The following is a 144,179-nucleotide window of genomic DNA, read 5'->3' as shown; positions in this document are numbered from 1 at the left end:
TTATTATTATTATTATTACGGAGTTTCCGTTGTTCTGAGAGACGTGAAAGTAGGCGTGGTCTTGAATGGGCCTATCCACAATGTCAAAAATTAATTTAAAACTTTAAATAAAGGTTATATTACTTTTCAAAATTCAAACTTAACAATCTTCTTCTCTAGGTGAAGAAAAGAATGTCAGGTACAATAACAATTTTGATACAAGAATTAGACAAGCCCAGAATAGGAAATTTAACAGATTTAGGCTTCAAACTCCAAATTTACCAGTTTACAATGACGTCGATGTAGCGTTTAATTAAACACAAATTTCCAGAGAACTTTGCTCCAACCGCTACAAATTTACGGTCTTCCAAAGGCACCACTAGCATCACACAAAAACCGGAAAGAGTTGACAAGCTCTCCGAATTCAACAAAGGAGACTGGCTCCCGATTTCTTACATCCTACTCAAGGCAACAGTACACAAAACCTTATAATCTCTGGCGTCTCTAGGCACAACCTACAATTTACAATTTTTGTACACAGGGTATATATTACCCAAACTACTGGGCCTTCGTGGAAAGGAGAACAGGTTAAATAACTGGCCCAAGGACAAAATGTATGGAGGCGTACCGCAAAGTGGGGTAACTTCGGCCATACAGGGTAACTTCGGCCACTGACGAATAGCAGTACTTATTTTCTCCTGCCTCCTAAACGGAAAAAGATAAACCACTTGCAACAACTGAAATGCACGTACAATAGAACGCTCTATCAAAACTCGGTAGTCCAAAGAACATTGGCGGTCTCATTTTTGAGTCAATCCATTTTTTTCGCAGCCCCGACTATTGTCTTCTCTGGTAACAGCAGAAAACAAACTGTTCTCTAGCCCCAGCATTCGATTCTCCATCCCAGTGGTTTATGGGGTCAAAATGTAAGTACGTCTATTAACTGATCAACCTAATTTGATGCATTTTATTCAAATAGGTTCTTCAGGGAATAGTTTTGTGATGAAAGTTGTCCACTTCCGGGGTAACTTCGGCCATGCCAAGAACGTACAGGAAAATATTACGCGGCCGCGGGTTTTGTAATTGCGAGCCTGTTTACTTCAAGAATGCTTTAGAAGAGATTAGTAAAGCCACAATAACAATAAACGGGGAAGTTTATCCGGACAGGGAGGAGAAGAACGGTTCCAATTTTCAATGATAAATAGACGGAAATCAGTTGACATGGACGAGGCGCAATGAAGAACTTGATTGACGGCCCAGATATTTTCCAATTTAGAAGCCAGTGTATTATGAGAACAGTCTACAAGATTGCTTCTTTTCCGATCTCCTTTTCCCTCCATATAATTGGGCTTGATGATTTTCGTACTTTTCATTTATTATCTTTTGTACCATTACGAATAATTACGCAATGCAACACGTAATTTGTAATATTATACAATGCTTGTATGCTTGGGCTAAATGCAATAGTTTCTTCTTTGTGAAAAATGTGAATTTGATCACTATACTTCTGTTTCACCACAAATCGTTTTAATTTGTTTGTGATTGTTGATAGTGGCCTTTTTGCAGGCTTTTAAAAAACATTCACAGTGACCGAAGTAACAATACATCGAAGAAAACTTCGTTTTAAGAGATATTTTTATGGCGGCCGAAGTTACCCCAAAACATGGGGTACCTCCGCCCACCCTTTCGATAATCATAATTCATTACTGAATAACAATTTGAATTATGTTCATATTTAGAAATGAAGAACAAACATGGCAGAAAATTTGAGGGAATATTTCACATTTTAATTAAAAAAATATACGAGAAATTGGCCGAAATTACCCCGTTTTACGGTACACTTGCGCTCCTAGAAAACCAAGTATAAAACCCTAATTGGGCTCACGGCCCGATGATACAGACGCTAATCCCAAGTTACTGAGGTGACTAGAATGAAGGTTATTTTAATTCATTCCAGGAAAAGAAAGAGTTACAAAATCGTAGTCACCTCAAGATAAACTAAGGGGATCTCGAAAGGGTAACGCACTCTCTATCCCCGATTTACCGTTGAAGACTTTATGAAATTTTACATGAAAAGGAAGAAGTTTACATTTTAGAAAGCAAACGGTTACATAGTTACAGTTTCGAAACTTCCCCTCGGATAAGTTGGCGGAGATAGCTACAGAGGTAGAAAACTGGTGGCCATTACTTGGGCTGATGTACTGCCTGCCGAAGAATGAGGCGCCTCGCCTCCTGTCTTAACCCACACTCCAATCACGGTCACTCAATGTCAGCTTTGTGCTGGACAAAGCGGAGGCGGGACAGGTTCTTCTGCGGGTCCTCCGGTTTTCTCCGTCATATTTCATTCCAGCAACACACACCATTATCACTTCACTTCTTCGGTAATTCATTAATCATTGCCCCAGAGGAGTGCGACAGGCTTCGGCAGCCGGCACAATTCCCATCCTCGCCGCATTCATTCCATTCCTGACCGACCGGAAGCAGGTTGTGGATTTTCATACCAGGTGGTTCTCGAACGCCGTACTTTCTACTTATAAATGCCCCGCATGCACAAATGATGAATGGGATATCTACCAACTGATTTTCACAGGGGAACTACTGCCAGCGGGCAGGTTACGTCAGAATATAAACAGACTAGCGAATGTACCCGTGCTTCGCTACGGTATTCTACATTGTATTCGAATATCGAAGTAAATAGTGTGCATGCAGTAAATAAGATTGTTTTAAAATTGCATGTCTCTTAGCGTTATCCGAGAAAGAGCATGGGGAGGTCCCCGTACGTTGTTTCCAATGTAAAGAGTTTGTTATGGATTTGTGATATAACGCCAGGCTCACTTGCCTACTGCCATTCACAATCGAGTTGGGAAGTTTACATTATAATTGCAGGCCCCATTGCCTACTATGCGGACAGAATCGATTTGGGGAATTTTCGTTAAAATGGCAGCCCCCTTTCCTACTTCCACACAGATTACAGTTTTTATTATAATGGCAGGCAATTACCCTACTATCACTCGAAATTGAGTTGTACAGTTATCATTATAATGCCAGGCCCATTTTCCTACTTCCAGCCAGCTTACTGCCAGTCACACCAAGTTGGTGAGTTTCCATCAAAATAGCAGGCCACTATGCCTAATGCCAGTCACATTTTAGATGAGGACATTTCTTTATAATGGCGGGCACCCTTGCCTACTGCCAAACACAATCGGGTAGGGGAGTTTTAAACAAAACTGCATGCTCACTTGCCTTCTGCAAGTCAAATCGAGAAGTGAACTAGTCATTACAATTGTAGACCTTCCTTACTAATGACAGTTACACAGGAGTTGGAGAAGGAACCCTTTCATACTGCCAGTCAAAGTCGGTGTGGGGAGTACTGATTACAATAGCAGACCCACCCTTTCTCGATCGCTAAAAATCGACATCAGTGAATATATATAGATCGACATACGAAAGTATATGTGTGTTTACAATATTGAAGACCTTCATTTACAGATTAACTGCTACTAAACGTACGTCATATCGACAAAGGATTATACCATAAGACACGCCGGATTTAGTGGCCTAAATGGCTGGTCCTATGATATGTCATCTATTCTTGGGTCAGATTGAGTTAGAAACGTGGAACAGGGTAACGTTCTTGTAAGATTATCTCACATTACATTACTTTTCGGATAATTATGTGACAGCTACATACATAGCGTTTGGCTCATATATGGCTACTGGGTGGGCCAATTTTCGTGAAGAGTTTGATGATTCTGTATTTCATATAAGTAATCGAAGGTATGAAGGTATGAATTATGCATGTGAAAATTCCAAATTTACTTAACATCCATTAATAGAGAAAAATCAAACGTAAAAGGGATACAGATACGGCAAAACGTCATAAGACCAAGGTTGTAGATCATTCCAAATTGAACGGAGATTGTGCAATCTGTTATGTGATAGGAATTTCCGAAGGTCTGCACCATCATTAAAATTGCCTGCATATTTCGATATTCTTCGGGGATAAAAAGTGAAAAATTTAATGATCTTGGATGTTTTCCGTTCGTTACAAGCTAAAACGTATAATTTTGTAAAAATTTCAATTATCTTCCTTTTCTTCTGGCAGATTATGCCGCAATCTGGATTTTGGGCGAGGCGGGTAAAAATTAGGACTTTCAGGAAACTAAACCAAAAATTATGCAGATGGTCATTATTACCCCTTAAACGGAAAGCTGTACGGAAATTTCGCCAAAATAGTCAGTGTAGAGGCACACAGTCGTTACGATTTGATTTATATAGATAAGGAATCTGCTCCATGAAAAACACCTTTTTAGCTATGTCCGCTGGACTTAACCTGCAAAACTGACCATTCATGATATCTCCCTTATTAATCCTCCTGTCGAAAAAATGCACATGAAAGAAGGTTTAGAGGTGGAATTCCATCACGTTTGGTCGATTTCCAGTCAGGTTGGTCTTGTTCTGTATATATTGTGGAAGAGTAAAATCACCATTTCGGTTCCCTATAAACCGCCAGTCCATTCCGGAACATGAAATGTTATTTACGTTTAAAACCTACCTATGGACAGGTGGATGCTAAATATGAATTTTGGTTCGAATGTCTTCAGTAGTTTTCAAGTTGTAAGGAATACGCTTTACACGCACCCGCTCGTGAGTTAAGTCCGATGGGACTTGTACAAAAAAACGGTCCGTTAATGATATCTCCCTTATTAATCCTCGTATCGAAATGATTCACATGAGAAAAAAGGTTTAGAAATTAATTTCTACCAAGGCAGTTAGATATAAATTAACGTTGGTTGTGTATATTTTGTGGAGGTGCAAAATCACTGTTTCGGTTTCGTATAAACCCCCAGTCAGTTCAGGGATTTAGAAACAATATTTGCCCTAAAACCTATCAAGGACAGGTGTATTCTAAATATGAGTGTTGGTGGAAATACATCCAGTAGTTTGTAGCACTCGCGTACATACGGCGTAATTAAGGAAGAAAATAATACAGTTAAGAAAGTTGAAAGTAATAGAAAAAGGATTATAACTGAGGACAGCCAGATAACGACAAATATGTAAATGCCAAGTTATTGTATTGGAAAATCAAATGCCCCTCAATAAATTATGCTAGTGTGAGTTATGGATATAATAAAGCGATAACAGAGGAGAAATTTAGGTCCATTGATTCCTAGGTAATCAAATAAGAAGAAGATGACTAATGGTGTTATTATTTAATCTATTCGAGGGCGGTTATAACATCCAACGATATTCCGCCAATATCCCGCAGATAGGCCGATTGACGCCTCTCTTGCCTTCTACCCAAGGAACAACCACGAATTTAAAAGCATGATGAGGAAAATGGCAATACGTTACTTCCCTGCTGGCATGCAGTCAGAGACGTTGCCATGGTAACCTGTAGGTTCGTTGTCGGTCTGTCGGTCACTCAATGCAGAGCATGGTAACAGCAGAAAATTGTAAATTTCTCCGTCATGTAAAGAGTAAGGTAAATTATGAACATAACGAAAGTTGTTTATAATGAAGAGACGTTTCACATACGGTAAACGAATTTTACAGAAAATCAATAGTATAAGAGAAAATGGAGGAAAACCATTGTGGTTTTCCTTTAAACCCCCGTCTATTCAGAGATTTTAAAATGATATGCATATTGAAACCTTTCCCGGGATGAGTATACTCTAAATATGAAGTTTAGTTGAGATCTATCGAGCCATTTCGACGTGATGGTGGAAAAACCATTCAGGTTTTCCTATAAACCCCCGTCTATTCAAAGATTTTAAAATGATATGCGTATCGAAACCTTCCCCGGGATGAGTATACTCTAAATATGAAATTTGGTTGAGATCTATCCAGCCGTTTCGACGTGATGGTGGAAAAACCATTTTGGTTTTCCTATAAACCCCCCGTGTATTCAAAGATTTAAAAATGATATGCATACCGAAACCTTCCACGGGAGGAGTATACTCTAAATATGAAGTTTGGTTGAGATCTATCCAGCCGTTTCGACGTGATGGTGGAAAAACCATTCTGGTTTTCCTATAAACCCCCGTCTATTCAAAGATTTTAAAATGATATGCAAATCGAAACCTTCCCCAGAATGAGTATACTCTAAATATGAAATTTGGTTGAGATCTATCCAGCCGTTTCGACGTGATGGTGGAAAACCATTCTGGTTTTCCTATAAACCCCCCGTGTATTCAAAGATTTTAAAATGATATGCATATCGAAACCTTCCACGGGAGGAGTATACTCTAAATATGAAGTTTGGTTGAGATCTATCCAGCCGTATCGACGTGACGGTGGAAAAACCATTCTGGTTTTCCTATAAACACCCCGTGTATTCAAAGATTTTAAAATGATATGCATATCGAAACCTTCCCCGGAAGGAGTATACTCTAAATATGACGTTTAGTTGAGATGTATCGAGCCGTTTCGACGTGATGGTGGAAAAACCATTCTTGTTTTCCTATAAACCCCCGTCTATTCAAAGATTTTAAAATGATATGCAAATCGAAACCTTCCCCGGGATGAGTATACTCTAAATATGAAATTTGGTTGAGATCTATCCAGCCGTTTCGACGTGATGGTGGAAAACCATTCTGGTTTTCCTATAAACCCCCCGTGTATTCAAAGATTTTAAAATGATATGCATATCGAAACCTTCCCCGGGAGGAGTATACTCTAAATATGAAGTTTGGTTGAGATCTATCCAGCCGTTTCGACGTGATGGTGGAACAAACAGACAGACAAAAAAACAGACACGAACAATTTTATTTATATAGAAGATAAGAAACGGAGTGTCGCTCGCAGCATGTTACTCAGCGCTGCCCGTCTGATGCACCCCTTGCATTAGTAAACAACAACTTTTTCGACCGCATAGTTCTAGGCTGGTGTATGGTACAGCCGCACTATATTTGCTGTCTGCATATCAGCAATGGCTAGTGTGTTCGCAGTGACGAATACGCAACATTATTTTAATCTGGACAATCTGGTCGGAATGCAACAGAAGCTCCAAACAGACGTACGCTTTCTACACACGTACTTTACCGAACAGCATCAGTTGTTGTTTCATACAAGCAAGTCTTCAATCGAGTTTAATGGCTACACGTGTATAAATTAATAAGTTATTAGATTTCCTTTTCTGCATCTTTGGCGTGTCTACAAACAGTAGCGGCGATTAGGGGGTGAGGCGAGTAGGAAGAGTCGCCCCCACCCCCCGCTAATTCCTTCGTTTATTTTCTTTAATTATTAACATAATTATTGGCGGAAATACGCAAAAAAAAAGGTGTTCGTCGCGGCTAACCAATTTGTATAGCACTACGGCAAGTAGTGGAGACTTTCCATGTGCTGTTAGAAAGTAGTAGGGGTACATATTTTCTTTTTTTTTTCGAGGTAGTGGTCACTGAGTTATAATTCACCCACTTGCCACGCGCATTCATCAGTCTGCCAGTCTCTTTAGTGTCTGTTAATTTCTTAGTGAGTGTTCAAATACTAAATGATTTTAATTGCATAATCATGCCGTACTTCTATTTAATTATACGGGGCGAGGTGGCCGTGGGGTTACGGACGCGCAGCTCTGAGCTTGCACTCGGGAGATAGTAGTTTCGAATCCCACTGTCAGCAGCTCTGAAGATGGTTTTCCGTGGTTTCCCATTTCCACACCAGGCAAGTGCTGGGGCTGTATCTTCTTTAAGACCACGGTCGCTTCCTTTCCACGCGTAGCCGTTTCCTGACACATCGTCGCCAAAAATCCTATCTATGTCGGTGCGACGTAAAGCAAATTGTAAAAAAAAAAAATGATAATAATCACTCGTAATTGTATTTCAACGGGAGCAAATACCAACGTTCCTAAATTATTTCTTTGTGTTATGTTATTTATTAAGTAAATACCTCCTAGTATGTTTGTGAGACCTGGCGAAAATTTTATTACACAGAATTGAATCAAAATCTCAAAAAAAAAAAACTATTATTAAGAATAATCCACGGGGCAGATTAATTACATTCGACAGTGGGATTCGAAATCACTATCTCCCGAGTGCAAGCTCACAGCTGCGCGCCCGTAACCCCACGGCCAGCTCGCCCGGTACAATTACACAGATGTACGGCATGATTATGCAATTTAAAACATAGTATTTGAATACGCACTAAGGAACTAACAGACAATAAAGAGACTGCCAGACTGAAGAATGCGTGCGGCAGGCGGGTGAATTATAACTCAGTGACCACGACCACGACAAAGAATATGTACCCTACTACCCTTCCTCACAGCACATGCAAAGTCTCCACTACTTACCGTAGCGCTATACAATAAAGGAAATATTTAGCATATAAGACAACTAGGCTTGTACAAATAGCTTTTTAAAATAATTCCTAGTTCCAGCTAGCTAAAGTGGAATAAAATGTAATAATATTTACTCCAGAAAGTGGGGGTGGGAGCGACTGTCCCTCCTCACCCCAGCCCCTAACCGCCGCTACTGTTTGTAGATACGCCAAAGATGGAGTAAATGAAATCTAATAACTTATTCATTTATACACGTGTAGACATTCCACTCGATGGAAGAGTTGCTTGTATGAAACAAAAACTAATACTGTTTGGCGAAATATGTGTGTAGAAGGCGTACGTCTGCTTGTAGCTTCTGTTGCACTCCGACCACGTTGTCCCGCTTAAAATAATGTCCGTGTATTCACCGCTGCTCACACTAGCCATTGCCAATATGCAGACAGCAAGTATAGTGCGGCTGTACCATACACCAGCCTAGAACTTGCGATCGAAAACGATGTTTACTAAGAAAGGGATGCTTTATACCTGTAGCGCTGAGTAACATGTTGCGAGCGACACTCCGATTTAGACGTAACGTGCCCGCTGGCAGTAGTTCACCTGTGAAAATCAGTTGGTGGACGTCCCGTTCATCATTTGTGCATGCGGGGCATTTATAAGTAGAAAGTACGGCGTTCGACAGGCAACAATATGTGTATATTAGTCCTAATTCGGGAATTAGAAGAGTAGGAGAGGTATTCATCCAGACACAGCGGGTTGCATACCCAAACGTGTGTAGGATGTAAACAGAATTGTAATGCTTGTAATGGTTTATATTACTAGCCCGGGAGTTAGGTGAGAATAAGAGGTATTCAGTATAGGCTGAACTAGTCGAACTGTCTATGTATATCCGGGGTTGCAAAACATACAGTAGACACTTGCGCGGCAATTTTAAATGGGCTGAGATCACTTAATCTCGACATTATTATTATTATTATTATTATTATTATTATTATCATTATTATTATTATTATTTCCATATCTACACGTATGACAATCCGGGAATTAGAAGTGTAGGAGGGGTATTCATTTAGAACCCAGGTTGCATACCCAATGTATTGTAGGATGCAAACACAATTGTATTTTGAGATACTGTATTACCAGCCCGGGAATTAGAGGCGATGAAGAGGTATGCAACTTAACTTCAGCTGGTGGAACGCCACAATTTTATTGAGGGTTGCGAAACATAGGGTCATGCGCGGCAATTTTAAATGGAATGATGATTTAATCTCAATTTTATTATTATTATTATAATTATAATTATTATTATTATTATTATTATTATTATTATTATTATTATTATTATTATTATTATTATTATTATTATTATTATTATTATTAGTATTATTATTATTATTATTATTTCCATATCTGCACGTATGTCAATCCGGGAATTAGAAGTGTAAGAGGTGTATTCTTCCTAAAACGCGGGTTGCATACCCAAGTGAATTGTAGGATGCAAACACAATTGTATTTTGAGATACTGTATTACCAGCCCAGGAATTAGAGGCGATGAAGAGGTATGCAGCTTTTTCTTCAGCAGGTGGAACGCCACATTTTTATTGAGGGTTGCGAATCATAGGGTCATGCGCAGCAATTTTAAATGGACAGATGATTTAGTCTCGATATTGTTATTATTATTATTATTATTATTATTATTATTATTATTATTATTATTATTATTATTATTATTATTATTATAATAATTATTATTATTATTATTATTACCAGGGGCTGCCTGGCAGAGGCGGAAAAGTAGTGCTCGGTTCACCTGGAAGGAGGTGTGTTCGATTCCCCGTCAGGAAGTCGTAAAATTTTAGAAACGAGGTTTCCAATTCCGGAGTTACAAAAGGCTCTGAAGTTCACTCAGCCTACTTCAAAAATGAGTATAAAGTTAATTCCTGCGGGCAAAGGCGACCGAGCGTAGAGCCGAGGTGACCGATAGTGGAATATTTTACCTTCCACCCTTCCAGGGGCCTTCATAACCTGTACGGAGATGGCTTTGTTTTGCTTTGCTTTATTGTTATTATTATTATTATTATTATTATTATTATTATTATTATTATTATTATTATTATTATTACATATTTGTACGTTTGTCCCAAACAGGGAAGTAAAAGAGAACGGGAGGTACCCATACCGACCCAGCGGATTGCATACCCCAATTTTCTTGTAGGATGCAAACACAATTGTATTGTGATGTGCTGTATTACACGTCCGGGAATTAGAAGAAAGGAAGAGGTAAGTAGCGTAACTGAGCTGTTCGAACTCTCACTGAGGGCTGCAAACCATAGAAACTTGAGCGGGAATTTTAATTGGACCGAGAAGATTTAATCTCGGTACAATTATTATTATTATTATTATTATTATTATGATTATTATTATTATTATTATTATTATTATTATTATTATTATTATTATTATTATTATTATTATTATTATTATTATTATTATTATTATATTTGTATGTTGCTATTAATCCTGGAATTAGAAGAGTAGGAGGGGTGTATTCTTATGACACAGCGGGTTGCATACCCAAATGTATTCAGGATGTAAACAGAAATGAAGTGCGATGTGTTGCCAGCCCGGGAATTAGAAGTGTAGAAGGGGTATATTCTTCATGACACAGAGGGTTGCATACCCAAATGTATTCAGGATGTAAACAGAAATGAAGTGCGATATATTGCCAGCCCGGGAATTAGAAGGGAGTAAGAGGTATGCAAAATTAGATCAATTACTGGATAAATAGAATCGTAAATGAACACAACGGAGAATTTTGGAGACAATATTCACTTAAACTACAATGAATAGTATTTTTTGATCTGGGTCGCTGCTACAAGCATTCGGAAATCAGCCACCATTTCATTTCAAACATTTCAGCCGTGCCATTCAGCCGCCATTTCAACCGAGCCGCACACCGTTTCCACACATTCGACGGGGAATCTTTGTACAGATCACACCTCCGAGCAATCTTCGCATTTGCCCACTGTTCTGTCTGCACTTCAGCTAACAGGTGTTAGAGCTCTCCCCGATCTTCCTGAGGGAGCTTTCAGTGCCCTCCTCGACCGCCAAGCCATTGCCAGCCAGTAATCCCCATCTTCGCAAGAAATTACCAGCCCGGGAATCATAAGAATTGAGAAGGTATTGCAACATGTTGCTTTCATCATCGGTTCAGCGGGCTGCATATTCCATCGCAGCGATCTTAGACCTCGAAACCTCTGGTGCTATTTCGTACATACCAACCGACAATGTTCGGTTACTCGACCTTCCGACTATTTTCCGACTATATTCTGTACACTTTCTTTGCCGATAGTAGCCTAACGTAAAGTAAACTCGTCTCCTCATCCCGATGTGGCGCAGCTCTTTTCAAACACACCCCGGATGGAGGTAAACTGCATGTATCATTTTAACCGTATACCAGTCCTGGTGTGTATTATTATTTCCATGTTTTTACGTTTGTCGTAATCCGGGAATTAGAAGAGGAGGATGGCTATTCTTCCTCATACAGCGGGGGGGGGGGGTATCTTCTTCTTAGCGTGCCTGTCCACCTCGGACGTTGGCGATCAACATAGCTATTCGAGCTTTATCCATTGAAATTCGGAACAGTTATGCAGATGTTTTGTTGAACCAGGTTTTAAGGTTGTCGAGCCAGGAAATTCTTCTTCGCCCAGTAGATCTTTTTTCTTCTATTTTCCCTTGCATGATAATTTGAAGCAGCTCATACCTTTTCTGATTCCTCATGATGTGTCCAAGATATTGTAGTTTACGACACTTGATGGTGTTGATCAGCTCTGGTCTCTTGTTAGCTCGGCGTAGAACCTCAACGTTCGTAATCTTCTGAGTCCATGATCTTCTCAAAATTCTTCTGTATAGCCAGAGTTAAAATGCTTCCAGTCTAGCAGTGATGGCTTTTGTATGCGTCCATGTTTCCACACCGTAAAAGAGAACTGAAAACACATAGCACCTAAGGAGCCGCATTTTGGTACCCATGGTAAGGTCGTGATTCTTGAAGGTTGAGCTCATTGAATTGAAAACACTTCTCGCTTTTCCAATGCGACACTTTATCTCTTGCGAATTGTCCCATGCTTCGTTAATGATGGTACCCAGGTACGAATACTGTGAAACTCTCTCTATACTTGCTCCCTTGAGGAACAGATTCACGCCCCTGATGTTCTTCTTACTGATGATCATCAGTTTTGTTTTATTAGTGTTGATGTCCAGACCATATCTCTTGCTTGTTTCAGAAATTTTGTTCATCAACTTCTGTAGCCCTTCCATCGTATCTGCAAAGACAATTGTGTCATCTGCGTGGCGCAAATTGTTGAGTTTGACACCATTCACTGAAATTCCTTCCTCCACATCAAATAGGGCTTCTTTGAATACGTGCTCAGAATACAGGTTGAAGAGTATCGGTGATATTATACATCCTTGCCTGACCCCTCGGCGTATTCTCACTTGCTCAGATTGATCTTGATCTATTTTCATGACTGCAGATTGATTCCAGTATAAATTTGCTATTATTCTTAGATCTTTCCCATCAATTCCTGTTTTCTTGAGTACGTCTATCAGGTGTTCATGAATCACGCGATCAAATGCGTTTTGATAATCAATGAGGCATGCAAATACATTACAGTTGATATCCCTACATCTTTGGAACAGTACCTGTACACTAAATATTGCTTCTCTAGTGCCAACTGCCTTCTTAAACCCAAACTGGTTGGACGCTATCTGTTCTTCACAAATACTGTATATCCGCTTGTGTATCACTTTAAGAAATAATTTTAGCAGATGGCTCATTAAACTGATGGTACGGTAGTCCCCACATTCTTTGGCATTTGATTTCTTAGGTAAAGCAATAAATTCTGATTTTAACCATTCTGGAGGGATTTTACCTGATGAGTAAATGTCGTTGAATATTTTTGTGATCATTTTTATTTTTTCCTCACTGAGCAGTTTGAGAAATTCTGCTTGTATGCCATCTGGCCCAGCTGCTTTCACTTCCTTCATTTGTTGTATTCCCGCTTCCACCTCACTTACTAGGATATCTGGTCCTGTTGTATCTGACATCTCTGGTTCCTCTCTCCTCATGTCATCTTGGAATAACTGTTCCAGGTATTTCTCCCATTTTCTTTTTTTCTTCCTTGTCGATTATGAGGTTACCACTACTATCTACAAGCTTTGCACAGTTTGATTTGCGATACTTTTTGTTGCCTCTCTGACCTTCCGGTAAACGTTAAAATCGGCATGTCTACTCTGATAAAACTCTATTTCTGCACATAATTCAGTTTTCTCTTTCTCTTTGGCTTCTCTAATTTTCCTTCTGATTGTATTTTGAACCGCTCTGTATTCCATCAAATTACCTCTTCTCTTCCTTCGTTCTTCCATTAGGTCCAGAATCTCATTTGTCATCCACGTTTTCCTCTTTCTAAAGTCCGGTCTCAAATGCTCTTCTTTTACTCCTTTTATCACTTCTTGTAGGTGTGTGAGTTTTGCATTAACATCGTCACAATTATCAATCAATTTATTGTTTAGAGCTGTCTTGACTGTCTGCTGTATGGTAGCATTTTTCAATTTTCTCAAGTCGTATTTCCGTGCTGTTTTGGGGACAACATATTTCATTCTGATCTTAAAATTTCCAACCACTGGGACATGGTCTGATTGTATGTCTGCTCCTGGATATGTTCTGACAGATGTACAGCCATTTCTGTATCTTTTGTCCACCATCATGAAATCAATCTGATTCCTCACAATGTGTCCTGATTTGTCCATGGGCGATTTCCATGTGTATAACTTGCGTGGTGGTAGTTTAAACCATGTATTCATCACTACTAGCTGATTTGTTTCTGCAAATAGTTCCAACTCATCTCCTCGAGCATTCCTGTCTCCTAGACCAAAGTGTCCGACGGCGTTTTATGTTCTTCCCGCCCCAAGTTTTACATTAAAGTCGCCCATGACTATGTTGAGGTCTTCTCTTTTTAACTTGTTCAGGGTATGGTTTATGCTATTATAGAAATTTTCGACTTCCTCGTCTGGTTTGTCTGCAGTAGGACCGTAGACTTGAATAATATTTATTAATATTAATATACCCAATTGTATTGTAAATGGACGGAGATGATCTAATCTCGGTATTATTATTATTATTATTATTATTATTATTATTATTATTATTATTATTATTATTATTATTATTATTATTATTTCCATATTTGTACGTATGTTCTGATCTGGGAATTAGATGACTAGGAGGGCTATTCTTCCTGACACAGCGGGTTGTATACCCAATTGTATTGTTATACTGTAGGATGCAAACACAATTGTATTTTGTGATACTGTATTACCAGCCAGGGAATTAGGAACGATGACGAGGCATGCAGCTTAACATCAGCTGGTCGAACTCCCCAACTGTTTCGAGGGCTGCAAACAATATACAGTTCAGCTGCATTTATATGAATGGAGGTGTTTTATTATTATTATTATTATTATTATTATTATTATTATTATTATTATTATTATTATTATTATTATTATTATTATTATTATTATTACGGAGTTTCCGTGGTTCTGAGAGACGAGAAAGTAGGCGTGGGCTTGAATGGGCCTATCTACAATGTCAAAAATTAATTTAAAAATTTAAATAAAGGTTATATTACTTTTCAAATTTCAAACTTAACAATCTTCTTCTCTAGGTGAAGAAAAAAATGTCAGGTACAATAACAATTTTGATACAAGAATTAGACAAGCCCAGAATAGGGAATTTAACAGATTTAGGCTTCAAGCTCCAAATTTACCAGTTTACAATGACGCCGGTGTAGCGTTTAATTAAACACAAATTTCCGGAGCACTTTGCTCCGACCGCTACTAATTTACGGCCTTCCAAAGGCACCTCTAGCACCACTAGCATCACACAAAAACCGGAAAGAGTTTACAAGCTCTCCGAACTCAACAAAGGGGACTGGCTCCCGATTTCTTACAGCCTACTCAAGGCAACAGTACACAAAACCTTATAATCTCTGGCGTCTCTAGGCACAACCTACATTTTAAAATTTTTGTACACAGGGTATATATTACCCAAACTACTGGGCCTTCGTGGAAAGAAGAACAGGTTAAATAACTGGCCCAAACACAAAATGTTTGGAGGCGTACACTTGCGCTCCTAGAAAATTGAGTATACAACCCGAATTGGGCTCGCGGCCCGATGATACAGAGGCTAATCCCAAGCTATTGAGGTGACTAGAATGAAGGTTATTTTAATGCATTCCAGGAAAAGAAACAGTTACAAAATCGTACTCACCTCAAGATAAACTAAGGGGATCTCGAAAGGGTAACGCACTCTCTATTCCCGATTTACCGTTTAAGACTTTATGAAATTTTACATGAAAAGGAAGAAGTTTACTTTTTAGAAAGCAAACGGTTACATAGTTAAAGTTTCGAACCTTCCCCTCGGATAAGTTGGCGGAGATAGCTACAGAGGTAGAAAACTGGTGGCCATTACTTGGGCTGATGTACTGCCTGCCGAAGAATGAGGCGCCTCGCCTCCTGTCTTAACCCACACTCTCAGAAATTCGACGATCAGTAAGGCATGGTAGCTTGAAAAGCCGCAGTTTATATACCCTAGGGGATGATCCGAGAAGGCTCTGGACTAAATACGGACACACTCTCTCATTTTTATTGGGTAGTTTAAAAGTTACAAGAAGCCTATTATTGGCTGAAAAATAATTACAGAAAATTTCCCATTGGCCTGAGTCAAAGCTGGCGGGACGAGAAGGAAGTGTTACAAACCTTGAAATATCAAAATAAATAAATTTAATTTAGTTGAGAAAACAAAAGAACACAAAACTTCTTTAAATCACTAGTTCTTCTTCCGTGCACCAGAGTATATGACCGCAGTTTTTGTAAGGAAATCTATGGAGAAAAGTTCAAACTTCTGTACGTAAACCAAAACAAACCAAATAAATCCAGTCAGGTTAGGAAACATTAAAGTAACACAATACTCTGTTATTTATGAGTGACATCTTCTGTTTAATGTCCCAACTTCATGCACTATCTGTTTGAATATTTGTATTAGAAATAGCGTTCCCTAAGCGCATTTTTTAAATGTGCGCAGTTGAGGTGTATCTCCCGGTACAGACCTCCCCTCCCCCCCCCCAAAGGTCCTTCCTTGGGGTGACACAGAAGAAATTTGTAAGAAGAAAATTTTCACATTGAAATTTTATAGGTGATGAAAGATATCTTTCTGAAAGTCCTTTTTAGAAAATTAATTTGGAAAACAAGATTTAAAGTCTCCTTGTCATCGTAGAAGTTTATGATATGCCGATTAAGTTTGACGGCAAGACCGGCCGCCACCGCCGATACCCAGGTGAGCTCCCCCAGACCCCCAATTACCCTTAGATAAACCTCTCCCGCTACTATGAGTGGGGAAGTCGTAGTGATGGTCGCCGCAGGTCTGATGTTGAAGTGTTGAAGTCCCCCTTAGGGTTGGCGGTAGCATTACCGCACCTCAGCCCTTGCCGAAAAGATGGAGCTCCTGCGTGCCGATCAGAAGGAGGTATCACTAGAGTTGAGTGGGCCAATTCCTCACTCCGGTATCGCTCGCCAAATGTTGAGACACGGCCGCCAACGGCTGAGATGTTACTGAAACAATAATATCTTTGCGACAGAGATTGTTTTGCTGGAGCGGGAGAGTACAATTTTTTGTAGGTGGCAGAGGGGCGGGCGGCTTTGATTGTAAGAGTGTGACAGCAATGCGTGGATGAAGGAGACGGGGGCTTGGTAATGGCCACCAGGGAATGGACAACAGGAATAATCAGAGGGGTAGATTGTGCAATTCAGATTATATACCAATTTACATACAGAAGCAGTGCAGAAGGCCGCCATGTTAACATTAAATTAATTTCGAGATCTAAGCCCCTTCTTCAAAGAAAAATAACCTTCGACTCCTGCCAAAATTCAGTGGCAAATGTAAAAAAACATGAGTTTACACTGGTTTCACCTGAGAGAGGTGAACCCTAAATATCCTCTCCGTGGCTGGGTTACTGTCCAATAATGTAACCGGTGTAAGAAAATCTAAAATGATACACGGCCCATGGAATCTGGGAGCAAGCTTGCCTGCAGGAACGAAATTTTTAACTATGCCCTGATCTCTGACTTTTAAATTGGTGGGCCCCCGTCCACGATCATATCTTTCTCTAACCTTTTCATGGGAAGCTTTTAGGTTGCGTTTAGCCTTCTTCCATAGACCTCTAATACTGTATTATCGGGATATATTGTCTCTGGTAATATGTCGTTAAGTGACCAAAGATTAGAGAGCGGCGTGTTAGGAACAAACTTAAACATGAGAGATGCTGGAGTGAACTTGTGTGACTCATGAACCGCCAAATTTAGAGCAAAAGCTAACCAATGCAGGGAAGTATCCCACCTGGAATGATCTTCATGATGGAATGCAATTAAAGCCGATCGGAGATTACGATTGACCCGCTCAGCAAGAGACTGTTGAGGGTAATAAGTTGAAGTGGTTTCGTGTGAGATAGACAGGTCAAAAGAGAATTTGCGGAATAAGTTAGATGTAAATGCCTTAGCATTATCAGAAACTATGTACTGACAGAGACCAAAAGAAGCAAATATAGTATTCAAACAAGAAACAGTAGACTGAGCGGTTGCCAGCTTAGTCGAAAATAACCAAGAAAATCTCGTGAAATCGTCTACACACACCAAGATAAATTAATTGCCATTCCCCTTGGATTGTGGGAAAAGTCCGACGTAGTCTATATATAGAAGTTCCATGGGACGAGACGCTTGATGAGATAAGAAGGGACCTAGCTTAGTGGACTAGGTGGGCTTGCTAAGCAAGCAAGATTTACAAGCTTTCACCATTTTTCTAATTTCACCGTCCATACCTTTCAAATGAACATCTCTCCGATCTTTTCCCGAGTGTTGAATATGCCTGAATGCCCCCCTAATGGGGTCTCATGGTAGTATTTGAAGATCATATGCACAAGCACAGCTGGTACTACTACTTTCATCTTTTGATCGTGCCTCGAAGGGCAACACAAAACCCCGTTCCTCAACACATAAGGTACGGCATGTTCTCCAGAAGAAAGGGTGTCCGTAATAGGACCCAGCATAGGATCTTCACCTTGGTATTTTTCAATATCCCGAAATAACATAGGGGCATCAGTTAGAATGGCATTAATGCCCGAAGGTATGGGCGTGGGAAGAGAATAAGTATCTTCCAGTCCGGTCTTCTTCACTTCATGAGAAAACATGCGACTTAGACCATCCGCAACAACATTTTCAGATCTTCTGATATACCTCACATCAAATTGGAAAGCAGAAATTCTGATGCCCCAACGGGCAATAAGACCAATATGACGAGGCCTAGCTTATACCCAACTTAAAGCTTGGTTATTTGTTTCTAGGTCGAATGTGACATGTTCCAGATAGAGGCGGAACTTCTCTAGTGCAAACAAAACTGCCAACCCCTCAAATTCATGGATGGAATATTTGGCCTCTTGAGCCGATAATGTCCTAGAAGAATAGGCGATAGGTCGCCTTCCGAGTTCCGTTTCCTGAAGAAGGGCCGCAGCCACCGCCGATGACGAGGCGTCGGTTTGGACAATGAATTTATTTGAGAAATCAGGCATAGCTAATACAGGGGCGTTACAAAGAGCTAATTTCAGATCTTCAAAAGAGGCTTGTTGAGACGGCACCCATTCAAATTTGTCGCTTTTCCTGCGGAGTAAGTTCAAGAGGCGCCGCTCTGTTAGCGAAGTTAGGAATAAATTTCCTGAAGAAATTCACCATGCCTATGAACCTGGCAATGCCTCTGATGTCCTTAGGAGGCTTGAAATCACGGTTTGCCTCAGTTCTGGAATGATCAATGGAAACACCATCGGGCGACACAATACGCCCTAGGAACGACATGGAAGGTTTAGCAAAAGCTACCTTAAATAATTTCACAGTCAACTCAGACTTACGAAGACGATTGAGTACTTCATTTAGATGATCTAAGTGTTCTTCAAAGGTCTCAGTAAATACAACAACATCATCGAGGTAGTGATACAAATATTCAAATTTGATGTCCGAGAAGACCGTGTCTAGCAGTCTAGTAAGAATAGCTGCCACCGTGGGGAGACCGAAAGATACACGGTTGTACTCATACAAGTTCCAATCCGTGGCAAAAGCCGTTAGATGTTTCTATTCTTCAGCTAGAGGGATCTGGATATACGCCTGATTAAGATCAAGGATGGTAAAGACTTAGCTTTCCGAAACCATGAAAAACAAGAGTGAAGATCAGGAAGGGGCACAGATTGTAACACCACCTTACGGTTCAGAGCCCTGTAGTCAATCACAGGCCTGAAGCCACCTTGGGGTTTCGGCAAAAGAAAAATGGGCGATGAATACGCCGTCTTAGAAGGTCGAATTGTACCATCCTTTAACATCTGATGGATAATCTCCTTCAGAGCCTTCATTTTAGGTGGGGACAGTCTATAAGGCGGAAACCTAACTGGAATCGAATCCGTAACCTCAATCTTATATTCGATAAGGTCAGTAACACCAAGAGTATCAGAAAATACATCAGGAAAGGACTGACACAACTTACGAATACTCTCAGCCTGCTCCTCAGGTAGATGTCTAAGATCTAACAACATCTCACCCTGGGTAGGCGAAACAGAAGAACATGACGCAGAATTACATTTTAAAAGGGGAATGTTACGGTTACTAGCAAATTTGAAAGTGCAGGACTTGCTCCGAATGTCGAGCACAAGACCGGCAGAAGACATGAAATCGGCCCCCAATATTACAGGGCAAGGCAAGTGTTTAGCATCAAATAACTTCACTTTATTGGTAAACTTCGAAATACGATTTTCAGCAAAAATGAAACCTAAAATTTCTAATGGAGATGAGTTAGCCGAAACACATTTAACAGAAGATTTGGTATTTGGTATTTGGTATTTATTAATGAACAAAACAGGCGTTCAGCCCCGAATACACGTTCACAATAATAAATAAATAAATAAATAAATAACTAATAATAAACGCAGTCCAACCCAAGCCACCACCCTTCACCACATACAAAATAAAATGAAATGAACACCTCATCAGCCTGTTCTATGTTTACAATCTGCTGCTGGTGTTGCAACTTGCTGCTTGTTATCACTCACACGTACCCACTCATCACGCGACCTTCTTGCTTCAGCAATTCCATCACCTCTATTGTTCCCTGACCTACTCCAAAATAAGCTACACCAGCAACATTACACTATTGCATACCAAACCAGCCATGACACTAACATTGCATTCAATCTTTCAGATTCCACCTCCTATAGTACAAGTCTAAATAATAACAACAATATTCCGTCATAACATTCCAATCCATCATACCACAGCTTTTACCAATCAGCGTTAACATTGCTTCATATCATTTCAATCCGCCATAACACTCCATAATAAAATTACCTCTCCATCTCCCAAAAATTTCGACCATGCATAACAAATACCAATCACGCCTATACCAACACCTCTCCAACATCATACTCCTTCCTCCTCTCCATACAAACAAACCACAATTTACAAAATTGTAATAAAATCACCTCCCTCCAGCTCCAAAAATTCAATACTCATACCAGACACCAATACAATAATACTCTCTCCCAACTTCCACGAATTCGGCCTAAATAAACCATCTCAATACCATACCATACATCACCCAATCATACATACTAAGCCTCCAATGCTTCCGACACCATATCTCAGCAATACAACACATACCAACACCTCTCCAACATCATATTTCTTCCTCCTCTCCATACAAACAAACCAAAATTTACAAAATGACAATAAACTCACCTCTATCCAGCTCCAGAAATTAAATACTTATACCAGACATCAATACAATAATACCACCTCCCAACTCCCACGAAGTCAACCATAAATAAACCATCTCAGTACCAAACCATACATCACCTAAATACTAAACCTTCAATACTTCCCACACCACATTTCAGCAATACAGCACCAACTCCACATTATATACCACCTCTACTTATATCACCACTTCTCCCACACTACATTCCAACGATATAACACTTTTCCAACACCACATTTACCACCACTCCTCCAACTCCAAATATCACAATAAATATATCACTTCACCATTACCACATCTCAGCCTTCACCAATTATTTACCATCATAACCTAATGAAATTACAATGAATAACCAATACCAGTCACGCATATACCAACACCTTTCCAACATATTTCTTCCTCCTATACCACTTCTCCATTACCATATTTATACCACCACTCCTCCAACTCCACATATCAACAATAAATATACCACTTCACCATTGCCACCTTTCAGCCTTCACAAATAATTACCATCATAACCTAATAAAATTACAATGAATAACAATTACTAACATATCATAAAACAAACAGACCATGCAATCCTGCCCTCTTACCCAACTCCACCTAACTAAGTACTCAGTCCCTATCTTCCCTAATCCATTAGAATTTTAACATACTATCCCCTTCCCTTATACAGATAACTATTCCACCCCCCTATTCCCCTGCCCACCCTCTAACTCACTCTCCTTCATTTTACTCTCGCAGGCCTTTTTTGTCGCACAAAAATACCTGTTCAATTCACCCCCTTTTTCCCATTGTTTAATAATCCATCTCAGTATTGCGTTCTCATCTCCTCTCCCCAGTATTTCCCGATGCTCGGCACTCAATAATCCATGTCTTAACCCCCTCGTTACCTCACAGTCTCTTAGCAAGTGAAACTCATCATTTACATCTCCACAAAGCACACACCTTGTCTTATCCCTGCCTTGTAACCAGCCTTTATTCCTTGGCAGACCTAAAAGCCACCACATCATCCCATATCGTTTTGACCTATCGACGTATCTAATATTCAACCCTGCTATCTCCTCTATTTTCGTCAAAACAGTCAGCGAATTTCTTAGTCTGCTTTCCCCCAATAATTTCTGCCTATGGATATCTCTAATTCTCCTTTCCAGTATATTCATCCCTCTCACTTCTGTCTTTGACCAAACCTCCCCCCACAGGTGTCCTAATCCTATCCTCTCCAAATATCCCTTTATTTTTTCTAACCATCCACCCTTATACATGCTCTTAAATTGCTGTACATATGCTGCCTGTAAAACTCTCCCACCTTCCTGTCTTTTTAAATTCATCCAATATCTAACTATTCTTTTCACACCCTCTGATTCCAAATCCTCCCCACACATTAATTCCGCCCCTACATTTGCTGTACACCTCGGTAAGCCCATCACTAACTTGGCAAAACTACTAACAATCCTTCTTAGTTCTTCTCTTTTCTCATCCAGCCCCCAAACTTCTGCTCCGTATAATACCCTCCCCACGATTACCGACCTGAACACGAGTCTCAGTGTTTTGTAACTGATCCCCGGGTACTTGAGTAGCAAATTTCTGACTGAGGCTAAGGCTGCCAATCCTCTATATTTCATTCTTTTGATCTGGTCACTCCAAGTTCCTTTATCATTAAAAATAACTCCTAGATATTCCAGCTTCCTTACCTGTTCCAATCTTTCTCCCTGAATTACCCAATTCCCTTCTATCTTTCTTCTTTTGTTCACCTGTACTACCAATATTTTAGATTTATTTCCATTAATTTTCAATCCCCATTTCCTCGCAAATAGCGTCACTGACTCTAAGGCCCTATTCATCGCCCCTGAAGTTAACGTCATCAATAACACATCATCCGCAAATATCAGTCCTGGCACTTCCAAACCATTAATTACTGGTACAGCCCAATTTTCTGCCCCAAACCCCTCTAAAATATCGTTGATAAATAAAATAAACAGTATGGGCGATAACTTGCATCCTTGTTTTAAACCCACCTTGGACTCTAATGGTCCACTCATTCTCCCTTCTCCCAATTTTACACAAAACCTAACGTCCCTATATATTCCTTCCACTGCCCTCAACATCTTCTCCGAAATCCCTAACCTACCTAATTTCTCTAGTAGGGCCTCTCTATTTACCTTATCAAAAGCTTTCTCAAAATCTATTGCTGCTACATAAACCGTACTTCTATCCATATTCTTATACTTTTCTAAAATAGTCTTTACTATCATTATATTATCCACTGTTCTTTTCTTTTTCCTAAATCCCCCTTGGTAATCTGTCAAAATTTCATTTTCTTCCGCCCACCCGCTTATTCTGTTCGCTAGCACCCCAGTATATATTTTACTCAAAGAATCCAACAGAGATATACCTCTATAACTGTTCACATTGTTCCTACTACCCTTTCCCTTGTATATAGGGCATATAATTCCTGTTTCCCATTCCCTAGGGTAATTTCCTCCCTCGAATATCCTATTGAATAGTTTCACCATGCCCTCTATCATTATCTCATTTTTACTAATTTCCTTCCAAAACTTATTATTTATACCATTACACCCCCCGGCCGACTTCGCTCTGGCTCTGCTTATCACTCCCCGGATTTCCTCTCTTGTGATTTCTTTATCCAAGTCATAAATTGCCACTCCCCTATTCCTCCAAATTACTTCTTCTCCCGAACCTCTCCATCTATCACCCCCCTTTTTTCCTAGTAATTCATCGAAGTGCCTGACCCATTGCACTTCCTCAATACTCGTTCTCTCCATATTCCTTCCACCCTTCATAATTCTATTAATCTTATCCCAGACTCTCTCAAAATTGTTAGTCTTGCAGTCATTATTTATGGCTTCCATTTGTTCCTCTAACCACGTCTTTTTTGTCTCAGAGATTTTCTTTTTATACTCCTTCCTCAATCTACAGAAAAACTCCCTTTCTTGGCTCCCACCTTTCCTTCTATATTCTCCTAACGCGTCCATCACCTTTCTCCGCAATCCTTCACACTCCCTATTAAACCATTCTTCTCCCTCTTTCTTATTTCCTTTTCTAGCTTTCACCTTCTGCGCTATCATCTTTATTGGATGTAGCAACAATTCCAAGGCTTTATCAGTATCATTCTCTTCTAACGCCCCTTCCCACCCATATTTCAGAAGATGTAGCTCCTCCTTTACTACCCTATTCCAATCCCGGCCCACCTTCTCTGTCCATTTGTACTTATTATAACCCCTCCCTCGTTTATCCTTTGTCTCATTTTCCTTCATTGTACACTTCTCTTCCTCTCTTTTCAGCATAACCCTCACCGGGAAATGGTGTGACTCAATCCAATCTCCTATTTCCATACTTACAACTTCCTCAATCATCCCTTCCGAGCTCAAAACCATATCTATCACACTACCCCCTTTCTCCGTAACATATGTCAATTTCCCCGTCCTGTCGCCCTCTATCCACCCATTCAGAATATACAAGTTTCCCACAGCACACATCTCTAGGAGCTTCTCTCCATAACTATTTGTAATTTTGTCCTCACTCCTTCTGCTTTCTAACAAACACATTCCATCCTCCCTACTATAAACTGGGCTCTGTTCTCCTATTCTCGCGTTCCAATCCCCAAATAACAACATATCCTCCTCCCCTGGATACATTCCCCTTATCCTACCAATATCCACCAATAACTCTTCAAAAAAATATTTATTTGCATATTCTGAATTACTAGGGTGGCAGTAAACAAAAGCTAGATTTATTTTCTTCCTCCATCCCTCTCTCCCTCCCAAATTCAATCTCAGCCATATGGTTTCCATCATATCGGTCTCTATATCCTATACTCTTTCACTAATTTCTTCCCTAATTAGAACTATCATCCCTCCTGGTGCTCGTCCCTTATTCCTCTCTTTTCTTCTATATTTATATTTTATCTCAAACCCCTTCCATGCAATCTCCCTCCCTGTTTCCAACCACGTCTCCAAGAGTGCCACAACATCGAAACTTTCAATTACTTCCCTAACTTTCTTGTTTCCTAATTTGCTCCTTACTCCTTCAATATTCACACATCCTATCTTCCAATATTGTTATAACTTTCCCTCCCTCCCTTCTAGGTCTCCCCCTCTATTCTTACTTCTAGTATTTATCGACCTCTCTCCCTCTGTATCCTCCATCCCTTTACGTACTTTTCCCCATATGTCTTTTAAGCTCTTACTCCTGACTTTACTCATAATTTTTTTACCTTCTTGTCGATCTGTCTCCTCTTGACCTTTCTTGTTCACTACACCACTGCACCCTGCACTCACCCTTTCTTGCTGCTCACCCCCACTCTCCCCCTCACTATTTTGGACTTCTGAATCCACCTCCCTTTGTCCTTTCTTGCTCACTGCACCTCTACACTCTCCTCTCCCAGTTTCTTGCGGCCCACTCTCACCGTCCACTTCACTATCTTGGTCTTCTGTCTCCCGGCTGCACTGCCCATTCTCTTCCGAGATGCCCTGCTCTCCTGCCACGTCCCTCCTCCTCTTCTTTTCTTCTTTCTTCTTCCCATCTTGCCTTGTCCTCTCACCACTCTCAACCCTCTCGTTTTCGTCCATTTCCTTTAGCTTAGTCACTGAATGAACTCTGACCCATCGCCCGTTTGTCACCTCCAACCTCAGACCTCTTATTCGGGCCTTTAGCCCCTGGTTCCTCGCTCTCCATAGGTGCCTATTCAAGATCTTCGCGTTTTCACTTCCTTCTCTTCCCATGTCTCCTTTCACCCCTATTTTCCGCCCTTGTAAATTCTTGCTGTTCCTTAACACAGAATCTGCCATTAAGATTGAGAACAATTTAACCCTAATTGGCCTCCGACCTTTGATTTTACCAACTCTCTCTACATCATCAATGTCTACCTCACTAAAGTTTATCTTCATAACATCACGTATAGCTTCCACCACCTTAAATATCAGCTCAAACTTGCTCTCTCTCGCCCCTTCCTCAATTCCATATATAAATATGGCTTTTTTCAATCTCTCCTGCCTGTACCCCTCCGCTTCTTTCTTCAACTTCATCACCTCATCTTTCAGATGTTTCACTTCCCCTCTCAATAACTCGATTTCTTTCTCGTTATTGACCACTCTCCTGCTCGATTCCTCTGTCTTCGTTTCAAGCCATTTCTTCATGTTCCCTATCTCCCTTCTCTGCTCCTCCATCATGTCCTTTATTTCCTGCACCTTATCCCATTGACACTTCTCCTGCATAACTTCACTTACAACCACCCTGAGTGCGGCCAAATCCTCCGTACTATATTTTCCACTGGTATTTGGGCCTGGGTTTACTTCCACCCCCCCAATAACCAGTAACACTGCTATCACTGTCACCACCAGCACCGCTTCACTCATTTTCAATCCGTCCGTCACCAATCCACTCCTGGCCTCCTTCTTCTGCCTTGCCTGCCATTTCCCAATAGCGGCCCGGTACTGTTCAATGCCGACCATGTTTACAGCACGCACTTCGCAACGCAACCTCTCTCCTCGACCGCTCGAGCTAGACTGATTTAACAGAAGATGAACTATAGTCCGGAAACTTCCAAACAGTTTTTAATTTAGAGTACTATTCTTCCGAAATTATGGAACACACATTCGCTGAGTGTAATAAAGCCCTGCCGCGTTCATTGTTTACTTCAATTCTAAGGAATGGCACAAATGCGGGGGTCTCTGCAGCAATTATTAGGCATTCTCTGGAGTCTTCCAACGATAAATTAGAAGAACATTCACCCTTACCAGAACCTTTACTGGGTTTTGACAGGGGCTGAGCCTCGGGAATGTGAACATGCTGACACAGTCGATGACACTAGTCATTTCCTATTATCCGGTTTGGCGGATGTAGCACCAGAAGTTGAGCAGGAGGGGGTGCTATTGATATTAGTGCAATTCTTGGCGAGGTGAGAAAATGATCCGCATTTAAAGCAAGCTTGAGATGTACCGACTCCGTTCTTAGTCCCACTATATTTTATCAATGGGCATTTATTGCGCAGATGTTCCGTTGAACCACAAGCATACCATTTGCGGGTGGTGAAAGTTCGGCGAGGTGGAGGCCGAGAGTTGTTAGAAGTCAAATGGGGCTCCTTAGTGACCCGTAAGGTGTCATCGTACCTTACTCCTTCGGCTCCATAGCCTCTAATTCTGAAAAGATTTGAAGACAAGACGCGAAACATACATACGAACTGTAGGGCGGAGAGATGACTTCGACAATTGTTTGTACTATTTGATCTTCGGAAAAATGCAGAGCGAACATCCAGGTATAAAATTTGATATCTTGGATGAAGTCTGCAAGATTTTCATTAAATCGTTTACCCTAAAATAGAACTTTTGGATCAATGATGACAATGCTCTGGCCGGAATGAAATTTGCCAGGAGGTGTGCGTGGAAGTTTTCTATGGATGACCTATCAGCTACGGCTTTAACTATTTTGTCCGAAAGGACGTCTACGGAATATGGAAACATAATTTGAAGTATTTGGGAATGCGATAGGGAGAACACTAACGCTTGGTCTTGAAATTCTACCAAGAACCTTAGGAAGGAAATGACTTCATTAGTTGAGTTGACTGAAAATTTTGAAATGCCCTTCTGCAACATAGCCAATGGATGAGGCAAACTACTGAAACCAGGTGACATAATAGGTGACGGTATAGGGGATTGAGAAGTCTCAAGCGCAGCATTATTCAAAAAGAAATGCGGAATTTGCCTTCGATGACCAGACTCAGTTTCCAATGGGGCAGATGTTTGTTGAGTAGCAACAGATTTTCTGCTTTCAATAGTTTTCCTAAGATCTTCCTCAGCAGCCAAGTTTATCAAAGGGACTTGCTTGGTTTTGGGAGCACCTGCCCCAGTCAACAATTGACTAACTCTATTTGACATTTCCGACAGATGTTCGACCAAATTGCTAGCTTCCTTAGCATGATCCTCTTTTAATTTGAGGGACAATAGGTCCCTCGCCCTGTTGTAGAAATGAAACAGTCTAGCCTGTACTATTTAAAACTGGTTAGCAGATGGATCGCTCACTTCAAAAAACTCACTACAGACGCTAGCTCGGTGGTATTGCCAGTGATGGTGGATAGAGCCTTATCAATTTTCCCCCCAAAGACTGGGATGGAAATAGGAAATTCCAATGACTCTTTGAGCTTGGCAATATCTGCCACAACCGTGCCTCCAGATTAGACCTTTCTAATGAGTAACTCATAGATCAATTCCTCCTTGCGCATGTACCCGGGAGCGAGGACTTCGTGAGGACCAGACATGTTGACAGAAAAGTTAATAATTTGGAAAATTACCAGCAACCGAGAAAATACTTAGAGTTCGAAACGGATCCTCGTTTAACTGTCAAAAGGGCTTAATCTAGACACATTCAACCACGCTCTGCTACCACTTCTTCCGGGATTTACCATGGAACGCAGTGAGGTAAAAGAAGGTGCGGGCTTGAATGGGTCTATCTACGATATCAAAATTCATATAAACTTTAAAATAAAGGTTATATTTCCTTTCAGAAAATCAAACTTAATAACATTCTTCACTTAGTGAAAACAACAGTGTATCAGGCACAATGACAATTTTGACATAGGAATAGAAAACCCCAGAATAGGGAATTTAACACTTTTGGGCTTCAAGCCCCTAATTTACAAATTCACAATGTCGCTGATGTAGAGTTTACTTCGACACAAGTTTCCAGAGCACTTTGCTCCAACCGTTACAATTTACAGCCTTCCAGAGTAATCTCAGCACTCTCAGAAAAGAGCTTATATGCTCTCCAACTTCAACCAAGGAGGCTGTGCTCCCAATTTCTTACAGCCTACGCAAGGCAACATTACACTAAAAATCTTACAATTTCTGGCCTCTCTAGGCCCAACCTACAATTTACAATTTTGTACACAGGGGTATCTATTACCAAAACTACTGGGCCTTCGAGGAAAAGAAGAACAGGTTAAATTATTGGCCCACACACATAATATATGGAGGCGTACACTTGCGCTGCTTGAAAACAAAGTTTTAAATCTCTACTTGGGCTTGTGGCCCGATTATGCAAAGGCTAATCCCACACTACTGAGGTGACTAGAAGAAAGTTTAATTAAGGTTTTACTGGATGAGAAACAGTTATAAAATCTTAGTCACCTCAAGATAAATTGAAACGGAACTGGAGAGAGTAACGCACTCTCTATCCCCGATTTACAGTTTAAATCTTTATGAAATTTTACATGAAAAGGAAGAAGATTGCCTTTTAGAAATCAAACGATTACACAGTTAAAGCTTAGAACCTTCCCCTCGGGCAAGTTGGCGGAGATAGTTACAGAGATAAAAAAAACTGGTGGCCATTACATGGGCTGATGTACTGCCTGCCGAAGGATGAGGCATCCCGCCTCCTTTCTTAACACACACACTCAGTACTTCGACGATCAATAAGACAAGGTAGCTTGAAAAGGCCGCAGCTTATATACCCGAGGGGATGGATCGAGGAAGCTCTGGACTAAATCCGGACACACCCTCTCATTTTCATTGGATAGTTTAAGAGTTACAAGGAGCCTGTGAGAGGGCTGAAAAATAAATACAAAAATTTCTAATTGGCCAGATTCAAAAGCTGGCGGGATGAGAAGGAAGTGTTGCAAACCTTGAATATCGAAATAAATGAAAGTTGATTTAGTTATGAAAATATAAGAACACAAAACGTACTTAAATCACTAGTTCTTCCACCGTGCACCAGAGTTAATGACCACAGCTTTTGTAAGGACATCTATGGAGAAATGTTCAATCTTCTTGCTGTACACCAAAACAAAACAAAACAAAGAAATCCAGTCACTTTAGGAAACTTTAAAATAAGAAATTTCTCAGTTATTCAGTAGTGACATCTTCTGAACAATGTCCCAACTTCATGCACTAGCTGTTTCAAGATTTGTATGTTCCTTAAGGCGCTTCATTTAAATGTGCGGAGTTGACGTGTACCTCCCGGTACAATTATTATTATTATTATTATTATTATTATTATTATTATTATTATTATTATTATTATTATTATTATTATTATTATTGTTGTACTGGGCGGTACACCTCCGCGCCGCTAATTCAAACATTGCGCCAGTTGAAACTCCTCTACTGGAGGAAGCTTGAACTTTAACTTCCACATTAATGCTAAGATTTCTCAGAAGATGTCATTACTATAAATTTTGAAGAGTTCTGAACTGTGTCTTTTTCGATTTATTTTTGTTTTCCCTGTAGTAAGAAGTGTGAACATTCTCTTCTAGATGGCACTACTGAAGGACTACAATTGTGCACCCTAGTGCGAAGTGAAAGAACTGCTTTTTGGAGAAATTTTGTGTTCATAAGTTTGTTCTTTGTTAAATTTCTTTCAGTCATTTGTTTGGGTTGGCAGTATAACCCTTCTCTTTCCGCTTGTTTTGAATTTAGCCAATCCCGAATTTCTCTAATTAATTTTCCACCAATAATGTGTTTCTTCCTCATCTGGTGTAGTGGTTTTCGTTGTTAGCCAATAAAATTTTGTGGGCGGGTTGTGATCATTCATGAAACGTCTCGAATCTCCCGCGAGGGTATATAAACTGCTGATTTTCTGGTCTCCTCGCCACTTCAGTAACATCTTTCCTAGTGTGATTATATAGCAGGGGGCGGGAAGCGCCTCTTTCTTCGGGCAGCAGTTCAACCATCAGGTAATGGCCTTTTAATAACTTCCATGTTTGCTAGCTCAGCAGTTTAACCCTCGGGGCGGGTTCGAAAATTTTATCATGTAACCTTTCTTTAAAATGTAAAAGACTCTTAGTATTAAGTTCTGTCTCTGTAACCACAAACTGGGATAGAGAGTGCCTGACCCTCTCGAGCTCCCATTCATTTTGTTTTGAGGTGACTACGTTTTTATAACAGTTTCCCTTATACTCGTAATGTCATAACTTTTTCAATCGTAGTATGGGATTAGCCCTTGCATAAGTGGCCTAGTGCCAAATAGGTTTTAAGAAGTGTATTAGGAGTGCAGTTACGCCTCCTCTCCAGTTGGTATTTTGAGGCCATGTCATTGTCCTGTTTCTTTACTGAATAGGCCTCAGTAGGTTGGGTAATTTTACCCCTGGTTTTATGTGTCCGGAGGACAGCTTGAAGGTGGAGTTTGGTGTGTCCGTTGATGGGCTTGAACTTTGAGAGCGGGTTGCTCTTTTTGAAATTTGGTTTCTGTGTGCCTCGAGCAGGCTTTTCTGAGTAATAGGGAGCGAGTGCTCCTGGGCATGATTGGGGTTTTCTGCCCCTTTGTTAAACCTTATGTATAAGTAAAGTTGGGCTCATTGCTCAGGGATTGTGTTTCTGGAACTCGAAGCCCAAAATACATTAATAAACTGTAATTGTACATTCTTACGTTGTTGCTACAGAACTAAGTTCCTGTTGTACTTGTTATTTCTTGATCTCGAAAAGAAAATATAACCTTGGTGAAATTTTAAATTAACTTTAATTTCGTAGGTTGAGACCTGTTCATCCCAGCACCTTCTTTCACCTCTGCACATCCACAATAAACCGTAACAGTTATTAATATTATTATTATTATTATTATTATTATTATTATTATTATTATTATTATTATTATTTACATCGTTATGCCCTACTCAGAAGCACGGTTGAACTTATTTAGCTGATGTGTTGGCCTTCTTTTCTTCCCAGAATCTCTTCATCCTCTCGCTGAGCTTCTTCCTTCGTTCTTCTGTCCAAGTTATAGTAGCTCTGGTGTTGGGTTTGTCTTCAAAGTGGTGATTGTCGATTTTGGTTCTGAATTTACATCTGTCCTGTAAAATGTCTTCTGAGCTGTTGATTTCCTGGAGATCTGTTTCAATTTCACGAAGCCAGCTGTTCTTGGTCTTAGACGAAAGGGCCAGGTTGAGAATTCTTTTAGTTAGCCTGTTAGTGTTCATTCTGATAATCTGTCCATAAAATTTCAATCGTCATCTCCGAAAAGTGTGAGAAATATTTTCAGAATGACAATATATCTCCTGGGATGATTTTTCTCTCCATATTCCATCTATACAAACTGAGCCAAAAATTTTTCGTAAAATTTTCCTTGCTTGTTTCACAATATCTTTGGTTAAAGATCCGCTACCAATGATTAAGGTTTCTCTTATTATTATTATTATTATTATTATTATTATTATTATTATTATTATTATTATTATTATTATTATTATTATTGAGCCCCCGTGGCTTAGACGGCAGCGCACCGGCCTATCACCGCTGGGTTCCGCTGTTCAAATCACGGTCACTCCATGTGAGATTTGTGCTGCAATTCATTAATCACTGCCCCAGTGGAGTGCGACAGGCTTCGGCGGCCGGCACAATTCCCATCCTCGCCGCATTCATTCCATTCCTGACCAACCGGAAACAGGCTGTGGATTTTTATGTATCAGTATGTTAGTCCTAATTCGGGAATTAGAAAAGTAGGAGAGTTATTCTTCCTGGGTTGCACACCCAAATGTATTGTAGGAAGCAAACAGAAGTTCCCCTTTGAAAATCAGTTGGTAGACATCCCGTTCATCATTTGTGCATGCGGGGCATTTATAAGTAGAAAGTACGGCGTTCGAGAGCCACCTGGCATATGTGTATATTAGTCCTAATTCGGGAATTAGAAGAGTAGGAGATGTATTCTTCCTAACTCAGCGGGTTGCACAGCCAAATGTATTTATTGTATGATGTAAACAGAATTGTAACTTTGTAATGGGATATATTACTAGCCCGGGCGTTAGATGAGAGGAAGAGGTATTCAGTATAGGCTGAACTAGTCGAACAGCCTAAGTGTATTGAGGGATGCAAACCATAGACACTTGTTCGGCAATTTTAAATGCGCAGAGATGACTTAATCTTTTTTTTCTAGTTGTTTTACGTCGCACCGACACAGATAGGTCTTACGGCGACGATGGGACAGGAAAGGGCTAGGAGTGGGAAGGAAGCGGCCGTGGCCTTAATTAAGGTACAGCCCCAGCATTTGCCTGGTGTGAAAATGGGAAACCACGGAAAACCATTTTCAGGGCTGCCGACAGTGGGGTTCGAACCTACTATCTCCGAATACTGGATACTGGCCGCACTTAAACGACTGCAGCTATCGAGTTCGGTATGACTTAATCTCGACGTTATTATTATTATTATTATTATTATTATTATCATCATCATCATCATTATTTCCATATCTACACCTATGCCAATCCGGGAATTAGACGTGTAGGAGGGGTATTGTTCCTAACACGCGGGTTGCATACCCAAATGTATTGTAGGATGCAAACGCAATTGTATTTTGAGATACTGTATTACCAGCCCGGGAATTAGAGGCGATGAAGAGGTATGCAGCTAAACATCAGCTGGTGGAACGCCACAACTTGCAAATCATAGGATCATGCGCGGCAATTTTAAATGGACGGATGATTTAATCTCTATATTATTATTATTATTATTATTATTATTATTATTATTATTATTATTATTATTATTATTATTATTATTATTATTATTGTTACGGGGTATTTATGGATCACAAAGGTGAAAGAAGGTGCCGGGATGAATGGGTCTAACTACAATGTCAAGAATAGAATTTAAAATTTAAAGTGAAGGTTATATTTTCAGATACCAACATTGAAAATTTTTACAAGTAGCAAACGTTAAATAAGATTGGTAAAAAAAACCAAGATTCAGAATCTTACCACCTTGGGGTTTAAGCCCCTAGCTTTACATTTCCTGAGCTACCCGCTCAAATTGACAAAGCTCATGAATTTACACAAGGGCAGAAATCGACTGCTCCTTAAACAACAATATCCGGCCTCCCAGAGGCACTTTTACAACACTTGAAAAATAGCTAAAGTGCTCTCAGTTTTCTACGCCTACTCAAGGCAACATATCAAGAAACTCTAATAATCTCTGGCCTTACAAGGCACTATTTACAAATAGAAATATTATTACACAGAGGTATCTAGTACCCAACCTACAGGGCCTTAGTGAAACAGAATAGGTTAAATAAACGGCCCGAGTACAATTTGAATGAAGTCGAAGATTGAGCTCCAAAAAATTCAAAGACCTATTGGGCACTTGGCCGACGAAACAAGGGCTAATCCCAAACTACTGAGGTAGCACGGATGGAAATAACTTTAATACATTGCAGAAACAAATGTGGCACCTCAAACCAAGATGAAGGGAGCTCGAGAGGGTATATCACTCTCTATCCCCGATTTACCCTTAAAATTTTATGAAATTTTTACATTAGCCGAAAAGAGATTTTCATTTTAGAGAAGTTGGTTACATAGTTAAAGTTTCGGACCTTTCCCTCGGGTTAAACTGCGGAGCTGGCATGAAATAAAGATGTTAAGTGGCCATTACCTGGTAGAAGATCTAGCAGCTGACGAAGAGGCCTCCCGCTTGACACACACACTCGCTAAGACGACGATCAATTGGCCAAGAGGCGTGAAAATCCGCAGTATATAAACCCTCGGGGAAAGTTCGAGGCCGTTCAAGATTAAACTAACCACACCCTCTCGTTTTTATTGGTCACTTTAATAGTTACACTCAAAATCGAAGAAGAAGAAGAAGAAGAAGAAGACTGTGATTGGTAGAAAATTAATTACAGAAATTAGTGATTGACTGGATTCAAAACTGGCGGAAAGAAAAGGTAAGTATTGCCAACCCAAAAATAAATGAACATCAATTAGTAAAAAAACTTCAAATACAAAACTTCTTTAAATCAAAAGTTCTTTCACTTCACACCAGGGTGCATGATCATAGTTTTAGCAGTGACATCTATGAGAGAATGTCCAAACTTATTGATGAATGGAAAACAAAACAAGTAGAAATTCACACAGTTCAGGAAACTTCACAATACCAAAATTATATCTGATTTTAGTGGTGACATTTTCAGAGTAAAGTTCTAACTTGTTGTATTATTCGTTTCGCATTTGATAGATTGATAGATAGAGGAGTTCTTTTAGGCGCTCATTTTGAAAGCGCGGCGTAGAGGTTATTATTATTATTATTATTATTATTATTATTATTATTATTATTATTATTATTATTATTATTATTATTATTCCGGGGTGTCTGTAGAACGCAGAGGTGAAAGAAGGTGCGATCTTGAATGAGTCTATCTACAATATCAAAATTTGAGTTAAAACTTTAGAAGGTTATATTTCTTTTCCGAAAACTAACCTAATATTTTTTCATACAATATTACGGGTACAAATAGCAATCCTTAAACAATTTTGGGAAAATCCAAGATTATTGATATTTACATATTCTGGACTTCAATCCCCTAGTTTTACAATTCCAGGGATACCGGATCCAGTTTACACTATTTAAGTTAACATTTCGGAACCATTAAGTCAAGGGCAGAAATCCCCCACATCAAGAGCACTTGCTCCCAAAATACAATATCTAGCCTTCCAGAGGCACTCGTTACAATTAGAAAACTTGAAAAAGAGATAAAAGGCTCTCAGTTTCTTACTGCCCACTCAAGGCAACGTTACACACAACTCTTTCACTCTCTGGTCTCGATAGGCACAATTTACAATTGGCATTGCTTTTACAGTGGTATTCATAACCCAACCTACTGGGCCTTCATGGAAAAGAACAGGTTAGATAACTGGCCCAAACACAAAATGAATGGAGGCGTACACAACGCTCCAAGATAATGAAAACTTAAAAACCTAAAGGGCTCTAGGCCGATGAAACAGGGGCTATTCCCAAACTACCGAGGTGACTCGTATAGAAATTACCTTAACAAATTACAGGAGGAAAAACATTTACAAAACGTAGTCACCTCAAACCAAGATGAAGGGGAGCTCGAGAGGGTGATACACTCTCTATCTCCGATTTCCAATTAAAGGGTTTACGAAGTTTTTACATTAGCCGAAAGGAGATTTACATTTTAGAAAGGTTTGTTACATACCTGAAGAGTCGGACCTTTCCCTCGGATTAAACTGCGGAGGTGGCAAGAAAGAATAAAGTTATGTGGCCATTACCTTATAGATGTTCAGGTTGCCGACGAAGGAGGCCGCCCGCCTCCTGCTTAAACACACACTCTCAGAAAGACGACGATCAATTGGCCAAGAAACGTGAAAAGCCGTAGTTTATAAACCCTCAGGGAAGGTTCGAGATCTTTCAAGACTGAAATAGCCACACCCTCTCAATTTTATTGGTTGAGTTCAAAAGTAATACCTAAAATCGAACAAGAAGCCTGTAATAGCTTGAAAATTAATTACAGAAATTAGTGATTGGCTAGATTCAAAACTGGCGGAAAGAAAAAGGAAATATTGCCAACCCAAAAATACTTTTTTGCTAGTTGCTTTAGGTCGCACCGACACGGTCTTTTGGCGACGATAGGACAGGGAAGGCCTAGGAGTGTGAAGGAAGCGGCCGTGGCCTTGATTAAGGTACAGCCCCAGCATTTGCATGGTGAAAATGGGAAACCACGGGAAACCATTTTCAGGGCTGCCGACAGTGGCAACCCAAAAATAAATGAACATCAATCAGTTACAAAAACCTAGAAATACAAAACTTCTTTATAAGATCTTTCACTTTCCACCAGAGAACATGCCATAAATTTTTGGTAGTGTCATGTATGGAAGAATGTCCAAACTTCTTGATGAATGGCAAACAAAACAAGGAGAAATTCACTCAGTTTATGAAACTTTACAACTAAACAATTACTCCATTTTTCAGTGGTGACATCTTCTGATTAAAGTTCTAAGTTCCTGTTGTAGTTGTTTCCAATTTTGTTCGATAGAGGAGTTTATTATGGCGCTTATTTTGAATGCACAGCGTTGAGGTGTACCTCCAGGTACAATTATTATTATTATTATTATTATTATTATTATTATTATTATTATTATTATTATTGTTTTTGTTGTTACACCCCAATGCCGCGCATTTAAATCTTGCGCCAAAGCACTCCTCTACGGCAGAAACAGTGAACTTGAAACTAGACCTCCTTAAACCTTCACTCAGAAGATGTCACTACTGTAATTTGACGTAATTTTGTTATTGTGAAGTTTCCAGTACTGTGTGAATTTCAACTTGTGTTTTTTTCCGTTCATCAAGGAGTTTGGACATTCTCTCATAGATGTCACTGTTAGAAAACTATGATCTTGCACCCTGGTGCGAAGTGAAATAACTTTTCTGAAGAAGTTTTGTATTCAAAAGTTATCTTTTTTACTAAATTATGTTAATTCATTTTTGGGTTGGCAATATTGATATTTTCTTTCCGCCAGTTTTGCATTTAGCCAATCATGAATTTTTGTAATTAATTTTCAACCAATCACCATCTTCTTCACCGATTTTGAGTGAAACTTTTAAATTCTCCAATAAAATTGAAAGGGTGTGGCTAGTTTATTCATGAAAGGTTTTGAACTTTAACTGAGGGTTTATAAACTGCAGATTTTCTCGTCTCTTGGCCATTTGATCAACATCTAACTAAGTGTGTGTGTGTGTGTGTGTGTGTGTGTGTGTGTGAGGCAGGAGGCGGGAGGCGCCTCGTTCATCAGGCAGTTCCTCAGCAAGGTAATGGCCTATTAACATCTTTATTTCTTTCTACCTCTGCGGTTTAACCCGAGGGCGAGGTCCGAAACTTTAACTATGTAACCTTCTTTTCTGAAAATGAAATTTCTGCCGGCTTATGCAAAAACTTCATAAAATCTTTAACTGTAAATCGGGGATAGAGAGTTATGTACCCTCTCGAGCTCCCCTTCATATTGGTTGAGGTGACTACGTTTTGGTAACTGGTCTTTGTCCTCTCCGTAATGTCTTAATTTATTCTTATACGAGTCACCTCAATAGTTTGGGAATTGCCCCTGTTTCATCGGCCTAGTGCCCTTTAGGTTTTAAGAATTCACATCAAGGAGTGCAAGATTTCGCCTCCATTCATTTTGTGTTCGGGCCATTTATTTTACTCTTACAGTATTTCTTTTACACGAAGGCCCTATAGGTTGGGTACGAGATACCCCTGTTTCAGTTTGTAAGCTCGGCCATGGAAGGCCAAAAGGCGTAAGATATTTTTGGTGTTGCCTTGAATTGGCTTGAAAACTGAGAGCCTGTTACTCTTTTTCAAGGTAAGATTTCTGAATGCCTTTTGAAGGCTTGATATCGTGAGTTGGGAGCCAGCGCACCATGTATTGAGGGATTTCTGCCCTGGTATAAATTTGTACTCTTTTGTAATTTTGAACTGGGAACTCAAAAATTGTAAAACTAGCGGCTTGTAGCCCAAGAGCGTGAAAATTCTGAAATTTTGGACCTTTCTAAGTCTTGCTTTTAAATTGCTATGTCATTGTTATCTCACGAAGTGAGAATTGTTAATTTGTTGCTTTTGAAAATATTACCTCCCATTTCAGTTTCAATTCTTTCTTGACATTGTAGTTAGACCCATTCACCCCGGCACCTTCCTTCACCTCTGCTGGTCCACGGGTAACCCCGTAACAATTATTATTATTATTATTATTATTATTATTATTATTATTATTATTATTATTATTATTATTATTATTATTACAAGGGGCTGCCTGGCAGAGGCGGTAAAGGCGTGCTCGGTTCACCTGGAAGGACGTGTTTTCGATTCCCCGTCGTAAAATGTAAGAAACGAGATTTCCACTTCCGGAGGTACACAAGGCTCTGAGGTTCACTCAGCCTACACCAAAAATGAGTACAAGGTTAATTCCTGGGGCCAAAGGCGGCCGGGCGTAGAGCTAACCATTCTACCCCACCAAGAGCCGAGGTTACAGATAGTGGAAGCTTTTAACTTCCACCCCTCCAGGGGCCTTCATGGCCTTTACGGAGATGGCTCTGTTTTGCTTTGCTTATTTATTATTATTATTATTATTATTATTATTATTATTATTATTATTATTATTATTATTATTATTACATATCTGTACGTTTTTCCCAATCAGGGAAGTAAAAGAGAACGCGAGGTACTCATCCGACACAGCGGATTGCATACCCTAATTTTCCTATAGGATGCAAATAAAATTGTATTGCGATATGCTGTATTACACGCCCGGGATTTATAAGAAAGGAAGAGGTAGCTTGAGAAACATGAACTGTTAGAACTCTCACTGAGGGCTGCAAATCATAGAAACTTATCGGGAATATTAATTGGACCGAGAAGATTTAATCTCGGTATTATTATTATTATTATTATTATTATTATTATTATTATTATTATTATTATTATTATTATTATTATTATTATTATTATTTCCATATTTGAATGTTTCTATTAATCCGGGAATTAGAAGATTAGGAGGGGTATATTCATCTTGACACAGCGGGTTGCATACCCAAATGTATCGTAGGATGCAGACAGAAATGAAGTACGATATATTGCCAGCCCGGGAATTAGAAGAGTAGAAGGGGTATATTCTTTTGACACAGCGGGTTGCATACGCAAATATATTTAGGATGTCAACAGAGATGAAGTGTGATATGTTGCCAGCCCGGGAATTGGAAGAGAGTAAGAGGTAAGCAGCATACATCGATCAACTAGTGGATAAATAGAATCGTAAATGAACAAAACGGAGAATTTTGGAGACAACATTCACTTAAACTACAATGTATAGTATATTTTTATCTGGGTCGCAGCAACAAGCATTCGGAAGTCACCACCATTCCATTTCAACCGTTTCAGCCAAGCCATTCAGCCGCCATATCAGCCGAGGCGTGCACGGTTTCCACACGAGGAGCAGCTGACTGTCGTAGCGAGAGGTCGTACGTGCCTGTCGCTCCGTTGTCTCTCTCCTTGCCAGGCGCTCAGTACTTTCAAGTGCTAACCAGGCAGCTGTACTTATTAGTACGACTTCGAAAGGGCTTTTGTCTGAGCTGAGCACTTCTCAGTGCTCGCTTATTCTCTTTCAGGAGGACCAGGATGAAGAAGACGGACGTGTGGCGATCGCCGCACTACTGCTGGGCAGCGGAGGACAACGAGCCGCCTGCACCCGAGCCGGAGCCGCAGCAGGGGGAGCCGGAGACCGAGGTGGAGACGGAGCCGTACAGGGACGGGTGCGACCCCCGTGACGGCTTTCTCTTCTCCGAAGGCCACACCGACCCGGAGTACGAGGCGCTGCTCGTGTACTACAGGCCAGGGCGCCCTGTAACTTCTGAACGGGGCCTCGTCCTGGACGGAATGCGGCACCCTCGCCGAGGAGGCAGAATCATCTCGACAACCATGGCCGTCGAGAGCTTCCTACCAGGAGGCCTCATTATCCGGCATCACGACCAGGAGCGGATGCGCGACGCAGAGAGGGAGCTTTCTTCTCTGTTCCAGGTCATCCGTCTACCAGGGAGGGACGGAGTGCCAGGGATAAACGCCGGCGCAGTCAGGGCCGCGACGGAGACCAGGGAGACGCCGAGGAGGCTAAGGAATAGGGCGGTTAACACCGACCTAGTCCTGGCCACCCAGCCGGCGACCAGCGACGCCATCACGGAGGTGGGGCATGACGCCCTCTGGCGCCGCGACTGTGCGACTTCAGTGGAGGAGGACGCCCCCTGGCGTTCTGAGGCTGCTGTCCAGGCCCAGCCTGCCAGCACGTCTATCGAGCTGCAGACCTCGATGTGCGCCCCACAGGACAGGGAACGCAGTCAAGCGTTAGCACCGACCGACGCCACCGCCGCCGCCAGCCAGGAGAAGGAAGGAGACGGCGACGCAGCGGAGCCATCAGCCACCCTGGGGTCACAAGGCCGGGAGGAGGGTCATCAGGACGAGGACTCTTCCCCCGCCGATAAGACACGCCCGGGAAGAAGAAGAAGAAGACGCCGGACCACGAAGCAGAAGGCGACGCCCGCCCACCAGGAGAGGGCCGCCCAGCCGCAACCCAGGACTGCTCCCAGGACAGCAGTCAACCGAGGAGCCAATCAGGAGAGGACCTCAGCGGGTAGCGGCAGTCAGGTGAGAGTAAAACGTCCCCCTCAGCAGCTCTTGCCTGGGGTTTCCGCTGTCTGAGTCGTTGGTCACGTGGGGGGAGCGGACTTCGCCCCCCCCCCCCCGAAGAAAAAAAAAGAAAAAGGTTTCCACACATTCGATGGGGAACCTTCGTACAGATCACACCTCGGAGCAATCTTCGCATTTTCCCACAGTTCTGTCAACACTTCAGCTAACAGGTGTTAGCGCTCTCCCCGAGCTTTCTGAGGGAGCATTCAGTGCCCAACTCGACCGCCAAGCCATTGCTAGCCAGCAATCCCCATCTTCGCAAGAAATCACCCGCCCGGGAATCATAAGAAGTGAGGAGGTATTGCAGCATTTGCTTACCTTATCTGTTCAGCGGGCTGCATATTCCATTGTAGCGATATTAGACTTCGAAACCTCTGGTGTTATTCCGTACATACCAACCGACAATGTTCGGTATCGGTTACTCGACCTTCCAACTATTTTCCGACTATATTCTGTACTCTTTCTTTGCCGATAGTAGCCTAAAGTAAACTCGTGTCCTCATCCCGAGGTGGCGCAGCTGTTTTCAGGTACATCCCGGATAGTGGTAAACTGCATGTAACTTTTTAACCGTATGCCAGTCCTTCTGTCTTTTTAATTTCTGGCAGTACCGCAAATCGAAACTGGGCCTCCGAAGAGGGCAGCTAATGGTGATAACCGTTACGCTACGGAGGCGGACTATTTACCGATAATAGTTGGTGAAAGCTGTTGCTTGGACTGATATTATCCGTTGGTGATCGTCGACTTGTTGATCCATCGTTTGTTTGATAACAACGTCTGTTTACACGTAATTAGGCCTATTATTAGCGTTTGTAAGTGGCAGAAGAATGCCATTAATGTTTACAAAGATATGTCGTCGCTTAATAACGAGTTGTATTTTATGTTAAGATTAAGGATTATGTAGTATTTTACATTTTGTAGTTGGGTTAAGTAAATCAGTTTAGGTAATTGTACGAAAGTTAGAACATGTAGGTCTGGAAATTATACTTTACATAGGATTTTCAAGTGTATATTTTGAGGCTGGGTTAATTATTAGCCGGGCTGAGTGGCTCAGACGTTTAAGGCGCTGGCCTTCTGACCCCAACTTGGCAGGTTCGATCCTGGCTCAGTCCGGTGGTATTTGAAGGTGCTCAAATACGTCAGCCTCGTGTCGGTAGATTCACTGGCACGTAAAAGAACTCCTGAGGGACTAAATTCCGTCACCTCGGCGTCACCGAAAACCGTAAAAGAGTAGTTAGTGGGACGTAAAACAAATAACATTATTATCATTATTAATTATTGAGACCTTTTAAATAAAAAGTTAAGCAATAACAATCTAAACTGCAGATGATATAGAAGAAATACCTTTTTTTTTGCTAGTTGCTTTACGTCGCACCGACACAGATAGGTCTTATGGCGACGATGGGACAAGGAAGGGCTAGGAGTTGGAAGGAAGCGGCCGTGGCCTTAATTAAGGTACAGCCCCAGCATTTGCCTGGTGTGAAAATGGGAAACCACGGAAAACCATTTTCAGGGCTGCCGACAGTGGGGTTCGAACCTACTATCTCCCGAATACTGAAATCTGGCCGCACTTAAGCGACTGCAGCTATCGAGCTCGGTAAAGAAGAAATATCTTCGGAAAGTACATGATGCACCTCTCAAATGGCTTCTAGCTAAAGATTAGATCAAAAGATTAAACCAAGGGGTGCAATTGTCATATTCAACAGATATGGAGATGGGTTTGATTTAAATCAAGAATGAAAGGATGAGTGATCTACAAAAACATTGGATCTTGAATGAAGCGAAAAAGTTTTGACCTCTCAAGAAGGCATTGTTACCGAGAGAGTGGCTGCACAATTTGGGCCACATAGCTGTCAGGTTACCTTCGGGAGGTAGTCCCACTTTATTACGGGGCAAATCCTGGGGCTGTAACTTGAGGCCACAGTTGCTTTCTTCCCTATCACGTCATCGCCATAAGATCTATCTGTGTGTCTGCGACGTAAAGCATTTTTGAAATTTTAAAAACAAATCTTTGGTGCTCCCTCAACAGGGTTAGGACTGGACATGGCTGCTGCAACTACTTCCGGCACAAGTAGGCCTAGATCAGCTCAGCAATTTGAGACTGTGGTGAAGAGGAGCAGGGTATTGAACACCTCATCCAGCCTCATCCAGAAGTGCTACCATCTGCTCTCTCACCTTGGAGGCCTTAACAACCAGTTCAGTCTCACATCTGATGCTATTAGATGGGTGCAGATCGAGACGTGAAATCCTGGGGGACAGGGTGGAAAGAGAGGGTTTTTGCTCCCCACCAATAACTTTATCTCAAAGGTTCCTCCCCACTATATTTGCCAATGGGATTCTTTCATTAATATACACAGTTCAAAAAAATTAGGGGAGCATGATTTTGAACGTATGCCATGCTCCACAAAACACCACCTCACAACGAAGTATATTACCCAGTAAACATTTGTTCTTTACCGTTGAAGGGATTCGCATTTTCAGAACTCAAACGGAAATGTCCAAATAGGGGCGAAAACAAAGTGATAACAGTCCTCCAAGGTGGATTTTTATCACAGCCGGAGAACTTCAGTGTGGTGTTACACTCCACGAGCATTTATCACAGCTTGGCACCTACGTGGCATGTTCCATTTAAGTCAACGGAGGTCTCGTTGATGTATCAGGTCCGATTCTTCAATGCTTCGAGGTCTTCGAAAATCAGTGGTGGAACAGGACGCCCACGAACACTTCTGTCAAGCCTATCCCACACATGCTCGATGGGATTAAGGTTGGGACTCACTGCTGGATATTCCATCTCTTGAATGTCCAGTTGTCGCAAGACAGCTCTGGTGATGCGTGCTACATGAGCCCTGGCATTGTCGTGCATGAGTACGAATTCAGGGCCAACACCGTATGCAGCAACCAACACATGCTGTATCAGTATCTGCTGGATGTACCCCGCAGCGGTAAGATTACCACGGACGATGACATGATCCGTACGGCCATTAAAACTGATGCCACCCCACACCATCACAGAACCTTGTCCGAATCGGTCGCCGTCGTGGACAACACTTGGCATTTACTGCTCACCACGGCGTCTCCATGAACGCTGGCGAACATTACGCTGTGTCAGGTGAAATCTGGTAATGGTCCTAATCTAAATTGGCTACCCTGAGGACTTTTACATTTTGTATCTCCCTATCTTCCGTTTTATAGTCACATGGTCCACTTGAAATTCCCCCAAATTTGGTTTTGGTGAGATCCACGCTTTGTGTTTTCTAGGAAGCTTTTTAAAAGCTGTGGATTTCAGTATCATACCATGGGATAGGCACAACTCTATACGTTTGACATCACTTTGATTGTTCCTATTATGCGCTGGCATTTCCCTACTACTACACCCCTTCCCTATTTGGCGTTGAAGTCTCCCATTAGTGTGATGTGTTTTTCAGGTACCCTTTGGATGACATCGTCCAACTGATCTAAAAAGAGTTCCACTTTCTCCTTGTTCTTTCCATTGTACTCATTTACGGAGGCATGGGCATGCACAATAGTCTAAATTATATTGGTAGATTTGAAAACAAATGTTGATAGTCTTTCAGATTGAGACTCAAGCTGGACTATGGAATCCAGGACGTTGTTGTTTATTATGAAGCCAGTGTCCGACTCGTTGGCTGATTGGTCAGCGTATGGCCTTCGGTTCAGAGTCTCCCGGGTTCTATTCCCGGCCGGGTCGGTGTTTTAAACTTCATTGGTTAGTTCCAGTGGCTCGGGAGCTGGGTGTTTTTGCTCTCCCAACATCCCTGCATCTCCCACACAACACATAACACTATTTTTAACCACAATATCGTGCAGTTTCCTACACTTTGCAGATGCCGCCGAACCTCATCGGAGGGTCTGCCTTACAAGGGCTCCATCCGTCTAGAAATATAGCATGAAATTATTATTATGAAGCCAGTTCCTAGGTGTGGCATGTTCCATGATTCTTTGACCAACTTTTCCCTTGTATATCCTCAACCCTTCAGTGGCGAAGTTGTTGTCATCTATATATCTGACTGATATGCCGTTATAATAATTCGATATTTTCTGAGAGTGTAAGGTGTTTTAACTTTCCAGTTTTAAGAAGAGAATTCGCATTTAAGTTGGCTATGAAATTTGGGTATTTTCCTTTGATTTGTTTGAGGTTCCAAGACGTTCCGTCTCGTCTCTGTGTAACGCTGCAGACTCCCCAGAAATAGAATGTCTGCTTGTGCACATCGGTGGAACTTAGGTAATTTATTTCACATTACACTTTCCCATGAACGATAAACATGAGTTTGGGGTAAATAATTGAGTCACCAGTTTAAAACAAGGTTGTGAGCACCGGAGGTTTCTTCAAGCCGCCCCTAACCTGGGGTACAGACGCTGGCCTAAGGCCGTCCAATTAGGGAACAGACGGCTGGGGAATTTTATGCTTTTCAACGAAAATTCGATTTCGGAGGTGGCTCACCCGCCCTCTCTGCCGTTGGAAGATTCTTCTCTTCATCCGCCATTGAGACCGTTGACCAGTTTTCACCTAGTAACCCTCCGCAAGGTTTGCCCCTTCCAGCACCTTTACCGCACCGAAGGTCATCTTCTCCGCTGTAGATGCCGTTGAGGACTTCACCCGTAACCCAGGCTAAGGGCCCTCCACATTTATGACCAAGTATTTTAAAGCCCCCAGGAATTGGGCTACCCGTTGGTCTGCGGGTTGTGTTGGGTATTTCAACCAGCCCTCCATATTGTAGGTTCACCTACCCGCCACCTGTGGACGCTCTCTGTAGGGGTCGGATCCCCTGGTTACTTTCGGAAGTTAACCTCACCCACAAATGCTGAGGTTATTTGTAGAGAACGTTATTATTATTATTATTATTATTATTATTATTATTATTATTATTATTATTATTATTATTATTATTATTATATCCAACTTGGTACGTTTGTCCATATCCGAGAATCAGACGAGTACGAGAGGTATTCTTTCATACACAGCGGGTTGCATACCCAAATGTATTGTAGGATGCAAACACAATTTTAGTGTAATGTATTACCAGCCCGGGAATCAGAAGCGGTGAAGAGGTATGTCAAAGTCCCTAACTGTATTGAGGTTTGCAAACCATAGACACTTGAGCGGCGATTTTAAGTGGACGAAGGTGTCTTAATCGCGGTACCATTATTATTATTATTATTATTATTATTATTATTATTATTATTATTATTATTATTATTATCCATATGTGTACGATTCCGCTAATCCGGGAATTAGAAGAGAAGGAGGGGTATTCAGGCAAACACAGCGGGTTGCATACCCCAATTATCATGTAGGATGCAAACATAATCGTATTGTGAGATTCTATATTTCCAGCCCGGGAATCAGAAAGAAGGAAGAGGTAACTAGCAAATCATCAGCTGGTCGATTCCCTAACTGTACTGAGGGTTGCAAACCAAAAGTACTTGAGCGGTAATTTTAAATGGGCGGAGATTTTATATTATTATTATTATTATTATTATCATTATTATTATTATTTCCATATCTGTACGTTTGTCCTAATTCAGGAATTAGAAGAGTAGGAGAGGTATTCTACCTGATACAGCGGGTTGCATACCCAAATATATTGTGGGATTCAAACAGAGTTGTGTGTATATTACCGGCCCGGGAAGTAGAAAAGGTCAAGAGGTATTCATCATAACATCAGCTGGTGGAACAGCCCAACTGTATTGAGGGATGCACCCCATACGATCTTGAGCGGCTATTTTAAATGGGCAGACATGTCTTAATCTCGATAAGCTTTGACTTAATCAGGACAGCCACACCTCCACCCTGTTTATCGGCTCCATCTTTACGATAAGTCATGAAGTTTTTAATATTGAAGGTCTTGTGAGATTTTATCCACGTCTCTCCCAGCAGCAGGATATCGATTTTATAGTCAGAAATAAACGAATCTAGTTCGTGTTTCTGACTAGAAAGTCCCTGACAATTCCAAGCACATACTGTAATGTCGACTGTAAGGCCGAAAGAAACAGATTAAGGTTCTTTAAAATACTGCAATGCAGCATTCAGCAAAATTCCAACCTTATCAATCATGCTCTCACACTGCTTAAGATGTAAAACGGTCTCTTTAAGTATAGGCAGAAGCGTAGAGAAATTAATCCGCTTTAGGAGATCCACGATGTCTCCCATGCCCGAGAGAGTGGATATGGGAGACGCCGTGCCGAGTCGTTTGAGGGTAGGTGGGCGGTGCGGGCGCATTGTTTCCGCGTAGAAGAAGTTGGTGTCTACTTCTCTGGAGGGGGGAGAATCCATTTTTTTTCTGGAGTTTAAGATACTCATTTACCATCTTAGCCTCCATGATATTGCGGAATGTGTCACATCCTCGCCAGGAGGTTGGATGTGTGCTCTTCCAATTTATACATTTGGGCGGTGCCGTCGGCTGTAGTGTTTCTCTCCGCACTTTACGCACCTCCGTGGCAAGGCACAGTAATCAACTGCGTGGCCCCATCTCTGACATCGGTAGTATTGAGTCACGACCGCTGTAAGCCTCTACTTTTACCCTGGATCTGCAGAGATATTACAGGTCCTATATCGCCTTGGGGAAATCACTGTTAGGAAGGGTAACCCTCATGACGCTCAGGGGTATGAGCTTTAAGGTGGTGCTATCCCGTCTGGTAAACTGGAATACGTCCTTTTGCCCACAACCCAGGGCCATGAACTCCTTTACCCAGTCCACATCAACAGTGGAAACAATATTCCGAACAATTACATTTAAGTGTCTCTGAATTGGCATTTGGTGAATGTAGAAACTGTTTCCGGATTCCCCGAAATATTCCTTCACCAGCAGGTAATCCTGTTCATTGCTGGTGTGGTACTTAAGGGTATACTTGGTACTGATGACCCTTAGATCGTCAGTGCATTTAGTACGCAGGTACTTGTAGTATCGCTGACACTCCGACTTATCAGCGATAGCAATGGGTGGGGTGGGGATTTTCTTTACGGGAGCAATCTCTATGGACTCGCTTCCCTCCCCCGGAGGCAGCGTCACTGTCAGGTGAATTCTGAGAAGCCTCAGAGGTAGACGGTGCAGGCTGAGAAGCCTTAGTGGCCGCAGCAGTGGCGCCCCCAAGGGCCGAACCTTGGTTGCTTTACGAATTTCCGACCAGGCTGAAACGAACGCAGTTGGGTCCGTGGACTCGAAAGTTGGTAGAGAGTACCACGTACTGATTCTTAACTGGAACAGGCTTTTCCGCGGTTATCGCTTGTTTTGACTTCTTAAGTACCATTTTCGTGACTACTTTCCCCTTACCCTTATTTACCGGGTGCCACGGAGGGAAATGGACCGCAATTTTAGCCGGGACCAGTACCCAACAACAAGGCCAGCGTTTCGGCGGTAAATTCGGCTTTTTGTTATTCAGGTAGAGTATTAATCCTAGATTGACTAGGTTGAATAGATACCTCCTAGGGGGTGGTCGATGCGCCAAAGGAAAAATCCCCGCCACCTGCAGGCGGGGTAATAACCGTCTTGCTAGCGGCTTTACGTTCCACCGACACAGATAGGTCTTATGGCGACGATGGGATAGGAAAGGTCTAGGAGTTGGAAGGAAGCGGCCGTGGCCTTAATTAAGGTACAGCCCCATCATTTGCCTGGTGTGAAAATGGGAACCATGGAAACCATCTTCAGGGCTGCCGACAGTGCAATTCAAACCCACTATCTCCCGGATGCAAGCTCACAACTGCGCGCCCCTAACCGGACGGCCAACTCGTCCGGTGATGATAATAATAATAACCATCTTAATCTAACAACGGCACTCAAATAAATACAATCAGAGGCACAGAGAAAAAGCAACAATACCTTTAACCACTCTAACACTATACTGAACAATGCCGAAAACACAACCAATCATCAGAAGTTCGGGGACCTCGCTACGCAGGCATCAATGATATACACCGAGGTCATATGTTGTTGCAGAATTCTAGTCCTAGCCTTCCAGCCTGGATGCTTGGAGTTCAGGTAACCCCACCGCCACAATTGAAGGACCGTGGCCGTGTACACTTCAGCTAACAGGTGTTAGTACTCCCCTCGAGCTCTCTGAGGGTGCTCCCGTGCCTTCGTCGGCCGCCAAAGCATTTCCAGCCAGCCATCCCTATCTCCCTAGGAAATTATCAGCCCGGGAATCATAAGAAACGAGGAGGTATTCCAACCTTTACTTTGGCGGGTTCCTTACCCCAACTGTTCAGGGGAGTGCATACTCCACTGCAGCGATCTTCTAGTAGGACCTCGACTACTGAGCCACATGGGTTGCATACTCTCCTTGTGCTGCGTGTATCATAACAACCCGCACACCTCGCGCCTCCGAGGTCCTCGGCAGTAATCTTCGATTCGACTCCAGCCGCCGCCTAGTCAATTCTTCGTCAGGCCACGAGCAATTTGTCCACCCTTCGAGCATTTTTGCCTGTATAGCTGACCTGGGTTAGCCATTAGTCTAACTATAACACCCGCTATTCGTAGCAGTACTGGTAGTTGAGGTGAGCATTTTACAGTCCTCCTTTGGCTTCAGGCCAACTTTAAATAGTTTTACCTTGCCGTACCGACAGCCTTCCTAATCTCAGCCACCTGTTGACCTTGGTTCGTTCCTTGTCAGTGGCCCAAACCTCTACAATAACAAAACAATCTGCTTTCGTCAGGAGAAGCTGCTGTTACTCATCAATCTGCGAAACTCAATGAAATGCACACAGACAACCACCTCTATGAGACACGCGTTTACATCATTCATCACAAGGACTGGCTGCATAACGAACAGATTTACTAGGAATAATCATACCTCACTCACACTATCATCAAAAGCAAGGATGAGGCTGAAATGGACAGAATGAATGTAACACACTCGAATCCGGCCTACCGACTGTGCAATTTACTGTACAAACTGTATCTCACAGGAGATGGGTCTAGTCCGAATGATACTACTACTACTACTACTACTACTACTACTACTACTACTACTACTACCAGTGGCGTATACTGAGGGCTACCAAGGCTATCAGTGAAGCCCAAGCCTCAAATGAGAATGATGGAAATCTAAATCTTATTATAATGTAAGCATCTGACACATTCTTCCATTTACAAAACTTGAAAGCATTGAGAAAGAACGTCGCTCGTATTTCTGAGAGCAAGGCATCGGAGACTAACATCGCAGCCCAAGCCTTCGGCCCACTCCCCTCGACCCGCCGCGCGAGGCTTGCTGGCGAATGTCGGAATGGTGCGGGGAACGAGGGGATACTAACCTTGAGCTGTGCTAGGCTTCGGTCCGTCAAATCGCCGCCGCTAGCGAGAGAGACAGCGGTGGAAAGAGAAGGCCCAAAGACTCGAAGTTCTCCGGAAGTGTCCGAATTGATGGGATTCGCCCATGTGCTACAGTATCACGAGTTTGTTTTTGCATGTGCAGGGCATCTTATGGGTTGCTTATAGTTGGAAATTATTGGTATATTTCAGTTGATCTCAGAACAATTTTAGTTTATCTGAAGTTATAGTGTTTAACGTGACTGTGATGTTACTTCTGTGAAATGGCTGAACCGTGTGTAAGTTGTTGGATAAACCACTCTCGCAACTGAAATATGAAGATAAATTGGTGATAATTAAATATGGTAAGACTACCCCACCTCTTACTCAGTTACAGTGTGAACAGGAGGAGAAAAACAAGAATCCATACAAAGGTTATCTCAACGTAAATAAGTATGAAAAGTATTTGTGGTTATGTGGCTCATGCGAACTTCACAAACTTTATTGTTGGCCATGCTTATTGCTTGCAACTGAAATAATAATAATTTCGTGTGGCTATTTCTAGCCGAGTGCAGCCCTTGTAAGGCAGACCCTCCGATTAGGGTGAGCGGCATCTGCCATGTGTAGGTAACTGCGGGTTATTGTGGTGGAGGATAGTGTTATGTGTGGTGTGTGAGTTGCAGTGATATTGGGGACGCCACAAACACCCAGCCCCCGGGCCATTGGAATTAACTAATTAAGGTTAAAATCCCCGACACGGCCGGGAATCGAACCCGGGACCCTCTGAACCGAAGGCCAGTACGCTGACCATTCAGCCAACGAGTCGGACGCAACTGAAATAATAATAATAATAATAATAATAATAATAATAATAATAATAATAATAATAATAATGTCTGCCTCTGTGGTGTAGTGGTTAGTGTGTTTAGCTGCCACCCCCAAAGACCCGGGTTCGAATCCCGACTCTGCCACGAAATTTGAAAATTGGTACAAGGGCTGGAACGGGTCCACTCAGCCTCGGGAGGTCAACTAAGTAGAGGAGGGTTCGATTCCTACCTCAGCCATCCTCGAAGTGGTTTTCCGTGGTTTCCCACTTCTCCTCCAGGCAAATGCCGGGATGGTACCTAACTTAAGGCCAAGGCCGCTCCCTTCCCTCTTCCTTGTCTATCCCTTACGATCTTCCCATCCCCCACAAGGTCCCTGTTCAGCATAGCAGGCAAGGCAGCTTGGACTAGGTACTGGTTCTCCTTCCCAGTTGTATCCCGCGACCCAAAGTCTCACGTTCCAGGACACTGGCCTTTAGTGTAGAGTGGGGATATCTCGCTGAGTACGAGGGAAAACTAACCCTGGAGGACAAACGGATTAAGAAATAATAATAATAAAATAATAATAATAATAATACATAGCCTCTGGAGAGGCTTGATGGTGACCTGATGAAATGAATGGTGAAGACGTCATAAGCACCCAGTCTCCGAGCTAGGGGAATTAAGAGTACGAGGAGGCTGATTCTTTAGCTACCATCTACAGTAGCAGAGGCTAGGGCTTGTGAACCATCCTTAACACAGCAGGCTACTCCGATGGCTACAACTATCGAAAATGTGTAACCTAAGTCTAGTGATAGCCCATGCCTTGATGGCAGCATACGCCATTGACTACTACTACTACTACTACTACTACTACTACTACTAATAAATATAATAATAATAATAATAATAATAATAATAACAACAACAATAATAATATGTTATTTACTGTATTGCCAGCCCAGGAATTAGAAGAAAGGAAGAGGTAACTAGCGTATCATCAGCTGGTCGAATTCCCTAACTGTATTGAGGGTTGCAAACCATAGACTCTTGAGCGGCAATTTTAAATGGACGGTGATGATTTAATCTCGGTATTATTACACAGTTCAAAAAAAATACGGGAACATGTGTTGTAATGTCTGGTATATGAACGTTAATTTGGTAGATGGGGTTCCAATGGTTGAACAGCATACCTTAAGACCTTAGCTACTCAGGGAATGTCAAATCGAAGTTATACTCCATCTATAGGCGTAGCCATGCATTAAACTGTTAGATGACCCCTCAAAACAAAATGAATAGTGGTGCGTCCGTGTGTCGTTGTGAGGTACACAGACTGTTGCGGTCATCTGAGCACGTTGTATGTAAACCAGCATATCCCATGAGACATTTTAACGAGGTTCAAATCGCAAGGGCCGTCACTTTGATCCAGGAAAGATGGACTCTTCTTCGTGTTGCTGTGGATCTCTATGTCTCTACGTCAGTTATTCAACGCTTGTGGAATCGCTACAATGGGACAGGCCAGTTCACAAGGAGGGTTGGACAGGGTCGTGGATGCATGAGAACCCCACAGGATGACCGATATCTGACCATCTGTACGTTGCGGCGTCGTTCAGCAACTGCCAGAGAACTGACATAAGACCACAGGAGGGTCAGTGGAGTCACGGTGTCTGACAAGACAGTAAGGAACAGGTTAAGAGAAGTGTCCTTGTGACCCAGACGTCATGTTCGAGTGCCCCGTTTAACGCAGCAATATCGCACAGCTCCCCTTCTGTTTGTCCGTACCCACGTCAACTGGCAACGTCGCCAATAGAGACCTGTATTGTTCGCAGACGAGTCCAGATTTCTCCTGACACAGCGTTATGCACGTCAACATGTATGGAGATGGCGTGGTGAGCAGTAGATACCAAATGTTGTCCAGGAACGCGACCGATTCGGACAAGATTATGTGATGGTGTGCGATGGCGTCAGGTTTGATGGCCGCACGGATCTTATCGTCGTCCGTGGTATTCTTGCCGCTGCAGGGTACACCGTGCAGTTACTACAGCTTGTGATGATTACTGTATACGGTGTTGTCTCTGAATTCGTACTTATGTACGACAATGCCAGAGCTCGTGTAACGCGCATCAGCAGATCTGTCTTGCGAGAACTGGACATTCAAGAGATGGAATGGCCAGCAGCGGGTCCCGACCTTAATCCCATCGAGCATGTGTGGGATGGGCTCGACGAAATGTCAGGGATCGTCATGTTCCACCACAGACTCTCCAAGACCTCGAACAGTCTCTCATTGAAGAATGGGACCTGATAACGCAACGTGACCACAGTCGACTTATACACTGAAGAAAATGGAAAATGCAACACCCAGAAAGAGTAGTGCTACATTGCTGCAATTTAAAATGCAGGACGAGTGTTCAATTGCGATTCGATGATTACACTTTCAGGTCCCTCTGACCGCAAGTTTGGACAAAAATCAATACAGGATGTGCCCTTCAAGAGCTGCGATACATTGATGAATTCGTCGAGGCATGAAGTCAATAAGGCCCTGGATCGCTTCCTGAGGAATTGTGGCCCATGCTTGATGCACTGCACGGGTTAGCAGTTCCAGAGATGTAGGTGGCTGAGGACGGTTGGCCAGTTGTCGACCCATCATGTCCCACACATGCTCAATAAGACTGAGGTCCGGGGATCTGGCAGGCCATTCTAAGGTTGTGATGTCGTGGAGAGCTTCTCTGGAGATGCGTGCAATGTGAACCCGGGCATTGTCCTGCTGAAACATCCCATTAGCAATGTTCGCCATCATAGGGACAACCACTGGATTGAGTACCCTATCAACGTACTGTCGAGCCGTCATAGTGCCCTCAACAAGCACTAATTGTGATTTCACATTAAATCCAATATCTCCCCAGACCATAATGCTTGGTGTTGGCCCTGTGTGCCTCTCGACAATAAGATCTGGGCGGCCCCTCTCCCCGGTACGTCGGCGCACACGATTCCGGCGATTACTGCGGGTAATACAGAAGGGCGATTCATCACTAAAGACGACCCTATTCCATTCGTCGACCCACGTCGATCTTTCTCGACACCAGGCCAGCCTTACATGTCGCTGTTGTGGGGTCAATGGAATACCTTGTGCAGGGACACGGGTTCGTAAGCCAGTTGCACGCAGGCGATTACCAACTGTTTGTTGTGTAACTGGGATGCCACAGCTGCTCGAATTTGCGCTGCTGTTGCATGGGGTTCCATCAGGGTCATCCGAATGATGCGGCGATCCTCTCTCACAGTTGTCTGTCGCACTGGGCCTGTGCCAGGTCTACGAGTGTGGGTACCTTCATTTGACCACTGCTGCCATACACGTTGTACCGTAGATGCCTGTCGGCCAACACGTGCAGCTACAGTCCTTAGCGATAATCCAGCCTCACACAGCCCAATTATCCGAGCCCTCTCAAACGACGACAGTTGTTGATAGCGTGCTATTCTCTGTCGTCGAGGCATGTTTGACGGGGAACACACTTCACTGCACAGACTGCAAGTCAACTACGCTACACCAGAGTCCGTATGCTGGAGTTGATTCCTCCGCGACCAATCACGTGGGGAGACCTGTAGCAACAATCCAATGGGTCTGAAACTTTGATCGTTTACATACCTACATGGCGTCGTTCCATATCTTGAAAATCAACACAAACGACCAATGCCTTTATGGTGTTGCAATTTCCATTTTCTTAAGTGTATGAAGCATGCCACGTAGGTGCCAAGCTGTGATAAATGTTCGTGGAGGACATACGCCATATTGAATCTCTATAACTGTGATAAAATTCCGCCCCGGAGAACCGTCATCACTCTGTTTTCGCCCCTATTTGGACATTTCCATTAGTGTTCTGAAAATGAACGCGAATCCATTGATGTTCTTTTGTACTTAAACGATAAAGAATAAATGTTTAGTTGGCGATACACCTGGGTGTGAGGTATTGTTTTGTGGAGCATGGTATACGTTCAAAAACATATTACCTTAATTTTTTGAACTGTGTATTATTATTTCCATGTTTGTACGTTTGTCCTAATCCGGGAATTATAAGAGTAGGAGGGCTATTCTTTCTGACACAGCGCATTGTATACCCAATTGTATTGTAGGATGCAAAAACAATTTATTTTGAGCACTGCCTGTTCGATCTGCGTCCGATGGCTGCTTGTACTGCCTGCTCATTACAACATTTTAACATGGCATTAAATGAAACACTCCGTTTACAAGTACCCACAGCAGGTGGCAGCACCAACCGGCTCCAGATCTGTCGGAATGAAATAGCGGGAAATAGGGTAGTAGTGTACTTATTTTCAGAGGAAATGGTGTACTGCTGTGTGCCTTTCTGCAAATCAAAGACAGGGGAACCAGAATGTCGTGGAAATACCTTCAAGTACAGAATTGCTTCGAAAGTGGTTAAGTATTATATCCAGGGAAAGAAACACCAAGGGAAGTAAATGGATTCCTTCTTAATATTACGTGCTTTGCAGTCTACATTTCGTAAATGACAATTTCAAAGTGACCAGCAAAACGCGAAAATTAAAAATACGATGTGTGCCCAGCCTTTTCCCTGATTATCCAGCTTATAAACAACCGCTAATTTCAGCGAAGAGGAAGGGAAGGGATTCAAGCACAGAGACGTCTAACAAGAGCTCTTAAAACATCATTGCAGAAAATGGTAAGCGTTGTATAAGGTTTGAAGTATTACATACTAAGTAATATAATTTCTGGGGACAATTGAACTGTTAATGTGAAGTTACAAAACAGAATAACATGCTGCCTTAGAGTCCATTACGAGTCGTTTGTTAGTAGTAAAAAATCATGTCAATATACTGTTCTTCTTCTTAAGGTTATTATTATTCATTACGCAAGTAGGACCTATTTAGTTGTTTTGGTTTTACAGTTATAGCTCTAATTTCAGGTTCTCTCTCTTTCTCTTTCCAGTCGAATCTCCGTTTACGTACAGAGAGGTAAGCTTAAATGCTAGTAACAACGAACCGTGTGACGTTGGTTGTCAAGTTGGTATGTTGGATGACAGCAGCATGGAAAGTCTAAAGAGAACAAATAAAAGGCTTCGTGTTGCGCTATTCAGAATGAAGAAGAAAATAGTACATCGGGAAGAAAAATTACACCGATCAAGTAAACAGCTTGAAGATTGTAATACGCAACTCGAACCACTGAACATTATAAATAAAGCTGCAGGTGAGGGCTTTGAAAAGGCAATTTATGTTCAAGATCAAGTGAATAACTTTTAGGAACTGCGCCCAGTATGGTCTGAAGAAACCATACGGCATTGTATTTCTTGGCGGATTACTTCTCCGAAAGGTTACGAGTATGGGCGGAGTTCAAAATTAATACTGTCACCTTCACGTAGTACATTAGACGGATATCTAGGGACGGTGAAGTGTGGAGATGGCATTTCGCCACTAATAAAGGAAAGCTTGCAAGCAGAAGCAACTAATTTGAATGATCTGGAGAAAGTTTGATTCCTTATTTGCGACGAAATGGCAATTAAAGAGCGACTTCTATATAATAAAGAAGAGGACAGATTCTATGGACTGGTCGAAGCAGAGGGAGTCTCTAACGAAGAGATTGGAACAAACCCTCAACTGACCAACAAACTGTTGTGCTTTGTGATTCATGGGTTGACGAAGAAATTTACAATTCCGGCTGCCTTCTTCGTGGTGAAGGCATTCATTACTAGGACATGAGTTTTTTTCTCCTGGTCAGCAGGTTATGAAAGCTGTCGAAGAATTTTCATGTGTGTGTATGTTAATCCTAATTCGGGAATTAGAAGAGTAGGAGAGGTATTCTTCTTGAAACAGCGGGTTGCACACCCAAATGTATTGTAGAATGCAAACAAAAGAGCACGGGCACGTGTGGCCAACCTGAAACCTCTGCTATATAATAGATACATCTCAAATTCCATCAAGAGAAAGCTCTATTTAGCATGTATCAGGCCCATACTGCTTTACGGGTGCGAGGCCTGGAGCTTTATTCCCAAGATTCCACTTTCTAAATTAGAAATTTTCCAAAATAAAATATTGAGAAAGATGACCAGAGCCCACATTCTGAGATCTAATAGAAAGATACGCACAGAAGTCCGTATTCCGACTATTAGAACTCAGATAAACATGCTAACCAAGATGACCAAGGCTAGAATACTCCAAGCCCAGTCTACAGATCAGGGCATCTTGGCTCTTATATGACCCCCCTTAAAAATCATTTCGGCATTTTCCAAATTTTAGCACCACCCGTCCATTAAATACCTCTCAATTACACCCTGAAAAGCGCCGTTTGTTCAGAAGGTTTCTTCCTCTTCACCGCCACTAATTATCATAAGTATATTTTTTCCAAATTATTGTAACGAAGAGGGGGTTTTCACCTCTGACTTGTAGGTCCCCCCCCCCACCTATAAGACAGATCGCTTTTACCCCCGCCAGTGCAATGAATTGAGATTTTCCGGCTCATCGGCTATTCCTTGGAAACAGATGATTAAAAGGGCATAGTTTTCGCCCTGGGACTCTCCATTTCTTCGCCCACATAATAATAATAATAATAATAATAATAATAATAATAATAATAATAATAATAATAATAATAATAATAATAAACTTCTAATGCTTGTAATGGGATATATTACTAGCCCGGGAGTTAGATGAGAGGAAGAGGTATCAAGTATAGGCTCAACTAGTCGAACAGCCTAAGTGTACTGAGGGATGCAAAACATAGACACTTGTGCGGCAATTTTAAATGGACAGAGATGACTTAATCTCGATATTATTATTATTATTATTATTATTATTATTATTATTATTATTATTATTATTATTATTATTATTATTATTTCCATATCTGCACGTATGTCAATCCGGGAATTAGAAGTGTAGGAGGGGTATTCTTCCTAACACGCGGATTGCATACCCAAATGTATTGTAGGATGCAAACACAATTGTATTTTGAGATACTGTATTACCAGCCCGGGAATTAGAGGCGATGAAGAGGTATGCAGCTTAATTTCAGCTGGTGGAACGTCACAATTTTGTTGAGAGTTGCAAATCATAGGGTCATGCGCGGCAATTTTAAAAGGACAGATGATTTAATCCTCGATTTTACTATTTTATTATTATTATTATTATTATTATTATTATTATTATTATTATTATTATTATTATTATTACAAGAGGCTGCCTGGCAGAAGCGGTAAAGGCGTGCTCCGTTCACCCGGAAGGACGTGTGTTCGTTTCCCGTCAGGAAGTCGTAAAATTTAAGAAACGATATTTCCACTTCTGCAAGTACACAAGGCTCTGAGGTTCACTCAGCCTACACCAAAAATGACTACAAGGTTAATTCCTGGGGACAAATGCGGCCGGGCGTACAGCTAACCACTCTACCCCATCAAGAGCCGAGTTTTTATTTTTTTATTTAGCTAACATATTTACAACCCGTGGTTCACCTACAGGTATATCACGGGATATTTACAGTTATGATAACACATATGGATAAATTATTGAAGTGAATGGAAGATTTTCTTGAGGAATCCTGTTATTTCGACAATGTTCCAGTGGTATTTCACAATCGTTGGCAAGGGAGTTGATCGTAGCACAGCTGGTCGTTCTCTTGAGTACGTGGTGCATTCAGTCAACAGGTGTCGAGCAGTCTGTGGAGATTTTTCCGGGCAGCTGCAGAGTGGTGAATCCATTATGTTCATGTTATGGAAATAGGATTTAAAGCGAGCATGATTTGTAATAAAATGGGTGGTTATGAAGTTGGGCCAGATAGATGAGGACAGTCTGTGTGGTATATTAGGAACGAATAATTTTGATGGAAGGAATCTTCGGATCTGGTATATATGGAGTTCCAAATTCTTGTATAGTATTCAGTTAATACTTGTTTGGCATAATTTAGAGGTGGTGATTTGTAGTCTATTGTAGATTTATAGCTGGCAGCAATCCTGGCAAGATAGTCAGCTCTTTCGTTCCCCCGAAGTCCTGTGTGTCCTTTAATCCAGTGAAGAGCAATCTTGTTCGTTATAAGTTTGTCTCTGATTTGAGTGGCAAGAGGATGGGTAGTTTTCTTATTAGCTACGACAAAAAATGCACCTTTTGAGCCAACATGATTAGCATAAGTTGAAGTATAGTTTTTATGTATTTCTATCCATTCCACAGCCATGATGATGCCCAATAGTTCGGCTTGGAATACCGAGCAATTGATATCTAACATTTTTATTTCAATGAAGATTTCCTTCGAGTTTTTCTCGACTACCATTCCTGCTCCGACATGGTTTTGCGTTTTCGATCCGTCTGTGAAGATGAGGACGTCTGCTTTATCTACAGCTCCTGAAGTATTGATGTTTATATGATTATCTCTAGGATGGTTTCTTCTTGATCTTGTTTGGATTTCAGTTTCTTTCAGTGAAGGAACTACTGCCTATGTGGGTTGACCTCTGGAGATGGCTTTGATATCGTTATGTAAAAGAATGGCTGCATCTATGGGCATTGTGCAGGCTATAGCTTGCAAAGCATTGTTTGAGACTGTCCTGTATGCCTTTGTTGCAAATATCAGAAAATATCTTTGTATTTGTTGCAATTTTTTAACAAATACGAGGTTACGGATAGTGGAAGCTTTTACCTTCCACCCTTCCAGGGGCCTTCATGGCCTGTACGGACATGGCTTTGATTTGCTTTGCTTATTTATTATTAAGTCCGCCTCTGTGGTGTAGTGGTTAGCGTGATTAGCTGCCATGCCCGGAGGTCCGGGTTCGATTCCCGGCTCTGCCACGAAATTTGAAAAGTGGTACGAGGGCTGGAACGGGGTCCACTCAGCCTCGGGAGGTCAACTGAGTAGAGGTGGGTTCGATTCCCACCTCAGCCATCCTCGAAGTGGTTTTCCGTGGTTTCTCACTTTACCTCCAGGCGAATGCCGGGATGGTACCTAACTTAAGGCCACAGCCGCTTCCTTCCCTCATCCTTGCCTATCCCTTCCAATCTTCCCATCCCCCTACAAGGCCCCTGTTCACCATAGCAGGTGAGGCCGCCTGGGCGAGGTACTGGTCATACTCCCCAGTTGTATCCCCCGACCAAGAGTCTGAAGCTCCAGGACACTGCCCTTGAGGCGGTAGAGGTGGTATCCCTCGCTGAGTCCGAGGGAAAAGCCGAAGCTGGAGGATAAACAGATGATTTATTATTATTATTATTATTATTATTATTATTATTATTATTATTATTATTATTATTATTGTTATTATTATTATTATTAGATGCGAAAAAGACCAGAAAGCTAATCACGCAAAGCTCACTTAGAAGTTGTGCATTTCCTTCTTTGCCAGGCAGCCTTCAATGTTTCTCTCATCGTGGTTCTTCGTTCTTCTGTCCACTTAGCTCCTGTCTTCTTCTTGTGGTTTCTCTCTGACTCTACTTCCCACTTGTTGATTTTCGTTCTGTAGCAGGTTCGGTTAGCGATGTCGGCCACTTTGATTCCTGATTTTTCCAGGTCTTGGCGGATTTCCGTTGTCCACCTATTTGTTTTGATGTTTTCTGTTGCCTCAAGTAAGATTCTTGTCAGTCTGTTTTCTGGAAGGCGTTTGATGTGTCCATAAAATTTCAGGCATCTTTTTCTGATGTCGGCCGCAAGGTTTGAGAGCTCCTCGGTTTTTGTACGAGATTGCAGTCTATATCCTTCGTCAGTCAGTTTTGGGCCGAGAATTTTTCTGATGATTTTACGTTCCTCTTTCAGGATGTCTTCGAGTACTGTTTTCCTGTGGAGATCTAGTGTTTCACTCGCGTATAGTATTTCAGGTTTGATCACAGTGTTGTAATGTCGAATTTTGGTGAAGATTGAAAGGCATTTTTTGTTGTAAATGTTTTGCGTTCGGCCGAGGGCTCTCTTCATTTTCTGGATGCGGACCTCGAGGGCCTTCTGTTCTTTTCCTGTTGGTACTATAATTTCTCCGAGATATCGGAACTCAGTTACTTTTTCAATTGTGCCAAATTTCGTGTTCAAATTCTGGAGGCTGCAGTGGTTGCACATGACCTTGGTTTTTGAAAAGGAGATTTGTAGGCCGAATTTTTCTGAGCATTTCTTGAGGGTTTCGATTTGGCTAATTGCCTGTTGTTCGTTTGTTGCAAGGATCGTGAGATCATCTGCGAAAGCGAGACAGGAGATTTTTACATGTCTTGTTGTCATACTTAATGGTTGCCAATTTCCTTGAGCTTTTAGAGCTTGTTCCCATTCTCTCATGATTTTGTCCAGGGCTACGTTAAAGAGTAGTGGGGAAAGTCCATCTCCTTGTCGGACACCGGTTTTTATCTGAAATTTTTCAGATATACTTCCCATGAATTTTACTTGGGAGGTTGTGTTGGTGAGAGTTAGTCTGATGATTTTTTGAGTCTTGTTGTCCAGTCCGTACTCACTCAGTGTTTGGAAGAGAGATTGCCGGTCAATGGAGTCGTATGCTTTCTGGAAGTCCATGAAGGTGCAGATTGTGGGTTGTTTTCTTGTGTGTCGTAGTTTCAAGATGGTTTTCAGGTTGAGTATCTGTTCTGCACAGGATCTGTGAGGCCTGAAGCCCGCTTGGTATTCGCCTATGAGTGGTTCTAGTTGTTCCTGTGTTATTTGGAGGAGGACTGCAGAGAGGATTTTGTATGTGACTTGCACCAGAGAAATTCCCCTGTAATTGTTCACATCTGTTCGGTCACCTTTTTTGTGAAGTGGAACGAGGAGGGCGTTTGTCCAATTTTCTGGTAGTTTTTCCGTTATCCAAATTTCTTGTATGATTTGTGTGAGTTCTTGGAGAGAATTCTTTCCTAGATGTTTAAGAAGCTCTGCTATGATGCCGTCGTCTCCGGATGCCTTGTTGTTTTTCAGTCGTTGTATGTGTCGGTGTATTTCCTCTTGTGTAGAAGGGGATGAGTCTGGGTTTGGGTTCGGGTGGGGTTTAAGTGGAAACCTCTCCGTTGGTTCTGGGCAGTTGAGTAGTGACTCGAAGTATCTCGCGAGTTCCTTGGTGTTTTCGTCATCTGTGAGTGCCAATTTTCCGTTTTGTTTTCTGAAGCAGAGGTTCTTGGGCGTGTACCCATTTAATCTGTTGCGGAAGACACTGTAAAAATCTCTGGTGTTGTAGTTGCGGAAGTCCTGTTCGGCCGACTTCAGTTGGTCCTCCAGGTATTTCCTCTTGGTTTGTCTGATGAGTTTAGAGGTCTGTCTGCGGACTTCGCGGAATGTTTTTTCGTTTTCAGGTGTACGGTTGCTGATGAACTTCTGGTATGCGTTTTTTCTATTCAATATGGCTTGGTCACATTCGATGTTCCAAAACGGGTGTCTGCTCTTTTTCTGTAGTGGGATTTGCTCTGATGCACTCTTCATGATTTTGTCGTGGAATTCGTTCCAAGTTTTGGCTGGGATTTTTTCCCATGTTTCCCGGAGATTTGGTGTTTTTGTTTGTGCTGTGTCCAATTTTTTGTTTGCCTTGGATTTCTGGTAGAAGCGTTTTGGGGTAAATTTCACTTTGATTCTTGTTAGATGATGGTCCGAGTCAATGTTGGCTCCTCTGCGGACTTGAACGTTGTGTACTTCTTTTTGTGCTGGGAAGGAGATGGCGACATGATCGATCTGGTGTTTGCCGCAGCAGGTGTTGGGTGATTCCCATGTGAAGAGCTTATTGGGGTTTTTCCGTAGGGATGTTGACATGATTTCCAGGTCGTGTTGTTGACAGAGCTCGATGAGGCATTTGCCATTTTTGTTGGTCTTTTCGTGTGCTGAGAATCTTCCTGCGGTTTTTCTGTAGCACTTTTCTTTACCAATTTTACCGTTGAAATCGCCGAGGAGAATGATGGTGTCTTTTTCAGGTATTTTGATGAGTGTGGTTTCAAGTTTGTTCCAGAAGTTTTCTGTTTGTTTCTGATCTTTGCAGTCATTGGTGGGTGCGTGGGCATTTACAAAGGTGTAGTGGCGATTTGCACAGCGAAGTCGTAAGGTCATTAGTCTGTTGTTTATGGGTATGATCTCTTCTACGGAGTTCACGATCTTTTTGTGTACGAAAAAGGCCATGCCTAACATTGGTGTGGCTTTTCCTACTGTTCGTGTAGTTCTGCTCTTGAAAATGCGGTAGTTACCATATTCTGACGTCTCCGACTCAGTGAGTCTGGTCTCTTGTACGGCGAGTAGCTTAATTTTTTGCTGATCTAATTCTGATGTTAATCTGTGAAGTTTGCCTACTTGTAGGAGTGTGTTTACGTTTAGCGTGCCGATGTAGAAGGGCGTTTTAGTGGGAAGTTTGCCAGAGAGCTCCGACTCTCTCTTTCGTGTCAGCCCGGCTCCTCTAGAATCCGAGTGGCCGGTTGCCGCCTTCGTTTTCAGTTGGCGGGTGGATTGGTTACCACCTGGAGTAATGTTTATTATTATTATTATTATTATTATTATTATTATTATTATTATTATTATTATTATTATTATTATTACACATCTGTACGTTTTTCGCAATCAGGGAAGTAAAAGAGAACGCGAGGTACTCATACCGACACAGCGGATTGCATACCCCAATTTTCTTGTAGGATTCAAACACAATTGTATTGTGATATGCTTTATTACACGCCCGGGAATTAGAAGGAAGCAAGAGGTAACTAGAGTAACATGAACTGTTCGAACTCTCACTGAGGGCTGTAAACCATAGAAACTTGATCGGGAATTTTAATTGGGCCGAGAAGACTCAATCTCGGTACCATTATTATTATTATTATTATTATTATTATTATTATTATTATTATTATTATTATTGTAATTAGAAGAGTAGGCGGGTTGCATACCCAAATGTATTCAGGATGTAAACAGAAATGAGATGCGATATATTGCCAGCTCGGGAATTAGAAAAGAGTAAGAGGTATGCAGCATTACATCAACTACTGGATAATTTACTTATTATTAATTTATTTTATGCCTTTGTATGTGGCGAAGTTAGGGCTCACTGCCCTCTCTTACACTTAACCACTACGTACAGTACATAATCACATACTTTGGTAAAATAACATTAACAGTCCCTACGAGCTACCTACCTAAATTTTTGGAGTAATATTATAACAGATTATAATTGTTATTTTTAATGATTAATATTATCTAGCCTATCTACATCTACATCACCTAACAATAGTTCTAAATCACGCTTGCACTCATACACACTAACATTCATACAAGCTGATCATGTATTTAAGAGGAAATCTCGACAAGACCGTTTAAATGAGACTGTTAAAGTGCTATTACGAATGCTGACAGGGAGTGTGTTCCATAGCCTTGCCCCAGACACTTGGAAAGAGTGGCTGTATACAGATGAATGATTAACTGGTATCATAAAGGTAGAAGTCGATCTGGTATTATGTCCATGGATAGATGAGAGGAAGTTAAAATGTGAGGATAGGTATTCAGGTGTAGATTCGTTCAGAAGTCGAAAAATTAGTGTCGCAGTATGTAAATTCCGTAGTTGATCAATTTTCAGCCAGGATAGCCAGGATAGAATCGTAAATGAACAAAAAGGAGAATTTTGGAGACAACATTCACTTAAACTACAATGAATTGTATTTTTTGATCTGGGTCGCAGCTACAAGCATTCGGAAATCAGCCACCATTTCATTTCAACCATTTCAGCCTAGCCGTTCAGCCACCAGTTCAGCCGAGCCGCGCACCGTTTCCACACATTCGACGGGGAACTTCGTACAGATCACACCTCCGAGCAATCTTCGCATTTGCCAGCCCACAGTTCTGCCCACACTTCAGCTAATAGGTGTTAGCGCTCTCCTCGAGCTTTCTGAGGGAGCTTTCTTTCTGTTGTTGTTGTGGGCGAAGAAATGGAGAGTCCCAATGCTTGGAACTGTCAGTGTGTTGTTGGTGAGAAATATGATCTTGAGGCTTTTATCTCTGACCACAATATCGATATAATGTTGTTAGGAGAGACTTGGTTAAAACCACATATGCCCTTTAAAATCAAAAACTTTACTGTCTATCGTAAAGACAGACTTCACGATGAGCACAGGGGCGTGGCGGTGCTGATTGAGTCTAAACTTACGCACAACGTTATCGACCCCCTTCCTCATGGTGCTATTGAGTCTCTCGGTATCGAGATTAGACATAATAACTATCACTATCGTATTTTTGCGGCCTATTTACCCCCCAAGGCTTCGCTACTTACTGCGGAATTAGATACTTTATTAAACAATCCGTCCAAAGTCTCTTCTTTCATCATTGGTGACTTAAATGCCAAGCATCCAGAGTGACTAATCCTAAGGGAAGAATGCTACAATAACACATGAGGGACAATGACATCGGGGTCTTTGCTCCCACCGAACCTACTATTTATCCCAGTAATGGTTCGCGCCCTGATGTCATTGATGTCGCAGTGACAAAATGTTATAATTGCCCTATTGAGTTTACTGTACCTAGGGAATTAAATTCGGACCCTGACCCCGTTCTTTTCAATCTTACATGGGTTAGGTTATCTGAGCCATCTTCTCCATTGTCGAACTTATCTTTGGACTACAATAAGTTTACTCGGCATGTCAATAAAAACTTAAAACCTTTCGATATTAACAGCCGGGATGATATTGACCGGGCCGTGGAACATCTTACTAATAAGATGCGAAAAGCCCGTAAATACATCCTGAATGCTGCTCGAAATTCTGTAACTAATGCTAGGGGCAACAATGGCAATCGTACACCCACACAATATGGCGGGAATACGATAAATCATAACTCCCAAATTAATAGTAATAATAATAATAATAATAATAATAATAATAATAATAATAATAATAAAGCGGGAGGTTGCGCGGACAGCCAAGGAGACTCTACTCCTGAAATTATTAAAGACCCAATCAAAATTAAAAATGCATATCGTAAAAGGTGGCAAAGATTTCGGGACCCAGCGGATAGAGCGGAATACCGCGAACTCGCTCAAGAAGTCCGCAAGCGATTGCTAGAACGTAAGGTGGAAAGATGGGAAGAATTCTGCCGTACCCTCATTGAAAACGAATCAGATCACGAGTTTTGGCGGGTTACTCGTTCTCTGAATCGCCCCCCCAGGCGTGCAATTCATGGCCGCCACGGACTAGCATTCTCGCCTTACGATAAAGCTGAGGCCTTCGCATACACTATAGAAAGTCAAAGTGTACCACACGACCTCTCTGACGATGACGACGACGATAACGAACTACGGACCCGTGAGGTACACAGAAAGGTCTCATCTTTTATACAATGGACGCCTGACAATGACATATCTGACGTCACGCCTGCAGAGGCCCGCAGGGTTATAAAAAACTTAAATGAGAAGAAGTCTCCCGGGGATGATAGGGTTAGCAATAAAGAAATTAAATCACTGCCCTATAGAGCAGTCATCTTTTTGGCTACCATTTTTTCGGCTTGCTTTAAACAGGGATACTTCCCTAAGGTTTGGAAGACGGGCCGTGTGGTCGTCATTCCTAAACCGGGGAAGGATAGATTGTTCCCTCAAAATTGTAGACCAGGGCCTCTCAGGGTGCATGCGCGTGGTGCATGCACTGTGCACGGTGCAAAAGACGACTTGGCTTGGTTGACCAGAGTGCAGACCCCCACTCCTCGATTTGGAGCAATAGCGCTTACTCTCTCTTTCCTCACGCCTGTCTCGCTCGCTCCGCCTGTCTCCCTCTGCCCCACTTGCCCCGTAGCGCTCCAAATCCGGGCTGACTTGAGCCGAGTATAGGCGAGTTGAGCCGAGCTTAGCCGAGTAGCCCAGAGACGAAGCGTTGATCCGAGCCATGCCGAGCGGCAGCGATGCACAGTGCACGGAGCTCTTGCGCCTCTATCTGCACGCGTGAGATTTTGGGCGTTTGAGAGGCCCTGTTGTAGACCATTAACCCTATTATCTCATATCTCAAAGATACTCGAGACACTTGTTCTCAATCGCCTCACTGCTTGCCTGAACGCACACAACATACTGAAACCGGAGCAATTTGGTTTCCGGTCGAAGCGCAGTGCGCTGCACCTCGTACAGTATGTCTGTAGATCATTCAATTTACGGCGTAGCGTGCCAGAGGTATTTTTCGACATAGAGAAGGCCTTTGACACCGTCTGGCACGAAAACCTAATAGCCAAACTTCTGGACCTCAATGTAATTCCAAATTACCTAATCAAAATTATTACTTCCTATCTAACCCATAGGAAATTCTACGTTACAGTAGACGGAGAGAATTCCACCCCTCGGAGGCTCCGAGCCGGAGTCCCTCAGAGTGAAAAAATCTCTCCGATACTCTACGCCCTATATTTGAATGATCTACCCCAGTGGCAAGGAGTAGAAATCCAGCAGTACGCTGATGATATAGCTGTTTATGCCTCCAGAAGGAGAAACAGAGATACCATCACCGCTCTGCAAACTTGGATCTCTCTGTTCGAGAAGTGGTGCCTTCGGAACAGAATTAAAATAAATTCTGGCAAGACCCAAGCAATTATTTTTTCTAGACGAAGGCCTTGGTCATCTTCTTTTAAACGATACCCCCCTGTCCTGGACCAATAAAATCAAGTATCTTGGCCTAACAATGGACAGAAGTCTTATCTGGAGAGGGAACATAGAACAGGCCCTGCAACGAGCGTGGGCACGTGTGGCCAACCTGAAACCTCTGCTTTATAATAGATACATCTCACACTCCATCAAGAGAAAGCTCTATTTAGCATGTATCAGGCCCATACTGCTCTATGGGTGCGAGGCCTGGGGCTATATTCCCAAGACTCCACTTTCCAAATTAGAAATTTTCCAAAATAAAATACTGAGAAAAATGACAAGAGCCCCCATTCTGAGATCTAATAGGAAGATACGCACAGAAGTCCGTATTCCGACTATTAGAACTCAGATAAACAAGCTAACCAAGATGACCAAGACTAGAATACTCCAAGCCCAGTCCACCGATCAGGGCATCTCGTTACTAAAGCGGGTCATTAGAACCAAGAAGCCTAATACTCGCTACAAGTACCGAGGCCCTTGGCTCTTATATGACCCGCCCTGAAAATATTTTCGGCCTTTTCCAAATTTTTAAACCACCCATCCATTAAATACCTCTAAATTACACCCTGAAAAGCGCCGTTTGTTAAGAAGGCTCCTTCCTCTTCACCGCGACTAAATCTTAGAAGCATATTTTTCCAAATTATTGTAGCGGTTTTCTTCTCTGACTTGTAGGTACTCCACCTGCAAGATAGATCGTTTTTTCCCCAGCCAGTGCAATGAATTGAGATTTTCCGGCTCATCGGCTATTCCTAGGAAACAGATGAGTAAAAGGGCCATAGTCTTCGCCCGAGGGAGCTTTCAGTGAGTGCCCTTCTCGACTGCCAAGCCAATTGCCAGCCAGCAATCCCCGTCTTCGCAAGAAATTACCAGCCCGAGAATCATAAGAAGTAAGGAGGTATTGTTGCAAGTAGTTGCTTACCTCATTTGTTCAGCGGGCTGCATATTCCATTGCAGCGATATTAGACCGCGACACCTCTGGTGCTATTCCGTACATACCAACCGACAATGTTCGGTATTGGTTTCTCGACCTTCCGACTATGTTCGGTAAGCGCTATTCTGTACTCTTTCTTTGCCGATAGTAAAGTAATGTAAACTCGTGTCCTCGTCCCGAGGTGGCGCAGCTCTTTTCAGGCACACCCCGAATAGAGGTAAACTGCATGTATCATTTTAACGTTGAACAGTCCTCCTGACATTTTTAATTTCTGGCAGTACCGGGAATCGAAACTGGGCCTCCGAGGACGGCAGCCAAAGGTGCTAACCGTTACGCTGCGGAGTCGGACTAATTACCGATAGTAGTAGGTGAAAGCTGTTGCTTGGACTGAATATTCTCCGTTGGTGATCGTCGACTTGTTGATCCAGCGTTTGTTTGTTAACGATGGCTGTGTACACGTAATTAGGCCTATTGTTAGCGTTTGTAAGTGGTAGAAGAAAGACATTAATGTTTACAAAGATATTTCGTCGCTTAATAACAAGTTGTATTTTATGTTAAGATTAAGGATTGTGTAGTATTTTACATTTTGTATTTGGGTTAAATAAATTAGTTTAGGTAATTGTACGAAAGTTAGAAATTTTAGGTTAGGAAATTATACTTAGGTTAGGATTTGTAAGTGTATATTTTGACTCTAGGTTAATTATTGAGGGCCTTTTAAATAAACAGTTAAGCAATAACATTCCTAGCTGTAGATGATATAGAAGAAATGCCTTCGGGAAGTACATGATACACCTCTCAGATGGCTTCTAGCTAAAGATTAGATCAAAAGATTAAACCAATTCAACAGATATACAGATGGGTTTGATTTAAATCAAGAATGGAAGGATGAGTGATCTATAAAAACATTGGATCTTGAAAGAAGCCAAAAGGTTTTGACCTCTCAAGAAGGCATTGGTACCGAGCGAGTGGCTGCACAATTTGGGCCACATAGCTGTCAGCTTGCATTCGGGAGATAGTGGGTTAGGATCCCGTTGGCAGAACTGAGGATTGTTTTCGGTGGTTTCCCACTTTATCACGGGGCAAATCCTGGGGCTGTAACTTGAGGCCACAGTTGCTTTCTTTCCTATCACGTCGTCGCCATAAAACTATCCGTGTGTCTGCGACGTAAAGCATTTTTGAACTTTTAGAAACAAATCTTTGGTGCTCCCTCAACAGGGTTAGGACTGGACATGGCTTCTGCAACTACTTCCGGCACAAGTAGGCCTAGATCAGCTCGGCAGTTTCAGACTGTGGTGAAGAGGAGCAGAATATCGAACACCTCTTCCAGCAGCGCTGCCCTCTGCTTTCTCACCTTGGAAGCCTTAACAACCTGTTCCGTCTCACTTCGAATGCTATCAGATGGGTGCAGATCGGGGCGTGAAATTGTGGGGGACAGGGTGGAAAGGGAAGTGTTTTGCCCCCCACCAATGATTTTTTCTCAAAGGTTCCTCCCCACTATATTTGTCCAGAGGGATTCTTTCATTAATGTACAGAGTTCAAAAAATTAGGGAAACATGATTTGAACGTATGCCATGCTCCACAAACCAATACCTCACACCGAGGTATATTACCCACTAAACCTTTGTTCTTTACCGTTGAAGTATACGAAAGAACACCGATGGATTCGCGTTCATTTTCAGAACAAAAAAGGAAATGTCCAAATAGGGGCGAAAACAAAGTGATAACAGTCCTCCAAAGTTGATTTTGATCACTGTTGGAGAGTTTCAGTGTGGTGTATGCCATCCACGAACATTTATCACAGCTTGGCACCTACGTGGCATGCTCCATTTAAGTCAACGGAGGTCTCGTTGCGGTATCAGGTCCGATTCTTCAATGCTTCGAGGTCTTGGAAAGTCTGTGGTGAAACAGGACGCCCAAGAACACTTCTGTCAAGCCTATCCCACACATGCTCGATGGGATTAAGGTCGGGATTCGCTGTTGGATATTCCATCTCTTGAATGTCCAGTTGTCGCAAGACAGCTCTGGTGATGCGCGCTACATGAGCCCTGGCATTGTCGCGCATGAGTACGAATTCAGGGCCAACACCGTATGCAGCAACCAACACATGCTGTAGCTGTATCTGCTGGATGTACCCCACAGCGGTAAGATTACTACGGACGATGGCAAGATGCGTACAGCCATCAATAATGATGCCACCCCACAACAACATAGAACCTTGTCCGAATCCGTCGCCTTCCTGGACAATACTTGGCATTTACTGCTCACAGCAGCGTCTCCATACAAGTTGACGTCTATTACGCTGCGTCAGGTGAAATCTGGTAATTGTCCTAGTCCAAATTAGCTACCCTGAGAACTTTTACATTTTGTATATCCTTATCTTCCATCTAATAGCCACATGGTCCAGTTGAAATTCACCCAAATTAGGGTTTGGTGAGATCCAGGTTTTTTTTTCTAGGAAGCTTTTTAAAAGCTGTCGATTTCAGTATCATACCATGGGATTGGGGCATCTCTATACGTTTGACATCAGTTTGATTGGTCCTGTTATGCGCTGGCATTTCCCTACTACATGTTGATACTCTCTCCCCTTCCCTGTTTGGGCGTTGAAGTCTACCATTAGTGTGATGTTGTGATTTTCAGGTACCCTTTGCATGGCATCATCCAACTGATCCCGTAAAGAGTTCCACTTTCTCCTTGTTCTTTCTGTTGTACTCATTTATGGGGGCATGGGCTTTCACAATAGTCTATATTCTATTGGTAGATTTGAAAACCAAAGTTGATAGTCTTTCAGATTGAGACTCAAGCTGGACTATAGAATCCAGGACGTTCTTGTTTATTATGAGGCCAGTGTCAGACTCGTTGGCTGAATGGTCAGCGTATGGCCTTCGGTTCAGATTCTCCCGGGTTCGATTCCCGGCCGGGTCGCGGTTTTTAACCTTCATTGGTTAGTTCCAATGGTTCGGGGGCTGGGTGTTTGTACTCTCCCCAACATCCCTGCAACTCACACACCACACTAACACTATTTTTCACCACAATACCATGCAGTTACCAGCACACGGCAGATGCCGCCCAACCTCATCGGAAGGTCTGCCTTACAAGGGCGGCACGCGGCTAGAAATAGCCGCACGAAATTATTATTATGAAGTCAGTTCCTAGGTGTGGCATGTTCCATGACTCCTGGACCAACTTTTCCCTTGTATATCCTGAACCCTTCAGTGTCGAAGTTGTTACTATCTATATATCTGATCTCCTGAAGTGCCGTTATGATAATTCGATAATTTCTGAGAGTGTAAGGTGTTTTAACTTTCCAGTTTTAAGAAGAGAATTAGCATTTCAGTTGGCTATGATATTTGGGTATTTGCATTTGATTTTCTTTGAGGTTCCAGGACGCTCCGACTCGTCTCTGTGTAACGCTGCAGACTCCCCAGAAAGCGAATGTCTGCTTATGCATAACGGTGCAACTTATGTAATTTATTACACAATACACTTTCCCATGCACGATAAACGCGAGTTTAGGGTAAATACTTGAGTCACCAGTTTACAACCAAGGTTGTGAGCACCGGAGGTTACTCAAGCCGCCCCTAACCTGTGCTACAGACGCTGACCTAAGGCCGTCCAATCAGGGAACAGACGCCTGGGGAATTTTATGTTCTTCAATGAAGATTCGAGTCTCGGATGTAGCTCACCCGCCCTCTCTGCCGTTGGAAGATTCTTCTCTTCATCCGCCATTAAGGTCGTTGACCAGTTTTCACCTAGTAACCCTACGCAAGGTTTGCCCCTTCCAACACCTTTACCGCACCGAAGGTCATCTTCTCCGCCGTAGATGCCGTTGAGGACTTCGCCCATAACTCAGGCTAAGGGCCCTCCACATTTATGACCCAGTATTTTAAAGACCCAAGGAATTGGGCTACCCGTTGGTCTGGGGGTTGTATTGGGTATTTCAACCAGCCCTCCTTAGTGTAGGGATCACCTACCCGAAAACCGTGGACGTACCCTGTAGGGGTCGGGTTCCCGTGGCTACTTTCGGAAGTTAACCTCCCCAAATGCTGAGGTTATTTGCAGAGAACGTTATTATTATTATTATTATTATTATTATTATTATTATTATTATTATTATTATTATTATTATTACGGGGATACCCGTGGAACAGAAAGAGGTGAAAAGAGGTGAAAGAAGGTGCCGGGGGGAATGGGTATATCTACAATATCAAAATCAATTTAAAACTTTAACAAAGGTTATATGTCTTTAGAATTTCAAAAATCAACAAATAACAACGTAACAGGTACAACTAGCAATTTAGAAACAAGTCAAGGAAAATACAATATTAGTGAATTCTACAGGTCCTGGGCTTCAAGCCCCTCGCTTTACCTTTCCTGAGCTCCTAGCTCAAATTTACAAAAGAGCACAAATTATTCAAGGGCAGAAATCCCCTCATTCAAGAACACATGCTCTCCAAAATACAAATATCTAGCCTTTCAGGGGCACTCTTTACTGTTAAAACACTTGAAAAAGAGCTAACAGGCTCTCAGTTTTCCAACCCTGCTCAAGGCAACATCAACTTACACTTACTGGCCTCTCAAGGCATAACTTACAATCTGAAAATAATTTATACAGGGGTATTTAATACCCAACCTACGGGGCCTTCATGAAATAAGAACAGGTTAGATAAGTGGCCCAACCACAAGGTGAATGGAGGCACACTGCGCTCCAATATAATGAACACTAAAAAACCTAAAGGGCTCTAGGCTGATGAAAACAGGGGCTAATCCCAAGCTACTGAGTTGACTCGTATAGGATTTACTTTATCATATTACGGAAGGAAGAACAGTTACAACGTAGTCACCTCAAACCAAGATGAAGGGGAGCTCGAGAGGGTTTATCACTCTCTATCCCCGATTTAAAGTCAAGGCTTTATGAAATTTTTACATTAGCCGAAGAAGATTTACATTTTAGAAAAGTTTGTTACATAACAAAAGAGTCGGACCTTTCCCTCTGGTTAAACTGCGGAGGTAGCAAGAAAGAAAGAAGTTATGTGGTAGATATTCTGTTGACCGATGAAAGAGGCCGCCCGCCTCCCGCTTTGACACACACAGTCAGTAAGATGACGATCAGTTGGCCAAGAAACGTGAAAAGCCGCAGTTTATAAACCCTCAGGGCAGGTTCGAGATCATTCCAGATTAAACCAGCCACACCCTCTCAATTTAATTGGTCAATTTCAAAGTTACACTCAGAATCGAAGAAGAAGCCTGTGATAGGTTGAAAATTAATTACAGAAATTATTGATTGGCTGGATTCAAAACTGGCGGAAAGAAAAAGGAAATATTGCCAACCCACAAATAAATGAACATCAATCAGTTACAGAAACCTAAAAATACAAAACTTCTTTAAATTCTATCTTCTTACACCTTGCACCAGGGTGCATGATCATAGTTTTTTGGTAATGACATCTGTGGAGATATGTCCAAACTTCTTGATGTATAGCGGACAAAACTAGGAGATATTCAGTCAGTTTAAGAAACTTCACAATAACAAAATTACACAATATTTTAGTGGTGACATCTTCTGATTAAAGTTCCAAGTTGGTGTAGTTTCAGTTTCACTGTTTCACCAATAGAGGAGTTCATTTAGGCGCTAGTTTTGAATGCGCGGCGTTGAGGTGTACCTCCCGGTATTATTATTATTATTATTATTATTATTATTATTATTATTATTATTATTATTATTATTATTATTATTATTATTATTATTATTATTATTATTATATCCATCTTGGTATCCGAGAATTAGACGAGTTCGAGCGGTATTGTTCCTTACCATTGTATGATGCAAACACAATTGTAGTGATGTATTACCAGCCCGGGAGTTAGAAGCGATGAAGAGGTAAGTCAAAGTCCCTAACTGTATTGAAGTTTGCAAACTGTGGAAACTTGAGCGGCATTTTTAAATGGGTGGAGGTGTTTTAATCTCGGTTTTATTATTATTATTATTATTATTATTATTATTATTATTATTATTATTATCCATATTTGTACGATTCTGCTAATCCGGGAATGAGAAGAGAAGGAGGGGTATACCACTCTATACAGCGGGTTGCATACCCCAATTATCATGTGGGATAAAACACAGTTGTATTGTGAGATGCTGTATTTCCAGCTCGGGAATCAGAAGAAAGGAAGAGGTAGCTAACGTATCAGCTGGTCGAATTCCCTAACTGTAATGAGGGTTGCAAACCAAAAACACTTGAGCGGTAATTTTAAATGGACGGAGATATTATTATTATTATTATTATTATTATTATTATTATTATTATTATTATTATTATTATTATTATTATTATTGTCGTTGTTGTCATTAATGCTTTCACGGCCCGTACTTAAAGACATGATACTGTAGACTTTTGGGCTTATGCCGTGTCAAGAAAATAAGGTGAAATTCTTAACGTTCCGCAGGGAACTGTGCCCTGCGTCCTCAGAAGAAATCTCGACTGTCCACGAGAAAGGTTTCTTAAACAATGACGCTTTAAATTTGGAACGTTATAATAGAGTGGAAAATGGTACGTTCATTCGCCACCAGGTGGCCCCCAGGACGTGGCAATGCTAGCTTTCGAAGCGGAAGCTGGCCGAACCATCACATTCAGTCTAAGCAGTTCACATAACGTGTTTGCGTAACACATAACATTGGCAGGTGTATGGCATAGACACAAGCCTGGAATGAAACATCTGGCGACGAGGAACGAACGAATTTGGAAAACACCGAGACGAAATAACAATTGTGGAGGGACCGGGAAGGGAACTACCTACGTAAATTCTTAATGGCTGGCAACCAGGTATTACTTAATTGATAGCCGGTGTCCCTGTTGAAATCGTTAGGATTTCTACGTATTTCCACAGCTTCCCGTATAATCCTGGACCTGCAGTGTCTAGTGTGGGTAAGAGCTCGAGCATCATGAAACATGACATCATGAACCGACGATAGAGCGTGCTCAGCTATGGCCGATTTGTCTGGTTGGTTGAGACGAATATTACGATTATGTTCTTTGATACGGGTACCAATGGACCGGCATGTTTGGCCGATGTATACCTTACCGCAAGTACAGGGAATTTCGTATACCACATGATGTCAAAATGGGGACAATTTGTCCTTTGTTTTACTCAGACTGTGAGCAATATTAGTGGCGCTGCCAAACACGGTTTTTATATTGTGTTTGCGGAGGACCTTGGCAATTCGATCTGTGGTGTTGTGAATGTAATTCAAGTAGGCAGTTCTCTTCACTTCTTCCTTCCGTGAGCTTTGCTTGGTCGTTCTCTTTGATGTAGGGCTCTATGAATCTGCAAGTCGATGTAACCATTACCATTGAACGCGACTTCGAGCGTGTCCATCTCCACCTGGATATGTGATGGCTCACAGATTCGTCTCGCCCTCTTGGCGAGTGTCGTGAGAATGCCTTGTTCTTGTGCTGGATGGTGGTGAGAACCTGCATGAAGATAGCGATTTGTGTGGATGTTGATTGAAGAGATGTCCTTTCTTGGATGTTCTAGTGAGAAAGAGACCGGACGCCGCCCTAGGACACAGCGTCTATCGTAAGTCTACCCACACTCTACTCAACAATGCCGAAAACACACCCAATCATCAGAAGATCGGGGACCTCGCTGCACAGGATCAATGCTTGGAGTTCAGGTAACCCCCCCCCCCACCCCCCGCCACAATTGAAGGACCGTGGCCGTGTACACTTCAGCTAATATGTGTTAGTATTCCCCTCGAACTCTCTGAGGGTGCTCCCGTGCCTTCCTCGGCCGCCAAAGCATTTCCAGCCAGCCATTCCTATCTTCCTAAGAAACTATCAACCCGGGAATCATAAGAAATGAGGAGGTATTCCAACCTTTACTTCGGCTTGTTCCTTACCCCGACTGTTCAGGGGGGTACATACTCCATCGCAGCGATCTTCTGGTAGGACCACGACTACTGAGCCACATTTTTATGCAACTTTTTATCCATAATAATACATGTTTACAAGTTTTACAGTTGGCAGGTTTACATAGTTCATGTCTCCTGGTTTACAGTAAGTCCTTTCCACTTCCACTACCTTGGTGGTTCTTGTTATTTCTTGAACATTCTTACATTGCTATGACAATAATTGATTACCATTAACGACCTGGCCTTGGGAAAAACAATGAATAATTCTTGTGCCTAATTCTTCGGCACTGTTGGTACCGTTGGTACACACAGAATACAACACCAATAATAACATAGATGACATTACAAAATTAGCAAACAATGTCTTAGTAAAAATATACGGATTGAAAAATTAAAAGGTCTCTTTTCGCCTTGATAACTTGGCACTATTGAAATGTTGTTAGGAAGCATTACTATGCAACCGTTAGGATGGAAATAATGAAAATAAAATAAATACAAATAGTAAAAGTAAAAATAAATAAAAATAGCAACAAACTGTTTTTGGATTTACCGAGCTGGAACAGTAACAGAAGTTTCGGAGAATTACAAACGACAGATTAATAACAAATATGTTTCTTAATTATTCATGTTGTTTTCAGTATAGAAGTCTTTCATTATTGAGTACAATAACGGACTATATTCCCCAACATATTTAGCTTTTGGTGACGATAAAACTTGACCAATACCATCTTGAATATGTGGACACAAACTATGGTGTCGAGAGTTCCAAGTTCCATGAGTTTTTAACACTGTAAGAACGTACAGTGCAATCACTTACACGAGCAGAGATGTAAAATGAGCTGAAGTTGTCCCAAAGGTGGGGCGGACAATCCATTCTGGTGGTACTTACACATGTCGGGATCGAGCAGCCCGTTTGATGATGTACGTTACACATCGCCAAGCTTGCGTAACATGGGTACAATCATGCAGACGGTGGAGAAGAGTGTCTTCTCCTCTGCGACACACGGTACATAGTGAACTTTCTGCCATACAAATATTATACAGTTTACTATTTATCGGCACAATGTCATGAACAACTATATACCACTTTGCTTGAAGTTCAAGAGGAAGAACCCGATGCGTACTATTCCTCCAGATGCGATTCCAGTTACATACCAGAATAGACTACTGAATCCTGGGAGCTACATATTGGCTACGCTGCAGAAACATATAGATGCCTCTCGAGGTCACGTTATTGTTCATACTAGTTTGTGGTAGATAGCTCATTTCATATTTCAAATATCGTGCAATGGGCGCGAATTTATCCACATCATGGAAAATGGGGAGGGTTAGTCTCCTGTTGTAAACTGCACCATTCTTGGAGAACATTTTGAGAATATGGATGACCTTCACCAATAAGGAATTTTATTTATCAATTGAGGAATAAGGCTGTCACATGATTCTGGATATACAACACATGCTAAAATCATTGTAAAAGAATGTAAAATCTTGTCCAAAAGAAAAATGCACACACCTAACATCACTAGCGAGCAAATATGGCAACATTTTACAAGTCAAACAATTCCAGCACTTGGGTGAAATTATAGGTGATTCAGGCAATGAAAATGTAGTCAACAAAATGCGCGCAGAAAAACTACGCAAAGCATACCTTATCACCTGGAACTTCTACAATAAGAAATCAATATCCACAAAAGCCAAACTCCGACACTACCACACTGTTGTCCTCCCTGAGGCACTCTATGCAATAGAGACATCATCACTCACCATTAACATCAAGGACATTGAGAAAATTGAACGACTGATACTGAGGAAGATATTCAGGTCCAAGTTTCAAGAGGCGAGAAAGATCGGAAAAATGTATGCATTAACTGAGCGATTCACTTCAGTAGCACACAAACGGCGTATGAAATTTGATGAACATTTAGCACGAATGGATGACTCACGACTGACTAAGAAAATATTTCTTATTATCAATGGAAACCGACAAACCAAATTTCGCTTTCTAGTGGATACACAAAAGGACCTCGCAGAATTCGACGTTGATCCAATAGCAACCACAAGGAATACATACAGACAAAAGATCAACACCTATAAATTTGCACCCAAGAATTCATCTGAGAAAAACATGAAACTCAAAAACTCATGGACACAAGAAAGACGGCAGGCCCATAGTGAAAGGATGAGGAAGTTTTGGGAAGATAAGAAGAACAAGAAGATGAAGAATACCAGTGCTTTTTAATGGTTCCACGTGCTCCTTAGTGGGCTAAACGAATATATATATCTAGGTCGAGTCATAAGTCATGGCAACTATTTTTTTTTTCTCGCGAACAGGAGACAACACGGAAAATGCATTTGGAAACGTACGGTATGTACTTGCGTATGATGCCACTAGATATTGTATGTAAACAACAGCGTGGGTCTAAGCATGCCCCCAAGTTCAGTGTGTGAGTGAGAGCATTACAAAATGGAAGTCAACGATCGTATATTAAAATAGCAGTTCTCCGCCGCAGAAATGCACGCCAATGCCATGCAGAGCTGCGGGAAGCATTAGGTGAGTATGCCATATCGTATAGAACAGTGGCGAGGTGGCGTTAGCGATACACGTGCAGCGAATGGTATTCAGCGCCTTCCCCACCGCTGGCAACGCACAGTGGAAAACTTGGGTGATTATTTCGAAGGTCTGTAACCAGTGGAGACCTGCCATTTTTACGTAGTCTTGTATGTTTATGGTCTATACCATAATAAAACAATGTTTACCAATGGTCTGTGCTCTGTCACTTTCCTACGAGAATTTCCTGAAGTCAGAATTTGTCTTCGGTTACTACGCATAAGTACATGCCCTATATTTCCAAATGCATATCTTAGATTTTCCGTGTCGTCTCCTGTTCGCGAGAAAAAAATAGTTGCCATGACTTATGACTTGACCCTCATATATTATAATAATAATAATAATAATAATAATAATAATAATAATAATAATAATAATAATAATAATAATAATAATAATAATAATAATAATAATTTGGTGTGGCTATTCCTAGCCTCGTGCAGCCCTTATTAGACAGACCCTCCAAAGAGGGTAGTGTTGGTGTGGTGTGCAAACAGAAGGAATGTTAGAGACAGTACAAACACCCAGTCCCTGAGACAAGGGAAATAACTATTTAAGGTTAAAATCTCTGACCCAGCCGGGAATCAAACCTGGTGCACTTTGAACCAAAGATGACTTCGCTGTACATTCAGGCAAAGAACTGGACAACATAAAGGTATGGTAACTAAGTCAAAACTGAAAAGAAAATGGCATCCACTTCAACAAAAGTCTTAATGATTAATAACAAATAATTTCAGATTATTATTATTATTATTATTATTATTATTATTATTATTATTATTATTATTATTATTATTATTATTATTATTATTATTATTATTATTGTTGTCAAAGACATCTGAAATACAATACAACAGAAATGAGAAAAAATGGTAACATACAGAATAAATCTGCAATATTAATCTTTCATAATCTGTTTGCTGATGAGATGTAGGCCTAGTGTTTACAGTGCACTATGTCTTCTGGTATGGTCAGAACAAATTTGTTACTTTCGTTGACCTGGCTCAGTCTCATCCCTGGCTTTGACAATATGAAAGTGACTGAGGTGTGAGCAATGCTGGTAAAACCATTTCTTGTTTTGAATGGTGTGAAAATGTAGCTTATGGGATTGGCATGAGATTGGCTGCTATGTGCATTTTAGTGGGCTAGGCAGATTGATACGTAACAGCACATTCTGGCTCAGTAAAGAAAGCAAGGAAAACTACCTCACCCATTTCCTTAGCATTCATCTTTAGAGACATCTGAGGCCACCTATGGTGGCTGATGGCAGAGCTCTTAAGGAACCAACAAGCCTTCGGGCTGAGAACTCAACTCACAGAGAATCTCTCCACAGGTGTTTCTTCCACTTGTGGAATCGATGCCACGACTAGTTGCTGAAATTGGCTGAGCTAGAAAACGGCCTACACAAAACAAGACCCCCTATCCCATGAATTTTGGCATGTCAGTGTATAATCAGGATTTCCTTCCACTGTAGAATTAATAATGTATAGAAAGTTAATTTGGTGGCATTGAAAAATAACCTTCACAATGTGTTCGTGCCAAGACCAGATTTTGCCTGTAAAGTAAAGTGCCTATAGTAGTGAATGTAGATGAAATGTAGTAACTGTGACCTGTGATCGTAATACTGATGGTTCCAAATGATTGAAACTGACTTGTTTTTAAAACCCACCAACACTCAGAATGGCCCAACATCACCCACTAGGACTGCAACTGCATCTGTAAGTGATACTGTAGAGTTACAGAAGTATCATTTCTAAAGTTTGTAAGTTTGCCTCAAAAATCAGTTTTGCATGGGGAACAAAAATTTTACAGCTCTTGATGTGGTGTAATGCCTTGGCTTGTTTATAACCCTGAGACAAGTGTTGCAAAATGCAGTAATTTCCCTAACTTGAGCATGCATATTTCAAATATAATTAAAGAATTATCTGGGCATTTTGAAATTAAGACCTTAAAAAATCCACAAAAATCCATCGGTACATGTGGAGCATTGATGCTCTGAATTAGGAAATAAAGGCTAAGTTAGGAATGAACACAATGGATGAAGGTGTACGCATAAACTGGCTTCGGTGGTAGGGTCATGTGAGGCAAATGGAGGAGATCAGGCTACCTAGGAAAATAATGGACTCTGTTATGAAGGCTAAGATAGGTAGAGGGAGACCAAGATGATGATGGTAGGCTCAGTTTCTAATGATTTAAATATAAGCGGTAAAGAAATAAGCAATGCCATTGAACTAGTTACAAATAGAGGATCATGGCAGTGATTACTAAATTCACATAGGCCTGCAGAATGAACACTGAAAGGTATAACAGTCTATAAAGAAGATTTATGTATCTATGTATATATGTAAGTATGTATAGTATGCACACCTTTTAGTGATAGATGGACACCCTAGTGCTGAATTGGTCGACCTCGGTTATCACCGAGATTCGTATTCGCAACCTTTGAAATACAAACTAAGAATCGCTTATGTATCGCTGAGCGACATCTGGCGTACACTTCACGTACTCGTACTGTTGTTGTTTACACAGCAAAGCCAAACTATGGAATTTATGCTAGGAACAAGATTCGCATCGAGAAATGTTATATAATGTGTGTGTGACAGTTGTTGGCTTAACATAACAAAGGTTTAGAAAATTCATATTGATCGATCATATTATCGATTCAATTCAGATTTCATTCCCATTCTGTTGGCAGTATTACCGGAAATGGCAGTGCTCCCTCCTTACTCCTCATCCCGGACGAAAATCTATCACTAAAAGGTGCGCGAACTATATGTATGTATGTATGTTGACAGGGCAGACCAAACTATCACCCATAGCATATTTATATGAACTTAGTCAATACGCACCAAGGACCAAAATTGGTCAAATTTGTTGAATCTAAACATAGGGGTCGATATAACGCACCTACAACCAGTGAGGTAGCATTGCTGATTGCAGGAATTTGCAAAATGGGACTTCATTCTTCACAGCAGAGACACAAAGTTGGTGCAGATCAGTGAAACTTACGATGTTTATGGTGCAGTTCAGTTTTACTGTCTTATGTTCTGCCATTAGCATTCCCCAGCTTGATCCAAATTCTAAATCGCTTCTTAAGAAAACGGTTTCTGCTTCAGAAAAGAAACCACACCGGACTCTATTACAGTCTCTTCAGTCAGTATTTAATGAAAACTGGATCGAGACTTCAGCAACAATCCTGGACAATGTAATTTGAACGTCATTAGCAAGGGGATCTGCGTTTATAATGGCAACTACCCGACTCAGTTGTGACTGGCTATAGACAAAGGACACTGCCATTATAATGAGAACTTCAAAAGTTGAGTGTGATGAGCAGTAGTCAAGGGGGCCTGCAAATGTAATGAAAACACCCCAACTTGATTGTGACTGGCAGTAGGAAATGAGGCCTGCCATTGTAATGAAGTTCCAATTCATTCCAATTCCATACTGACTTTGAAAATATCTAAGACAAAATTCTAAAAGAATTCAATTATAATAAACAAAGACAAAGACACCTCCATACAGGCCTTCAAGGCCCTTGGAGGAGTGGAAGGTAAGGGCTTCCACCATTGTTAACCGTGGCACATGATGGGGTAGAGTGGTTAGCTCTACGCCCGGCCACCTTTGCCCTCAGGAATTAACCTGGTACTCATTTTTGGTGTAGGCTGAGTGAACCTCAGGGCCATATGCACCTCCGGAAGTGGAAATCTTGTTTCTTAAATTTTACGACTTCCTGACGGGGATTCGAACCCACATCCTTCCGGGCGAACCGAGCACGCCTTTACCGCCTCGGCCAGGCAGCCCCTATTCAATTATAATAGGTCCACCTATTCAATACATTTCTGCCATTTATTAAATTGTCTGTTTAAAAGTTACATAGTTGTTTAAAATACCTTGGACATGTTTCGACCTGGCTTAGAGGCCATCATCAGCAAAATAACAAAGAAGAATGACATGTGACTAAAGCAGTGATACATAAAATTTGAGATAAAACACAGTCAACAAATGCAATGGGAGTTTACGTTATGACGTACATAGCTTCAGTTTTAAATATATGTTAAATAAGTAAAATGGAAAACTGTTAAAAACGTACATGGATTCAAACTTGGACAAAATAAGTTGATAGTGTGTGTCCAACCGTATTTAGAACAATATTAGTTGGCTGAAGGAAATACTTAAAGACTAGTTAAGACAGTTAGTTGTTCTAATCTGTCACGTTTCTGGAAAACGGAGTGAAATTTTTGAAAGATCTGTTGTATTGCATCACAGAGAACTCAACAGTCTTACATACTACCAAACAACTCTTTTGGCTACATCTGATACACATGCCTAGCACTGATTAAAAGTGAGGGACACTTACAAAAGTTTTTAAGATGGAGTATATTCCACTTGTATAACTGGACTTCCATCCTGGTCAAACCATGTCGAAGGTGATTCAAATATTTCAGAAAGAGGAATTAAATTTATTCCTATATGGGAAAAGGTACATCTGTTCACCTTTTCCGTTACTTCACAATTTTGAAAGATTAAAATTACAAATTGTACTACAGGTTTTGGTCAAAGTTTGACCTTCTTCATTGATGTATGCACTAAAGTTCACATAAAAATATAATGTTTACATGAATGTAATACATATTAGATATACATTAAGAGAAATGTTGTTGTTAGGTCAATGAATGGAAATTAAAATCCACAGGCTGTTTCCAGATTCAGCTTTGTCAGGAATGAAATAGATGAAGTCCAATCTAGTGGCTGCCAATGTCTGCCGCTCTCCTCTGTGGCAATGATTAATCACTGACGGATGAAATGAAATGATACTTTTTTTTTTTTTTCAAATTGTTTTACATCACACAGACACAAGTAGGTCTTATGGTGACGATGGGATGGGAAAGACCTAGGAGTGGTAAGGAAACGGCCGTGGCCTTAATTAATATACAGCCCCAGCATTTGCCCAGTGCAAAATGGGGAACCATGGAAATCCATCTTCAGGGCTGCCAACAGTGGAGCTCAAACCCACTATCCCCCAGATGCAAGCTCACAGCTGCACTCCCCTAACCGCAGGGCCAACTCACCCGGCAAAATTATACTTTTTTTTTTTTTTTTTAGCTATTTGCTTAACGTCGCACTGACACAGATAGGTCTTATGGTGATGATGGGACAGGAAAGGCCTAGGAATGGGAAGGAAACGGCCGTGGCCTTAATTAAGGTATAGCCCCAGCATTTGCCTGGTGTGAAAATGGGAAACCACGGAAAACCATCTTCAGGGCTGCCAACAGTGGGGTTTGAACCCACTATCTCCCGGATGCGAGCTCACAGCTGCGCGCTCCTAACTGCATGGCCAACTCGCCCGGTGAAATGATACTGAAGAGTGTTGCTAGAATGAAAGGTGTCAGGGAAAACTGGAGTACCCGGAGAAAAACCTGTCCTGCCTCCACTTTGTTTCCAGCACAAATCTCACATGAGGTGACTGGGATTTGAACCATGGAATCCAGCAATAAGAGCCGGCGTGCTGCCTCCTGAGCCATGGAGGCAACCTAGGTCAATGAATGAATGTCCATATTATGTAAGTGCCTTGTGTAGGTTCCTGAAACTTCTTATACCCATAAAACTTGACTCTCTTATGTAACCATAAAACATCAAGTATATATTTAACATGACACATAAAAGAATTGCTTTTACAAAGTACAGATGTAAAATTGTTAAATTACTGGAATGAACATTTAAAAGCATACAGTATATCTTTTCGGACTGTTTTGATTTCTTCTTAACACTTTCACTACCAGCTGCCAGAGCGCTTGCCACTGCTAGGGCCCAGGCATTTTTTAAGAGCCACCTACTTGACTGCTGAGTTCTATATTAGTGCACATTAAAGAAATCATTACCGGTATTGAAAAAATTTTACAAAACATAGAATTTTTTCACTGTTCCTCGTTACACCCATATGTACGTCAAATACTGGAGCCGATGTACGATAGAAACAAAACCCGGTAATTTTTCCTGTCCAGATTATTGTTCACCCTTTCAATGCTTTGACTGTGCACATAATCACATTGTTTTTATTGTGCAAAATATCACACATTTCATCTTCTGGAATCACTTTTATTACTATGAAATTTACTTGTTTGAAACTTTGTCTATTACACAACCACCATCAATTGCAATTTCAATCAGTCGGAGAAGTGCCATAATTTGCTTGTAAAAAATGTGAAAAAGAACACAAAGAAGTTGTACAGTTGTACAGGTGTTCCTCTTCCTGTTGTAAATTAATGCTCACACACTATGTATACTTTTTTTTTTTTTTTTTTTTTTGCTTTACATCGCACTGACACCGATAGGTCTTATGGTGATGATCATTTTATATTTGGCCCTGTTCATGCCTGTGTAAAGTTTGAAGAATGACCAAACTACTGATTGAAGTTGTGGCATTTAGTCAAAAAATGTGGACACATGACAGGGCTCACTTTTGTACTAACTGCTCCTTCCCTCCCAACGTCCTCTGATTACTTCAGTGTCACTCACTACTCCAAGTACTTCGCTGCAACTCAGATATATCTGGTTTACCTCTGGAGGGTTGCTGTAATCGCTACTACCAATTCAATCACTAGGAGCAGGCGCTTCGCTCCCAGCACTAGTCATTGATTTTTAAAAGATCTGTTGTACTGCATCACAGAAAACACAAGTATAGCCAGGATGTCCTCTTTCCTCCAGCCCTATGCTTGTGTAGATCAGGTTGTGTTGTTGTTGACCTCCATATTGGCTGGCTATACTTGTGTTCTCTATGATGCAATGCAGCGGATCTTTTAAAAACTTCACTCCGTTTTCCAGAAACATGACAGATTAGAACAACTAACTGTCTTAACTAGTCTTTAACCATTTCCTCCAGCCAACTAATATTGTTCTAAATACAGTTGGACCCACACTATCAACTTAAAGTTTGAATCCATGTACATTTTTAACAGTTTTCCATTTTACTTGTTTAACATATTTTTAATACTGAAGCTATGTACATCATAACGTAAACTCCCAACAAGGGCACCAATACCCAGTGGCGAGGGGGTGCCGCGGCCCCCCTCTAGGTCTCAGGGAAAGGCAAAAATCTAACGTAGTCAGGTGTTTTTCTTTTAAGAAAATGATTTAAAAGTCGGTATTACGGAGAAGTGGTAGTACCGCACCCCATCAACAGGCAGAGGATAATGTGGGTGTTATTCTACTGTGGAATACAAGTCACCATTCATCTTCCAAAATATTTAAAATACTACACACCCCCAGGTCTAGGCACCCCTCTAAAAACTGTCATATGGGCGCCCATGCTCCCATTGCATTTGTTGACTGTGCTTTATCTCGAATTTTATGTACCACTGTTTTTGTCATATATCTTTATTCTTTGTTATTTTGCTGATGATGGCCACTAAGCCAAGTTGAAACATGTCCAAGGTATTTTAAACAACTATGTAACTTTTAAACAGACGATTTAATAAATGGCAGAGATGTATTGAATAGGTGGAACTAATATAATTGAATTCTTTTAGAATTTCGTCTTAGATATTTTCAAAGGCAATACGGAACTGGAATGAAGTTTATTACTTGTAACTTCATTACAATGGCAGGCCTCATTTCCTACTGCCAGTCACAATCAAGTTGGGGTGTTTTCATTCTAATTGCAGGCCCCCTTGCCTACTGCCTGTTACACTCAACTTTTGACGTTCTTATTATAATGGCAGTGCCCCGTGCCTATAGCCAGTCACAATTGAGTTGAGTAGTTGTCATTTTAATGCAGACCCCACCGCTACTGACATTCAAGATACGTTGTCCAGGGTTGTTGTTGGAGTCTCAATCCAGTTGGGGAGTTTTCATTGAATACTGACTGAGGAGACTGTAATAGAGTCCAGTGTGGTTTCTTTTCTGAAGCAGAAACCGTTTTCTTAAGAAGCGATTTAGAATTTGGATCAAGCTGGGGAATGCTAATGGCAGAACATAAAACAGTAAGACTGAACTGCACCATAAGCATCGCAAGTTTCATTGATCTGCACCAACTTCGTGTCTCTGCTGTGAAGAATGAAGTTTCGTTTTTCATTTTCTTGCAATCACAAATGCCACCTCACTGGTTGTAGGTACGTTATATCGATCCCTATCTTTAGATTCAACAAATTTGACCATTTATGGTCCTTAGTTGGTGCGTATTGACTAAGTTCATATAAATATGCTATGGGTGATAGTTTGGTCCGCCCTGTCAACATACATACATACATACATACATACATACATACATACATACATACATACATACATACATCTTTATTATCGACTGTTATGCCTTTCAGTGTTCAGCCTGCAAGCCTCTGTGAATTTAGTAATCGCCACCACAATCCTCTATTTGTAACAAGTTCAGTGGCCTCATTTATTTCTATACTGCTTTTATTTTAATCGTTAGAAACTGAGCCTAACCATCATTGTCTTGGTCTCCCTCTACTCATCTTAGCCTCCATAACAGAGTCCATTATTTTCCTAAGTAACCTAACCTCCTCCATTCGCCTCACATGACCCCACCACCAAAGTCAGTTTATGTGTACAGCTTCATCCACTGAGTTCATTCCTAATTTAGCCTTTCTTTCCTCATTCTGAGTACCTTCCCGTCGTTGTTCTCACCTGTTCATATCAGCAAACATTCTTGCTACTTTCATGTCTGTTACTTCTAGCTTATGAATAAGATATCTTGTGTCCACCCAGCTTTCACTCCCATAAAGCAAGGTTGGTCTGGGGACTGACTTCCTTCTTACAGAATAATGTTAATCGCAACTGCAAGCTCACTGCATTAGCTTTACTGCACCTTGATTTAATCTCACTTACTATACTACCATCCTGGGAGAAAACACATCCTAAATACTTGAAATTATCTACCTGTTCCAGCAACAAGCTGAACTTTATACAAGTGTTTTAAAGTGTTCTATTACATAACAAACATTATGAAGAATTGTTTATTGTCTATGTACCGTATGTGTTAAAATAATGTCTTAAACGATATTGACAATGTTTTATATATAGCTGAATGTTGTTAGATTTTAAGATATGGGAAATCTTGAATCTTGCTTTATGAGATAGAAATCACTGATGAAGGGACTGGGGGCTCCAAAAACATGTACAAGTTGAAAAAATGTACAAAATTAGGAACTTGATAATATATTGGCAGAGCGTACCAAAATATCACCCGTAGTATATTTACCCTATGTTTATCTTGTAGTTGTCGATCCACATGAATCACAACTTCAAAATCTTGACCTCCCGAGACATTCTCCAACGCTGTTAAAATTCTTGTATATAAGGATTGTGTTTATGCATAAGTTGCTGAAGTTGTAAAATTAACGAAGTCTTCACAACAGAGACGATATTGGACCAAATTTCTGACTCTTTTTCATCACTGCCAACTAAATATGTATTTGTAATCATTTTCTTGTAATGAAGGTAACAAACTTCCTATTCTGTGGTAAACAAAGCCTTTAACTTTAAATTTTGGTATAAAATATCCCTCATGTACCTCCATAGTTCCAAAGATACCATTTTGAAAACATCCGTTATACTTACTAATGTTCATCAAAAAATGGCCAGACTCAGGATGATCATTAGTTAGGAGGTCGTGTAGAGGATGAGGAGGCTCTCCAATAGGAGGAGATATACCTTTCCATTCATATAACACAGACAGGGGCTTCCTTCTTTCGATTTTTTGCGTGACACCACTGCAATCGACTTTCTGGCCAGTAACAACAATGATGTCATTACTGTAATCTGTATTGCAGTTGTACTTGAATCGTGATAAAGAGTGTGCTTTCCACGGGATCAGTCATTTATTTTCATTGTAACTCCTAACAGCTTTTTGATTGACTTCATTATTTTTCCTTGTGTATTTCTTAACAGCCTCGCTATTAATATCAGGTTTTCTTTCAGTACATTATTTTTACTGACATCCTGTTTCTTTTATCTTAATGCTATTGGTGAATCTAGCGTAGAGCTTGTTTTTATTAGATGATGATGAAACTTTTGAACCTATTTTCAAACCAGAGGGAGAATTTAGATCATCATCAGGCACAACAAGAAACGCTTGTTTCTAGGAAGAGGACATTAGCCAGTGAAAGAAAATTCATTGTTTTTTTTCTCATTGGCAGAGCAATGGAGAAAATAAACTTGCAGGGCTGATTACATTAAGTGATGCAAGAACAGGGCTAACAATTGTGGGCTGTTGTTCATGAGGAGGGACATATTGAGGTATGATTGGTTCAAAATGCAATGACCCCATGGGACTAGAACACTTAAAACATAATAATTATAGTCCTTCCCCTAACAGGCTCTTCAGGCTGTATTATCACATTCCCTTCTGATACACCACCAAATTGCGTGAAATACATTTCATGATTAAAGGCCCGTTCGATGTACAGTCCAATCACAATTATTTTGTGATGTTAATAAGAGTATTTTCCATTAAAATCTTTGGAAGCAAAGTCCTGATAGCAGTAAACAGTCAACAGTTTACAGAAGTTAATAAAACTGTGTCCTTAAGTAATTATATAATTGATAATATAATGTTCTACGATAAATAAACATGTTAACATTGATGCTTTCACGGTCCATACTTGTGGAAATGATATGGGCTTTTGGGCTTATGTCATATCAAGAAATAAGGTGAAACTCCAGTTATCTCCAGTTCCTCAGCCACAATTTCAGAAGGGAAGGAGAGAACTTCGAAAAGACCATCTTACAAGGCAGAGTTTAAGGCAGCAGACCATGGGGAATAACAGCAAGTAGATGGTTAGATCAGGCAAAGAATATCAATAGCCTACCTCTTCAGATCGTGCTAAGGAAAGCTGAAAACCGTTCTGGATAGAGGCATCTTGTCTAGGCTGAAACTCAAAATGAGAGAGTTATGAGGCCTCGATACTCAGCAATGAGCAAAATGACTAATGCTGATGGTGATGATTACCATTTTATCCTATTATGCTCTAATGGAAATAAAAACTGCCTCCATGCAAGAGGATAACATATGAATATAGCTGAAAAATACTGTCTTATAAAATAACTGCACTACAATTCTCAACTGCACTTAGGCTTGTCCTAATTATAACAGGTTATGTGAAATAATAGAGCTGGAGTTAAAACAAAATACTCGACACTTATGTTAGTTGGATATTTTTTCTTTTTTAAAAACTTATGCTCTAATAGGAGAGAGAATTTTATTCTACTAGACAAATATTATGCAATGAAACAGTAAGCACGATAAGTACATATTGTTATTATAACAGTTTAGTTGAAACAATAGGTATGCCAGACTCTACAAATAAGTTATTGGAATCCAGGAATCAGCTGATTTTTTTTGTTTTTTGACTACACTACACTCTTTGTTCATGAATGTAGCCAACAATGCAATATTTAAATATGAAGAGCGGCAATAATTCATGGCAATACGATGACTGTTAACAATTTCTCCAGTGAAATACCATATATTCTGTTGGAATTCTTTCATTAAACAAAATTTAGGAGGGTATCGCATTATTTATGAAATTATTAACTTTGTGATAGGTGGAACCGTTGAATGGATAAGATATAATAAGTCGACTCAGCTTTTCCTCCTGCACAAGCACGTCGGTCTGTTGTAGAGAAAATATCATCTGCAAGGTCACTTTCTTCATACAGAATGCTGCCGATCACAACTGTACGTTCACTGCATTAGGTTTGCTACAACGTGATTCTATTTCACTTCCTATACAACCATATAGGGAGAATACACTGACTTAGCAAATGTCACGGGATAGTCACCTAATAGCGTGTGGGGCCTCCTCTGGCCCTGTGAACTGCAGTGAGATGCCATGGAAGTAAGTCAACAAGTCCCTGGCAGTCCTCTGGACGCAGCTGACACCAAATCATTTGCAGAGCGGCTGCCAATGCTGGTCTGTTCGTGGGTGCAGGATCCATGGCACAGAGCCTGCTTTCCAGGACATCCCAGATGTGCTCAATAGGGTTCATATCGGGGCTCCTGGGTGGCCATGGCTGTCGTTGGACCTCTGCTGCATGTTCCTGGAACCATTCCCGTGTGACGTGAGAGCGATTTGGTGGCACGTTATCATCTTGAAACACCGCAGAACCGTCTAGACGCTGGAAGGCCAAAAATGGGTGGAGATGGTCTCCGAGCAGCTCAACATACCACGTACCATTCAAAGTCTCTTCCAGAACAACTAGGGGGCCCATTCCATAACATGAAAATGCACCCCAGACCATACCAGAGACACCAGCGCCCTGGACCACACCTTCGAGGCAGGCGGGATCCATCTCTTCATGTGGTCTGCGCCATACACGGTGCATTCCATTGGCATGGTGCAGTTGAAATCGTGATTCGTCCGACCGTATCACGTCACGCCATTGTTCCAGTGTCAATTCCTGGTGACTGGCGACAAATGCGCGTCGTTGTGCCCGATGACGTTGGGTTAACAGTGGCACCCATGTGCGGCGCCGGCTCCCATACCCCATAGAACCCATGTTCCTACAGATTGTCCACTAGGAGACGTGTCTAGCACGGCTTGTGTTGAATTGAGCCGTGATTTGTTGCACGGTTGCCCGTCTGTCACTATTGACAATCCGTCTCAGATGTCGCCGGTCATGGTCATCGAGGGTGGCTGGACGGCCGGTCGTTTATCTGTTGTGGACAGTGACACCCGCATTCAACCATTCACGATACACCCGGGACAGGGTTGATCGTGTGAAGCCGAATTCCCGCACCACTTTTGAAATCGCACTTCCCATCTGTCGGGCATAGACCACCATAACCCGTTCGAACGGTGTCAGCTCACGACGACGTTCCATGTTACACCTGTCAAATGCACAGCCAATGCTCACAAGGTCTCCTATACAACTGCCACTGGCACAGGGGGCGTGTGGTACACAGACAACACACCTGTACATCTGTGCCCATGACATTTACTCAGTCAGTGTACATATCCCACGTACTAGGTGCTTCAAACATAAACTGTAATTTAAATTTAGTGGCTATGGTAATGAATGGAAATGGGTGGGGCTTTGAGATGATGTTGGCGGGGATGTTCTGAGTAGGGGTCTTGATGTGTCACACACAAAAGAGCGACCCTTCACTTCAGAACACCATGAGCGAGCAAGAGGTACAAACGTCCGTTCCACAGCGCATCATCATCATCATCATCATCATCAAGTTTCTGGGGAAAGAAGGCACCAGTGCTTCGGAAATTTGGAGAAGGTTCTGTGCACAGTTTGGGGAGGCGACCCTTTCAAAGACACAGGAGTATCAAGGGCACAAACAATTTTTGGCAGGACGGGAAGAAGTGGAAAATGAACCCCACCAAACATGATCACTGACAAGCATCACTGCAGACAACATTCAGGCTGTATGTGACCTTACTGAGCTCGATAGCTGCGGTTGATTAAGTGCGGCCAGTATCCAGTATTCGGGATAGTAGGTTCAAACCCCACTGTCGGCATCCCTGAAGATGGTTTTCTGTGGTTCCCCATTTTCACACCAGGCAAATGCTGGGGCTGTACCTTAATTAAGGCCACGACCGCTTCCTTCCCACTCCTAGCCTTTCTTGTCCCATCGTCGCCATAAGACCTATCTGTGTTGGTGCGACATAAAGCAAGATCGGTGCATTAACATTTCTGAAATTACTTCGCTTGTAGAAATAAGCTTTAGAAGTGTTCGAGTCACCATCAATGATGAACTCGACCTTCGGGAATTGTCTGCCTTTTGGGTTCCTCATCATCCCACACAGAAACAAAAAAATTGCGCCAGTATGTTTGTCGGAGGCATCTGAATCACTACGAGATGGAAGGATATCATTTTTGCATCGCATTGTGACTTCTGGTGAAATATGAATTCATCATTACACCCTGGAGTCAAAACAAGCAAGCATGGAGTGGCGGGAATGAGGTGCAGCTGGGCAAGTTAAGGACAAAACACGCCTTCCTGCTGGAAAGGTGCTTGCAACTTTGTGGGCATTTTGTTTGTGGGTTTCCTGAATGAACAAAGGACAGTGAATGCAGCATATTATTGCCCTCTTTTGGTGAAAACAAAAGCTGCATATCGCAATAAATTTCTCCGGCAACTGATCCCAGATATTCTTCTTCTACATGAAAATGCTAGGCTATACTCCGCTGTCATAACATGGGAAAACTGGAGGAAATGCACTGGACACCTGTGGAACACCCTCGAAACAGTCCAGATTTGTCACCTTGTGACTACCACTTGTTTGGACCAGTGAAAGGAGAACAGGGAGGAAGCAATTTCATGATGATGCAGTGGTAGAGGAGTACATGCTCAACTGGCTGCATATAAGTTGTTCTTTTTTTTTTTGAAAACGGCATCAAAAGTTGCCAATTTGGTGACAAAAATGTGTGTCAAATTCAGGAGACTATGTAGAAAAATGAGGTGCTTGTTGTGTATGTGTTGGTGGAGTCAGTAAAATTGTAAAATATAATTCTGGTTTATATTTGATTCAGCTAGTACTTGAAATGATCTACCCATTGTAGTTTTGTTTCCTACCTGACATTCAATCCTGTTAGGTTTCTTCTCTAGTGACATTACTTTAGTCTTGGAACTGCTAATTTTCATATAATACACACAGCACCACTTTTCAATCTCCAAGATACTGGATAGCAGGCTTTCAGCACTGTCTGCCATTGAGACAAAGTCATCAGCATAAGCCAAATTTCTAAGTACATATCCACCAAACTGAAAACCTCCCTGCAATTTTAAACCTTTCAACGACCTCTAGCATTCTGAGTTACATCTGACAGGCACAAAATAATCAAATTTCACTATTTTGGTCACAATGGATGTTCAATAGGAGTATAAATTTGACAAAAAATAATTTAATCCCTTAAGAAAGTCACGAGAGTATGTACCACCAGTAATGAAATTTCATATGGCTTTTAGTGCCGGTAGTGTCCGAGGATATGATCGACTCGCCTGGTGCAGGTTTTTTTATTTGACACCCATGGGTGACCTGCGCAATGTGATGAGGATGAAATGATGATGAAGACAACACATATACCCAGCCCCTATGCCAGCGAAATTAACCAAAGATGGTTAAAATTCCCGACCCTGCCATGAATCGAACCTGGGACCCCTGTAACCAAAGGCCAGCACGCTGACCATTTAGCCATGGAGCCGGACTGTATCACCAGAGATACATTCGGACACTATGAAGACAAAATATCCTAATATGGATGTTATACCAGTTTTAACTGGAATATTTTTATTTTTGTATTTTAGGATGATATGACATTTTCTTAATACTAAATAGCTACATCAAAATTTTAATAAGGAGTTTTTGATATTCTTAATTACATTCACAATTTCAAAATAAAAAACTAAACGTTTGCAATCTTGTTTGAGTGATCAAGAAGCTGTTTTTGTGGTAATTAAAAAAATAAATGTGAAAGAAAGGAAGAGATTAAAATTAGGACTGTTAGGCAGTATCATATAGCTGATAAAACAGGCATGAAGGAGTTTTTAATAAGCAACTATGATTGGTGGAAAACGGTCAATAAAAATGTAAACAGACTCTGGGATGGGTTTAAAGGAATTGTTGAGGAATGTGAAAATAGGTTTGTACCTTTAAAGGTAGTAAGGAATGGTAAAGATCCACTATATTATAACAGGGAAGTAAAGAGACTAAGAAGGAGGTGCAGACTGGAAAGAAATAGAGTTAGAAATGGCTGTGGAAGTAAGGTGAAATTGAAGGAACTTACTAGAAAATTGAATCTAGCAAAGAAGGCAGCTAAGGATAACATGATGGCAAGCATAATTGGCAGTCATACAAATTTTAGTGAAAAATGGAGGGTATGTATAGGTATTTTAAGGCAGAAACAGGTTCCAAGAAGGACATTCTAGGAATAATTAATGAACAAGGGGAGTGTGTATGTGAGGATCTTCAAAAGGCAGAAGTATTCAGTCAGCAGTATCTAAAGATTGTTGGTTACAAGGATAATGTCGAGATAGAGGAAGAGACTAAGGCCAAAGGAGTAATAAAATTTACATATGATAACAATGACATTTACAATAAGATACAAAAGTTGAAAACTAGAAAAGCGGCTGGAATTGATCAGATTTCTGGTGATATACTAAAGACAATGGGTTGGGATATAGTACCATATCTGAAGTACTTGTTTGATTTTTTGCATGAAGGAACTTTACCAAATGAATGGAGAGTTGCTATAGTAGCCCCTGTATATAAAGGAAAGGGTGATATACATAAAGCTGAAAATTACAGGCCAGTCAGTTTGACATGCATCGTATGTAAGCTTTGGGAAAGCATTCTTTCTGATTATATAAGACATGTTTGCAAAATTAATAATTGGTTTAAGAGAAGGCAGTTTGGGTTTAGGAAAGGTTATTCCACTGAAGCCCAACTTTTAGGATTCCAGCAAGATATAGCAGATATCCTGGATTCAGGAGGTCAGTTGGACTGTATTGCGATTGACTTATCTAATGCATTTGATAGGGTAGATCATGGGAAACTACTGGAAAAAATGAGTGCAATTGGACTTGACAAAAGAGTGACTGAATGGGTGGCTCTGTTTGTAGAAAATAGAACTCAGAGAATTAGAGTAGGTGAAGCTTTATCTGTCCCTGTAAAAATTAAGAGGGGAATTCCTCAAGGCAGTATTATTGGACCTTTATGTTTTCTTATATATATCAATGATATGTGTAAAGAAGTGGAATCAGAGATAAGGCTTTTTGCAGATGATGTTATTCTGTACAGAGTAATAAATAAGTTACAAGATTGTGAGCAACTGCAAAATGACCTCGATAATGTTGTGAGATGGACAGTAGGCAATGGTATGATGATAAATGGGGATAAAAGTCAGGTTGTGAGTTTCACAAATAGGAAAAGTCCTCTCACTTTTAATTACTGCATTGATGGGGTGAAAGTTCCCTTTGGGGATCATTGTAAATACCTAGGTATAAATATAAGGAAAGATCTTCATTGGGGTAATCACATAAATATGATTGTAAATAAAGGGTACAGATCTCTGCACATGGTTATGAGAGTATTTAGGGGTTGTAGTAAGGATGTAAAGGAGAGAGCTTATTTGTCTCTGGTGAAACCTCAACTTGAGTATGGTTCCAGTGTATGGGACCCTTACCAGGATTACTTGATTATGTTCCGAGCTGTCAGTGGAGAGATGGCGTGGGAGGACATCAGTAGACAAATAAGTTTGGATGGTGTCTTTAAAAGTAGGAAAGATCACAATATGAAGATAAAGTTGGAATTCAAGAGGACAAATTGGGGCAAATATTTGTTTATAGGAAGGGGAGTTAGGGATTGGAATAACTTACCAAGGGAGATGTTCAATAATTTCCAATTTCTTTGCAATCATTTAAGAGAAGGCTAGGAAAACAACAGATAGGGAATCTGCCACCTGGACGACTGCCCTAAATGCAGATCAGTAGTGATTGATCTGTAAATGATGATCTGATGATTGAACACACGTTTATAAAATAAGTTTGAAATGACTGGGAATGCTCAGAAGCAATATCAAATTATCTTGGAAAACTGATTGTTCTATATTGTCCTATCTCTTGTGGAAAGGGAGAAAGCAATTCCAGTCCAGGGATAAACACCAAAAAAAAAAAAAAAACTGCACTGTGTACAACAGGCCCAATTTAATTCATTGCAGCCGGGAAGTCTACATCTGGATTGGTCCTTCTGTTTGTTCGTCATCATTTCCGGCATATGCAGAGTGCTGCATGGTGAAGGTGAGGGGTGTTCTTGGCCGTTTACATTTTCTATGATCATTTGCATTATCACCACTATCTTTGTCCTCTTTATCATCTCCTACGTATTCCTTACAAAAGTAAATGAGCTTTTCTGCAACATCCAGTTTGAAATCGAAGTAAGAATTTCTTTCTTCATAAAACCACTTCGTAGATCATCTTGTCTGTATTCTATCCATGCCACTACCAGGTTAAAATCCATGAAATGCTGGATCACTTGTGTCGTCCATTTGTTTGACTTCCCATCGTTATTTTCCCTCTACTCTGTCCAGCAAGTCAACTATCCCCACCTGCTGATTGTACTGTTTCACACTGTGAGGTCGTGGGACTCGAATGTAACATGTATCCTTTTTTGACCAGCACTTACATTCATACACTGGCTCAGCTCCATACTTAGATGAAGCAATGTAAACAGGCTTGTTGTCAAATCACTTGATCTCGACTAACTTCTCATCTCTCCTGACAATTTGATTAATGGTCCTTTCTAGTTCCCGTTTGAACTGGACACCTTTGGGTAGGTGGCTTACCATTATGGTACCAGTAGCTAATATGCATCTGTCAGTATGGAGGCTCTCAAGAAGCACCATTGAGGTAAAATACCTGTCCGTAGAAACTGATGAACCGGGAGGGAGTGAATCGCAAAGTTTTAGCACTAGCTTACCACCTAAATCAATTTTGTCAGGGAGGGGTGTTTTTCAGAATTTATTTCCACTCCTTTTCCCTGATATATCAGGAAATGAAGAGGCAGACCAGTTGGTGTGACCATGACAAAATTATTCAATCCAACAGGATTCGGCCTCCTCAGATATACTGTCGCATCTTCACTTGGTCATGAAAGGGTACAATTTTTTCATCAATGGATACTTGTTTAGGTCAAGGATTATTTAGGCATCCCTCTCTAATTGTGTCCAGGAGTGGCCAAACTTTCGAAAAGCTCTCCTAATGTTTAGTCTCATTTGACACTGCATGTCATCAACTATTTTTAGCATATTTATAATGAAGTAAAATCTGTTGCCTGAGATATTATCTGCAATTAAGGGGTAATGAGTCCTTCGCTCCCAAAACATCCTTATCAGCAGAAATCCCAACGAGGATGCTACAGCTGCATAAAACCCAGTACTTGCTGATGCAGATTTCCTCCCCATTTACTGCCACCTTCCCGATATTCAGGTACTCTGACATATCTTCCAACACTGATGGTTGAACATATTTGATCATATAGTCAATTGTTTTTTTTAGAATTTTTGTTCATTTGGGTAGTCCAGTGGTGTCTGAGGGTTTCCAATAGGGAGCTGTTCCAAGCTAAAGAAAAGAAAAGTGAATTAATCACTCATATTAGTAGATATGTGAATAAATTGAATTATGGAACATAAATTTAATTTACACAGTTTTAATGCAATCAGCTTGAACCTCTCAGATGAGTAGTTCCTATAGGAATTTCAGGCTCAACCTCAGAGTCTGAGGGAGAACTAGCTGCACTCAGTGAACAACCTAAGAGTTCATCATCAACACGATCATCATCTGGATCTTGTTCTGCATCTCAAGAATTCAGGTCAATTTAGTCTACAAGCTCCAAATTCTTGCTATCCTTCAATCCTGCAGAAAAATTTGTAAAATAATTTGAAAGGATTTTTGGTGAAAATTACCATTCCAAATCATACATTTAAAAGAGAAACATTCCACATAACGTGGGAAATCATTTTCATAACTTTTCGGCACTAAATATGCCATTAGTATTGATCTTTACTAAAAAATATTTGAACCTGTCTGTTTATTTCTGTTTTTGCTGCTACCGGATGTATCATCTACGATACATCGAAAACAATTTCAAACTCCCCTGATCACATGCAATGATATGATAATTCAATGTAAAAATATTTCCATTTACAATTGTAGTGAACATAATAATAATAATAATTTGAAATGAAATCCATTATGATTATAGATACCTCTTTTTGTGCTAGCCATGACGAACACCTTTTTCACGACTAAAGTTAGAGATCTCCTGCCACCTCCGTGTTCAACAAAGGAACTTCAAACAATGGATATCACGCAACGCGTGCCTTTCTCCACATGATACATCCAAGCATTATCTTGAGAGCAGGCACCATAATAAAGAAATGATTAACAACCGAGGGTACCATAAATGATACATCGGGACGGTAGGGGATAAGTGAAATATATGAACAGTAAAGGCGAACTACTCTAAGCCAAGAAGTAAATCTACAATCAATTCTTACTGTGGCCTGAGAGTGGAAGGTATATTGCCATCTATTTCAACATAAATGCCTTTGAATGCCTATGATAACTTACCCCTGATCCCATAATCTATCAATATAGCCAAACCTATTATCTTCAGCTTTGCTGGATTTTCAAAACATAACTGTCTATTCCTTTTGTGGCATTTATAGATTACTTGACGTGTCCTGAAAAGAAAATGCTGACAGCCGCTCTGAAACAGCGTTTTTATCCAATTTACACTCACCCGCTGATCACATTTTCTTTTCAAAAAATACTAGAACACCTTGTCAGGCATTCTGATCATTGGAATACCTCGACAACTATTGTAATCCTTCCTGTTGCCTGTAGATAGGTAAAAGGTGTAATTGTTGCTTTTGTCCAGTCAGATGAGATCTCACTCACAGTCCTTGCAAATACTAATACCTTAAGAAGCCATTTCATCCCTGTCTTCCCATTATATTCCACCAGTTCAGGTCCAATTTTATCTATTTCTGCCATTTTATGACATGGTGCTTTATTTACTATCCTTTCTGCTTCCTTCAGCATAATTTCATTGCCACCATTATTTGGGACTTCAGCAGAAACATATATGCATCTTAATACGAAGACTTTCACAACCACTAAATGACATTATGATAATTATTTGGAGATATTAGGTCGTGCAATATTAAATACCAGCTGACACATTTTGATCCTGTGACCACGATCGTCTTCAGAACAACAACAAAGCAAAATGGCAACTGTCACTCCATAGTAACCAGACTCAAGATTGAGAGACCCTTTTAGAAATATAGTTCATTCCAGGGCCTCCAGAGTCACGGAGAAAGATGTTGACGAGTTAACTATGGAGGGTAGCCATGATCTACTCAGTATATAGCCGTCACCTTTGTTGAAATTATTCGGGCGTTTAGCAATTTCTATCGCCTCACAAATGATTCTGGGAATAAAATGTTTCTCTTTACAAATGACAGAAGTTGCATCAAAAATGACTTGATGGTCATTATGTATGGCATGTTCTGCCACAGCAGACTTCTCTGGCTGGCAAAGACATAAGTGCCTGCGATGTTCTTTAACCCTTGTTGCTACCTTCCTACATGTTTGGCCAACATAAACCGATCCACAGGAATATATATGATTCCTTCTCTATTTGAAACTAGCCTTTTATTTTCAAATCACTAGAAACTGGGTCAAACAATCATCGGCTTGGTCACCCTTTACATCTCTTGGCTCAATCCATTATTCTCCTTGGTAACCTATCCTCCTCCATCCGCCTCACATGACCTCACCACTGGAGCATACCGTCATAAAAAAATTGCTGAAGGCAAGATCCTAGGAAAGAGAGACACAAGACAAGAGGATGCACATGTTAAGGGATACCAAAGCTACAAAAGAAATAAAAAGAAATGCTGACTGATGAAATGAATGGAGGTAGTGACAAGGCACAGTGATGGTGAAAATATCCTGTCCTGAAGACATAACTTACACTCGTGTCCAATGAAATTGAAACAAAGCATTGAAACTGCAAATGAAATTTCATGAGACATAGCTGAACATAATCTTCCAAGTGGTATGATACACCATGTATTTCCAAGGAGTATAATACTGAAATACAATTGAGGTCCTCCTGGGCAATCTTAAAAAAAAAAAAAATTACATTATACTGCAGTGGTAGATGAATTCATGGAGGTCAAATCCAGTGGGTAGCAATTTTATAAGATACCAAGGTGGCTTCAGTGACCCCAGACATACCTGAGATAAGCTGAGCTGCCAAAAATAAACTAAAATAGCTGTTTTTTAATTATTATTATTATTATTATTATTATTATTATTATTATTATTATTATTATTATTATTATTATTATTATTATTATTATTATTATTATTATTATTATTATTGTTGTTGTCTAGAGGCTACTCAGTTGAGGTGATTCTCTTTCTGAAAGTTGGAAAATTTTAAAGTGAGATTTCCACTGCTGGAGTGATAAATCACCCTGAAGTTCACTCAGATTCCACCAAAAATGAGAAGCAGCTTATGCAGGGCAAAAGGCAGCCAAGCATAGAGCAACTACTCTGCTGTGCTTAGTACCAAAGATGCAGGTAGTGGAAGCCTTTACCTCTATGGCCTTTACAGAGATGGCTTTGCTTCAATGCCAAGATTTCCATTTTAAGTAGATCCCAAAGTGTCTATTAAAACATGAAACATATATTAACGAACTCTTTCTATGGTTTTCAGACATGCTGAGGTACCAGAATTTCATCCTGCAGGAGTTCCTTTATTTGCCAGCAAATCTGGTGCCACCAGACCATCACCATCTGCTATGTTTATAACCCTTTGACATTTGCTCCACTCCCATGCTAAGCAGCAAACAGATCATATTTTACATTTTTCTCACAGGAGCGCAAGTAGGATTTCCCTCTTGACAACTTTCTTAGTCCACTAAAGGCAAACATTTCCTTTGTTGATACTGAGCAAGTTGGCTGTGCAGTTAGAGTTGCATAGCTGTGAGCTTGTATTCGGGAGATAGTCTGTTCGAATCCCACCGTCGGCAGCCCTGAAGATTTCCCATTTTCACACCAGGCAACTGCTGGGGCTGTATCTTACTTAAGACCACAGCCAATACCTTCCCAATCCTAACGCTTTCCCATCCTTTCGTCACCAAAGTCCTTCAATGTGTTTGTGTGACATTAAGTAAGTGTCAGAAAAGAAAATTCCATTGTTATTACATTAGTTTTGGTGTTCAATGAAATGTTTGTGATGGTGAGTGAGTTTTGTATTCATTAGCTATGACTGAATAAGTATCATGCTTTCAGAACCTAGGAATGAACGTCTATTCCATACATTTCCAAAGTTCAAATGAATTAAATATGTTTCATTATTTTGATTGTAAGTCTCCGTGGCTCAGACGGCAGCACATCAGCCTCTCACCGCTGGATACCGTGGTTCAAATCCCGGTGACTCCATGTGAGATTTGTGCTGGACAAAGCGGAGGCGGGACAGGTTTTTCTCCGGGTACTCCGGTTTTTCATGCCATCTTTCATTCCAGCAACACTCTCCATTATCATTTCATAGCATTTATCACTCATTAATAAATCACCTTGGGAGTGGTGACCCCATTGTAATAACAGCCTACATGTGTTTCATTCATTACATCCCTGACCTGGTCAATGACTGGAAAACAGGATGTAGGTTTTCATTTTTCATTTTCATTATTTTGATTATTCTGTGCATATGTGTGTATCCAGGAGAAGTAATAATGTTTAATTGTCGTGGGTGGATGATTAGCTACGATGGTATATGAAGGGATACCATTCTGCCAGAGTAAGAGTGGGAAAGTGAAAACCAATCCCCATAACGCAAGAGCCCCAAAGAGCCATGGCCTACCAAGCGACAGCTGCTCAGCCTGGAGGCCTGTACATTACCAGGTGTCATGTTGTCGGCATGACATATCCTCACGGCCGTTATTCCTGGCTTTCTTGACCAGCGCCACTATCTCACTGTCAGATAGCTCCTCAATTGTATTCACGTAGACTGAGTGACCTCGTACCAGCCCTCAGATCAAAGTAAAATTCCCTGACCTGGCTGGGAATCGAACCTGGGGCCTCTGGGAAGAGCAGGCATTCTACCCCTATACCACAGGAAAGTAACGGAGATTTAATTTCACAAATTCCTGTGCCATTCAGAGCTCAGACAGAAATGGCTCTGTGCTATTTCTAGAGACTCATTTCCAATTTTGAGTCGAGAAATTGTTTTATATATAGGCAGTATTATCTTCAATCTCATATTCGCACAGGAATGAGAATAAAGAAATTGGAGAATAATGTTCCCCTACTGTGTTTAAAGTTAATAAAACACCTAAAATAACCCCAGAGAGGAGAGCAACTGTAAAACGTGTGAAGAGTGGGAAAAGCGAATGGTAGATGGTGACTACAACCAGCACATGGTCAAGGCAGTAATTATGTTACTACAATGGCAGAAACAGGAAGATGTGATAAAGATTGACATAATGTGCATTGTGCTAATTTGACCGATCATAGTAGCAAGTCCCTTGAAGTTCAGACCAAAAATAATGCTCACTATAATTATCTAAGAGCCACAAAGCATTTAACGTTGCCAACAATAAAACTGCGTCATTAAAATAATCAAGTTTAAAAAGTAGGAAACAGAGCTAATGTCAGAAGAGGCAGTTACACCAATATAACAGCCAGAACACCACAGGTTTAAATTAATATTAGAAATTAACAAACAATCCTTCCAATATAAAATGTCTGTTATTTCAAATCAAATTGGAAATTTTAGTTTTAAAAAATTGCACAGATGGCCAGAAAATTATTTAAAACAAAGTGAAATCTGATAAAATATTTCATCCAAATGGTGCAAGTGCGACAGAGACAAATAGTGTAAATTACCATCAAGGAGCACACTGAGCATGCATCACACGAAACATGTAACAGACCTAGTGAAAGCCAAGCTTCAATTCGAGTGGGAAAGGGTGAATGAAGTCAGGCAGAAGACCAAAGCATTTCTAGCTTTTGACCAATGTTACATGTTAAATAATATTAGAAACTCTAAAGCCAATGGCACCGGTAGCATGCATTGAAGATTTTAGAGTACAAGTGCAAAAGGAAACTCAGTGTAAATTGAGCTGTCGGCTGACTAGCAAGTGTAAAATTAGTTCCCCACTGACAGATTTAATTTACACCAGAGATGCTTCAGGTAAGTTTCACTATCTGGCTGAAGAATTAGTGTGGGTAATTACCATAATTTCCTCATTCATGTGCGAAGCTGCAAAATTTGTGTGTGGAAGAGAGAATGGATTTCTTCTGGTTGTGTTGAAAAAAATCTCCTTTACTAATGTACACATCATTTTCTGACAGCAGTTATAATGAGCAGTTAAGTAAACTGACTTGTAAAATAGAAATCACAATTTTTCTTGATAAAATTACTTGCAAAACAATAGAACAATCTGAACATGTTAAGTGCCTGATAGGAAAATCTTTAAGTCAGAAGATTAAGAGTTTAAGCTGCCCGCAGCAGATGTGAAGATGGTGAAGGACATTCTTGTATCACGCTGAGCTGCATAGCAGAGGAGTGTAGCACTGTTGAGTGTATGCAATTCTAACTGAAGTGGCAAGGCCTTATAAGCATAGCAGATGGCGATGACCAAACAGAGATAGGATCGAATCCGCCAACTTGAGCAAATGTCTGAGCCTGTCAGCTCAGTGGAAAGAAATTTAGTAGAATGGTGCAGAGTATTATCACCATAGAGCTAGGTGTATCAGTCTAGATGTGCTAGTACCCCAGCTCTTGTTCCTCCACTGCCACCTTTCCCTTGGATCTCTTGTCTTCCCTTAGTTCTTTGTCATGCCAGATGCTTTGTGATGCCAAACTACATTAGCCTGGCCTTAGATACATTCATGAACTATTGCATTACGACCACTGTGACCTGTCTCTGACGTAATAAATGGAAAACCGACCAATCTCTCCACATTTCATGGATGGAAAATTGTGATGGCATGGCAGGGCTTGTTGGCTGTTCTCATGCCACTCTTGTGAGCACATACTGAAAGTGGCGCAACAATGGACAAACGATGATGCATTGTCCAGCCATGTGTTGACAGCAGCTAATTGATGCCAAAGGCCATCGGAGGCTGTGGCGCGTTGTTCAGAGTGACGACGAGGCCACAGTTCAAGAAATTTTTGAACATGAACGTAGAGTAGAGCCCTCAGCCCGAATGCTGTTTGGAACCTCAACAGCCCACTATTAGCTGACACAGATGAAGAGACATACTAGTGAAATGGGGAACGAGGTAGATTCCCACTGTGTTCCTCACCAAGCTAGAAGGTGCTGTTACATATCAAGCCCACTGAAATGAACGCACCAACCAACCGTATGAGCTAGTCGTTCAATTACGAGTCGACTCTTGTATGAGCTAGCTCCCTCCTTCCTCCCTGAGAGCTAGCACGAGCCGACTCTTTTATCAACAGCGACTCCAAGAAAGAGCTAGCTCGTCACATCGACTCTCGTTCATTTCTAGCCAATGCCATGCCTCAGATAATCACGTGACGTACAGAAGCCGCTTTCTTTTTTATAGGCTGTTCTGTGGTGTGGTGTTCTGTGGGCTGCCCAGTCAAGCCTCTTCCCGCATTCAGTCAGTGCTCTGAGTGCAGTGGTTGTGGTCTGTTTGTTAGGTACGTTTTTGTGCCATAGTTCTGGCAACTTGCAACGTAACGAAACAATGAAATGAAATAAACAACATGTTATTGAGCAGTACTTACCTGTTCACTTCCTGTATGCACTCATAATCTATGAAGGATGTAGGGCCTAGTACAGATCCAGTAGGTTAGGAGCAAATAAACGACACGAAGTTCGGGTTAACTAACCTTAACTAAGCACGAACAAACAGTTACTATCCAGAATACTGAATATACCACTCGGCAAGTAGAAACGGCGTAGTTTTATTCTGTCTGAAATAATTATGAAATACTCTGACAAATCCTCATCTGTTTCTTAAAATGCGTTCGTAGTTATGAATTAACTTATTGCCAAAATCTTTTGGTTTTAAGGTACAGTGGATGTTTTAAATCGAATTAAGGCAAATAGAAAATAACACTAGTTTTGGCTTTAAAATATAGGCTAAATAACTCATACCAAAGTGTATACCGCAGTACATTTTCAAATAATTATTTATTGACGTGTAAGAAGTCCGACTCCTTAGCTGGATGGTCAGCACTGAGGCCTTCGCTGCAGAGGGTCCCGGATTTGATTCTCAGCCAAGTCGGGAATTTAATTCTTCTGGCTCGGGAACTGGGTGTTTGTGTTTGTCCCAACACTTTCCTCTTCATATTCATACAACACACCACAATACCAACCACCATAGAAACACGCAATATTGATTACATCCCTCCGCATAAGGTTAGCATCAGGAAGGACATCCGGTCATAAAACAGGGCCAGCCGGGCTGAGTGACTCAAACAGTTGAGGCGCTGGCCTACTGACACCAACTTGGCAGGTTCGATCCTGGCTCAGTTCGGTGGTATTTTGAAGGTGCTCAAATACGACAGCCTTGTGTCGGTAGATTTACTGTCACGTAAATGTCACTGTCACTGCGGGGTTAAATTCTGGCACCTCGGCGTCTCCGAAAACCGTAAATGTGGTTGGTGGGACGTAAAGCCATTAACATTATTACTTATCATAAAACAGGGCCAAATCCACATTTGCGGAACAGTTCGCACCCGCGAACCCACAAGTGTGGGAAAAGTGGTCGAAGCGGAAGAAGAAGAAGAAGAAGAAGAAGAAGTAAGTTTAGATAGTGTAAGGAATGCCAATATATCGAACATATACGACTCATACGGTTGCTTACCCAAGATTCCATCCATACCATTCAGCAATTTCTCAGGGCATATATTTCCTCTCCTTGGATTGTGATTCCTTTCCAAATTCCTCTTTGCTTTCCTTTGCCACCTGTTCTGTATAAACATTGAAAAGGAGGGGGGACAAACTGCAGCCTTTCCTCACGCCTTTCTGGATTGCTGCTTCTTTTTCAAAGCCCTTGATACTTATCACTGCAGACTGATTCTTATACAGATTGTGGATAATTCTTCGTTCGTTCTCGGTATCTGATCCTAATCACCTTCATAATCTCAAATCGCTCAGTCCAATCAACATTATCAAATGCCTTTTCTAGATCTACCTACGCCATGTACATGGGCTTGTCCTTCTTAATTCGAACCTCTAAGATCAGATGTAAAGTCAGGATTGCTTCACGTGTTCTGACATTTTTTCTGAAGGGAAATTGATCTTCTCCCATCTCAGTTTCAACTTGTCTTTCCATTTTTCTCTAAATAATACATTTTAATATTTGCGGACATGAGATAATAAACTAATGGTCAGCACCTGCTTTTCTGGGAATAGGTATAACAACATTCTGTCAAAAATTGGATGGCACTTCTCCTATCTCATACATCTTGCACACCTTGCCATGCTGGTTTCTCCTGAGGCAGACAGTAATTCAGAGGAAATATCATCAGTTCCAGGGGCCTTTCCCCTATTTAGTTCTATCAAAGCTCTGTTGAATTCTGCCCTCAAAATTGGGTCTCACATTTCATCAGCATCATCTACTTCTTCTTGTTCCAGAACCAGCATCATCTATGTCTTTGCCCTGATACCGGTACAGCTGTTGGATGTGTTCCATCTGTCTTTCTGCCCTCTCTTCTTTCCCTAGAAGTGGTTTTCCATCCAGCCTCTTAATATTCACACACCTAATTTTCCTTTCTCCAAGGATTTCCTTGATTTTCCTGTATGCAGTATATATCTTTCCTAGGACCATACAACCTTCAACACCCATGCACTTCACTTTCAGCCATTGTTCTTTAGCTGTCTTACACTTTTTAACCACGTAATTCTTTAATCACATGTATCATTTTCTGCCCTCTTCATTTTTTTGCATTCTCATATTTTCATCTTTCTTCTAGTATCTTAAGGGTTATCTGTTGATTCTTAGTTGATCTTTCCATTCTTCCTAACCTTTCTTCAGCAACCCTACTGGCAACTGTCCATTCTTCCACTACTGTATTTCCTTTAGCCATTTGATTTCGACCTTGTGCAACTTGTTCCTTGAAACAATCTCACACACACCTTTATTTCAACTTGTCTAGACCCCTTCTCCTTGCGTTCCCTCCTATCTTCAATTTCTTCAACTTCAGATGGCATTTCATGATCAACAAGTTATGATCAGAGTCCACGTCTTCTCATAGGAAAGTTTTGCGATCCAACACTTGTTTCTGAGTCTCTGCCTTATCCTAATTATAATCATAATTAAGTCTATTTTTTTACATTCCAGTGTCTGCAGGTCTCATCCACGTAGACAGCCATTGTTTGTGGTGTTTGAACCAAGCATTAGCAAGGACTAAGTTATGACTGGTGCAGAATTTAACCAGCTGGCTTTCTCTTTCATTCCTTTGACCCAATCCGAATTCTCCTACTGTATTATCTTCTCCTCCTTGGCCTACCGCTGCCTTCCACTCTTCCATCACAATTACATTCTCGTCACCTTTTAGGTAATGTAGTAAATCTTCTCTCTCTTCATCTATTCTTTCAATTTCATCATCATCTGCTGAACTAGTAGGTATATAGACCTGTACTATTGTGGTACTGGCAGGCGTTGGTTTGGTGTCTCTCATGAGAATAATAATCCTTTCCCTATGCTGGTTGTAATAGCTTACCCGCTGCCATATTTTCTTATTCATAATTAAACCAAATCCTGCATTTCCTCTGTTTGATTTTGTGTTGATAATTCTGTAGTTGCCTGACCAAAACTCTTCCTGCCAACGTACTTCACTTATACCAACTACATTTAACTATAGTCTATCCATCTCCCTTTTCAGATTCTCTAACCTACAACGATTGAGACTTCTAACATTCCACTCACAGAGTGTCATTATCCATCTTAATGACGATTGCCCTCTCATGTGTAGTCCTCACCCGGAGATCCGAATGGAGGACTATTTTACCCAGAAGGAAACCATCATGTGTACATCATTCATTCAGAGAGAGCTGCATGTCCTTCAGAATTAATTACGGCTGTAGTTTCCTGTTGCTTTCAGTCATGTAGCAGTATCAACACAGCTAAGCCATGTTGAATATTATTACAAGGCCATATCAGTAAATCATCTAGACTGCCACTCCTGTAACTTCCGAAAGTCTGCTACCCCATAGCATTTATTAGTCTGGTCTCTCAACATATACCCATCCAATATGGTTGCACCTGCAGCTCGGCTATCTACTTCATCTAGATGTGCAAGCCTCCCCACCACGGCAAGGTCACATGGTTCGCAGGGGTGGAAATGTCAGGTAAATTCTTGAATCACTTAAATTAAAAACTTGTACAAATTCACTCAACCTTGTATTTCGATAACACTTTTTAGCACGCCTGGTCATTGTCGAGGTTGATATTCAGGCAGTGACCAGCGGCCGATGGCCGTCTGCCGTAAATTAAATACCATATCAGCCAGAGAATTACTGTATGCAAGAGTCATTGACCAAATGTCATCCTAAGACAGACAATCACTTAGCAGAAATCTTGTTAGTCCACCTTTGTGGTGCAGTGGTTAGTGTGATTAGCTGCCACGCTCCCGGAGACACGGGTTTGATTCTCAGCTCTGCCACAAAATTTGAAAAGTGTTTTGAAGGCTGGAATGGTGTCCACTCAGTCTCAGGTGGTCAAGTGAGTAGAGGTGGGGGGGTGGGTGTCCATTCCCACCTCAGCCACCCTCGAAGTGGTTTTCTGTGGTTTCCCGCTTCTCCTCCAGGCAAATGCCGAGATGGTATCTACTGAAGGCCGTGGCCACTTCCTTCTCTCTTCCTTGTCTATCCCTTCCAATCTTCCCATCCCACAAGGCCCCTGTTCAGAATAACTGGTGAGGCCGCCTGGCAAGATACTGGTCCTCCAGCTTAGTTGTATCCTCAACCCAAAGTCTCGTGCTCCAGGACACTGCTCTTTAGGCTGATACCGAGGGAAAACCAACGCTGGAGGGTAAACGGATTCAGAAAGAAAGAAATCATCTTATAAATCTATTAGCATACTGCAAACACAGAAATGTGCAAAAAACTTCTGACTATGCAATTATTCTGGAAAAAACATGTACCGATGGTCAATTCACGTGGCTCAATATTTACTGTTACAGTAGGTGCAAGTATCAGTATCGAAATTTGTTATTTACTGTTCTTTCTTACAGACCGAGTAGAGTGGCCGTGCGTGTTTACCCGCTACGGCTATGGAGAGAAGTTCTGCATTGGGGAGACGCGTGGGTTCGAACCCACTATCGGCTGTCCTGAGAATGGTCTTCTGTGGTTTCATATTTTCACTTACAGGAAAATTCCGGGACAGTTCCTGCTCATTGGCCACGGCCGATTCCTTCTACCTCCTTACCCAATTTCATTCGACTTCGTTCATTTAATCTTCGTTAGCTCCCCAGTTGAGGTTAGCGTCTGGAAGGGCATCCGGCCGTAAAAGCATCCCACATAATTTTATCGCGTTTCACCCCCGACCCCGTATCAGGAAACGGGATTTGATGTGCATCTTTAAATAGGTCTTTTTTCTTTTACCTTTTAAAAAGATGAAGTTGAGTTTCAAACACGAAGGCTGATTGAATCCAATGAATCACTAAATGGGGCATACTAAGAAAACGAGAAACAGAATAAGTACACATATAATAATAATAATAATAATAATAATAATAATAATAATAATAATAATAATAATAATAATAATAATAATAATAATAATAATAATAATACATCCATTCAGCTGCAGTTCACTTAAGGACTAAGATATACCGAGCAAGTGGCTGTGCGGTTTAGGTCACGTAGCTATCAGCTTGCATTCGAGAGATAGTGGGTTCGAACCCCACTGTCGGCTGCCCTGAAGATGGTTTTCTGTGGTTTCCAATTTTCACACGAGGCCATGGGCGCCCATGCCCGGGGGCAGGGTTGGTTTTTGGGGGGGGGGACCTTCCTCTAGCTCTCAGGGGAAGGCAAAAATCTAATTTAGTCAGGTGTCTTTCTTTCAATAAAATGATTTAAAAGTCGGCATTACGTGGATGTGGTAGCACCGCCCTCCACCAGCAGGCAGGGGACACCGTGGGTGTTATTCTATCGTGGAATACAATTCGCCATTCATCTCCCAAAATATTAAAAATACTACAAACCCCAGGTCTAGACCCCCCACCACAAACTGTCATATGGGCGCCCATGCAAGAGGCAAATGCCTCATACCTTAATTCAGGCCACTTTCGCTTCTTTCCCACTCCTAGATATTTCCTACCTCATCGTCGCCATAAAACCTATTATTGTCTGTGTGACATACCGGTAATGCAAATTGTGTTGCCAATTCAGCAGTTTTCCCGCTAGACGTGGGTGAAAATCAACGATAACGGGCTCTAACTTATGAATAGCTATAAAATACAATACATCACATTTCGGTAACAATTCAGTTTTCTGTGACCAAGGACCAAGGGGGATGTTTTCATTCCCCTTCCCAAAGGTTGGGAGATGAAAACAGGGGGGAACTTTAATTTGGAGATGTAAAGATGTGGCCTCTTTGCTAAGGGGTGCAGCGTCTGCTCTCTGCTTTTTATTGAGCTTTGGATTACATGGATTGGTTTACAATTATGATTTACAATGGGTTACAATAGATAGGTTTACAATTATGATTTATAATGGGTTACAATGCAGTTATTTAATAGTTATTGTAGGGAGTTGGGGAAGAGGAGATGGATGGTTTGTTGGTAGAAGGAGGAGAAGTTGAGCAGGGATGTAAGTAGTACATGGAGGAGGTAGGAGCAGTTTTGTATGTTTGAAGGATGGGATTGTAGGTTGGGAAGCCGGGCGCGGTTGCGAGAAGTGGATGGGCGTGAGGGGGGTTGCGGGGGAGATCGAGATGGCTCCACTCGATGGTGGCGGCCGAAGAGTTTTATCCCCTGCTGGATTAGTCGCTGAGCTTCTTCTGCTGTCTGGAGCTGGAGTCTCAGCATAAAGGTGGGTTCGGCTTCATTGTATATTCTAGATGCGCGTTGAAGATGGAGTCCTGCAAGTCATAGTTCCTGGCTGATGAGGTTCAGTGGTATGCCTGGGTTCACGCCCCGCACGACGCAGCTGGGGTTGCACTCGGGCGGTGGTGGTGGTGGAGATCTATTGCATTCGGATGCTGGTGGTGGTGTAGTTGGTCTGGTTGTTTCCATTGCTTCCTCACCGGGTGGCCGGGCTGTAGTGTTTGGTGGGCTGGATGGAATAGCTGAGATGGGGGACATCACAATTGGGGAGGTGTGGGTCGGAACTATGGTGGTTATGGGAGTCTTGGGTGTGGTGAGAGTAGGATAAGTGGCGGTAGTGGTGGTAATTGTAGTAGTAGGGGTTGTATATGTATAGGACGGGAGCTGTAGTGGTGGGGTGTAGGGAGGTGGCTGGGTGCCAGGTTTCGGTGACTGTGGTGGAGGAATGTATACAGGCGGCCGGGTTCCCGGTTTCGGTTCGAAATCATTTTCCATGTATTTCGGGCATGGTTCCACGATGTGCGGCCGTCCTTGTCTGTAGATTCCATATTTCAGCGCCTTCTGAACGTCGTCCGCCGTGGCAAGTTGGACCAGTACTTTTCTTGTTGGGATGAAGTTTTCTAGTATCCTGTATAGGTTTATTACTGGGACACCGCTGTTTTGGAGCGAACGGAGGAGTGCTGCGTCCGTGAGGGCGAGATCTACGCCTTTAATGACACAATTTGTCATTTTGGGGAGGCCATCTTCCTGTTTGGTGTCTGGCCTGTTTATGCTGGTTGGCACGGCAGGGTACGAAGTTATAGATGTGGTGTTCCTCTGCCGTAATAAAAATAGGCGTAGATCGTTTTCCGAGTTTGGAGAAGCGATGTTTCTGTGAGAGCTGACAAGCTCCCATAACAGTTGCAGTGTAGATACATAGCGTAGGCACCGTTCTGGGAACCTGCCAGGTACGTGTTAACAACAGCGTTTTCTAAAGGAGCGGTTATCGGATCCGAAGTTAAGAAATTGTGGTTGGAAATATGTGGTGAATGTTTCTATGTTGTGTATTTTCTAACCTATAAGGTTGCATTAATAAGCATACCAGTTTCAACATCTTAAGAGACCTTTGTGCTGCCATGCAGCGAGGCTGAGGAGTTAATATATTAAACTTTACTTCAGTGGCATCTTGGTAAGTTTGTATAATTCACATGCCTATAACTTTTCTCTCTTTTTGTTGTATAACTGGGAAATGAATGTAACCTGTGACGTATTGGCAGTAATCTTATTAAATACGTATACACTATACAGTAAGTGTTTGAAATCTGGCGGGATTTGGAGAATATTTGCGGGTTTTTAAGAGCTATCTAGTGGGACTGTGCCAAACGCCGTTGGCAACTCTGCTGGCAACAATAGGCAACAACGGGCTGCATGTCGGCATGTGCCATTTACAGCAGTGAACATGTATCAAAAGTAAATTTACTTCACAAGTAATACCCTACTTGAAATATTAGCTGAAAGTTCACTATTTTCTATGCAACGAATAACAAACGTACCGCTCAATTGTATTTTATCATTCTAAAGCTACCAAAAATGAAGCAGAAGTTACTATAACATGTCAAAATTCTGCACATAAGGCTTCTCTTAGTGGCGTCGACGTGAGTATACTATTGAAAAAAGGGAAAGGACTTGCATGTGATGAAATAACGTTTAGTGATCCTAATACTTCAGTGGAAATAGCTAACATTTCTTCCGTCTCGAAAGATGTGATTGTCGCTGGAAAACAGGTAGGCAAAATTAAGCATGGACTACCGTATGTTTACTAGCAAATTACTTTTCAGTTAGCCCTAAGCGGTTAGTCAGTGATGAGCAAAAACTTCTTCTTCTTCTTCTTGATATTTGGTTGGGCTCTGTATATAACTAACACCCAGTTCCAATACTTTGTAAATGAAACACTGTAGAACACTCAGAAACAGTTAGTTATGGTGACTAAGAAAGACTTTATTACACAGGACAAAGATCAACTATAAAATTAATTACGTTTCTCAAGTGTATTTTTTGAAAGATCTATGTATTAAATTAGTCTATTATTATTTCCGTATCTAGTGAACAGCATTAGTACCAGTATTCACCACTCGTAGCGCAGGTGCAGGCGCGGAATTAAACAACTGGTGCACATTGTTAGGTGTCTCTGTTGGTCGGAGCGTTGTTGGCGGTAGTTGGCTTCCTTTCTTTGTGTTGAATGGATGTGTGTACAAGTTGTGCAGTCAACGATAGCAATTTCGCCGTTAATTATAAGAAAAGTTGTAGTAATACAGTACATTGCAGTTTTATCAACGTCACGGGTTTGTGAAGGGTGTGGGAATAACGTAACATTTAGTGTGAACAAGAGTCGCATAGGTTTTACGTGTTGTCGCGAGTTGAAGGCTGTGTTCAATGCCGTTGGTATGTTAGTGGCTGAAAAAAAAACCCGTTTCTTGACGACTCTATACTGTCATTAGGCCCTATACGAAATCGTTTACTTTGCGGTCCTGTGGTGTCTTCTATCAAAACTTATCGTGAAGTCTGAGTTGCGTTGTAGTAAGAAAACTATCGTAGATCGGAGCATCTTCTGACGTGTGGGCCTGATGTAGTGGGTTTTTAAAGGCTGCCAGCGAATTGTACCCTTACTGCATTAAGGTAAGCTTAATACCAAATTTTCTTGTTCTGTTTTCCACAGCTTTTATTTAGCCTACTTGTGATTCTTCAATGCGCGGAATGTGCGAGAACAATTTCAATACTTAAAATCCTAATGATATATTTAATTTTATTTACTGAAATGGATGTGTGATGTTCTTTTGTAATTCAGTGCACAAGAACACAGTTTCTCAGTAATGTTGTGGCATTTGAAATTAATAATATAATAATGTTATTTGCTTTACGTCCCACTAACTACTTTTTTGCGATTTTCGAAGACGCCGAGGTGCCGGAATTTAGCCCCGCAGGAGTTCTTTTACGTGCCAGTAAATATACCGACACGAGGCTGACGTATTTGAACACCTTCAAATACCACCGGACTGAGCCAGGATCGAACCTGCGCATTTGAAATTCATTTGTTTAAATACCGACAGGTTCATATATTTGATGGTTAATTTGAGGTGCTTGTTGCTAAATAATGGCAAGCCACGTTAAATGAATTTAGACATAAGAAGGTTCAAAATAGTCCTAAAATCAGGTGACGGATATAAGGGGCATGTTTATGTATGATAAGTTTCTGTATACATTGAGGTATTTTTGACATGGATATGTTTCTGGGCTGGGGACTATTTAGAATTAGCATCATCAATGTAGCGTGGACAGAAAACCGATAGCGTGATAACCAGACAACCAGAGTTCTATACTAGGTCTTTATCACCTTCTTCCTCCTGTTATTAACTTGTGCCAGATCTCTGCTAGTACTACCAAGTTGTTTTCTTTCCTCCCCGTAAGGGTGAGACATGCCTCTTAAACCATGACACCAATTCTCTGGTGAAGAACTATGTAATGGAGAAAGAGATTTGTGGTGAAGGCGACGAAGTTGGTGGCCACGGCCTATACTAGGAACTGTCCCTGCATCTGCTTTAGAGCAAGAGAATGGAAAACCTTTCTTAGGACAGCCGATGGTGGGGCCAGCCCTCTCCATCTGTCAAATGCAGAGGCATAGTTTAGCCATGGCCACCCATCCTCTGCTCGGCTGCTCGGTCAGAGTGGAGAGCCATCGGACCACGGACTGGCCGTCGCCACTTGTTGGCTGAGGCCTACCCTGCAACTGCTGAGAAAGATATCTGCCTTCTATATACAGTAGGTCCAAATAGCGGCATGTTTTAAGTGAGTTTCTACTGTCTTTGAATGGTGTTTCATCTAGGTCATAGTAAAGACCCTTACACACGGTAGCGTAACTGAAAGCAACAGAATTTTTCTCGTAATACTGTATGCACCTTGTGAATATTTATAGCCATAAAATTGTGTGCTAAATCAGCGATCACTTAGTTGGACATAGATCTTGATAGGTGGAGCTATTTAGTGACATGGCATGGGAAAGTTGCGATGTTGTAGCACGTAGATCATGCTGCTACATATTTCTCTTGATTTATTGGAACTACTCCCCTGTGGGTGAACTCTGTACCCCTGCATTTTGTAAGAGGCTACTAATAGGGGAGACAATCTATACTTGCTCTTCGTCTTCTAAGCCCAATAACATTCTACACCTTTCTGTGAAGCAGAGAAATTTAGATATATCATGCTGTGATATGATGAAAATAGTGTAAATAATGCAAAACAATAATAAGTACAAGGAATACATAGAGATGAAGGCATTTAGAAAAATAATTAAAATTATTTGAGCTTGAAATCTTGCATGTAGAATGTATTTGTTTTTTTGCTAGTGGCTTTACGTCGCACCGACACAGATAGGTCTTATGGTGATGATAGAATAGAAAGTTTGTTCGGAACAGTGTTCAGGAGAATAGGCATGAGGTTGTCCATCTTTCAGTACACCACAAGTAAAATGACAAAGAGATTTTTTTAGACCATTCCATATTATAGCATTGGTTTTAAACACGACATTCCAGTCGGTTAGTACCTTATTGTATTCTGATAAGAATACTGACATCGTTGTAATGACCTATGTCATGTTCAGATTAATGTTTGTGTCTGTTACAGTATCATGGGAAAAATTTATGGGTGGATTTTGGTGCAACTTGGTATTTCAGTTTAGAATAAGGTTGAGTGGGATCTTAGCTATTTGTTGTTCAAAAATATTCAGCAGGAGGTGGTTCTTCAGAAGGGGCCTAAAGGATCAAACCCTATGTATCTCTCTTACAGTCGGTTTTACACAAAAATAGCTCCTGGTGAATTTCAGTTCTGTACCTTTATCAGATACAGTGAAAAATAATGAAAATATCAGTGGCAACTAAGGTTATGTTACAAAGGAGATTCCCACCTTTCAATACTTGTCAATTTCTTATAGCTAGTTTATTATTTACATGACATAATCCAGCTTAATCTCTGAGTGTAATTCTTAATTGAACATGTTTTGTTCCAATTATGGAACATCTTCAGCTAAAAGATTTAACAAAATTTGACAAGACAAATAAAATACTTGTGATGATTATGATAATAAAGATGATATAAAATGTTCATTCATGTTGGGTTAAAATTTTCCAACAAGTCAATGTCCAAGTTAACGAATATAATCGCATAAGGGGTCTTCTTTTTAGGCTGGAGAAGTATGTACCTGTTGAATCTTGAGGGTAAAATTAAGAAAATAAAAGATTTTCTTAAAATATGATTTTGAAAACAACCATAGTTGAAGTTGAATTGAAAGTTAGACTGTTGAAATACGTCTCATAGTCGGTTGTGTTGTGTTTAGCGTCCTCCCTTACGCCATGTCATCAACTGATTCATTAACTTGGACATTGAATTGTTGGAAAATTTTAACCCAACATGAATGAACATTTTATCTCATCATCATTATCATAATCATCACAAGTGTTTTATTTGTCTTGTCAAATTTTGTTAAATCTTTTAGCTGAAGATGTTCCATAATTGGAATGAAACTTGTTCTATTTAGTATTACACTCAGAGATTAAGCTGGATTATGTTACGTAAATAATAAACTAGCTATAAGAAATTGACAAGTATTGGAAGGTGGGACTCTCCTTGTAACATAACCTTAGATGTGTTGATGAGATTTATAAGCTGTATCACTGGCAGTCGTATGAAATTTGCCCAAGAGCCAGTAACTAGCTCTATAGACTGTTAAGAGAATTGTGACGGGGATTGTTGTGGCAACATTTTAAAGGCTATCAGTATTATTTAATATTAACCCAAATCAAGATCAGCTATAATGCAAAGAAATATGGAACAGCAAAGGGCCACAGAGCACTAGTTTCCCACAAGTTTTAATTCAACCAGGATGATATGCGAAGGACCTTACTACTCACTGTATTCCTTGCCAGTTGTCAGAGGGAGTTACGTCACCTATCTTTGGAAGCTTTACCGACAGGCCTTTATTTCATTCCTTAGAGAGCTTCTCATTTTTCTCAGAAATGCAGTGAACAGTGGAAGCAGTATCTTTGGAGTTGTGCTGGGGTCTGCTTTAAGAGCTTCAGGATTTACATTTTCTAGTCCTTGCAGCTTTGCCATTTTTTAGGGATTTGATGGCTTTGATTACCTTCTGCTTGGTTGGTGGGTCTGTACAGATACCTTCATTCCTGACATCTCATCTTCCTTTCCTCAACCTCCTCAGTTTCCTTAATGACCCTGCCATCCTTGTTCCTAACTGGCTTACTGCTGTCAAATTCTTGTTAGTTGTCTTGTAATAGTATAGGCTCTAACAATAATGTACGGCCAAACTTGTACAAAGAATAAGAAAATACGTTATGTTGACCTGGGTCCAGAAACACCTTATTTCCATGTTAGAACTCAACAGCTTCCTCTACATAGTACATTCTAAAAATTGATGAAAACATGACAGGTACTCCATTGATTATTCTGTAATTATTTGTAGTCAGCACATGAGCGGTAGGGTAGATCATGGGAGACTACTGGAAAAAATGATGAAAATTTGTCTAGGCAAAAGAATGACTGAATGCCAAGAAAATAGAACTCAGAGAATTAGAGTAGATGAAGCACTATCTGATCCCGTAATCATTAAGAGGAGAATTCCTCAAGGCAGTATTACTGGACCTTTATATTTTCTTATATAGGGTAGGGTGTATCCGTGATGATGTTACAAACTTTCAGGGATGATGGAGGATGGTAAATGGATCAATTTGAGATAAAGAACCATATCCCAGAAATGATTGAGTCAAAAGTTGAGCAACATTCTATTCATTTAAGTCTGTTTACCTGCTTAAGTTTTACAAGCTGCTCCTTTTACAATAAATGTTTGAAATTGCATCCTCCTGTGTCAATGCAAGCATGGCATTGTTGTGCAAAGTTCCGTCGTACCTGTTTGAATATCCCCGGTGTCATTTGAACAGTGTCACAGGCAGCAAAAATTCTTGCCAAGAGATCTTCTTCAGTCTCGACAGGTGTCTCATACACAAAGCTGTTCGCATGGCCCCACAAGAACAAATCAAGTGGTGAAAGAGTGGGCCACAAAACAGGATCTCCTCTTCCAATCCACTTTGCAGGGAATGTCTGATCCAGTTGTTCATGAACCCTCAGTCCAAAGTGAGGTGGGGCTCCATTATATTGGAACGACATCCGTTGATGAAGGGCAAGTGCGTTGTGTTCCAGGAAGTTGGGTAGTACATCTCTGAGCGCCACTGTGTACACTGCTGCATTTAGGTGGGGAGGAAGAAGAAACGGGCCTGTTATGTAATCATTGACTATGCCTGTCCAGATGTTGACTAAAATTTTGTGTTGATGGCTCTTTCTTACTTACTTACTTACTTACTTACACAGGTAAGTGACGATCGCCTGCAAGATGCTGCAAGACCCATTGGCTGAACACGACTTGAGGTGCGAAGTCAACAGGACACGAAGCCTGGATGGTAGGGGTGTAGCTGCTTTTCATGTAATACTTGCCACACAGTCATATGTGAAATATTCTTTTCACGTGCAATTGCTCGAGTGCTGATTGCAGGTGCCTCATCAACGCGAGCTAGCACAGCATCTTTTAAGTCAGGAGTCTGTGTAATTGGTCGTACTCCTCAGTCATTGTACTATGGATCCAATTGCCCTATTTCACTTAATCGTTCTTTTTTTTTTTTTTTTTTTTTTTTGCCATTTTGCTTTACGTCGCACCGACACAGATAGATCTTATGGCGACCATCACTTAATCGTAGGAACAGTCGTGGAAACATGGTGTGAGCTGGATGTCTCCTACGTGAATATTGGGTCCTGTACAACTGTTCAGCTTCTCTGCTGCTTCCATTTGCTTGCCCATACATGTACACTGTACCTGCAAGTTCCATAACCAGGTACAACTCCATTTTGATAGGGCTAATCAACATACCGCTTTCACCAATAAACACAGACTGAAGCCTACAGTACAGGCATCACTGCCAGCCACAGTTATGTAGTGAATACAGCATTCGTCAACTAATCCCAAATTAACGGATACAAACCTGACTGAGGTTAGTGGCTTTTACGGTTGTTTAAAGATGTCAATCCCATGTTGTTGGCTTCTGGCACTTTAAAGAACTACTGCAGGATGAAATTCGAACACCCTGGTGTCTGTTAAGAATGGACGGACATTAAACAACATGGATTATTAATAAATTTCCACTCAAATGTTTCTGGGCTACACGTCCTTATCTCAAATTGAACCATTTGCTGTCCACCATCATCCCTGAATGTTTGTAACATCGTCATAGATACACCCTGTATGTACATGATGTGTAAATAGCTGGAATCAGATATAAGTCTATTGTGGATGACGTTATACTGTATAGAGTAATAAGTAAGTTACAAAATTATGAGCTACTGCAAAAAGAACTTGACAATGTTGTGAGATGGACAGCAGGCAATGATGTGATGGTAAAAGGTGTTAAAATTCAGGTTGTGAGTTTCGCTAACAGAAAAAGTCCTCTCAGTTTTAATTACTGCATTGAATGGTGTGAAAGTAAATCTGGGATCTATGGAAGTACTTAGGTGTTAATATAAGAAAAGATCTTCATTGGATTAATCAAATAAATAAATAAATAAATAAATAAATAAATAAATAAATAAATAAATAAATAAATAAATAAATAAATAAATAAATAAATAAATACATTAATTAATAAATTAATTGTACAGATCTCTGCACATGGTGATAAGAGTATTTATGGGCTGTAGCATGGATGTAAAGGAGATGGCATGTAAGTCTCTGGTAAGACCCAACTAGAGTATGGTTCCTTTGTGTGGGACTCTCACCAGGATTACCTGTTTCGAGAAATAGAAATAATCACATGTAAAATAGAAATAATCCAAAGAAAAGCAGCTCGATTTTTCGGGGTGATTTCCGACAAAAGAATAGTGTTACAAAAATGCTGTGAAGTTTAGGCTGGGAACACTTGGGAGAAAGGAGAACAGCTGCTTGAATAAATGGTATGTTCTGAGCTGTCTGTGGAGAAATAGCATGGAATAGCGTTTGTAGATGAATAAGTTTGAGTGGTGATTTTAAAAGAAGGGAAGATCACAATATGAATATAAAGTTGGAATTCAAGAAGAAAAATTGGGGCAAATATTCATATACAGGAAGAGGAGTTAGGGATTGAGATAATTTCCCAAGGGAGACATTCAAAAATTTTCCAAATTCTTTTCAATTATTTGAGTAAAGACTAGGTAAACAACAGATAGGGAATCTGCCATCTGGGTGACTGCCCTAAATACAGATCAGTGGTGATTGATTGATTGATTGATTGATTGATTGATTGATTGATTGATTGATTGATTGATTGATTGATTGATTGATTGATTGATTGATTGATTGATTGATTGATTGATTGATCGATCGATTGATTGATTGATAGGAAACGTACAGCTACACAGTGGTGTTGCGTGCTTTAAATCTTTTAGTGTGCACACAGAGCAGATAGTAAATACATTAACGGCAGCCCACTTAGTCTACATTGTGTTGTCAATACGAATATTATAGAATAAACCAACATTAATACAAATATGAAGTTACCATGTGAAATTTAAAAATATCTTACATGCCGATAATATTTTCATAAAACAAACTCTTTCATCCACTTCAAGGAAAATATACTCCTATACTACTGAAGGGTTGCCAACATAGTTGTAGGAATTGTAATTAATTAATATTTTCAACTCCACAAGTTGAAATTACAAATCTCTGTTGTTAGCAAGCAGTTAGCTAAAAGCCTCTTTTTGTTCATTCAGCAATTACTATGCTACATCTGCGACTGACAAAATTAGTGCCATTCAGTTGATCAATTAACCATTCCATGTAGCAGCCAAGTCCTGTACCTTACTCACTGCCACAGACTACATGATACATGCTGCCATCTTTGGGATTTGAGAAGATAATTAGGAGAAAGCGGACCATGATCGCACAGGAATTGTACTCTTATTCTCTATACTCACATCAGTACCCTTCAAGCTCTAGCTATGAAATACGCTCAACTTTGTAGTTCGAAATATGCTTGTGTTGAGCTAGAGTGGCACGTGATTCAAATGGAAACGGAAAGTGAATCGGCACTTACAACTTTGTAAGTACATTTTTAATGTACAACATTCTTGTTCCCATCATACAATATCCTGTAAATTGCAAATGTTTGATATTACCCTAGGTTCACATGCTCATGTGATCTTTAACTTGAGACGCCCATGCAACAACAGAATGTACCAGCATACCACATGAAATGTCTTACACAAAATGCTCAAAATGCCGTCCTTTAGCATCAGCCTGATGTTGCACTGAATACCGGATGTGCTCATGTATTGCTGTGGTGAAAGGTTGAAATTTCACGTGGAATGCTGGTACGTTCTGCTCTACCATGGTTAATTGCAAGGTGAGCGTGGCGTTCACCTCCATAATATATTATTTGTTGTTGGAATGTTACAAGACCTCTACTTTTGAAACTCCCTGTACCTTTCAAACAGATTGTTAGGAAGTGAAGGTGTCAGTTTTTCCATTATTTTTGAAAACGAAGATCTTCAATCCATTATTAGATTTTTTTTTGCTATTTGCTTTACATTGCACCGACATAGATAGGTCTTATGGTGATGATAGAATAGGAAAGGACTAGGACTGGGAAGGAAGTGGCTGTGGCCTTAATTAAGATACAGCCCCAGCATTTGCCTGGTGTGAAAATGGGAAACCATGGAAAACCATCTTCAGGGTTGCCGATAGTGGGGTTCGAACCCACTATCTCCTGGATGCAAGCACACAGCTGCGTGACCTGAACCGCATGGCCTACTCGCCCGGTATTATTAGATGTGACAGTATGTATTTCGTGAGCGGTGTGCTCAGTAGCGAGTAACAGTGCTACTAGCATTTTGTGCATTGCAGTGAGGCAAGGTGTGTCTTATGTGAATGTTCATGCTGTGACTATTATTAGTGAATCTATACAAGTTATAATGTCATCCACTAAATGGATACTTTCATGGTTTGGGTGAAACGGTGGAGGAAGTGACTTGATTAACAAAAGCGGTGGAGGAAGTGACTTGAACAACAAAAGCGATTACAAGTAATCATGCTCATTTTGATTCGTATTGACTATGTAACTTGAGAAAAAATAGATTAACCCCCAATCAATATATAATACAATGTAAAATGATTGTTTATATAACATATGTCATTACTACATTCATGATTTATTTTCAAATGTGTTTATTTATATGCCATTAATCCTTTTTAAGTGTTTGTGTGCTGATGATGGCTCTAAGAGCCAAAACTTGTCCACATATGTTACACAATAATCATTTTACATTATATTGTGTATTGAATATGTGGTTAATCTACATGTATACTTTCTCAAACTAAAGCAATGGTAAAGAAACAGGTGAGGTTTATGAAAGTTATCATAACACTAAAGCAGAATGTCTGCAAGTTCTAAAGAAGAAGGGGCACTTTTGTTGATTGAAGGCTGTAATCCATTCATTTTAGGATAGGACAGAATTACCAATGGGGCCTCCATGCTCCCGCTACAAATGTTCGAACCCGAAAATGAATTTTGCAAACAGTGTTCCATGATAGATGCTGAAAGTGACACAAGTGATGCCTGATTGTGTAACATGATTGTTTCCTATTATGTTGGATTATATGTTCCCATCATTTGGTTCGTACTATGTATTTGTGTTCCAGAATAAATAACAATTGTTTTAAATTTAAGCATTCATGTTCCTCAATAATTTGCTTGTTTACACAATAGTCCCATTTCTTGATACTGGGTCGAGGATTAGGTGAAATGAGTTTATATTGCATGTTTTATGGTTGGATGCCCTTCCTGTTGCCAGCCACAGTTGAGGAGCTAATAAAGATGAAATGGATGATGGTGAGTGAAAGTGGGTAAAAAGATGGAAAGAATCAACTGTGGTCTATCAATAGGAACTCTCTCTGCTCTTGCCTGGATGCGTAGATAGAAAACCATTCTCAGGACGGCCAACGATGGGGTTTGAACCCATGCGTGTTCTGAAAGTTTGGGTGTGCCTTCTTGTTACACCCTGAGTAAAGGGTTCTGGTATCCCCTAACTCTACTGCAAGCTCAGTTTCTGTGGCTTGGCCATTAATTAGGATCCTTTCATCTCTGCAAAAGATATATTGTACTGTTATACTGATTAAAGTGTAGTCCTCATGTGACCTCTCTTTAGCTTCTTGTGTTTGTGCCATATTTTTCTTAGCTTCAGCAAATTTTCTCTCTTGGTTTAAGTTCCAAGTATATTGTGTTACCCCTTCCGGTCTTTCTCTCTCTGTTTTGAAATGGGATGCCATTCTTACAAGCTTTTCTCGCCATGTTACTCAAGAACATGGCTACTCCCTCACTGTGGCCATCGTCATCTCAACCCAAATATACCAAGGGGTTTCGATCTCTTGTCTTAATTTTTTTAAGGTCAGTCCATCTTGTTCCACTGAATCCCAAAATTGCCCGGTGATATTGTGTACTAATATTGCTTATATGGACACTTCTGTACCACACTGACAAGCGTTAATTGGCAACAGAGCACTCTAACATCATTCCCACTGTGTGTAAGGTATTGGCTTGGCATCCCAAGTATTAATTGGCAACAAGCATTAATTGGCAACAGAGTACCCTAACGTCATTCCCACTGTGTGTAAGGTATTGGCTTGGCATCCCAAGCTGTGCCCATCAGTTTTTGGATCATATTGTTGCTCACATTTTGTTTTCCACCTCTTGTTGCAACGTCCCTATTACACTGATGAGTAATTGTATTAGTGATGGCTGTCGTTCAGCGTGGTACATGACTGTCATATTGTCGGTCCTCATGGGCTCAGGATGTTTTAGACATGACATCTCAAGGCATTTGATTGCAGTCATATTGATATACACATTGATTCCCATAGAGAATCAGAAATATTTGTTCCAAATGAGTAAATTTATAATACCAATATAAATGGTCTGTTATTGGACATTATAAATTTTCCAGCTAACTCATTCCTGGTTGCCAGCGTTTTGCCTCCGTGTGCTAGGCTGGGCTCATCAGTTGGTAGCTAGCACACCTTCCAAGACACATGGCTAGTGCATACCATGGAGGCCACTGCGTAGGCTAATTGTAGCCACCGGCAGTGCCAATGCACTGTATATCATCTGATGGCCAAGCAGGCATCAATTTTTGGTAGTGAGACAAAGTCTCTCACAGTGCATTGGCACTGCCGGTGGCTACAATTAGCCTATGCAGTGGCCTCCATGGTATGCACTAGCCATGCGTCTTGGTAGGTGTGCTAGGTACCAACTGATGAGCCCAGCCTAGCACACGGGGGCGAAACGCTGGCAACCAGCAATGAGTTAGCTGGAAAATTTATAATGTCCAATAACGGACCATTTATATTGGTATTGCAGTCATATTGTCGGTGTCATACCCTCCCAGTTACGTACCACTGTTCACTGCACGCTACATGGCAGAAAGAATGTCATTGTCACAGGAACACCACTATTGATATCTTGAAGCACGGAGCAAGATTGCAGTAAGTTGTGGTACCAGTTGGTACACGCTGATGACAGGGTACATGTGTCACTAAGCACTCGAGGCAATGCATTCTCTTGTCAACAGAGCATGGTCAGTAGTTCAGGCTGGAAGAGGTTGTATCATCGTTTGTGGACAGATGACATGGGGTGAATTATGACCCTTGGTACATAAGACAATGTCTCTCACCAACAAACGATGAAGGAACCTGCTGTCAGATCATGTCCACCCATTTGTTAAACTCCACCTCACTGCAGGAGATCTTTACTTACAGATAATGCATCGTCGAATGGCCTCCGAATTGTGGTTGATAGATTCCAGTGGTGCCCGATCAGTATGTGCTACCGGGCTCCAGCACGTACTTTGGAACTGTAAGGAATAATTTATATTAAGTACAATTGTCTTGGTGCCTTTTCTTTGTTTTGAGTATGGTATAAATTTGTCTCTTGTGAAAATCAGAACGAGATCTGTCAAATACCTACCTCTGTTCTCTCGTAGAACTTGTTTGGTGCTCATGTGAAATGAGCTCCGGCCTGTAGACTGAAGGAAGCAATGCACAGGTACAGCCAAGCTTTCAACACATCCCACAGCCGGTGGATTATACCATTAATGGTGATCAACTTTCACTGATCCCGTCTATAGTAACTTTCCCTCCTGCAAGAGGGTAGCTACTGCCCAATGCCTCCAGCTATCCTGATATTGATTCTGCCTCTTAATAATAGAATCGTCTGGGCTCAAAGATAAAGTGAAAGTAGGGAAAATCTGTCTCAAAAATGATGTTGTTATTAAGCTAACCAATCAATGCTTATTAAAATATCCATCTTCTTTTTTATGTCAAAAATAAGGAATTCATAGGTGAACTCTTGGACTGACCCTAAATGTCATCCCACATTAGAATGTAATTTATGCTGGTAATAGGCAAGGTCCCAAAGATTCACTAGGCAGCGCTTTCAGTGTCATTGTGCAAAATTTGATCTCGTGGTTATGTTGCTGGTGTGGGTTTTTCCTTCATTGTGTAGGTGCTAAAGTTCATAGGAGCATTTATTTGTAGCACGTAGAATGATTTTTTCATGAGCCGCTACTGATAGGTTCTATGAACACTCCATGGGCATGAGGATGCTTGCTGGTCCCTAAGGTCACTGGACATAAGTTTGATTGAGCACATCTAGTATGCTGTTGAGGGAGATATGCACGCCGATGACCTTCATCCGAACAATTTCTCTGCATTATGGGGAGGCTCTGTAGTGGTCATCGATCAGTGTGACTTCGCACACTTCTGTATTTTGTGGTATTAGCAAAATTAATAACTGGTTCGATAGAAGACTGTTTGGGTTTAGGAAACATTATTCCACTGAAGCTCAACTTGTAGGGTTCCAGCCAAGAAGATGTAGCAGATATCTTGGATTCAGGAGGTCAAATGGACTGTATCACAATTGACCTATCTAAGGCATTTGATACAGTAGATCATGGGAGACTACTGGCAAAAAAGAGTGCAATTGGACTAGACAAAAGGGTGACTGAATGGGTGGCTATATTTCTAGAAAATACAACTCAGAAAATTAGAGTACGCAAAACTTTATCTGATCCTGTAATAATTAAAAGGCGTATTCCTCAAGGCAGTATTATTGAACCTTTATATTTTCTTATACATATAAATGATGTGAGTAAAGAACTGGAATCAGAGATAAGGACTTTTGCAGATGATGTAAGTTACAAGATTATGAGCAACTGCAAAATGACCTTGATGGTGTTGTGAGATGGACAGTAGGCAATGGTATGATGATAAACGGGTTTAAAAATTAGGTTGTGAGTTCACAAATAGGAAAACTCCTTTCAGTTTTAATTACTGCATTGATGGAATGAAAGTCCTTATGGGGATCATTGTAAGTACCTAGGTGTTAATATAAGAAAGATCATCATTGTGGTAATCACTTAAATGGGATTGTAAATAAAGGGTACAGATCTCTGCACATGGTTATGAGGGTACTTGGGGGTTGTAGTAAGGATGTAAAGGAGTGGGCATATAAGTCTCTGTTAGACCTCAACTAGTGTATGGTTCTAGTGTATAGGCCCCTCACCAGGATTGATTCCAGAACTGGAAAATATCCAATGTAAAGCAGCTCAATTTGTTCTGGGTGATTTGCTGACATAAGAGTAGCATTACAAAAATGTTGCAAAGTTTGGGTAAGAAGACTTGGGTGAAAGTAGATGAGGTGCTTGGCTAAGTGGTATGTTCCAAGCTGTCAGTGAAGAGATGGCGTAGGGGCCGATGACCTTCGATGTTAGGCCCCTTAAAACAACAAGCATCATCATCATCAGCAAGAGATGGTGTAGCATGACATTAGTAGACGAATAAGTTTGAGTGGTGTTTTTAAAAGTAGGAAGGAATGATCAAAGGGGATATTTTCATACTGTTACCAATGAACAGTGCTGTTGAATAAATTTTGTTATCCGCAAGATGTCGATAAAGATCAAAGGATGTCAGCCATATTTGTTATCAACACATGTAATGTCTTTAATTTCCTTTTCAATGACATTTTTTTTCAAGATTGAAGATGCAACAATCATTATATTGCATTCATAACAGGGACCATCTTGTCACCGACTGAGTGCACAGTTGAGGCTTCTGATATGTTGAACCAACCATAATGCTGCCTGACTTGGATTTCCTATTTTTGAAGCAATTCAATTCTGGCTCCATAAGGGCATGCTTTTGAAACTCCATAAGTGTAATTTTGTAATGTTGAAGTAGCTTCTGTGCGACTGTGAACTATGAAACAGTGAATGCAACCATTTCTAGCTATGAATGCACTGATTTGATTGTCCATATTTCTGATGATTTAATTTGCTTCAATTTTCATACTTTCTGTAACGATAGCTTTTACATGCTGCTAAGTCTATGGACATGAGACTGGCATATTTAAGCTCCTCCAAATACCACCAGATTGAGCCAACTTGGAGTATGAATAGGCAAAAGAATTAATTTCATCTCCTCCTCAGAATTAGGGTGGGCAGGCCGTCAGCTCAGTGAACAGCTCTTAGGTCTTGGAATTTGTGTTTTGTTGGCTTATTTTAAGTTTTTGACGAGTATGTTAGTACATACGCGAATAGATACGTTTTAAACGTTGTTTGGCACAGAGATCACCCAACACCTCGGGTGCGCCCCGACGTAAGACCTACACCACGACCACGACCCTGCTATCCCCGTGTATTATTTAGTTATTTTATACATAATACATTGTTATTACGTAGTATAATTTGATGTCTTCTGCCTCCTGTTTTGTATACAGAGTGTCTTTCTTGTCCATTATTGTCATTTAAAATGGTAACATTAATCAATTAGCAATAATACAAGTAATTATGATTGTGATGGTATTTACCGTAATTAATATTAGTGTGTACTATGTCCATATGTTATCTCCTGAGGAGTTTCATTGATTCTTTTAACAGCGGTAGTTGCCTTTTGTTAACAATATTGTACCAACAAGAGATATCGGATAGTGACTATGTCAATAACAGTATTCTTGCGAGACGCATGGGTTCGAACCACATCACTGCTGTCCTGAGAATGGTTTTCTATGGTTTGGCTTTGTTTATGTGGCTGGGAGCATCCTCGTATATTTGGTGTTATAATGCTTCCCAGGTAGCAGAAACTGTCAGCTCTCTCCTTAGTCTGTCCACTGACCTGCAATGGTGCTTTGTTTCATACTGGAGGAAATACTGTGAAAAGCTAAAGAGCAACCAGGACTATTATCCAGAAGAAAATAAAGTACATTTTGATCAGAGAAAGCTGAACATTCTGAGATTTGAGACTTATATGGTAAGTTTGAAAACCGTGAAAGTAGTTAGTGGGACATAAAATCAATAACACATTCCCTGCTTTGTCTTCTTAGTGTTGATCTGTGCCTCCGCCTTTACGTCTTTAAGTTAAATTTCCACATCCTTGCAACTGTGAGTGAGCAAGCATATGCTATCTGAAAAATTCAAGTCTCAAGGCATTACGCAGGATTTTACTGTACACCCAACAGACAGGTCATCACAATATTCATGACTAGGTCTCAGTTTTCTATGACTTAAAATCTCCTGAAATTAGCATGCATTTATGCACAAAGAATGACTAAAATGACAACATACACTTGAAGGGTCCCTGGTTGTCGGCAAGTAGAGCACTGTACTTGGACAAACTTCTTTCTGCTTTGCACGACCTAGGTGGTTATACTTGAAAAAAGTAAAATAATTAGTAGAAGGTTCCTTTTCTTCAAATTCTGTTTCTTTCCCACAGAGAACGTTAGCAACTTTATACACATTGTATGTCCAGGATTTTGTTCAACTACTCATCGTAATTTTTCCCTAACCTTGTCAGCTACTTTTGCTTCAAAATGCTTAATGTATCACACAATTGCATGCCCACAATTTCAAGGCAAGTGATGGAGACCTAAGTTTTCAAAAAACATCTGTTGTGAGGCTCACATAATCCCAACCAGATTTTCAAAATGCTGCCTCCCTCTTAACCTACTAGGCCTTTGCTCATAGCACCTCCCTGCTCATCCTTCTCTTGTGAAGGCCCTGTGGTATTTTATGTGTCTAGGGAGGGACAGTTTATTCCTAGCATGCTAAATTCTTACCAAAATTGACCACGGATTGCATTGCTTGCAAGGTAATTTTTTTGCTATGTGTTTAACGTTGCATTAAAACAGCAGTCTTCATCGATGTTGGGAAAGGGGAGGACGAGTACTGAGAAGGTAGTGGCAGTGGCCTTAATTCAGATACATGGTGTGAAAATGGGAAATCATGTTAAACTCTTTTAGGAGCCTTGAATCCAACTTCTCCTGACAGCAGGAGCATGTGAGGTATAAAATTATTGGTCTCATGATTTCTAATCACACGATTAAAAATAATGTAAAACTACAAACTTACCCGCTTTTAATAGGTATTTGTTTCAAATTTCATATTTTATTTCTTATTTTCTTATGCTTGAGAACTAAAAGGTTATTACTGCTCTGGGTTTAGAATATAATGTAGATTAAAATTCAAATTGCCGGGCTGAGTGGCTCAGGCGGTTAAGGCGCTGGCCTTCTCACCCCAACTTGGCAGGTTCGATCCTGGCTCAGTCCGGTGGTATTTGAAGGTGCTCAAATACGACAGCCCGTGTCGGTAGATTTACTGGCACGTAAAAGAACTCCTGCGGGTCTAAATTCCGGCACCTCGGCATCTCCGAAGAGCTTAAAAAGTAGTTCGTGGGACGTAAAACAAATAACATTATTATTATTATTACAATTCAAATTTCTGTTTTCTGTAAATGCAAATGTTTTAAGGGTGATGTTAAAAACTTATTTACACACTTTGAAGGAATATGAAACTTTTTTGTAGGTTTACATATAGGAAGGAAATTTTTATTAACCTTGGAATATACTACTATTGCTTTATAGGTTTAAATTTTAAGACTCCCTAACAATAACAATTCCATTTAATAGTACTGAAGAAGGTCACACTAGGCCTACTATGTATTGCCCAAGTAAGGTGTTATTTAATTTAATTATGAGATAGGATTCGATTGTTCAAATTTCACTATTTATTTTTGTTAAACTCTGGTGGCACCTTCGTGTCTAAAATGATAAAATATTGGTCTTTAATGCTGGTCCTGTGTTGAAGTCTCGTGACTACATGTAACATTTGTGCTGCATAAAGCAGAGATAGGACAGGTCTTCTCCAGGATCTCAGGTTTCTCCATATTCCTTTCATTCTAGTGATGCTCCATTTATTCATTGATCATCCCCTCGAATTTAGATGACATGGCTTGCCTGCCGCCATGCTCCTCTTCCTCAAAGTTAGTTGAGACTCCCTCACCCAACCCATTACTTCAATGGATTACAGGTTGACTGTCCGCCACTGGATAATAAGATCGTGGGCTTGAAGCCTGCAGAAGTAGTGAGTTTCTCTTCTTCATCTCATTTCTGGTATTCTTCCCATCTTCAGTTAGGCCTGCCTTTTGACCTATCGCCCTTCATTTTGCTGTCTTATCAGAGTCCGCAAAACCTGCAGCCCTCATGCCCTCCCTCAGACAGTCCATTCACCCTTTTACAGGTCGGCCTCCAGGCCGTTGTCCATCTGGGCTGAGCATAAGTGCTCGCTTAGTGATAGATTCTGCCTCTGGCCACGTGATCATACCACCTCAGTTTTGCCTCTCTCATTAAGTCGGGTATTGGGGCAACTATAAGAGTGTTCCTGGCCTCTTAGTTCTTAGTGTGGTCTAGTTACATGACTCCCAGCATCCATCTAAGCATTTGCACTGCCATTACTTGCAGGATTTGCTCTTGTCTCTTTGCCCTGGTGAACATTCCACTCCATACACAATTACTGGGGGAACGACTGTGGTAAATCTTTGATATGAGACACAGTGGAAATTTGCTCTCACAAAGGACACTGCCCATGACCTGGCAACACTTCAACCAGGGGGCCTTTAACTCGAGCTCGAGCATCTACAGGTGTGTCACTGTCAGTTGGCATGCGACAGCCAAGATCAAAGAATGCAGATGTCTTTGGTAGTGGAATGTCATTGGCCAATATTTCCCCATTTTTCTGGGTGTGAGGTTTAGCAGCAATCCAAATGTTTCCAGCCTTGCTTTCAACTGGGTGATCAATTCATTAAGGAGAAAATCTGGAGATAAAATCAATATTTTGGTCACTTTGGTGAAATTTTCCTTATGACTGAAATTGAAAGGATTGAGTTTTTTTCTTGTCACAAAGTTATTCTGCTGAATTCAAACAATTTATCACTGTAATAATGCTTTGCTTGCCAATTGTAATTTTATATTTAAATTCAAATTTTGTCCGATAATATTCTGCCAAGTTTAACAAAATTTATATGGTATATGTATCACAGCTCTATTATGAAACCTGCATATGGAATTTTTTCAAGTAGTAGAGATATTTAAGTCCAAAATTTTAGAACGTAAAAATTACACAAACTTTAGTACGATATATCTCCTTATGTAAATTATGTACAAAAAATTGATTAGTAGTGCTTTTAAAAGAAGTATTATCTACCTAATTACAAATACACATTAACATGTTAGTTATATTTCATGAAAAAAATGGAATTAAAAATTTAAAAAATAATTTTGGAAAAACTATTAATTGTATATGAAAGAAATGTTCGTGATGTCTCTAATTTTATGTAGGTGACATTCCCACAATGTTTCATGAAAATCCATACATTAGGTAAATAAATAATTTTGTGTGGTTATTTCTAGCCGAGTGCAGCCCTTGTAAGGCAGACCCTCCAACGAGGGTGGGCGGCATCGGCCATGTGTAGGTAACTGCATGTTATTGTGATGGAGGATAGTGTTGTGTGTGGTGTGTGAGTTGCAGGGATGTTGGGGACAGCACAAACACCCAGCCCCCGAGCCATTGGAATTAACCAATGAAGGTTAAAATTCCCGACCCGGCCGGGAATCGAACCCGGCACCCTCTGAACCGAAGGCCAGTACGCTGACCATTCAGCCAATGAGTCGGACATACATTAGGTAAAAATATCTTTTTTATCTCCAGAGTGTCGCCTTGAGCCTCTTTTGCAAGTTGGTAACCAGCATAAGATTGTATGAATAGAGAAGCGCCCATAGGTGCACAGCAGAAAAAGCTTATAGAGTTGTGGTAGAAGAACTGAACCCAATGGACACATTTCTATGACACTCGACATCATGTATACGGAGTGAATACCAGATGAGTTCATGAGGACCCCGGTCAAATGCCTTTTTCTAAATCTGGAAGGGGCAAATGGACCATTCTTCTCTTCTCTCTGTGCTTCTCTGCCAGCAACTGGATAGCATGGGCAGCATGTGTTCTGTTGCTTTTAATGAAGCCACGCTGGTTTGATGAGACAGTACTAATGCTAATAGGTGCATCAATCACCTGCTCAATGATTTTCAAAGTGTTGTAGAGAAGAGGAGACAAATTGGCGGTAGTTGGCGCAGATAGTTACATCACCCTTGTCTTTCGAGATACTGTGGTCTTCCAGGTGAATGGTACATCATTGTCTTCAATGCATTTGTTGAAGAGTTTTGCTAGAAATTCTGTTCCATATTGCCCATCTCTTTCCAAACTTCAAGAGTGATGTAATCAGCTCCAGTTGCTTTGCTGTTCGTCATTGTGCACATGGCAGCTGCAACCTCGGCGGGCATGATGGATGGAACTCTGCACTGGATTTGCTGTGGAGAGAGTTGGATGTGGGAACTTCTCATTACAGATGACAGTGAATTGTTCATGCCACTGTTAAAGTAGGGTTTTCAAACAAGATGTCAATGTTTTTTTCCTTGATGTGGATGACATGACCAATATCTTCAATATCATGATGATGAAATCTTGTGATCCTATATACAGCAGTGGCTCCTCTGGGTTAATTTAATTGTTCATAGAAATCACAAAATTAATAGTCCTTGGTGGTTAATACTGTTCATTTGGAAACAGATTTGAATTTCCTATAGAAGGCCAGATTGGTGGGTGATCTTGGATTTCACTGTGTGCTGGATCTCATCATTCCACCACCAAATCTCTTTATCCAGAAAACGATTTCCTGGTTTTGTCACGTCTACTATGAAATGTAATGTCGTATGGCTTTTAGTGCCGGGATACCCCAGGACGGGTTCGGCTCGCCAGGTGCAGGTCTTTCTATTTGACACCTGTAGGCGACCTGTGCGTCGTGATGAGGATTAAATGATGATGAAGACAACACAAACACCCAGCCCCCGTGCCACTGGAATTAACCAATTAAGGTTAAAATCCCCGGCCCAGCCGGGAATCAAACCCGGGACCCTCTGATCCGAAGGCCAGTACGCTGATCATTCAGCCAACAAGTCGGACATGTCTACTATGTCTTCTGCACTCGATCGAATTCATGCAGTATCCTTCACAAGGTGGTCAGTCTTCAGGAGGGGAAAGATGAGTCCATTAGCACTGTTGCTTTAATGTGAAACTTCCCCCACTTGATGCTTTCTATGGTGGTGACAGGTCAGACAGGTGGATGAAGCGGAAGCTGAAATTCAAGAACCAGTAGTGTATGCTGAGCAGTGATGTTGTCTGATGATTTCACCTTACAGTCCATTATTAATCTCGGATCCTTCCTCTTCGTCATCCAGTGAATTATTTGCTACTTGCGACAACCACTGCTATACGTGATAATGTCGTACAGGTGTTTCTTGAAGAATGCATTTACTTTTGTCAAACTTGACAAACAAGTGTTTAATAGCTTTGGTGTTACGCTAAACCAAAATCCGCCATGCACTCATTCAAAACCATTCCCTATGAGTAGCTAACATTGGTTTTGAGATCTCTGTCAATTAACAGATGTTTGCTGACATCAATGAAGTTGATGTATAACTACAGTTCTGTCCAAAATCCATGTTGTTCCTCTAATGGGCACACTGCTGTGGTGCATAACAAGAGAGGATGTGTATTTTTGTTGACTCAGCGACATCTCAGATATCAATCAAGCGATTATTATACAGTCTATGTAGGTGATATTATTTTACAATCTTTCGGAGACAACAATGCCATTTCTGCAGGATGTTATGGCACAGTTCAAGAGCTTGTATCCTTCACCAATGTCAATGGTTTTTCTACCTTTCCACTTTGTCTACTCGATACAGGCAATGTCTACCCATAGCAATTCAGAAAACTCACGGCTGTGGCCAGTCATTGTCTCCCTTGGTCAGTTCTTGTCCTTTCCTGACCCTGAAGGTAGTGGAGCACTGGAGGCCAATGGAGTCTTCCACTTTCAAGTCCTTCATGGCCTTTGTCTTTCTTTGACTGATATCTCCATTTTTCAAAGTTTTGGATCACTTCCATTTTTCTTTCTGATTAGTGTCATATAGAGTATGGTTGCCAAGTTGTACTTCCTCTTAAAACAATAATCACCACCACCACCACCACCAGTCATTGCCCCAGTTTTAATTTTTGCAAATTTGGTAAATTTGCTTCACTTCTATAAATGTCTCCAGTCTTGTAGCTGAAGGCTACAAAAAATATTTTAAAAATCCTCACCATTCCATATGGTATGATGGCATATTAAAGATCTCTGGTGGACATTTGTTGTCTGCCTGACAAAACTGATTAAGACTTGTGATCTGGTGGAGTAAAAAGGAACGTCTAAATTAACATGCCGGCTGCCTAGATGGCGTCACCCCAATCTGCCAGCCCCTGGTGGCTGGGGCCTTTCAATTATCATTTAACTTGAATTTTACCAGCAAGGCTAATACCTCTATTTGAAAAAGAAACATACTGATTGCATACTTAATCAATTTACTTTCTGGTATCTAGAAGCATACCTTCCAATGATAAGGTTAATTATATTTTTGGAATTACTCCGAACCTCTCCTCCTGAGGTATGACGGTCAAAGTTCCCTCCCCTAAAAATGCTCCCTGGATCCACCCCTGGTGCAAATCCTAGCACAGTTCATCACAAGTGCCTCTTTTTATGTGAAGTTTGTCTGATTTTAAGTAATAATATATTTTTGTAAAATAATTTTGTTGCATTGTCTCTAGCTGGTCACACTTGTTCAGCATTAATTTTCTTTGGAATTAATTGACCATTATATTCTTTACAGGTACTTCCAGCAATTCTGCCAGAGTGAATTCTACTGCCAGCATCAGTGGTAATGCTCAGAAGTATCCTATAATGAATCTGCTTTATTTCACTTCATGGAGGTAATCAACATTTCTGAGAACAAATGTGTAATTATTTACTTCTAAGATATATATCATGATTTTCTTTCCAAGTTGAAATTCGTGTGTTGCAATGGTAGGATACATGTCTGTTAAGGATGACATTTTTTGGAAAGGTAACTTTTAGTGAAGATCTCTGAAATTTAATGATAATAGTTACTATTTTATGGAGCATAACCTAATAGATTAGCCCACATTGTGAATAAAATTGGTAATTTGACCCTCAGTAAATTTCCTAAAAATTAATATCATCAATACTTTCTGCTGTATGAAGATAAACATGTAAGAGATAATCTAGGCCTGCGTGGAATCTCATTTTTACCATTAAGTGGTATTTACCTTAAAATGAAGTAATTACATTGAGTTAAAAGAGAATTGTCAAACTTACGCATCTCTTTATCTGTCACTTTACAGATGTTAGATTATATATCTACACACAAGTCCTGCTTCCTGATATGGTGTCTGGGATGAAGTAAGATGAAATTACATGGCATTCCTTTATGGCTGGATTCCCTTCCTGATTGCAACATCATCTGAGGAGCTAATGACAATCAAATATATGATGGTGAATGAAATTCGCAAGAAGATGAAAGACATCATCCGTTGCCAATGAATAGAAATTATTATGGCGTTTCCCTGCCTGTGAAAATGGGAAACCACAGAAAACCATCCTCTTGACAGCTGATGGGGTACAAACCCTCTTGTCCTGAGAAAGCATTTCTAAGAGCCATTTCTCCCCTTACTTCTCATCTCTTATTAGTTTTATCTGAGGATGGTTGTTAAGTTGTCATTCCTTTCAAAACTATACTCATGAATAAATGGCCTCAGAATCTCTCAAAAACAGGAGCTTGATTGGTGTCCACAGAGCCCCTAGCAAGTCCTGGCTTTGCTTCGACATACTTGTGCCAGGCTCCTCACTTTCATCGATTCCATCCGACTTTCCTTGATCAACTTTTGTTTCTTTTCTAACCCCAATGCTAGAAGATTAATAGAGGGCTAGGGAAATAATATTTTCATGCCCTTCGTGGCTGTTGTCCATCCTTGGTCGATATCTTCATTCTTCGAAGTGTCGGACCCTTTCAATTTATTCCGTTTGATTAGTGTTATACCGGGACTGGTTCTGAATTGCATAGGAGCCAGTTAGTACTCTTCAGGGAACACACTGGGATGGGGGGGAGCCTCAACCCCGGCACGGCACATCCCTATGACTGATAGGGGAAGTTCCTGTGGATATCCGGGGAAGTGCAAATAAGGTTATACCAAATAAGCACACACGGATCAACTGAGGCAATCCACTCCCTTGTGGATAGGGCTTTGACCCAAAGGCTATGGGAATAAACCCCGAAAGAAACTCAAGCAAGGACAGACGATTTAAGGGAACTGCCCTCCCACTGTCCTAGCTCCATCACAGGATTAATTAACTGTGTGGAGTGAATTTCAATACGATTCAGAGAAATGTTAGATTTAAAGCCAGACAGATCACATTACGACAAATTATCAAGAAACGGAATATGAGAATCAGAACCTGGAATATTACCTCCCTGAAAGTCAAGGAAGTGGAAGCGGTGGAGGAGAGGAAAGAAAGCCTAAACAAATATTCCAAGCAAGACCAGAGGGAAAAAAGTAAGGGGATGACCATGGCCGGAGTAGAACACCTACATCTTTGTCCTGGCATGAAAGAGGGGTAAGAGTCCAGCAGAATTGACAAGATAGGCACTGGACCGGAATTCATATGGGAAGTGGCTGAAGGACCAGACGCCTGCGAGGCCATAAAGGGAAAATAAGAAGAAGATTAGTGTTATATGGCTGGTCGCTAGGTTCTACTTTCCCTTTAAACTATAATCACAACCACCTGCATAGTATTATTATGCTTATGATGCCCATCCCTCAGCATTAATATGAATTTGTTTTCCCTGTCACTTGTGTGCATGCAGCAACAGCACCAACTGCTGCTGCATCTGCTTACCCTTCCCTGGATCAGGAGCTGACTCAGATCCCACACTTTCTTCTCTGCCATGCTTGTGTTTACAGCCCAGTGCTGCTCTCGCTAGGAGGTCTTTGACAGTGGGGAAGATCAAATGTCACTTACACATGTTGTGGACTTGCAATGGTTCTATTTTTTATAATGTAGTATTAAAACCCACAGTATCACATATCTGTAATAAGGGGCAACTGCAAATTGCCCTATCAACTGTCTACTTTGGTTTGCGGTTCGGTGTCACAGAGGCCCTAGCTGAGTCCTGGTAATGCTTCGACTTACTTTTGCCAGGCTCCTCACTTTCATCAATCCATCTGACCTCCCTTGTTCAAATAATCCTTTTTTCTAAACCCAATGCTGGCAGATTAATTGAGGACTAGGGTTTTTTTTTTTCATGCCCTTCATAGCTGTTGTCCTTCCTTGGTCGATACCTTCATTTTTCGAAGTGTCGGACCCTTTGAATTTATTCCTTTTGATTAGTGTTATACCATGCCTGGTCTAGTCCCAGTTGGGGACTGGTTCTGAATTGAGTAGGAGCCAGTCAGTACTCTTCTGGGAACAGACTGGGATGGTGTGGCTCAACCCTGGCACGGCGCATCCCTATGGCTGATAGGGGAATTTCCTGTAGATATGCAGGGCAGGTGTGAATAAATTTATACAAAATAAGCACCTGCGGATCAACTGAGGCGTTCCACTGCCTTGTGGATAGGGCTTGGACCCAAAGGCAATGGGAGTAAACCCAGAAAGAAAATCAAGCAAGGACAGGGGCTTTAAGGGAGCTGCCCTCTCACTGTCCTAGCTCCAGCACAGGGTTAATTACCCATATGGAGTGAATTTTAAACAATTCACAGAAATATTCTGTTTGAAGCCAGACGAAGAATAGGCGAGAATTTGAATATGAGAATCGGAACCTGGAATATTACCTCTCTGAAAGGCAAGGAAGTGGATGTGGTGGAGGAGAGGAAAGGAAGGCTAAACAAATATTCCAAGCAAGACCAGAGGGAAAAAGGAAAGGCGACGTCCGAGGCTGGAGTGGGACACCTACGTCTCTGCCCTTGCATGAAAGAGAGGCAAGACTCCAGCCAATTGAGAAGAATGCCACTGGACCAGACTTCATATGGGAAGAAGCTGAAGGACCAGACGCCTGCAAGGCCATAAAAGATAAAAATTAATAAGAAGAAAATGATTAGTTTTATATGGAGCTGGTCGCTAAGTTCTATTTTCCCTTTAAACTATAATCACAACCACTTGCATAGTATTATTATGCTTATGATGCCCAACCCTCAGCATTAAACTGAATTTGTTTTCCCTGTAACTTGTGTGCATGCAACAACAGCACCAACTGCTGCTGCATCTGCTTACCCTTCCCTGGATCAGGAGCTGACTCAGATCCCACACTTTCTTCTCTGCCATGCTTGTGTTTACAGCCCAGTGCTGCTCTCGCTAGGAGGTCTTTGACAGTGGGGAAGACCAAATGTCACTTACACATGTTGTGGACTTGCAATGGTTCTATTTTTTATAATGTAGTATTAAAACCCATGGTATCACATACCTGTAATAAGGGGCAACTGCAAATTGCCCTACCGACTGTCAACTTTGGTGTGTGGTTTGGCGTGCACAGAGGCCCTAGATGAGTCCTGGTCATGCTTCGACTAATTTTGCCAGTCTCCTCACTTTCATCAATCCATCTGACCTCTCTCAGTCAACTAATTCTTTTTCTAAACCCAATGCTGGCAGATTATTTGAGGGCTAGATCATTTTTATTTTCATGCCCTTTGTGGCTGTTATCCTTCCTTGCACGATATCTTCATTTTTAGAACGGTCGGACCCTTTGTATTTATTATTTTGATTAGTGTTATACCATGCCTGGTCTAGTCCCAGTTGGGGACTGGTTCTGAATTGAGTAGGAGCCAGTCAGTACTCTTCTGGGAAAAGACTGGGATGGTGTGGCTCAACCCTGGCACGGCGCATCCCTATGGCTGATAGGGGAAGTTCTGTTAGATATGCAGGGCAGGTGTGAATAAATTTATACAAAATAAGCACCTGCGGATCAACTGAGGCATTCCACTGCCTTGTGGATAGGGCTTGGACCCAAAGGCTATGGGAGTAAACCCAGAAAGAAAATCAAGCAAGGACAGGGGCTTTAAGGAAGCTGCCCTCTCACTGTCCTAGCTCCTGCACAGGGTTAATTTCCCATATGGAGTGAATTTTAAACAATTCACAGAAATATTCTGTTTGAAGCCAGACGAAGAATTGGCGAGAATTTGAATATGAGAATCGGAACCTGGAATATTACCTTTCTGAAAGGCAAGGAAGTGGATGTGGTGGAGGAGAGGAAAGGAAGCCTAAATAAATATTCCAAGCAAGACCAGTGGGAAAAAGGAAAGGTGACGTCCGAGGCTGGAGTGGGACACCTACGTCACTGCCCTTGCATGAAAGAGAGGCAAGACTCCAGCCAATTGAGAAGAATGCCACTGGACCAGACTTCATATGGGAAGAAGCTGAAGGACCAGATGCCTGCAAGGCCATAAAGGGTAAAGAAGAAAAGAAGATTAGTGTTATATGGAGCTGGTCGCTAAGTTCTACTTTCCCTTTAAACTATAATCACAACCACTGCTACTGCATCTGCTTACCCTTCCCTGGATCAGGAGCTGACTCAGATCCCACACTTTCATCTCTGCCATGCTTGTATTTACAGCCCAGTGCTGTTCTCGCTAGGAGGTTTCCGACAGAGGGGAAGACCAAATGTATCAAATGTTACAGATTTGCAATGGTTCCATTTTTCATGCTGTAGTATTAAAACCCACGGTATCACATATCTGTAATAAGGGGCAACTGCAAATTGCCCTGCCGACAGTCAACTTTGGTGTGTGTTTTGGCATGCTCAGAGGCCCTGGCTGAGTCTTTGTAATGCTTCGACTTACTTTTGCCAGGTTCCTCACATTCATCAATCCATCTGACCTCCCTTGGTCAACTAATGCTTTTTCTAACCCCAATACTAGGAGATTATTTGAGCTCTAGGGCATTCTTATTTTCATGCCCTTCGTGGCTGTTGTCCTTCCTTGGTCGATATCTTCATTTTTCGAAGTGTCGGACCCTTTGAATTCATTCCTTTTGATTAATTTTATACAATGCCTGGTCTAGTCCCGGTTGGGGACTGGTTCCGAATTGAGTAGGAGCCAGTCAGTACTCTTCAGGGAACAGACTGGGATGGAGGCCTCAACCGTGGCACGGCACATCCCTATGGCTGATAGGGGAAATTCCTGTAGATATGCAGGGCAGGTGCGAATTTGGTAATACCAAATAAGCATCCTATGGGCCGTGATACTCTGTCTCATTATTTCATCCAAATGGATGTCATATTTTTTTATTTGTCTTGGGTCCCGCACATTCTTCTCTGCCATGCTTGTATTTACAGCCCAGTGCTGTTCTCGCTAGGAGGTTTCTGACAGTGGGGAAGACCAAATGTAACACATGTTACAGATTTGCAATGGTTCCATTTTTTATGCTGTAGTATTAAAACCCACGGTATCACAAACCTGTAATATGGGGCAACTGCAAATTGCCCTGCCGACTGTCAACTTTGGTGTGTGTTATGGCGTCTGCACAGGTCCTAGCTGAGTCCTGGTAATGCTTCAACTTACTTTTGCATGTTTCCTCACTTTCATCAATCCATCTGACCTCCCTTGGTCAACTAATGCTTTTTCTAACCCAAATACTGGGAGACTATTTGAGCTCTAGGGCATTCTTATTTTCATGCCCTTTGTGGCTGTTGTCCTTCCTTGGTCGATATCTTCATTTTTCGAAGTGTCGGACCCTTTGAATTCATTCCCTTTGATTAATTTGATACCATACCTGGTCTAGTCCCTGTTGGGGACTGGTTCTGAATTGAGTAGGAGCCAGTCAGTACTCTTCAGGGAACAGACTGGGATGGAGTCCTCAACCGTGGCACAGCACATCCCTATGGCTGATAGGGGAAATTCCTGTAGATATGCAAGGCAGGTGCAAATTAGGTAATACCAAACAAGCAGCCTAGGGGCCGTAATACTCAGTCTCATTATTTCATCCAAATGGATGTCGTATTTCTTTATTTGTCTCGGGTCTCACACTTTCTTCGCTGCCATGCTTGTATTTACAGCCCAGTGCTGCTCTCGCTAGGAGGTCTTCGACAGTGGGGAAGACCAAATGTCACTTACACATTTTACGGATTTGCAATGGTTCCATTTTTCATGCTGTAGTATTAAAACCCACGGTATCACATATCTGTAATAAGGGGCAACTGCAAATTGCCCTGCCGACTGTCAACCTTGGTGTGTGTTTTGGTGTCCACAGAGGCCCTAGCTGAGTCCTGATAATGCTTTGACTTACTTTTGCCAGGTTCCTCACTTTCATCAATGCATCTGACATCCCTTGGTGAACTAATGCTTTTTTCTAACCCCCATACTTTGAGATTATTTGAGGTCTAGGCCAATCTTATTTTCATGCCCTTCATGGCAGTTATCCTTCCTTGGCTGATATCTTCATTTTTCGAAGTGTCGGATCCTTTGAATTTATTCCCTATGATTATTTCTATACCATGCCTGGTCTAGTCCCGGTTGGGGAATGGTTCTGAATTGAGTAGGAGCCAGTCAGTACTCTTCAGGGAACAGACTGGGATGGAGGCCTCAACCGTGGCACGGCACATCCCTATTGCTGATAGGTAAAATTCCTGTAGATATGAAGGGCAGGTGTGAATTAGGTAATACCAAATGAGAACCCTAGGGGCCATAATACTCAGTCTCATTATTTCATTCAAATGGATATCGTATTTTGTTTATTTGTCTCAGATTCCTCATGTTCTTCTCTGCCATGCTTGTATTTACAGCCCAGTGCTGCTCTCGCTAGGAGGTTTCTGACAGTGCGGAAGACCAAATGTCACCTATACATGTTACGGATATAAAATGGTTCCATTTTTATGGTGTAGTATTAAAACCCACGGAATCACATATCTGTAATAAGGGGCAACTGCAAATTGCCCTGCCGACTGTCAACTTTGGTGTGTGTTTTGGCATGCTCAGAGGCAACAGCTGAGTCTTTGTAATGCTTCGACTTACTTTTGTCAGGTTCCTCACATTCATCAATCCATCTGACCTCCCTTGGTCAAATAATGCTTTTTCTAACCCCAATACTGGGAGATAATTCGAGGTCTAGGGCATTCTTATTTTCATGCCCTTCGTGGCCGTTATCCTTCCTTGGCCAATATCTTCATTTTTCGAAGTGTCAGACCCTTAGAATATATTCCCTTTGATTAGTCCTATACCATGCCTGGATAAGTCCTGGTTGGGGAATGGTTCGAATTGAGTAGGAGCCAGTCAGTACTCTTCAGGGAACAGACTGGGATGGAGGCCTCAACCGTGGCACGGCACATCCCTATGGCTGATACTGGAAATTCCTGTAGATATGCACTGCAGTTGTGAATTAGGTAATACCAAATAAGCACCCTAGGGGCCGTAATACTCAGTCTCATTATTTCATCAAAATGGATGTCATATTTCTTTATATGTCTGAGATCCCACACATTCTTCTCTGCCATGCTTGTATTTACAGCCCAGTGCTGCTCTCGCTGGGAGGTCTTCGACAGTGGGGAAGACCAAATGTCACTTACACATGTTACGGATTTGCAATGGTTCCATTTTTTATGCTGTAGTATTAAAATCCACAAATTTCATATCTGTAACAAGGGGCTACTGCTAATTGTCCTGCCGACTGTCAACTTTGGTGTGTGTTTTGGCATATACTGAGGCCCTAGCTGAGTCCTGGTAATGGTTCAACTTACTTTTGCCAGGTTCCTCACTTTCATCAATCCCTCTGACCTTCCTTGGTCTACTAATGCTTTTTTTAACCCCAATACTGGATGATTATTTGAGGTCTAGGTCATTCTTGTTTTCATGCCTGTCGTGGCTGTTGTCCTTCCTTGGTCGATATCTTCATTTTTCGAAGTGTCGGGCCCTTTGAATTTATTCCCTTTGATTAGTTTCATACCATGCCTGGTCTAGTCCCGGTTGGGGACTGGTTCTGAATTGAGTAGGAGCCAGTCAGTACTCTTCAGGGAACAGACTGGGATGGAGGCCTCAACCGTGGCACGGCACATCCCTATGGCTGATA

This window comes from Anabrus simplex, chromosome 2 (assembly GCF_040414725.1).
Source record: "Anabrus simplex isolate iqAnaSimp1 chromosome 2, ASM4041472v1, whole genome shotgun sequence".
In the NCBI taxonomy this organism is placed as follows: domain Eukaryota; kingdom Metazoa; phylum Arthropoda; class Insecta; order Orthoptera; family Tettigoniidae; genus Anabrus; species Anabrus simplex.
The sequence above is the reverse complement of the archived record's forward strand: the minus strand, read 5'-3'. Positions refer to the sequence as shown.